The 107,726-nt window shown below is 37.7% G+C and overlaps 3 protein-coding genes, 1 non-coding gene and 1 pseudogene across 8 annotated transcripts; 2 read left to right on the forward strand and 3 right to left on the reverse strand.

Moving 5' to 3' along the window:
- The first annotated feature begins 7,889 nt into the window (after positions 1-7,889).
- On the forward strand, positions 7,890-13,132 carry LOC104599350 (uncharacterized). Of its 2 annotated transcripts, none has more exons than XM_088901818.1 (2): positions 7,890-10,661; positions 11,332-13,132. In XM_088901818.1, exon 2 carries the CDS (start codon positions 11,351-11,353, stop codon positions 12,551-12,553), a length of 1,203 nt encoding a protein of 400 aa, XP_088757944.1. In that variant the 5' UTR covers positions 7,890-10,661; positions 11,332-11,350; the 3' UTR covers positions 12,554-13,132. The 2 variants fall into 2 exon arrangements, with proteins under 2 accessions (XP_088757944.1, XP_088757943.1); XM_088901817.1 differs by having other exon boundaries at positions 7,900-10,661; positions 11,316-13,132.
- Positions 13,133-25,042: 11,910 nt separating this feature from the next.
- TRNAT-CGU (transfer RNA threonine (anticodon CGU)) lies at positions 25,043-25,114 on the reverse strand. Its single transcript has one exon. It is a non-coding gene; the product is annotated as a tRNA-Thr (tRNA).
- A 9,307-nt stretch (positions 25,115-34,421) lies between these two features.
- Positions 34,422-40,096, reverse strand: LOC104599370 (uncharacterized). The gene is made up of 3 exons (XM_010261881.3): positions 39,843-40,096; positions 36,064-36,142; positions 34,422-34,680 (listed from the first exon to the last, which is right to left on the reverse strand). The coding sequence occupies exons 1-3, from the start codon at positions 39,992-39,994 to the stop codon at positions 34,612-34,614; spliced, it is 300 nt and encodes a 99-aa protein (XP_010260183.1). The 5' UTR covers positions 39,995-40,096; the 3' UTR covers positions 34,422-34,611.
- Positions 40,097-47,665: 7,569 nt separating this feature from the next.
- On the forward strand, positions 47,666-91,947 carry LOC104599378 (transcription initiation factor TFIID subunit 8 pseudogene; annotated as a pseudogene). 3 transcript variants are annotated; one of them, XR_016083961.1, is made up of 4 exons: positions 47,666-49,567; positions 85,023-85,392; positions 86,854-86,913; positions 91,588-91,947. The product of XR_016083961.1 is annotated as a transcription initiation factor TFIID subunit 8 pseudogene, transcript variant X2 (transcript). The 3 variants fall into 3 exon arrangements; XR_016083960.1 differs by lacking the exon at positions 85,023-85,392; XR_016083962.1 differs by lacking the exons at positions 85,023-85,392; positions 86,854-86,913.
- A 550-nt stretch (positions 91,948-92,497) lies between these two features.
- LOC104599392 (protein LONGIFOLIA 1-like) lies at positions 92,498-99,257 on the reverse strand. Its single transcript, XM_010261906.3, has 5 exons — positions 97,868-99,257; positions 97,243-97,310; positions 95,004-97,145; positions 94,776-94,926; positions 92,498-93,509 (listed from the first exon to the last, which is right to left on the reverse strand). The coding sequence occupies exons 1-5, from the start codon at positions 98,019-98,021 to the stop codon at positions 92,710-92,712; spliced, it is 3,315 nt and encodes a 1,104-aa protein (XP_010260208.1). The 5' UTR covers positions 98,022-99,257; the 3' UTR covers positions 92,498-92,709.
- Between the last annotated feature and the right edge of the window lie 8,469 nt (positions 99,258-107,726).

Genomic DNA, 107,726 nt, shown 5'->3' on the forward strand with positions numbered 1-107,726 from the left:
TCGGTGTGAGCTTGTGAGGAGCAGATCCCAATTCCAATTCATGGGGCCATAAGGTTTTGTCTGGAATGGTAGGTTTTTGTCGAACCTGGTTGCCTAAAACTTCTTTAAGGTCTCCAAGTATTTTTAGGATGAGAGACTTCTTTGCTTTTTTACCTTTTCAGTGACTCTATATAGCCAATTTGGCTGTGGTATTAATATTTTGCATGGTGGTTCCATTTGGTTGAAATCTGAACTAATAAGAAATGATGTTGGTCTATCCCAATAAATCTCTTTTAGGCTGCTAGTTCTTCAATTTTAAGAGATAAGCACTCGTTCTTCATTTGTTTTTAAAATCGATTTATTAGTAAAAAATTGAAATAAGTTCTTGAACAATGTTTTTGTTTTGAGAAGCAAAAATAAGTTGTTTTTGTAAACAATTTATGTTTCTGAAAACATCAAAATAATGGTTTCTAAAATTAAAAAAAAATGGAACACAGATATTATATGATGATTCAGGAAGCATGATGTCAATCACCACATGATATATATATTCAAACCTCCTTCTTTCTTACCTAGAGTTAGAGTTAGGCATCATGAGGCATTTTAATCGTTTCAACTTTCAAATGTTAATGCCCATCCAAACATATCTCTGAGTGAAACATCAAACTTAAAAGGTTAAAAGAAAAGGTATCCATACTTTGAACCTTGTTTCTATGTTATCTTTATTTGTTGTTCAAAGAAGGTCGTCAGGCCATAAAACGTCAGCCATGGATTTATAACGTTGAAATAATTCACGTCTTATTATGATGTTGCTTGGTGCAAGCCATGGCTCGATCCTTGAATGGCCTAAGCAAAAATAGACACGATTAAGTGGTATTAGGTCCATGGTCCATGGAGAATAATGCTGAATTGCAGACCCTCTATTAATGCACATTCGGGCCATGTACCAAGACAGATGACAAAATTATGACAAGGGCCTAGGCCTATATTACTGAATGAAATGTAAGTGATGGGCTACATTTGATGAGATGAATCTTGGTCCAAAGGGCATAAACAGGAGGGTAGCTTAAGCTTTGAGCGTTTTCCCTCATGAATTAGTCTATGCCATCATTAAAAGGAGCTCGAATCCGCTAACAACAAATATGCTATCCACACTACCCACGTAGTGTCTTGTCGGTAGGGTATGGGTAGCAGATCCGGACTCTATTAATAGTCTTCCAAAGTGGTCACTGATCAGAATCCTCATCAACAGAGAAAGGGATACATAGATCATGAGCTGCATTACATGCATGTATGGCATTCAACAACGTCATACATGGATGTGTAGACGAATATGCCAATAGTTAAGCATAACAAGTCCTAGGGTGATGTATTGATTCTGATTGTATTCAATCAAGGAAACCTTTGTTGGCAGCTCAGACAAACTATCCCAAGCAGGGCACATCACTCTTATCCAATCAAAAATCACATCTTGGAACTCCAGATTCTTATCCCAAGCAGGGTGCATCACTCTGATCCGATCAGTTCTACAAGCCATGTCAGTTTACTCCATGAAGACAACAATTCTCCCCAAAGAAACATTCTCCAAATCGAACAAATTGATGAGGGACTTCTGGTGGCACGCAAGTGACAGTAAGTTTAAACACACAATACAATGGAAAATAGCAAATTAACCAAAACCAAATGGTGTTTGATACTAGAATGATACAAAGTGGCTGCTTTCAGATTTGAAGAAACTCATGCTTCCTTGCACCAAGCTATGGCCTCTGACAATTGATACTAGAATGATACAAAAGTTAAGTTATTTGGAGGAAGAAGATGTGTACTATCATAAAAAAAAGTTGAAATGCTAAAAATGAAAAAAAAGTGTTTGATACTTTCCAATATGTAAGATTACATATAGCAAGGTTGTATAATGAAGAAACTTTCCTTAGCTGGCCACCCTTTAAAGTTTGGGGGTTTAAAAAAATGAAGAAACTTTCTAATTAACTAAATACATGAATAAACATTTTAAGGTTAAAGAAATGTAGAATTGGAAAAGTTATTATTTTTAAGTGAAAAGAACACCTTTGGGAGTTTATCTGAGAAAATTAAATAAAACTCAAGTTTTGTGAATTAAATGGTTGTGAGACTCTAAAATATTTTCACGAACAACTTAAGATTTTTCTCCTTGGAAGTGAATTGAGCACATCTCATTTCTAATATAAATAGATAAATAACCCGAACTAATGATGGGTTTACATTTTACAATCTGAACCTAACCCTAATCAAGTTAGATTCATATCAAAACTGTCTCAATAGGGGCCCGTTGACATTCCTATGTAAGCATGCCTTTACCATATTGACTAAGTACCAAGTACCTTACCATTTTGTACATAATGCCATTATTGTATGGGCATCCATTGCTTTCTCATTATGAGGGCTACCTATTTATCAGACTTGAATGATGCAGTATATAAATCATTTTTCCTAATAATAAATAGCAATTACTAACTATAATTATAACAACCATATTTACAACCACTCTAATCCCTAATATTAATTCTTGTTATCTATTAGGAGATATTCTTGATGTGCAGCTGTATTGTCTTGTGGTTGTGGATATGTGTGGGATAGTGCCTTTGATTGTCTTGTGAGTATTCATAGGGAGATATTCTTCAAATCAAAGAGCTTTTTCTTTCAAACAAGTAGCATTTTATTTTTTCAAGAATCAGTATTAAAAGAGTGGTTACTTCCACTCTCAAATGGAAGTGTTCTTTTTTTCATGTGTTTACCCACTCTCAAAAAAAAAAGTATGAGCTTCAAATGGTGGTTACCTCCCAGTTCGGATCAGGTAGGCACAACGTTGTAAGCACAGTCAATGAGCACTTAGAAAATTTTTTGACACCTGTCCTTTAAAATACCCCCAGCCTACCCTTGAAAAAGATTAATACCCACTTTTGACAGTTGTCAAAATATATATCAAATGCTCATTTAACGTGCTTACTTTGTTGTGCCTACTAGATCCGGTCCTCTTACCTCCACTTTCAAAAAGGTAAATAGTAGTTGTTTCCACTAAAAAAAATAATAAAACTCATTTCAAATGGTATATGATCTATAAAGCGGGTTATTATTAAGAAATAAAACCTGATTTAAATTCACAAATTGAATAACAAATCTTTATATAAAAAATAACCTAAATTTACAACATAAATAATAGGTGTCAAACAAAATTTATCAAAACACTAGCTCCGTACTTAGTACGGGATGATATTTTCTAGTTACACATCACAAAAGAATTAAGGGATGGAGAGTCTGGAGACCAATAGTTGCAGCAACACGACTTTGATTGTACTTAGAGGGAAGCCAATTGACCATTTCGTTGTGGGTAGCTGATAGGGATGCAATTTTTATGGGTTAGGGTTGAGATTTGATCAAAATTTTAATGGGCCCGACCCAAAGTCCAAACTCGAAACAGCATAAATTGTTAACTCCGGCCAACCCGACTTGCACCCCTAATTAGCTGATTTGGGCTCATATTTCTAGATAAGCTAGCCCCTTCATCATAGAAAGGTTTACTCTCTTGCATCATTATGCAAGTATATATTAATGTCATATTTTTGGGAGGCAAGTTTGCTTTGTCAAGTGATCAAGTCCTTGTCACAAACCTTTAATTGATAATTGATCTTAACTTCTGATTACTTATGTACTTGGCTGAATTATTTTGCAGAATTTATAATTCATCTATGAAATTTCTTTTCTGGTATAAAAATAAACCAAGTGTCGATAAATTGAATATTGTCCTTCTGTGGTGATACTGAAGTCATGATCAACTGATTTATATTGAGTATCCAAACCAGCTTTTGGAAGCCTAAAGGATGGTGGTTAATGAGGACACGTCGAGCTCTAAAAGGAATTTTATATATGTATATAATTATCTTTGATCATAGTTTTGGGCCATAACAAAAAGAAAAAGGAGAGATACAAGAAGATACAAAAGAGAGACTCGGCCCAAGCAAAAACGGGGCCACAAACTCACTAAATTAAACTATACAAACACATCTCCAGAGAACTAACCTTTGTTGAGAAAAATACTTACAAAAATTAGAAGGAATTCATTTTCCTATAATATATATTTTTTTATTGGAGCCATATCATTTTCCTATAATCAGTTCCTCAGTTTTTCGAAAATTTTCGTTTTCCACAACCATTTTATGTGCAACCAAACATTGAAAAATGTCAATTTTTTTTAAGGAAATCATTCATTTTCTTTCATTTCACTTGCAACCAGCAAAGTTACAAGGTGAATTGCAGTTGTAGATTGACTTTCATGTATACGACGAGTCCTACTTATGTAGATTAATTTGCATCTTAAACCAGAAATTATCTTTGGTTTCTAAAATTTACCCAGAGTTGTGACTAAGGTTCGTAATGCATGGAGCTAGTTCTGGGTGGGAGTCTCATAATCTGCGTTCTTTTATGAAGTCTTCTAATGGAGTCATTTGATTTAGAGAGGAAATCTTTAGTTCTTGAGGCTGATCCAATAGCTTTCTTTCTTTCTTCCTTTTTTAATTTAATAATCTATTCACTACTACAAGTTTGTTGTAGAAGGAAGAGCCCAACTCCTGGTGGAGGAGAGGCTTGCCTCCATTTTTGACTCTTCATTGCCCATGCCCCCCAAGATCCAACAAGAGGACTTAATCTCCATATATTCTTAATAAAATAAAACCCCATGAACATGACAATATTCAAAGTTATCAGAAGCTTGTTGATGATAAGAGAAGAGTTATGACATGTCAAAACTGTCGGCATATAACTCTTATCTCTCATATCAATATCATCAACAAGTTTCTGATAACTCTGAATATTGTCATTCATGGTGTGTGTTCAAACTTCAAACATTGTTTGATTTGTTTAATAGAATTGATTGCAATATTACCCTAAAGTGCCACTGCCAATTTAATTACTATCACCATCACCATAACCAACACCATTATCAGTATCTCCATCATCTTTATGACCAAGTTATGGCTTAGAGAGAGAGAGAGAGAGAGAGACCACTCTATATATCCTTGGTGCTCTATTATTGTTGGTGGGGAGGGGGTACATAACTACATATGATCATTTGAGTACATGGCCATATGGAAGAAGGAAGATGACAAGAATTTATTTCTTCTTGGTAGCCCACGACAGTGACAGTACAGAAGGAAAGCAAAGGAGAAAAGAGAATGGCAGTAGAGATCAATGCAGCACAAAAGGTAAATGCGTGCTGTGGAACAGTGAAAGTGTGATGAATACAAAATAAAAGGTGGCAGAGAGAAGAAGAAGAAGAACTGCACGTCCCCTCTGCAACAATGAATTCAATAAACAACTGAAAATAAATAAATTAAGCTCTTGCTCTGTTACTACTACACTCTGTGTTAGACTACACTTTTTCTTTACAAATCAAGCTTCCCGTCCCCCTCCTCCCTTGTATCTATCCTCTATTCGTTCGTTGCAGCTCTTACTTTGGAGAGACAGAGAGAGAGGAAAGAAAGAAAAAGTAAGGTAGAAAAGTAGAACTCAAACACCAACAACCAAATGAAATTTAGGTTAGAACTCCGCCACGTGTCTTAACAATGAAAGGCCAGACTGGTATCTGATGATTTTTCTGCACATTTTTCTTGAACTTTTGCTGCTTGAATTGCCCATCAGTCAAAGACGTGCTGCACCAAAACTTGAAAAAGAAGAAGAAGATATGACCACCATCCATCGTCGCTAATTCACTACTCTCTTTTAAGCATATATAAGAATATTTCATGGGTAGAGAAGAGCCTTGTTGATTGGTTTAATCTGATTCAATGTTTTTTTTTTTTTTTCTGTCAGAGTGAGATGTCTGTTTGGACTGGACGGGCGGGCCGTTCGACCCGGGAACTGGACCCCAAAACGGTTCCCTGTCCAGTCCGGTTTTAAAAACCTTGATCTGATTCTTTTGATCAAGACTATGGATGGGGATTCCCTTTGCTGATCTAACAGTGCAACTGGTCTAATGTCCACAGGCAGCATGATGCGTCCCATATTGAGCAGGTTGTTGGGGGTTGAGGGGGATGCCTCCAATGAAGTTGGTGAGAGGCTCCCATTATTCCTATATCATTTGCAGCCAAGTTAAAACAGCCAGTGTTGTGCTGGAGCTTCAAAGTACAACAAGAAACAAAGATGAAACTCTCAGCTAATAATTTTCTGGACTAAAATAGTAAAAAGAATTCAGTCTGTCCTCCAAGAGACCGAATTGAGAATAATGGGGGTCATATTCATATTGTCCTTATTGAGATTAGTAATTAAACACTTTATACTGTGTGAGAAACACAGTAATATTGTTGAAAAAAATCTTCTGGTTGTTGATTCTTTGACAGTTTGTAAATGCAAGAGAAAAACCAGGAGGAAAAACAGGTTTCTGAATGTCCAAATATAGTGATTATACTTAGAGAGAAGTATATCCCCATTTTGCTGCATATAAACACATCAGTGACACTGATGCAACGGAGATAAAGTGATAAGATTCTTTTCTTTCCCTCTTTGCTTGTTTGTTTTGTAATAAAACTCTCACATACATAAATACAAAGTCAGATTAGCTGAATGCAATGGCTGTTTTGGGGCCTTGTACACGAAAGATGAACATCACTTATAACAACCCAAAAACCTAAGTTATTGGGTTATGGGCCACTCTTGTATATAAGTTCCTTACGCTTCTTATGTCTTTTCAATGTGGGACTTTCTTTCATTCCTCATTCCATACACCTACTCACATATGCATCTCAACAAATTTCTCAACGGGTTGTGGAACCAATGATAATACCTTATGTCAGTGATAAAACACATGAGACGGGCTCACAATCATTAAGTAAAATGGTTGTGAGTCCCATGTATTTTATTATTGGCATTGAGCAATACCATTAATTCCATTGCGTACAAAACAGCTATTATCATTGATTTCACAGTGCACTGAACAACCATTATTTTAAAGAAAGTGATGCATTTTAATGATCAGAATCAATCAAGCTGTCCCGATATCAAACTCCCAGTGAATTGGGTGCATTAAAATAAATAGCTTTCTGTTTTGATCAAGCATGAATTTATAAAAGACGTTCAGTTAGATTAATTCCGGCCTCAAAGAGGAAAACTGGCGTTTGTGTGTAGTAAGTCACTAGTTTTAAATTCCCATGAGTTAGTAAGTCACTAGTTTTAAATTGAATTAATGTCAAACCAAACACAGGTTGCTTTGAATGATCAAACTAATTAACTCTTCCTAATTAATATTGAGTTAATTAATTTGATCATTAGGGATATATAGCTAGGGCAGCCCAATTGCTGGTAATGACCAAAGCAGGATTGTACATTTGTACTAAAAATTGACAATACAGGTTCCAATGTTTGAATCATGCTTAGCAAATATATTTATTTATTCATGAAAAATAAAGAATACGGAGTAATTAGAAAGGTGGGTTGTCGAACTGGCCGTGGTTCTTCCGGCGGTCCTGAAAGAGAAAGAAGCAACCACTCACCGACAAGGAAAGCTGAGTAGGATTCTTTGTGTAGACTCAAATCGATTAGTCGTTATTAATTTTCTTGACATACTGCAACTGATCACCTTGATTAGACGATTAATCGGTATCTGCCAAAAACTGCTGTCCGGAATGTGGGGACCATAGAGAAAATTTAATGGAGAAATCAAAGAGTGTGACCATTTTTTGGGATCCCCGCCACGTTTCTTCTTTCGATATTAATTTTCTGCTTGTTTGCAGAGAAAAACTTTTCTGGGTTTTTCGTTTCCCTAAGCCTAACCATCTGTAACAGGAAATATCGTGACGATAATTGAAAGAATGGCGTATGTTCATCTTTTCTTTCTTTTTAGGCTTTAATTTCTTCTGGGGAGGAACGAAGAAGAAGAATAATCGTAAAGTATTCGTGCAAGACGAACAAACATCACTTCTGAATTCTGATAATTTGATAATCTGATGAAACACCAATCTTCCATTTCGCTGTGTCAAACAAAAATGGAAGGTTTGAAAGAAATTAAAGGAGCATTGGAAATGAAGTTTATATTGTTCATCCCAAACCCCTTAAACCCTTTCCTCTTTTTAGCCCCACTGTGCACCCACCCAGTACAGTGCTGCAGTCTAGCTACTGTCGCAAGTCTGCACTGCACCCCAGGAGACCTTTCCGTTTTTGATATATTTGCTTTAGTTCTTAACGACAGAGCAGGTTTTGTGTTATAGGGTTTCCTGCTTCCATGCATGAAAGATGGAGTACATATAGATCTGTTCTTGGCCAGCTGTGTAACTGCAGCCCCAAACAAGGTCTTCCAGCTGATAACTGGTTGCCAATGCTCCCAACTTTTTCTTTTCACTGTTGGTTCCCAGAAAAGGAAGAGATCTTATCATGGGCATGCTTCCTACAAGTCAAATCTCTTTTCCTTCTCTGTTATTTTTATCAGTCTCCCAGTCTATTTCGGTGGCTTTGTATTGGTGCAATAGAACCCTCAACTCAAGAAGGGATTATCATTTCTTGTATGGTTCCTTCTCCACAGAGGAAGAGGAAGAAATGGAGGTCTTTACTCTTCAGGTAGGGATATTACCTTTAAAATATTGATCATGAGGTAAATTCTATATATATTTCAGCTTGTTACAGGGTTGTTTTTGTTTTAGAGAAAGCACACAAAACGCTGGTTCAAGATTTACAGTACTGATTCCAATGTTCTTAGTTGAGGAGGAATAGTTACTTTTGGTTTTACAAGGTAAAATGTGATCAGTTTTAGGGTTTGGGACTTGTTTTACAGTTTGCATGAAGAGCTGCCACAGCAGAAATACATATGAATGAAGCTTGTGAAGGCTACACACTAAACAAACTCATGTGTCATTGAAGCAATTAAAAACCTACTTGTTGGAGTTTGAAGATCAGATCTGCACAGAATTTCTGCAGAAATTTGAAGTGGGCATATATATTATATATATGAACCTCATATTCCTGCATGATTCAGGATCTACTTAAGCTCTAGAGTAAGAAACCTGCATGCTTCTCTATGATCTTTCATATATTTTCGATTGTACTTTCTGATATCAATGGAAAACAGATCCAGATGCAAACCCTTGTAAGAAATGGAATGGCACTATGCCACCCATTGAATCTAGAATATAATAGATGATGGAACCAGTCATTAGAGAGATGATTGCCACATGCAGTTCTCATGAACAAGATGGAGCATGAATTAATTCAAATCTTCCGGCTTCATCTGTTAGATTCAACTTGCTTCATGAAATCTCACTGTTCTGTGAAAAGTTGTGTGGTCCTCACTCCTCACCCTACTCAATGGATGCTGCAAAGAAGTTAGGTTGGTCCCTCACCTACAAGGGAGCCACATAGTGATTCTTGTAGTTATCATCCACATCAAGCTGATAAAGGTCCAGAAGTATAGACCACAGTTTTGGAGCTATATGAATGAAATTATTTAAGTTGGTGTATGTCTTTCTTTCTTTGTCTGTATATCATCTCCCACTTGAAACCCAATTTTGAATTCCCCTAGGGCAGCCAATCGTGATGCACCACGTCAGCCTAACGTGTGGGAGCCATGTGTATGGACCTAACATGGTGTATAGTGATTGGCTTTGTATACGAGTAGAACTACAGCATGAACTGCTTGAAATCTATTCTGAATTTTCTCTTATGTCCTATATTATATTGCCTTTTCTTTTGTCCAAATTGCTTTGAACTTTTCTTGTACCCAGTTCCTGCAACTATTTCATTAAGATTATTAGTATTTCTAACTTTAAGTCACGTTAATATTATGAATTTCCAATAATTAAAATGATCAAGTCAGAAGTAATTCTCTAATGAATATGAAAATTGTTGCTGATATTATTGCTATACATTGGAGTTTGATGGCATAAATATTAATTAATTTCTATTTGTTTTTTCTTTTTTCCAGCCCCTCCCATGTAAAAATACTCGTATATATATATATTGATAGTTCTCTAGAAGGGCACAGGCATCACTTTTCAAAATATGTAAACTGGTCCCAACTTGAAGCTTACCATCTGCAATGCTTTTACTAGTGAGCTCCACTCATTTACTAAGCTAAGTCCTGCTTTCCTTGCATGTGAGATAACTTCTCTTAAATTAGTACTTAATAATTAAGTAAATTGGGAGTTAGTTAGCCATACGTACTTATATTATAACATGATTATTTCACATAATTAAAACATAAATTGCAGGGAAGAGATTAGTTGGGGGAAGGAAGACAACCCCAGCTTATTTATTAAGGCAATGGTAGCTCAATATTCATAAAAATGGTAGAAATGAAATATCGATAAAGTAAGATTGGCCCATTTATTTGACAGGTGTCAATTTAAGCCACATGGTTGCAAATACACCTTACCTTTTTCTTTTCTTTTCGTTTCTTTACCTTGGTGAAAGCTTCATGGAAGTGTAGCATCTCTTCTTTCTCAAATTTGGTGAGTTTCTTCAGTAAGTTTACTCTCTACGACCAAGTGGGATATCTACTATCAGACCTGTGCACAAATCGGTAAGGGGGAAAAGTTCAGAGGCAAATCCGGTGGGGGAAGATAGATTGAATGGTGCTGCAGGATCTTCATCCTTCTGATCTTGTCTAAACAATAGAGAATCAAACCTTGATTGTTGGCTACAGACTGCTGAAGTTTCTTCCACTTGTAAGTTCCTCTCCAACCCTAATTCTTCGTATGGATGGAGACCAATACAAACTTGTTTAAACCTTTTGATTATCATGAGTATAGTATATGGTTCTTTTGTTTCCAATTAGGGCATACCCATCCTGGAAATGAAATTGTCATTCACTTGAAACTTCTTGTGATTTTGTCCCTTTCCTATAGTTATGAGTTAGCATCCAAGATCCAATCCATGGTCTTTCTCACTTTCCATGATTATGGAGGCTGACACAAACTGCTGCTTCATATGTTTTAGTCATGAATTGCTGAATAACTTCACTGTTTCAATCAATCCCACGTTCAGCATAAATTTCAGTACTTAGGATCACTCCTGCTCGATTTAATCTTCTCTTTGCACCTCCCTGCTTTGGAAATGAAATTTACACTGATTAGATTACATAAAAAGAAAGATCTTGCAAAACAAAAGCTTCTTTTCTCTTATTTTTTTCTGTGAAGATACTAGATATGATCGATGGTGTTTCAGTTTAAGGGGAAAGTAGCCTTCAATACTTGCATTTGTATGTCTTTAGATGAAATAACTTCAGCTAGCTAGCTAGCAAATTCCTTCTAATGAGATAGGGAATAAATTAAAGAGAGATGACTGATCTATTACAGTAAGGAAAATTTCCATTTGTTCAGTTGATTGCTTGCTCAGCGATGATGAAAGACCTAAGATGATCACAAATTCAAGAGAAAAGGATCTTCAGTCAAAGAAGGAAGGAAACGCCAACGAGGGGAAGGTCAGTAAGGGCTCATCTAGTTCAAGACAATGGTCAGCACTGAAGGATCCAAGGATTGTACGTGTCTCACGTTCTTTTGGTGGAAAGGATAGGCATAGCAAGGTTTGCACCATTAGAGGATTGAGAGACAGAAGGGTTAGGCTTTCAGTGCCTACTGCTATTCAATTGTATGACCTTCAAGACAGACTTGGGCTCAACCAACCTAGCAAAGTAGTGGATTGGCTGCTTGATGCTGCTAAACATGAAATCGATGAGCTTCCTCCACTCCAAATGCCACCAAACTTCTGTCAATACCCTCACTCAATGGTAGTCTCCCAGGATGTGAATACTTCCCACCCATCTCTTGCTTCTTTTGTAGATGCAAATGTGGAGTATGTCAAGGATGACACACCTCGCTCTTCACTCAGCAAGGCTGAGTTCAAGATCGGTAGCAGTGTTGAAGAGGAAGATCAAATGGTGCTATCCAAGTCATCCTCACCATACTGGAATAATTCAATAAGCATCATTCCTCCCAATAAGGAGGCTAAATGTAAGGAAGTTGCAAGAGAAACAGCCACAGAGAAGATCAATTGGATGAGGAAAAATGATGAACAAGAAACCACCCAAGAAGCTACTGAAGGTGATCAGTGTGCACAAGGGTCAGGCCACACCTCTTATCCCAGAGCCAACCATGCTTCATCTCTACCAGCTGGGTTGCTAAATAATTCAATGCCTCCATACAATTCCTATTACCACTGGGAGCCTTCAGCTGGTTTATCCTTGTCTCATCATACGGGCAGCCATGGATATTCATCCCAAGCAGAAGATCCCCACAACTACAATGTCATATCCTTGTCATCATCCTCATTGTCACTACCAACTGGGTCTCATCAGCTACTGGTATATCCATCAGGAACAACACCATCGTTTCTTCCTCCATTTGTTACCACCTCATTGGAATGTGACCCGAGACAAATGAACCATTTTCAAATGCTGAGCTCAAGCTCGCAGAATCAGCCAACAAATTCTCTCATTACACCATCTCTGTACTCAATAAACGCCTCCACTAGACCCTTCCAATTGAGTATAAACCCTAAACTTCTTCATTCTCAAAACAATAATGGGAATCAACCAAATAAGGGCGGCAGTGGTCCTTGAAGCACCTAAAGCTAGTCATTCCTTCATTTAAAAGCTCTCATGGGCCAACGAGGAGAAACCACTACAAGCACTCTACCGATCGATGAAGAAAGAATTCTCTATGTGGTTTCATACCTGGAAACATGATGATGACACAGAAGATTAGAGGGTTGTCTTCTGCACTGTCAGGTTTTCTTCATTTCGCAACTGGCGAGGAACAAAGATTGGTACGAATTGAATCAAACAGCAGATGATCGAGTAGACCGTTTTCAGCTAAATGAATACCTCGTACTAGTAGGATGGATGCGCAACATGGATTGTTTTCTGATATTTACTGGATAAAAAGGATGGCGACATGAATCTGTTGTAACGACTTTGGCAACATTATTAGTTTTATATGGCAGTCTTGATGAGTTTGAATCATTGTGGCTATAATATAGTATACTCTGCTACATTTGATTCAACAGATGTAATCTTATAAGAACATAACGTTTCACTGGTTAGTGACATTATCCACCCAAACACTCTACTTCCATTTTGCATTCTTTTGGAAATAAATCATCTAGGAGAGCCAAAGTCTTTCTCCAGTTTAGTCAGAAATCTCTATCTCTCTCTCTCTCTCATAAACACATACACACTCATGCACAGTATATATGCACAGAGGCATGCATGCGTGAATGCAAGCACGCGTAATTAAGGCTACTGAAGCAGCCAAGAAGTGATCATGGGCTCATGGCCGCTTAGCTTAGCATCTACGAAATGCTAGAAAGTAGCTAGCTAGGCTCGCTCCGCCGGCTGCAGGCGGCCGCAATTTTCATTGTTTCTGTGGAATCTGTACCGGAGTCAGTGCTAATTAAGGATGGAAGAATCAACACAGACAAGAGGGGAGAGATATGCTCGGTGCGAGTGAGACAGAGAAGAGATCGCAGAACTGTGAAGATTTCACATGATCCAAGAAAAATTAAAGGGAATAATGGCAAGTTGGGAGGAGTGATTGCCCAAAGAATGGAAAGTTGGATATAGATGGGGTTAAAGGGTCTCGACGCTGGCATCACATAAAAGGTTGTCTGTGGGCTGTGGCCCTCGAAAGAAGAGGAGAAAAGGGGTCCATGCACTTGTGGTCCTTCTCTTTACGCAACAAAAGGACCACACTCTTTTACATTTTGGTCCCCTCCTAGCATCCTCTCTCTCTCTCTCTCTAGGATAAATAATGATCAAATTCGAAATCCATTTCATTATTAACCTATCTTTAATGATCAAAGGGTTGGTTTTAAACAAATTGTATTGCATTCACAGTTCACACTCTATTCTCCCCACCTTATTGGGTTTTTGTGTAAGGAGGTGCCCACTAGGGATGGCAACTTTGATTTTGAACCCCACTCAATCCCCCCCCAATGGCCCCAATTCACCTATTTATTTACATGCGGGTCATGAACCTAATAGATCAATCTATCAACGTTCAAAATTTCAATATGATACACCTCATATTAAATGTATCGTATTGTGTTGGTAGTCCTCTAGAACTTTAAATAAGGGGTACTTCGAAATTTGGCCACTTTCAAAAAATATATTTGTTTAAAACCAACCCTTGAAACAATTTTGAAAAAAAAAACTAAAAAAAAATATTTATTATCGAAACACCCGATATGTCTGTTCATATGTATCTGATGCATCTATACTTCAAATCATGAGATCAATATTCAATGGGTTTGTGGGTTGAGTCATGGTTATTCAATGGGTGACGTTTTTAGAATAGGGAATTAGACCCCCCTTCAATATTTGAGCAGTAATGTAGACATGAAACCCAATATGCTACCCATTACTACTTATGTAAAACTTAGTTCATATATACGGATTTACAGTCATGTCTGATACACTAATTCTTACATATTGATTGTTGGGTGCAGTTATTTTGGCTGCATTTGGAATTGGTGTATCTTAAGGACGATGTAAACATTTACATTAATTCGGTTTTATCCGCATTTGGAAAGAGTGTATAATAATGATTGATGTAAAACTCCACTCTGGTTCAATTTAGAATGCATTTAAATGGAATGGAGTTTTATGTTATGAATCAGCGTCAAACCTCATCATATATAAAGTTTTACATCAATTATCAATGTAAATACTACATCGATTGTATCACGATTTTCAAAAATACAACGATCACTTAATGGAGGTTCAATGTAAAACATTACACTGGTGTTGTTTTATACTAATTCCAAACGCAGCCTTTGAAGAAGAAGTGCAGAAGATCTCAATTATCACTTCTTTTTCTTTTTTTGGGATGGACCAATCACGTGAAGGGGCCACCAATCATCTAACATGTGTCAAATGTCTGGATTTCTCAGATAGAGGCCACCGTTGATTGTGACATCACAATTGGCATTCAAATCTTCTAAATTAGGGTTCTAGCCTTCTGGGTCACCCAACTCAATCACAACAGTGGCATAGTTATGACAATTCTAATCCCCATTTCTGCCAAAATTATTTTTTAATGGTATAATTCGGCATTTGTAGGTGCACTGGTCAAGGATTTTAAGGTATTGAATCACTTCTACTGTTACATTGTATTTTCTCTTGTACTAATATAAATAATATATAGTGGTGCAATTTGGACAAGTTAGGGTTGGAATTTTGCCAAAAATTTGAATGGGCTGGACCTAAAACCCGAGCTTGAAATGTTTTTCTTCTTCTGGGTTTCAAAAATGAAGATCAACACACCTGATTTGAAAAAGCTTAATTTGATTCTTAAAACAAAAAACACAGAACATGTGCTAATGGTTGATTGGTTCTTGTATTCAAAACTAAAATCAGAAACCATTGTTGAAATGCTTCTGGTTTCAAATTTCAAAAAACACGTTTTCCTCTGGTGGGTTTAGTATTGTGTTTCACAAAGCATACAATATTCTCATAGCGAGTCTGATGAATGATAGTAATTCACTTTTCACATTTTATTTTTTATTTTCATACTTTAGACAGAAATCAATTTGAAGGTGTTTCGGTACGATCTACAGAAGCTTTAAATCATTAGTTGCAATAAGGTTTATAGGATATTTGGTCTATGTGCATGCACCAAATAGAAATAGTAGCCTATGTAATATTCTCATAGAGTGTCTGATGAATGATAATAATTCACTATTCAGAATTTATTTTTTATTCATGCTATGTAATATTCTCATAGAGTGTCTGATGAATGATAGTAATTCACTATTCAGAATTTATTTTTTTTTTCTTCATACTTTAGGCCCAAATCCATTTGAACATGTTTTGCTATGATGTACAGAAGCTTTAAATCATTAGTTGTGAGAGGGTTTATAGGATATTTATGGTAGATCTGTGTGCATACGTACACACCAAATAGCAGCCTCTCAATAATGCCTGTAAATTGAATGATAATAATTCACTTTTCATATTTTATTTTTTATTCGTACTTTAGATCAAAATCCGTTTGAATGTATTTTGGTACGATCTATAGAATCTTTAAACTATAGTTGTTAGCATGGTTTTTAAAACTGGATCGGACCGAAAAAACCGGGAACCAGTCATGTGACCGGTTTTGTTTTACCCCAGAATGTTATTTTACCAAAAACCGTTGATTTGGGCAGTAAACTGCTGACCTGGGCAGTTGAACCATCCAATGGTTTAGACATTTTTTATTTATTTTTTTTGTTAGAACAAGCTATCCATTTGGTTCGAACGGCCGAACCGTTCGACCCAAAAATCAGACCCTTTACCTGTTTGTTCTCCGGTTCAATTTTAAAAACCTTAGTTGTTAGAGAGTTTATAGGATATTTGGTCTGTGTGCATATACACCAAACATGACCATAATTGTTTTCAAATGCAACCTTTTATTGGTTTTAGAGACAATTATCTTTTAATCATCACCAACTAAGTCTTTATTATGTTCTGTTTTGTGTCATATTTAGTGTTAAATTATGTGCGCTTAAATCATTTCTAATTACTTCAACCTACATCCTATTTGGTCTATTCCTAGGTCCTAGCTCTTTTAACCCTTTCAATTCATAATAAATCACTTTATTTTAATAAATGCTATAGATGGAGAAAGTTATTTTTCTATTCAAACCGAAAATATTTTCACTTTGTTTTGAAAATAAAAATACACATTAACACCCATCTAATCTAATTATTTGCTAATTTGGCATTTCTTAGAAACAGGAAAAACAGAAACACTCATGTTAGAGGGTGTTCAAAAACATGTATGATTTTGTTTTGTAAAAAAAAAAAAAAAACGACTAGGGCTGTTCAGCAAAACTATATGATTTTTGTTGTCGCAGTTGTTTTTAAAAACAACAGAAAATCTATGCTGCCCGAAAGACATAATACTGGAGGGGCTCTGACCAACCAAAACCCCTATCAACTTTGATAAATACCACATGATTGGTTGTAACTTCTTCTGGTATCATGTCTTTCTGATATCATGCGGAACCCAAGAAAACAAAGTTACATAATGGGCAACAAAATGATTTTGTTCTTTGAAAGAAGGGTAAATCTAAGATGCCGGAAAGGTGTGATAATGGAAGAGTTTTGACCAATCAAAACCTCTTGTGAATTTTGATAAATATCACATGGATTGGTTGTAAGTTCTTCCGGTATCATGTCTTTCTGATAACATGTGGAACCCAAAAACAAAGTAACATAGTCGGCAACAAAACAATTTTGTTCTTTGAAAGAAGGATAAATCTAAGAAGCCGGAAAGGTGTAATAATGAAAGAACTTTGACCGATCAAAACCTCCCATGAATTTTGATAAATACCACCTAGTTATAAGCTTTTCTATTGTCATGTCTTTCGGGTATCAAAGTCAACCCCTTAAAAGAAAACAATTGTTTTTTCTTGACACAATTTTTTTTTTGGCTCCATGGGGCTACAAAACAGGAGATTGCCATATCCCCAAACTGATGGAGGCCCATCACAAGGCCCATCTCATCCCTAGGGGCGGCAGCTCCTAGAATGAGGATAAGTTAACTAAGATCCAAGAATTCAATATAAGCAAGGGATCCAAGAATCCGGGATTAGTAAAACTCTTCCAAGATTAGCAAGATAATGCAAGACTCTTCCAAGATTATCAAGAAAGACTCCAAGAAGCATCAAGATTAGCAAGATAATCCAAGATCCATGCATTTAGGGAGATCGGACGGAGGAGATCAAACCAAGGAGAGTTCGATCCTATCAAATTAGATGTTTAGATCTATCCTAGTTATTATTTCCTAGTTCTTTTACAATTTCCAAATGTATTATAAATACTGCTATTTTCCCAAAGTTATTCATCAATTCATACTTCAGATTTTCAGATTTTCTTGAGTTCTCTTCTTTGAGTTTTCGCCACCTTTTCTCTCTCCTAGAGAAATCGGTGTTATTCGCTAGGTGCTAGCGAACGCCCGGTGCTTGCATAGCCAGCTCCGGTTCTCATTGCTTCCACCCTGCATCAGGTGGTATCAGAGCAGGGAATTCGCCCAGTCATGTCCAACCAAGACGGTAGCAGTCGCAACCCACCCCATGACGGAGATCAGGGGTTCCCAGCTGTTTGGAGAGCAATCGAAGAGCAACGTACAACCACACGTAACATCGAACGGCAGTTGGCAGAGGTGACTGAACAACTGCAAACCGTGTTACCGGAGGTTGTCCCACGAAACCGGGAAAATCCACAGCAGATCGAAGGAGACGACCACGACAGACCACTCGTCGCTACTGCGTCTCGACGACCAGTTCTTGACGATGACAGTGATGATGATTTCGAAGTTGGTGGTGCTCCAGTTCTTCCCGGCAACGACAGAAACGGTAGAAATTGGCACACTCAAGGTAATTTCAATCCTCGTAGGAATAATGATGAATTTAAACTCAAAGTAGATATTCCTACTTTTAGTGGAGATCTTGGTATAGAGGGACTTTTGGATTGGATCACAGAAGTCGATAGGTTCTTTGATTACATGGAAATACTAGAGGAATGAATGGTAAAATTAGTAGCTTTCCGATTAAAGGGAGGCGCATCTGTTTGGTGGGAACGGATGAGAGAGACCCGGATGAGAGAAAGAAGGGGTCCTGTTTGAACCTGGAGGCGCATGAAACAATTAATCAGAGGTAGATTTTTACCTCCTGACTATGAACAATATATGTTTGAATCTTATCAGAGGTGTGCGCAGGGTTCTCGTAGTGTTAACGAATATACATCTGAATTTTTGAGATTAGCTGAAAGAAACCAATTATCTGAAAGTGATAACCAGCAAGCAGTCCGTTATCTGAGCGGTTTGAGACCGTCCATCAGAGACAAAATTGGTGTGCAAATGGTCCTTAGTGTGCAAGAAGCAAGGAACCTAGCCTTGAAAGCAGAATTAATGTTCCAAGACGAGGCGCGCAGTGATAATTACCGCCGGTACAGCGGGAGCGACAACAGACCGGCAACTGTCGACAGGAACAAATCAGTCCCGGCAGTACAACCTTCTCACCCGGCCAGCACCAGTAACGCCGGTAAGGCTACTACAGGAGGACATACTCGAGGTAATCCTCCCAACCCTCCTAAACCCAGTAACCCTTATGCAAGACCTGCTCCTATTAAATGTTTTAAATGCAATGAGGTGGGACATAGATCCAGTGACTGTCCCAGGAGGAAGGCAGTTAACATGATAGAAAGGGAGGAGGAAGAAGGTATTGAGGAAGAAGTATATTGTGGGCCTGATGGGGAGGATGAAGAGGGTCCATATGAACATGAGGAGTATACTTATGTGGTAAGAAAATTAATTTTGTCCCAAATAAGGATACTTCTCAAAGGCATAGATTATTTCGTACCAGATGTACTGCCAAGGGAAAATTATTTAATTTAATTCTTGACAGTGGTAGTCAGGAAAATATTATTTGCAGGGATGTCATCCAACAATTACAGCTGATTCCTGAAAAACATCCCAACCCATACACAATTGGGTGGATCAAGGAAGGAGGCGGCGTACGAGTGGAAGAACGCTGCAAGGTACCTTTTTTAATTGGTAAGTACCATGATGAAGCATATTGTGATATTGTAGATATGGATGCTTGCCATATTTTGTTAGGGAGGCCTTGGCAATTTGATACAGATGCAAGGCACATGGGTAGGAAAATACCTACCAACTTGAAAAAAGAAGGTACATGTTATACTTTGTTACCCATAGCAGAAAAAAATATTACAAATACTCCAAAGGCACATGAAAAAAATTTCCTTACCATCACCCATCATCATGCTGAATTTGTTAATGAATGTAAGGATACTCATGAGATACATTTGTTAGTAGTAAAAGGAGAAGATGTTAGTGATGAAAATACAATTCCAGCTGAAATACAGGGACTACTGGATGAATTTAATGATGTAGTTCCAGAGGAGTTACCAAATGAACTCCCTCCCATGAGAGATATACAGCACCATATTGATTTTGTTCTAGGTGCTAGTCTACCTAACCTCCCACATTATAGGATGAGTCCCAAGGAGAATGAAATCTTACGGGAAAAGGTAGAAGAATTATTGAAAAAGGGGCACATTCAAATCAGCATGAGTCCTTGTGCAGTACCTGCCTTATTAACACCTAAGAAGGATGGCTGTTGGAGAATGTGTGTCGACAGCAGGGCCATTAACAAGATCACCATTGGATACAAATTTCCCATTCCTAGGCTGGACGACATGCTGGACCAACTAAGCGGAGCTGTAGTTTTCTCAAAAATAGATCTCAGGAGTGGATATCATCAAACCAGGATCCGTCCCGGAGATGAATGGAAGACAACCTTCAAGACTAGAGATGGCTTGTTCGAGTGGTTAGTCATGCCCTTTGGACTAACCAACGCACCCAGCACTTTCATGAGGCTGATGAACCAGGTATTGCGCCCCTTCATTGGTAAATTTGTGGTAGTCTATTTTGATGATATTTTGATATACAACAAATCTATCACTGAGCATGTGGGACATATTAGGGAGGTCCTGAAAGCATTGAGGAAAAATAAATTATATGCTAATTTGAAGAAATGCATCTTTATGAATGATAATTTATTATTCCTGTGATTTATTATAAACAAGGATGGTGTGAAAGTAGATGAGGAAAAGGTGAAAGCCATTAGGGAGTGGACGACCCCATCTACTGTCATAGATGTCAGGCGATTTCATGGGTTGGCAACCTTCTATAGGCGCTTTATTAAGAATTTTAGTAGTATCTTGGCTCCCATTACTGAATGCTTAAAAAGGGGAAGTTTCAATGGAGAGAAGAACAAGAGCAAAGTTTTGCACTCATAAAAGAAAAGTTATGTACTGCTCCTGTTCTTGCCTTGCCAGATTTTAATAAGTTATTTGAAGTTGAATGTGACGCCAGTGGAGTTGGCATAGGGGCTGTATTGTCCCAAGAGAAAAGACCCATTGCTTTCTTTAGTGAAAAATTATGTGAAGCCAAGAAAAAGTGGTCTACTTACGACAAGGAGTTTTATGTTGTGGTTAGAGCCCTGAAAACATGGGAACACTATTTGATTGCAAAAGAATTTGTTCTCTACACTGACCATCAAGCCCTAAAATATCTTAGTGGGCAAAAGCAATTAAGAAGTGATTTACATGCCAGATGGTTTGCTTTCCTAGACAAGTTCCCATATAAAATTTGTGTATAAGACAGGACAACAAAATAAAGTGGCTGATGCACTTAGCAGGCGTATAGCTCTCATCAAGACCCTCAACGTTGAGATTGTGGGTTTTGAGTGCCTAAAGGACTTATATGCCCAGGATGGAGACTTCCAACAGGTATGGGAGAAATGTGTGAATAAACAGTCAGTAGAAGACTTCTTTATTTATGACGGGTTCCTTATGAAAGGGGAACAGTTGTGTATCCCTTGCACCTCCCTCCGCAAAAAGATCATCAGGGATTTGCATGGGGGTGGACTAGCAAGACACTTGGGAAGGGACAAAATAGTAGAAGCCGTTAAGGGACGATATTACTGGCCGAAATTAAGAAGGGATGTGTCTACCATCGTAAGTAGGTGCTATGTTTGTCAGACAACTAAGGGACAAACCCAGAACACAGGTCTCTACATGCCCCTACCTGTTCCTACTACTATATGGGAAGACTTGTCCATGGATTTTGTGCTAGGCTTGCCAAAGACCTAGAGGAACATGGACTCCGTCTTCGTGGTGGTTGATAGGTTCTCAAAAATGGGGTACCCAAGACCATCCGCAACAGCCAAATTATTTTTCAGGGAGATTGTTCGCTTACATGGGGTACCCAAGACCATCACTTCAGATTGTGACACACGGTTCCTCAGTCACTTTTGGATGACCTTGTGGAGGATGTTTGATTCATCACTTAATTTCAGCAGTACAGCCCATCCGCAGACAGATGGACAAACAGAAGTGGTAAACCGGACCTTAGGAAATTTAATCCGTAGCATATGCCGGGAAAGTTCAAAATAGTGGGACTTCGCCATTGCCCAGGCTGAGTTCGCCTATAACAATGCAGTGCACAGTTCTACAGGCAGATCCCCATTCTCCATCGTATACATGAAGGTCCCTAACCATGCACTGGACTTAGTGAAGCTACCCAGAGTACCCAGCGCAAATATCTCAGTAGAACAAATCCAGACCGTCCAAGAAGCCGTGAAGCAAAAGCTAGAGCAATCCAACGCCAATTACAAGATGGTCGCGGACAAGCACCGCCGACCTCAAGTGTTTGATGTAGGTGATGAGGTTATGGTCTTCTTAAGGAAGGAAAGGATTCCCGTAGGTACTTACAACAAGTTGAAGCCTCGGAAGTATGGTCCATATAAGATCGTGAAGAAGATTAATGACAATGCCTATGTGGTAGATTTGCCAGATCATATGGGTATGTCCAGGACCTTCAACGTTGCTGACCTTCATCGGTACCTGCCGGAAATAACACTCGCCTACCCTAGTCACGACTCGAGGTCGAGTTCTCTCCAAGCGGGGTAGAATGATGGAGGCCCATCTCATCCCTAGGGGCGGCAGCTCCTAGAATGAGGATAAGTTAACTAAGATCCAAGAATTCAAGATAAGCAAGGGATCTAAGAATCTAGGATTAGCAAGACTCTTCCAAGATTAGCAAGATAATGCAAGACTCTTCCAAGATTATCAAGAAAGACTCCAAGAAGCATCAAGATTAGCAAGATAATCCAAGATCCATGCACCTAGGGAGATCGGACGGAGGAGATCAAACCAAGGAGAGTTTGATCCTATCAAATTAGATGTTTAGATCTATCCTAGTTATTATTTCCTAGTTCTTTTACAATTTCCAAATGTATTATAAGTACTGCTATTTTCCCAAAGTTATTCATCAATTCATACTTCATATTTTCAGATTTTCTTGAGTTCTCTTCTTTGAGTTTTCGCCACATTTTTTCTCTCCTAGAGAAATCGGTGTTATTCGCTAGGTACTAGCGAACGCCCGGTGCTTGCATAGCCAGCTCCGGTTCTCATTGTTTCCACGCTACGTCACAAACCCATAACCCCTGCAACCCTGGTGCAGGCGGGATTTGATCTCAAGTATATATATCCACTACAACCAGATGGAGACTTTACCAACAATGAAAGTATTATTGCAGATTCTGCCACAATTGCAAACCAAAATTTTCAGACTCTGCAGCATCTTGGGTCAGAAGCCATGCCAAACAACTTCCTGTATATATATATATGGAGTCAAAGGATTCTCATTTAATTAACTGATTGTCCATTTGTCCTACATACCCGGCTGATGAAAATGCTTCTCAGGTAGGAATCACACAATAGGTTGTTGAAAATGCCTGATTCAACTTCTTGCTTTTGTTTTCTCATGGAGGAAAGAGAGAAAGACAAATTATATCCTTCTAGATTGCAGTTGGACTGGGTTAGGGTCCAATTTTATGAGCCTAGACTGGTGGGTGAAGCTTATCTTTACACTGGTCCAACAAAACGCTCAGGTGGTTGGATGGTTGGTGAAGAACTACCACTCTGGGCCCAAGCTAATAGAAATGACAGTGTAGTTGTATAGGAAAGAAGTCTAAGCTTCCAAGAATCCTCCATATGGCAGCATTGGCCAATCAAACCAACTGGACCAGATTTTGCTACTCAAATTAGATGAGGCTGATCCCAAATCCCAGAGAGGGAGTGGGTATCAAACACTATTGGCCTAGCTGAAGGTGGACATGGAAATCTGAGAGACAATTTAATTTGTATGAAGTGATTTTGAAGCTCATGAAAAAGCACTGCTTCCACTAAGGGATGTTAGGGCTAGAGGGAGAAATGGGGTGATGACAGACCTGTACATATGGAGTATATTATAATACATGCCATAAACTTGCAAGAATTTGAGAATTGGATATATAGGAAGGAGACAATGCATATCAATATCAAATAGTCAGGTGATGAGCTAATCGGAGCGCTATAAATATGGATATAACTACAATATGCGCATTTGTATTGATATTTTAATATTTAATATAAATATAAGATTTAAAATCACTTCATACAAATTTACAAGTTCTACACTATATATGCTCTACCCACTTTTAATTGCAATCAATTGGGAAGTAAAAAAACTAAGTTGGAAAGTCTACTAAAATGTACAGAAATCACAAACCCAATTAGTAGTGTTGATTTTCTACAACAATTGGTGCTGACCCTAAGCATCAATTGGTGGTGATTTATTGGACCAAAAACTATATATAGATTATGTGGCCCTGGTTCCAAGACATTTATCTATCTATCTATCTCTTTGTATGTCTCTTTGTCTGTCTATCCATCCATATCGATAAAAAGTAACCACTTAGAAAAGCATTACTCATTAAGACTCTACATAGAGTTTTTGTCTTATCAAAGAAAAGCATTACTCATTACATAGAGTTTTTGTCTCATCAAAGAAAAGCATTACTCATTAGGTAGAATTTTTGTCTTATAAAAGGGGTTTTTACCGTTCAGTCCACCTCTAGCTTAGAATTGATACCAATTCATGGGCAGACATGGGTGTTATAGGTGGAGCTGTTCATAAATTTGAATTATTGTAGGTCTACAGTTCAAATCTGAATTCTAAGGTAAAATACAGGCTAAAAATCCCTAAAAAAAATGAGATGACCCATCAACAATCTTTTAGCAAACAACTAGTTCATTCAATTCCATGGAGACCCTTCGACCTAGAGATAAGGTGGGTCTTTTCATGGCTTCCACAATGTTCTTGGTACCCAAGAATTGCATATTCCTAGTCTGCTAATGGCTTTCATAAATTTATAATATTATAAACTTATAGAGCTAGCTTTAACGTTCACTGCAACTTATTCCCTCAAATTAGAGCTGCATTTACATTAAATATATTTTTTATGGCCAAATTTTTTAAGGGTATTTTTTGTTAGTAATACAATTCACAAGAAATGGAAAAAAAAATACATAAATGAGTAGTGCTCAAACTACAGGGATATTCAATAGTCAATACTGACTTTGGAATGTAGGAAACAAAAATGATCTAATAAGAGAATTATTTTCATTACCAGAAAAATTAGGAAATAAAAAAAAAGCTCCCGGCGAGGATCGAACTCGCGACCTTTCGCTTACGAAGCGAACGCACTACCACTATGCTACGGAAGCAGTTCATGTCTAGGCCTTCTTTGAAGCTGTATTTGACTAAGAAAGAGACTAAGTATTTGCAGAATAATGAATTGTCGGATTCATATCAAGGTAATGCCAATTGCCATTTCTGAAAGCAAGTTTACGTAGGTTTTTTCCTTATATTCTCATATCGAATTACATAATCGTTGCCAAAGGAGTTTTATAAGCAGTGTTTATCATGATTTTGATTGTTAATGAACTGCCATCTTCTTCTTTAGTTCTCACTAATTACTATGCAACTCAACTGTTCTTTTATTTGTTTGTTTGGGCATTGGAGTCTCGGGATTGCAAAGTGTATGAATTTGAATTGGGTATGGGAGATTATTTATGGTGGCTCTGATTTTATAACTTGTTCAGAGGTAAGGTTTTTTTAGTCGTATTTGTATTTTGCTAATATAAAATTGTGACTGTTTGGGTTAGTACAACTTTGAAGGTATAACCCATGCAAAAGCAGTAGAAACTTGCACATGGTAAAACGGTTTAAGTTGGTGATAAGGGGTATTTGGCCGATCCGTAGATCTTGACATGTGGTGTTGGTTAAATGCATCCCGGCCATTTTATGGACCCTGACACGTGGCGTTGGTCGGATGTATCTTAACCACCCATCACCAACCACTACCAATCGTTGTTACTTGCTCCTAATTATTCCTCTCAAGTGATTATTGGAAAAGTTAGGATCTATCATATGGATGGTCGAACCATGCTAAATAGTTGGGCGAAATTTCAAAATTTCCTAATCCTTTTAGGAATTGAATTCCACTATGTTTTGAAAAACTGTATTTTCATGATTGGTCTTACACTGAATCGGACCATATTTGAAACTAAACAAATAGGGAGATTTATACCTTATACGAATACCACAAATGCAAATCCCAAGGTGAAAGTTCATGCCCAAATCAGTCATAAAACCAACATCCACTGAAGATGGCGCAGTGTATAGGTGAAGTTGATTTAGCAACACAATTTTCAGCAAAACTATAACCCAACTACTTGAATCGAACTGGGAAGGTGAGCCTGAAATTCCTCTGAATTTTTCTTGCAGAAATCAAAAGAAAACTTATCTCTATCAATCATTGAAAGCCTAGGTCGTAATACAATTTCTTGCAAGACAAAAGAAAAGAAGAGAGAACAAGAAAGAGTGGTCTTCTAGTCTAGTTTGCCCTATTCTTCTTTTATCTCCTTATATAGCACTCTCCTAATCAAATTAGGAGATTATCTAAATCTAATTAGGATCTGGACTCTATTAAGAGATAAGCCTTATCCTCTTAAGAGGATGGGTGCTCTATACCCATTTTCAAACCTAGATTTTACCCAGAGCATATGACATGACAATTTACTTAATCTTATTAATTATGGATCTTAGGCCCATTTTCTTTAAAGACTCATGACCCAAGATGTTGCATGGCCAACTTAGGCCTAATTTGTATGGCGTGGGACCCCACAATGACCTCACATAAGTTCACATGGGTTTAGCCCAACCTCTATGAAAAGGCTTAGCCGAATTTACTACTAAACGTAGTGAACCCCTAAGCACGTCACTATGGGCACAGTATGGGCCCAACATTTACACCTAAATGATCCTTAAATTCAGCCATCCTATGAAAACCTAAGGATAATGGACTTAAGTAAGATAAAGCCCATTAGGTAATTAGCCTTGTAATGGTCTCTTACACTTGACCTCTCGGTCCATAATGATCACAACAGTAACCGATAGGGAAGGACCTCTTCCCTAGCTGCAAGGTATGGTGTCACACTCTCTACTCGAATGGATCCCGAGAATTAAAACATTTTGCAAACATTTTTTTGTAAAACATTATATATATATATATGCAAAACCAAGTCTCAAACACAATTGAAATCCACTGCCGGTAGTTTAGGTTTCCATCCGAGAGAATGTAAGTCCTATCATTCACTTTGTCTGACAAATGAGCTGATCCTATCACTATGATCACCAACTCAAGTGAATTCTCAAACTGCCCCAACATACCCAGGTTTTGACCCTTGATGGATTAATTTCACTGATTGGTATATCAAAGATATCCAATCCAATACCTAGTGTAGTACCATAATCAAGTCTAGGGGTTATGTATAACTTTCCTGTCTTGCCCATCAATCTCTAAGGGCATAACTAGAAAATGGCCCGGGTTCAGTGTTTCATCCAAACACATACTACATGTGCTTCGGGTCTAACCCTAGCGGCTGAGACAAGTTGCCCCAACTTCTTTGGTAGCACATCTATGTCAGCTTTGGCAGGATAAACTCCCTAAGTCTATCCAACGACTGAGAACATTCTAAACTAACACGAGTCTCATAAGTGTCCAGTTTAAGGGGTAATTACACAGAAACATACCAATATCAACATTAAACAATAATGTACTTTCATTCATTTACAATAAATGTATTTGTACATCAATCTGATTGGAGCTAAGGGCATACACTGTTTAACAACAACTCCAACTATAAAAAGGGGCTCCCACATTGAGGTAAACACACACTGGAACTTAAGCTGTAAGTCTCCTCCCTTGCTTGGTCCGATCCCTCATAGCTCTCGAGCTAACTTGACCATTAGAGTCTCCACCCCTATGATACCTCCCGAGGCCTTTGGCATACTTCTTTTCTCAACAAGTTGGACCCGTCGGCCTCAGATATTGAAAATTATATTATTGCCCATGGCTTCATATTTGACAACAATAATTGGAGATTGTAAATCCTAATTATTAACACTCCTTCAAAATAGTAGAAGGATCTTTGGGGGTTAAATAAATTCGACTTTTGTTTATGGGCAATTTGTGATGGGGAAGTTTTAGTAATCACAGTGAAGAAGTTGCAGAAAGAGTTGATTTCCTAATACAGATTAGAAACCCGGTAATACTGCATTTTCTCAACTACAAAGACAAGCTGTCAAGATGAGGGTTGACCTAAAACCTTGCTATAAACTTCATTGTCAAATTATTCAATTGAATCCATGGTGACAATCCACCAACCATAGGCCTCTAGCATCTCAACGATATAATAAAAGGAGAGGTCAGACAAGAAGTGCATATCACATTCCACTAGTCTATAGATCACCTTTTGTTTTATACCCTTTCCCATTATCCCAGGTAAGCAAACTTGTCTGTTCCAATCCCATTAAATGAATTAAAAGAAAAGAATCTCAGAAATAATTTATTTACACCTCATCTCCCCTAAAAAATCAAATCACCATTACTATATCATCCAATCTAATTAAGATATTGTTCATAGTAATCCATGCGTGTAAGCTGGAATTTGAGATACATCCTACAAATAGTGGAGCTAAAAGCAATTTATTCCACTACAGCCATTTTCATTCATAGAATATCTATACCTTTCTGGTCGGGGTGTTCATATTACAATATTATCATCCTTTGTTCATCATTTTTTCTAGTTGAGGAGAGGAAAGAAAAAAAAAAAATGAAAGTTAAATAGGGTCATGCAATTAGTAAGGTAAAAATTTGTAAAACTTGGGTTGGGTGCCAATCCCAATCATCAAAGAATATGGGAAATTTCCAAAAATATTGTCTTAATATTTGTATCAAATCACTTATCAAAGTAAATGTTAGAAGAAGCATCAATACTTTTTCTTTGAAGTACCGACACACTGGCTAAATTATTTTATTGCCATAGATTAGCACTGAAGTTAACAATGGATATGGCCTTAATAGAATGGAATGGCAAAACAGGATACTAATTAATTTGCAATTAGAGTTGTAAAATAATTAGGTTCTAAACAATGAGATTTTAGGAGAAAAGCATATTTTACTTATATATGTTTTCATCCTAAAGATCCAGGCTTGTTCAAATTCTTGAAAGGCCCATAAATGATACATTTGCCCTTCAAAATCACTTCAATAATGTATGCTTCAATCTCAAGTACCTGAAGTTTACCAAGTATATGTGAGGATTGGCTAGAATAGCTTTTAGAAGTGTTATGAATGAATGTAAGGCTCAGTTTGGAAAGAGTATAAATGCAAGTATGTACAGTATAAATACATACAAAATAATACAAAATATAAGGTTTTGCACTCTACCTATTTGCATTTGTACTCCTTCCAAACTGAGGCAGAATATAAGGTTTTGCACTCTATATATTTGCATTTGTACTCCTTTCAGACTGAGCTTATATTTTGTATTATTTTATATGTATTTATACTATACATATTTGCATTTGTACTGCTTCCAAACGGAGCCTAAGATTCAAATGACAACTGTTACCCAATGCATCAATTTCTTATATATTTATTAAAGCCATGCAGTTTCAAGGGTTAGAGTGACTAAGAACAGTCAGCATCTTATTATGTCAAAGTTGGCTTGCTTGTTATGATGTTTTGACCATATAAGAAATTAAGTATATAGTCAAATTGAATAAAAAACTGCAAAGACATTAGAAATAAAAACACTCAAACTCAACCAACCCAGCTATAAATCCACCCAGACTCAAACCTGGCCTTTGTTGTACTTAGTTTAGCTTGGATTCAATTTGTACTACCTTGCTCAGGCTATTCCTTAGGTTGGATCAGACCTTGGACCGGGGGTCCAAGTTTTATTGTTGGGCCTGGGTTAGCCCTGAAGCTTGTCCAGCTCATTTTGGAATTGGAAGTATTTGTATTTTGTGTGAGAATCAGTTGTTTTGTAGTTTCCTAAATTAGACTTCTCATTGTCTTTACAAAATATTCAGTTTTTCTTTGTTTTATGTATTTGTTTGTGGCAGGGGTGAAGAGGTTGAATTTACTCTAGTTATAAAGAGCTGAGATACGTTGGTTATATCTTTAAAAGCTTTTGTTGTAACAAAATTGAATATTGAACTCGCACCAAGAAAGAACAGAGTTCTAAAGAAAATCTAATTTCCTTGTAATTGTATCACTGAGAGAACGAAATATTTTTGTGGTCTACTCTAATTTGTGTTTTGCTTCTCTATTGAGGTCAAACAATGAATTGTGTGAATTTGTTTTCTGCTATAATAGATTGATGTATTTGCTTGAAATCCATAATTTTATCTGTGTTAATTTTACTATGACTGACATGCATAGGTGACTACATCTGTTCTTATTGGAATGATATGATCAAACTCGGAGTGGACTGGACAGTTAGATGGTTCAGACCAAAACCATGGATTTAAGTTTTTCTTAAACCCAGTAAGACTGATTAGACAGGTTGATGAACAGCCCAAGTAGTCTAACAACTAATTATACATCTTCTCCTCTTTCAATATTGGTCTTATCATTGGTTTTCAACCTCATCCTAAGTGTCAGAGATGGGAACACAAGCAGTAGCAGCAACTACAATGAGAGAGAGAAATTATTTCAATCCGTGCTGTGTGCCTTTATGTTTCAACAGATTATTTATCTACTAATGTTTGGTATTTCAATCCATGTTTCCTCCCAACACCCCTATCGTCTGCGTTTGGATGTTTGTTTTAATTCTAGTAATATGATGAAAAGATAAAATATTCAAGTAGAAAAGTGCTTCAAAATGATTAACTAATGATTCCATGTCGATTGGGGGCATATTTATTATTGTTTGAAGATGAAGCATACCGGGGAGACATGTTGGGAGCCGAATCCTTGTTCGTTTCCTTCCAGATTTAAAAGGAATGATGGAAAGCAAGTTAATGCAAATGTAGCTGTGTAGCATTTATATGTCTTTTTAGAACTGCTAATTCCTAAGGCTCCATTTCTGCATCTTACATCTATTCCATTGACTGCTTTTTCTAACTGAAGTACTAAAACTCATGACAATCTTGTTATTGCTTTAGTAATTGTTTGGATTATTGAACATTGGGCTTCAGACCATATCAAGTTTGTATAATTGATAAGTCTCTTGCTCCAATTACAAGGAAGGGTAGCATTAAGGTGACCAATGACTTCAGTCTTTCGTTTGTATTACATGTTCCTAAAGTAAATACAAATTTGCCTTCAATAAGTAGTCTCAGAAAAGGTTATGCAGCTTAGTGAGGTTATGGAGTGTATTCTTGATTCTGCATTTTTAATAGTTTGACAGTTTCACCAAATGGTGTGAGAGTTAAGCTTTTTAGATATGACAATACGAAAGAGTATTTTGAGAAGCATACCTTACATCATATCTGATGGGTATATGGAATTTCAAAATGCAATAATGGACAAATTCTTGAAGTTTCTAGGATTTAGTAGCAATTTCCCCATTCATTTTTTGGGGTGATGCTATCAAAACTGCTGTGTTTCTTGTTAATAGGGTTCCTTCTTATGTTCTTGGTCTTAAAACTCCAATTAGGGGGTGTTTCGTTTTTTGGATTTAGAGAGGGGGAAGTTGGTCAATGGGATTTTGGTTCCCATTGACCAAGAATCCCATGTTCTTTTTTCAGTTTTATGTGGGGATCAGGAAAAGTTTATTTTCTTGGGTATCACTTTGGGAAAGTGATACCCCTCCTAAGTGGGTAAATAATTTTTCCACACGGGGAAAGTTACCAACACTTGAATGAGACAAAAATGCCCCTTTTAATAATGGATTTCTATGGCTAAAATGGTCATCATCTTATTTCTATGGCTAAAATGGCTAAATGCATTTACCTAGGTAAGTGTTTTCCAGGAAAAACTTACCCAGGTAATTACATTTACCCAGGTAAATAACTTATCGAAAAGCGAATGGGGCCTTAGTGTTTCAATTCGACTATATATGATGCTGGAAAGACATGATACCAGAAAATTTTAAATGAATCCCCATCATGGGTAGGACTGCAAATGAGTTCGATTTGATCCAATTCAAATTCTGATTGGATTAATGTTCGATTCAGATATCCTTTAATTATAAATGAATCAGATTGGATCACAAAACTTGATCCGTTTAGATCTGATTAACAACATTATGTATTATATGACTTATATGAAAGTCGAGGAGGGGTGTTAACACTGAAGATAGTTTTATAGCAAGGTCAAAAAGAAAAACTCATCATTCCAAGCATATACATGGCAGAAGAGACCAAGAAGGGGAGTTGAAGAAATGGTGAGAATCAATTTAAGTTGATCTATGTGAAGCTAGTTTGGTGAATCTGTACCAAACCAAATGATTAACAAGTACATGTAGGCAAAGCCTGATGGAAGAAATTTCCATATCTTGTGCGAGTCAAATGTATGCCAATTTGTGGAACTCTATCCAATTCTAATGTGTGAAAGACAAATTTTGGAAGCTTGGTATTTGTTGAACTCATATGGCATTGAATGCACAAAGGGTAGTAACAAGTAAAATGCATTAGATAGAGATAGATGTGTAGTAACAAGTAAAATGACTCAAAATTATGTTATTAGGATATACCATATATACATTGGATGCGCAAAGGGTATTTTCGGCCATCGACCCATACTGATCCCCTATACCTGTCATTTTGGCTGTTGGATGTGATTTCCATCCAAAATCAACCGTTGGTTTTCAAAGTATGCAAAAAGAGTAGTTTGGACCATTAGATTTCAAAATATGGGACTCAAAAATCAAGGAGGTGCCACACCGAATCACCCATATGGCCCACTTCTTGAAACGCCCTTCCAAACAGCACAGGGTAGGAAACGTTTCTCATCGCTGAGTTGGCAAGTGCCTTTAAACACCATTTCTTGAAACGCCCGCAAATTAGCCCAACCAAATAATGAAAAGAGAAAACGTTTAAACTTTAAAGTGGAGTTTATTAGATAAACGCCCCCCTAAGAAATTCCAACAGAACCAAACATATAAGAAATCTCTCCTTTAAAAGCTCCCAATCATGATTAGATAGTGTGTAGATCTGCCTAGATAGGTTAGTTTGTACATCCAAGGTATAGAGGAAACTAAGTGTTTGAGATTCTGCATATGCATAATATGAAGGTAGGACCGTAGGATAGGAGATGATGTTGATCTCAGACAAGTAGCAGAAGATATTGAGGGGCTGTTTGATTTGTGGGAATAGGGGTCTGGAATTGGAATCAGAATGGGCCATTCTAAATTTTCAATTTCAACTTTTTGGTTGAGTGGAATTCCATTCTCATTTATGGTGGAATGACCATTCCCTCCCCTCCTTTGAAAATGAAATTCCATTTCAACTGATTTCAATTCTCATTCCGATTCCTGTCTAAGCCTAAGAAGATCTCTGTAAAGAAGCTGGTATGGTAATTCTGAAAGAAGACATCTCTGGCAGACTTGCACTTTTTTTTTCCGATCATCAATTCCAAACTGTATAGAATCCATTAAAGCTACCATTAACCAAAGGAGAAATTTATACGTATGCTTAATTCATGATAACTGAGGAATTTATCTCAGGACTAATAATAAGTAGGGGGTTTGCGCCCAAATCATTCTCAAATATATATATATATATAACCAAATAAAAATAGGGTTATAAAACTAGCGTGTTTTGGACTTTGGATTTGTTTCCGACGGCATCTTCAGATATTTTTTTCGGCCCCATAGGCCTGAAGTGCAAACCCATAAATAGCTGTTAACTAGGTTGTGCAGCGCACTTCCAAACCTATACAATTACGAATTTTGAGGGAAAGTGGAAATGCATAACCAGGCAGTTCAGTCGGTCCATACAAGGGATGCAGTTCGCGGACCCTTTGTGGATCCAAGATATTCATCCATGAAACAAAGATCTCCCAGTAACAACTTTTAATAGTGACTAAATTACCAACCACATAGCCACGTGGTAATTTGTTGGAATCTCTGGGGTTCTTTCAACCGGGTTTGCAACTCCACTCGGAGACCCAACCATTTAACTTCATTAGATGCCTGGTATCCACCTGATGATGCAATGTAATTGAGGGAACTTCACAGCCATTTTCATGAAGCTACGCTGATTGCTGGTGATACTTGATAGTTGATATATAGCCTTCATGGCAAATGATAATCATACGGCCAAAGGCTGTTTTCATGATATAGTTCGACACTTGGGCTTTCAAATGGGGAGATGGAAGCAGAGCCTGTGATGTTAATAGAGAAATTGACGTGTGTTTACTACTGTTTCTGTGTTGGTGGGTTTCTTGACGAATCGTTAAGTCATCATTTGTACCACAATCTTCTAAAGATGGAGTTCAGATCTGCGCCCACAACATCCCACAGCACATTCCCGCTGTGTACTGAAAACATCTCCCAATGATGACATCATCGATTCTGAAACCATAGATGTGAACTCCTAAAGATGCACCTGTTTCAGTGCACAGAAGGCAATTACGTGAACTTCCACAGGATTTTCCATGCCCACTCTAAAGAGCAGTTAATTGAAGGCAGCAAAAATGATTTCAACCAAAGGCATTACAAGAAAAGAACAACATGAACAGAAAACCCGCAAATTTAAAGGTTTGAAACCACAGAGAGAAGATAAAACAATCCCTTTTTAGGGTGTCTCAGTTTTCTGATCATATGGTAGAACGGGGAAAAGAACACATCGTTTGATGATGATGGTGGTGATACAGAATCTGCACCAATAACGCTACTAAACCTAGGCACGCACTGGACATGTTCTATGGAAAGTAGACTGGCCAATTGAAATAGTATGAATCTCGATGATCCTTGTCCATGTACTGGTTCCACTGCAACAGAAAAGAACAAATAAATACCCAGTCAACAGATCAAAGGGAATAGAAATAACCATCTATGCGCCAAGGTTTAAAGTATCGAAAACGTAAGGTGTATCGAAAAGATAATTTTAAGAGACGTATCGGGATACGCTTTGGATACATATGGATACGAACGAAAAATCAAGATACGCATAAATATGCTAAAAAACTCAAATAAATCCTAAAAATTATATTAATAATGATAGTTACAAGCTTTATATGATTGTAAATAAGTTATTTAAAAGTAAAAAAAAACTATAATTTAATCGTCTATATAAAATTCGAGATATGGAGACACACTTGGTAACTATTGAACAATGATGGATAACTAAAACGTGAAAAAACTAAAATGTATATTGATATACATTAGTTTTAAAATAATCAATATAATTTATCTTAATATTTATTAATACATAAATTTTAATAATTAATTCTAACATTTATTGATAAGCATACACTAAGAAAAAGAGAAAATTTACTTAAAAATAAAAATTCATAAACCTATAGCAAGCAAATGGGCGTGGCTTAGTGGTGAACCTCTAGTTGTTAAAGCCTATAATGTCTAGGGTTTGAATCTTGCTATTGCTAAGTTTGTAGTTTTATACTAACAAAACGAATTTAATGAGAAAGAGGGTTATTAATTAACGAAATTAATGAGAATAGAATTCCAATTAGGCGCTAAAATTGAAATTGAAATTTAAAATTATGCATTAATTTAATGAAATTAATGAGAGAGAAGGGGACTTGTATCAAGCTGTATCGGACTGTTTCGGAACCATATCGGCCGATACAGACCCAAAACAGTCTGATACAGGGCCCAAAACAGTCCGATACATGGAACGCATAGAAATGATCAGCCGATACGGTCCAATATGTTGCAAAATTTTGAACCTTGCTATGAGCCACCAACTCCAAAACCGGGGCAGTAATTCACACTTGTTTGTAGAGCTGGCACTGTGATACTAGAGACCACAAAAAGTCAAAAAGAGCCTATCTTAAGGAGTTGCAAAAGAACAGCACAAACAAGTATAAGGTAGACAAACAGCTATTAGCAGCCTCGAAGCTTAATGGCATCAATACAGCTTCCTGGCACTATCCTTCTGAATTGCTTTTTCACAGTTCTATGGGCATGTTATCTGCCCATAAAGAAATTTAAAAACTGACAACAATACAGGGACTTGGCCCACCTAGACGGCAAGGCCATTAACAATCAATGAATGTACAACCTTGATCTCATAAAGAAAGAAGAATCAAAGGGGTGTCCTCACCCTTGACACGCACACAAGGAAAAAAGAAGCAAGAAAAGGATATTAAAATTAATGAAAAGAACCTTCCTGCAAAAAAAAAATTGCTCACCTTGAACTTGTATGGTTGCCTCTTCTGCAGTGCTTTCTTCCAATGGTATTGCTCGAATAGCATTGCCCGATCATGCCAGCTGCATATGGAAGTATTTCTTTAAGGTGAAAAGAAAAGATGATCAAAGTAGACTACTTTTATACTTCTAATAAAATCTTGGTTGGTTGTATACTTGCACCCCTATCTTTTAACCTGGTTGTGCCATTCACTAAAATTAGAAGTGTTTGAATATAGCTATAACTCATGTTTCAAAACATTTATAGAAATGCATAAAAATGAAATTTAGGCCACTAAATATACGAAGGAATTCATCATAGGTGGCAGCAAACAGAAATAAACCATTATCATAAGTTACGAACAGTTCCTTGAGTGTTCATATTAACTATAATTTGACAAGGAATTTGTCATTAAAAGCAAAAGCTGCTTTAACCTGACAAAAAAACAATAAGAGGGTGTAAACAAGTCTAGTCTATTTGCATTTATTGTTTTCTTTTGTGAGCAAATAGCCTAGACTTGTTTACATCCTCCTAAGATCCCAGATAGCTGGGACCAACATTGGGTAATGGTCATTTTATCAGTATAAAAAGAAATTAAATTCATGAATTGTTTCTCTAACTCAGAGATATAAACATCCAAAAATTATCTAACCAAATTTCCTATATTTATTTTATCCAGCAAGCTCAGATCCTTATGGACAAAACAAACCAAATAAAGATGGTATCTCTGCCCAAATGGAATCAGCCAATCCCATCAATCCATAACAGACCTCAGGTATCTCCCCTCATAACTGTTGAAGAGTGAAGATACCTATGATGACTGATGGTACTAGGTTTCCCAATGACTACCTGTCAAAGTTCATTTTCATGGAGCCTCGAGTAGGTGGAGCCATGGAGCCCAAGTCTGGTTATGGATCACTCCAGAGAGATAAATGGAAACAAAATGAACCCTGATGCACACCTGGACCACTCTAATAGTAATCAGTTCTATCAAAATGAACCCTGTCAAAGTTCATTTTCATGGAGCATCAGGTAGGTGGAGCCCAAGTCTGATGAGGGATCACTCTAGAGGGATAAATGGAAACAAAATGAACCCTGATGCACACCCAATGGACCACTCTAATAGTAATCAGTTCTATCAAAATGAACCCTGTCAAAGTTCATTTTCATGGAGCATCGGGTAGGTGGAACCCAAGTCTGATGAGGGATCACTCTAGAGGGATATATGGAAACAAAATCAACCCTGATGCACACCCAATGGACCACTCTAATAGTAATCAGTTCTATCAAAATGAACCCTGTCAAAGTTCATTTTCATGGAGCATCGGGTAGGTGGAGCCCAAGTCTGATGAGGGATCACTCTAGAGGGATAAATGGAAACAAAATGAACCCTGATGCACACCCAATGGACCACTCTAATAGTAATCGGTTCTATCAAAATGAACCCTGTCAAAGTTCATTTTCATGGAGCATCGGGTAGGTGGAGCCCAAGTCTGATGAGGGATCACTCTAGAGGGATAAATGGAAACAAAATGAACCCTGATGCACACACAATGGGCCACTCTAATAGTAATCAGTTCTATCAAATCCCCTCTTCAAGACTTTCCTCTCTGTCAGTGAAGGTTATGGCAGTTCCTTATTCCCAAATCAACGAACTGCTTCTCTCAGACATCTGAACATAATCCCACTCCTCTCTGTCAGTGAAGGTAATGGCAGTTCCTTATTCCCAAATCAACCATAGAACTGCTTCTCTCAGACGTCTGAGCATAATCCCACCCTCATGGTTCAGGGGGGAAAGTAAGATGCATCAAACAATGTTGCAAACTCCTGTAAAAGTGTCCATCAAGACCCCAATTAAGGCATGAATCCCATTCTGCAGATAGCTGATTTATTCCTCAATCAGCTGCCTCTTTAATTGCACCCTTTGACACAAGAGCCTCAGCAACAGTGAGCAGTAAGATGCATCAAAAAGTGTTGCAATCTCCTGTAAAAGTGCCCATCGAGACCCCAATCAAGCCATGAATCCCATTCTGCAGATAGCTGATTTATTCCTCAATCAGCTGCCTCTTTAATTGCACCCCTTGACACAAGAGCCTCAGCAACAGTGATCAGGGATTGCCCCCTTTTGATGGCTTTACCAAATATCAATTGCCACTTGAAAAAAAAACACTTTACATCTATGGTCTATATAATTAGCTTGTTATCATATGGTGGCTATTGATTAAATGACCATCATCACATGTCTTACCCACACTTGGGGAGGGTCAGATACATGAACCTTATTCATCCATCTTGTTAGGACCATGCCTTAAATAATGAACTAGTGAATATTTTCACACTTCCTGAATTAAAGTTTATTTTGGCCTTCCCTTTGTTTGTTTAAATCTTCCAACTTGCACCAAACCATTAAATCTCGATTATGCATATATTGCTTCCTTCCACATGGACAATCTACCTCAATCAATTTTTCTTTGTATTGTCATTCATTTGTCTCAACATTTTTATGTTTCTCATTTCATGAATGTATTGGACCAAATATGAAACAAAATGAAATGAAGATTGCAAGCATGAGCTTTCCCTTTCTTTCTGACAAGTGTCAAGGCTCTGTTACTTCTAACACAAGGGACACAAGATTTTTTAACACCGAAATATTTCAACTTTTTAACCCCTTTGTGGCAAAAATATTGCATTTTGCTCCTAATTTCTTTCGGTGTAAAGGGCCGACAAAACAAAGCTTCCACCCTAAAAGGGGTAAAAAAATATAGCTAAGATTTTCAGTCAAAAAATATCCCACCCCTTTTATATTGGGAAAAAAGAACAGCTTAATTTTTCCAATGAGCACTTCTGAATTCGAGCTATTCTCAAAGATGCAATTGTTCCATTCTTCCCACAGACCACAACAAGGAACAAAAGGCAGCAGGTTCCCATGAGACAATGTTACAGTAACTAAAGCCACAAGAAGGCCGACATATCAGCATGGATAAGTCTCTAGGAAGAGCCTAGTTAAAGCAGAAAGGGAGACAAAGTGAGATCATACGATTCTCTCATCTTAATCAACTAAGCCAGACAGTCCACGTGAAGAGTGAAACCTCCGATGGGACATAAGCATCCCAAAGCAACTCCCATAGAATGGATTCAGCAGCCGAGGGGCCAGCTAAGGAGTTATAAGAGGATTTCAATGAAGAAGAAGTATTGGTTCATATGCAGACGCTTTTTAATAAATGTGAACTGAATTCCGAAGTGCAGATCGGGAAAACCAGAAAATCGCAATAACAACTTATGCCATGGCTTATGAATTTCTAATGGAAGAAACAAGGCAGTTTCAACTGCTTGGCGGGAAATGCCAACTATGCATGGGGAGTAAGTGTGTCTGTATGTGCATATGCCCCTTTTTCGGTACTGTATGCGTAGATGCTCGTACGGCAAAACTTGAACAGCCTAATGTCTGTGAATTACAACTGCTACACTATTTCCAAACCACAGTTTAAACTTAACATCATTCGTTATCTAATTAACTAATTATACAAACAGCCATAGTTTGGCCAGCAGGCACTATAACCGTGAACGACCGTAAATTTCTGTCTTTCCCCATAAATGATGGTTATACCATTATAGAAACCTCTTGTCACTGGAATAGAAGAAATAACAAAATGAGACATGATTACAGTAACATGAAACCCTAGAAAAAATCATGACCGAACAGATAAACCCTAATAAAGATTCAGATGAACACAAATGGATAAGCCTAGACAAATTTTAACGAAAGCAAAAAACAGAGTTTACTTGGATTGATTTGAGAGTTGCCACATGTATGGATGGATCCAGGCAATTGCAGAGAACGCAAAGGAACCAATCCAAATGTTCACGAATCGTTCTGGATCAGTGTGCGGAACACCCGGGTCACCACGGTATGGATTCCCAAAATATTTCTCCATCTCTCTCTCTTATCCACTTCGCGAGAAGCCTTGCTCTTCAAGAAAGTTTAGGCTCCGTTGGTTTGTGGGATGGAGGGGAAAATATCGAACACGCTTGTAGTATGGAAAATTTTCGATTAGAACCCTGTAATTTTTGGGCCCAGTGCCACTTTACTCCCAAAAAATGCGATAATTCAGTATTAAAACTTTTAAAACTTAATCTACTAACTGCCGTTAAGGATATGTTAATCAGTTGTTAAGTGGTATTTGAAAAAGATATAAATGTTCTTAAAGTGTTATTTAATTTTCTTTATCAATCATCTAAATGTTGATAAAAAAATTAATAATATCAAATTCTTGCCTTTTTCATTCAAGAAAGTTGGGGTCACGTTTGATTGAGCATTCTGTTGGCCTCAATTTTCTTGAATAGAAGAGGCAATAATCTGAAATTGTTAATTTTTTGTCAATCTTTGGATGGTTGATAAAGAAAATTAGATAACACTCTTAAGGCATTTGTGTCTTTTTCAAATGTCACTTAATGATTAATTAACAACTAGTTAATAGTAGATACTAGATTGTCATATTTTGAACGTTCAAGTACTGAATTATCGCATTTTAAAGTTCAGGGACCAAAGTGGCACTAGGCCCAAAGTACGGGGTACTAATCTATAATTTTCCCTATAAAATAATACCAAATAAAAGGTTTTGTGCTCTACATATTTGTATTTGTATTATTCTTGGGGTGCAAAATTCTATCATTTTGGTGGAAAAAAAATTAGGAATCAAGTGAGAAACTTGTTTAGCGAAAATAATACCTTTCTTATGATATTTTTAATAAAGCCTTATTCGTTTTGTTGATTTTAGTAGGGGGAAAGTTGGTTAATGGGATTGTGATTCCCATTGATCGACTCTTTTGTGTTCTTTTTTCAGGATTTAGGTGGGATCCATGGTAAGTATATTTCCCCATGTATCACTTACCCGGGGAAGTGTTACCCTTCTCCCACTCAAGAAAATTAACCTTCTCAAGTAGAGAGTAAAATGCTCAAAATATAATATGTAAAAAATACCCATTAAAACAATATAATCCAAAAAACATGAACTTGGGTCCAAGGGTAAAAATGACAAAACATAAAAAATTAACTATGTACCTAGAAAAGTGGGTAAGCCAAAAGAACATGGGAAAGTTGAGAATCCTCGTTTATCTAGGTAAGTTTAACAAAAAATAACATGGATAAGTGCACTTACCCATGTAAATGGCCTATTTGTTAACGAACAAGGCCTAAGAGTTAATATTAGACCCATGACTTAGATAATATATTAATTATTTTATAACATATTAATAATTTCACCAAAAAAATAACATATTAATAAAATAATTTAATAATTAATGTTAATATAAAATTAATAATTAATAATAAAATACTAAATCATAATAAATTATTAATATTTTAATTAAAGTAAACTAATATTGTAAATCAAAAGAAATAATTAATAAAATAAGCAATACAAACAATTTATTAATTTATTAATAAATTAATTTTAAAATATTAAAAATATTAAATAAATTGTGTGTATTAATAAAAATAATGATAAAATATAAACTAATAAAAATTAAAATGCTAATTGATGATAATAATTAATTTTAAATAATCAATATCTAATTAATAATAAAACACTAAATAATAAAAAATTATTATTAACCAATTAATAATTAACAAAAAATAGTTAAAATTCATGAACTAAGTAATTAACGAATAAATAAATAATGATTTTAGTATTAATCTAATTAATGATTAAATAAATAATCAAATGTTAAATAATTAATAGTTCAAAATAAAGTTATTAATTAATTCATAGAAAATATTAGGGAAATAAAATTTAAATTGTTAATTCTTAAATAACTAATTGAAACTATTAAATAATTAAATAAATAACAATAAAATATTACTAGTTACATAATTAATTAATTAATAGTTGTTGTTGGGGGTGATTTTAGTACCACTATTTTCCCTTTTGAAACCAAATAATGGAATGTGAAAATTTCCCACCCATTTTCCCTTTCTCATCCCATAACATTCCATCATTTTCCATACTACCAAAATCTTCCCACAAACCAAACACAACCTTATAGTCCATGCTCCAGTGTTCACTTCTAGAGTTATAATCTCTAACTTGGGAATGAAATATATCGGATCTAGACATATCCAACCAAAACACATTGTCATCTGAATGGGAAAAGGATATGGATTTGGGTTCATGACATGTTAGACATATCGACCCCAGAGCAAAGTTCTTTTTAATCTACAAACTTTGTGGAAATGTGCATGGTGTTTTGGGGCAATTATCCAAGTTCGTTTTAATCTACAAGTTGTGTTTATTTGCGGTGTATATACCAGATCGGAGGAGTTTTACACGTTGGTCTGGTTTTGTTGCCATTTGGATGAAATGTAAATTACCACCGTAAATTGATGTAAAATACATCGCATGCCGAGTTTTACATTGATAAGGGAAATTTCTCTACCATAAAAATGATATAAATATTTACATTGATAATCACCACTTTTTTAAATCAATGAGTACAAAACTCTAAGGGTGGAGAACTCATCTGATCCAGTACTTACATTGCATTCAAATGCAGCCTTAGATGTTTTTTAAAATAGAGAACCATGAAATGAAAAGCACTAAAAGTAATAATTGATTCTAACTGGGTCAGACCCGATAAGTTTGATAATAACAATATTAGATCTAGGCCTTTTTAAAACTTATAATATGATCTACAGGGTATTGGGCATGTGCATGGGTTGGAATCGGGTTTTTCATTTTCTCATTAGACTAGGGGTGGATTCGAGTCGAGCCGAGCCGAATAGTACCAGGCTCAAGCTCAGCTCGAGACTATTCTAGAAGGCTTGAGCTCGAGCTCGAGCTCGAGCTAGAACCTTGAGTTCGAGCTCTGCACGAGTCAAAAGTTCATAAGCTCGAGCTCAGCTTGGCTTGGCTCGGCTCGTTTATATTTTATAAAATAAAAAATATATAATTTTTTATTTTATATTTAAAAAATTAAGAATTATAATAATTAATAATTGTAATATTTTTATTATATATATTTTATAATTTTATCATATTATATATATATATATTTATATTCGAGTTGGCTTGCGAGCATCACGAGCCAAGCTCTAATAGGCTCGAGCTCGACTTGTTTAATAATCGAGCCACCAAATCGGGCTCAAACTTGACTAAAACCAAACCGAGCCGAGCTCGAACAGCTCGTGAAAAGCTCATCTCGTTGCCACCCCTACATTAGATAGACTTATCCTTATTGGCCCAAAATTAATCCATAATCGATGGCTTGAAGCACTACTAGGGATTGTTTTATAATAGTTGGAATATCTTAGCTTAATAACTTATTGTTTTGAATAAGTTATTAAGGAGGTTGTGAGTTTTGTCATGATGAGCTGAAGTTAGGTCCATTATAATACTTTTTAAATATTTATTATCTGCTTATTTTCGCTGTACTATATAAAGTAGATATTTGCTTTAGTTTGGGTGCAAGTCATAAAAGTTAATATAAGTATCATATGGTATAAGGTTTACTCCATCTCAAATTGAAACGATGCATATCATGCGCCCTTACGCTAGTCCATTTAAAGGCAAAACAATGCCATTCAATTCCTTCACTCTAGATGTTATCAAATAGTCACTAAGGGTCCATTTGGGAGGGCTCTTAAGCTGGTCTAGTTGCTTTTAAGCACTTTGAATAAGTTATTCAAAGAAGTTAAAGCAAGTAGTTCTTAAAATGACTAATGGAGGGTTAATATAACTTATAAGGTTGTTTATGTGGGGGCTCACCTTGAAATGCCTAGAGCCATAACGCAGGATCTATTGCTCGCACGGCTATATGTAATATGCTACGTCCCATATTTTTAGAACATTGGAGTGTTCACTTGTGATTGGATACATAGCCCCTTACATATAACTTTAGTAATATTAATGGATATGAAGTCAAAAGAAACATATCTTTAATTAATATTTTAAAATAACTTAAACAATACCATATGGATATGAAGAAACAAACAGGTATTGACCTCTGTTTCTTTTTGGATGTTTTAGACTTCTTTTCTTAATTAATGTTTCTTTCTACCAAAAAAAGGAAAGTAACCAACTGGGTTACTTTAATTGACGCCAACTTTTGGTCTTTGATGGTGTTTTGATTTCAAGTGTCAACTTGTAGTTGTAGTCCCTCTCAAGCACAGTTCTTTGTATTACCTGAAAAACCACATCACATGGAACAAAAATTATAAGCAGATTTCCAAGTTCTATTGTTGCCAGGAGAGAACCATCTATGCAATCTAAGGGTCTGTTTGGTTTGCAGTTGGAATCGGAATATGGTCCATTCCCATAGTCTGTTTGGTTCAGACATGAATAGGAATGAAAATGGGAATCAGCAGGAATTAGATTTCATTCCCAAGGGAGGGACAGGGAATGGTCATTCCCTCAAATGGGGAATTGCCATTCCAGCAGGAATGGGAATAGGAATAGGATTCCGATTCCACCCAACCAAACAGTTGGAACCGGAATAGCTCATTCCAATTCCAATTCCGATTCAAAACCCAAAAAAGACAAGAAATAATATTACTCTAAACCATTGCCTCTCTACATCTTCCACAGCATTTGCTTGATCACAGAGTTGAATTTTCCTTGCTGAAATAATATTACTCGAAACCATTGCCTCTCTACATCTTCCAGAACATTTGCTTGATCACAAAGTTGAACTTTCCTTGCTGATCTCTCCACACTAAGCATCCTCCAAAATGATCTCATCCGGGAGTTCAATCCACCCACTTTGGAAGAAAACTGAGCAGCACCATCTGAAGTACCCCTATGAACATGTTGCAGGATGCAATGAGTCTATATGTCAAGGCCAAATGCTGGACGGCAATAATACTTGATTCACAAGGCTTAGGCTTAGGTTGAGGTTCAATGCATTGTAGTGTGTAAGTCTAACCAGATATCAATGCATGGTATAATGAACAAATTCTTACAATTGGGTAGAAGTCTGACTCTCTCTTCTTCATCTAAGATACTCAAACACACTATGCATTTTGCAGTGGTAGTGATGGGATCATAATTTGAGGGGAGATATGCAATAGGGTTATCAATATCGTTAAAACGGGGGGAGGGCACATAATCACTGGGAACACTGGAGAAGCCATGGTGTCTCCGGTGGAGTTCATTTAGATTGTTGATATTGGTAGAAGAAAATTGTCTATTTTTCTTGAGACATAGTGGCTATTAATCCTGAAATCTATACATTTAAAGAAGAAAATCAATTGCGAGACTAAGGCTTCAGTCTAATTGAATAGTTTAGGTTTGAATTCAATTAGGCTTGATTTGAGTTTGATTCTAATTGAATAGTTCAGGTTCATGCTCCATTATACTTGATTCGAATTCAATTCTAATCAAACTCGAATCGAATTTGAATCTCATGGTAAGCTCAATTAGTTATTTGAGCTCAGGTTCAATTGGCTAATAAAAGTTCAGCTCTAAAACTTGTGAGATTGGCTCAATTAACACATACATACATACTTATGAATATATTATAGAATATAAACATATATTTTATAATATATATTATAAAAATATATTTATTGTATTTTATATATAATATACGAATATACTATATATTATAAAAATATCATATATATAAATATAAAATATAAATAATATTTATTTTTTAGATTTCGAGACAAATTCAAGCTCATTGGATATTTAATCGAAATGAAATTGAAGTGGAAAATATAATTTGAATCAAACTCGAACTCTAACTTAAACCTAACCTTGCCCAAGCCCATTCCTATGTGGTTCATACATCATATACTCAATGGTTAATCTTAAAATGATTAAGTTACCAAAACCAGCAATTATTTGTAAGTGGTGATTATAGTCTTAACCGATAAAATATGGTTCATCTACCAACTACTAACTACCAAATGCTCTACAAATTTTGGCAGTGTTAACGTTAGAGCTTAGATAATGCTTTTTACCTCATGCGGAATTCACATTGTATGTCCCTTTGGTATAGAAAACTTTTTGTACTACACCAATAATAATCTATCACATCAGCCTATTTTTTAAAATAGAAATGTTGATTTTTTCTAGAGACGGGACCTACTCCCTATAAGGCGCATCTCACACCTACCTTACATTCACAACCCACCATGTATTGGGAACATCTCCTTATAAATAATAAATATAAATACAGAAGATGTTCTTGATGTGCAGTGAAGATGTATTGTGAGGTGCCCTCTGTGAAGAGTATATTTAGACTTTTTAAAATAGGTTAATGTTTTAAAAAATATATCAAAAAGGCAAAAAAAAAAATCACATTCTTGATCATCCAAACTACTAAATAAATCTCACTGAAGCATAAATCTCTATTTTTTTTGTCCACCCCTATAAAAAGAAATACTGAATATCCATATCCCAGATGGCCTTTGCAAACAAAACCATGTTCTGAGGATGCACCAATCGATCTTTAATTTAATTCCTCCAAGCATAAAGTAGCAAACAAAACCCAGATGGCCTTTGCAACTCGCTCTCATCCATACTACTTGCCAACTCCATCACCAATGAGCTACACCCAAATGAAACCAACAACATCGATGACAACTACGATCTCCTCGTTGTCATCATAAAGCCTCTACTTATTTTTTTCCACTCGAACATATTCATCCCAATCCCATCACTAGTTGGTCTAGTAGAGATATATCGTCAGATTGGCATTGCTGGAAGTGGGCGAAGGCGGCAGCAACAACATTGGTGGATGGTGGTCATTGAAATTTGTGGGGTTGGGGAGGAACCAAGATGGAAAAAATATTTATTAATCTTGACAAAGATTTATTAAATGATTTAGAGGAGTATGACAATGTTTTTACCATTATTTGATATGTTTTAAAAAAATTAAACCTATTTTGGAAAACTTATTTTTATTAATATTAGGCTCAAAAATTGCCTTTATTAGCTATAATTATTTTTTTTTGCATATCTATTGATTGGCCAAAGAGACAAAAGATGTGTACTCTCCGTTGTGTAGCCCAGCCACATGAACCAAAAAATCTTTTATTCATGAATTTGATTAGCGGGATTTGCATGTGATCCATTTTATTATTTTATGAAAAAAAGGAAAGCCACAACGGAAAATGATTGATGGTTTACACAAAAATCTCTCTCCTTGTCGTACACGTGTAAACCCTCGAGAGGTCGCACTAGTTGAACGTTCATATGCATTCATTGCCTGACCTCATCTAGATGTAGAGAGCGAGAGAGCGAGGGAGAGAGAGAGCGAGAGAGATTTGATCATTTGAAATTTCGCAAAGTACTTGTAGACCTAGGAGGAAGTTTACCATGCATCACAAATTTCATGACACGATAGATCCCCGTGACTTGCAGAAATGCAGCTATTAACTGGTCCATATAATGGGCCGTCAGGATTACGTATCTAGAGAATGGACCATTAGATTACGATGGGCCATCATACATGTAATGTTTACCGGTATTACGAAAGAGATGCCTGAAAGGTGTGAAATCTCGAAATTGCCCTATCATTGTGTTTGAATAATCTCCGCTCACCGGGTTAGTACACATCAGTTTGCGGTCTATAAATACAGCACCCTGTCGATCTCATTCTCCGATCTTCATCTATTTTCTTTTTCCATCTCGCATCTGTCCCACTCTTCTCCCTCTCATATTTTTTTCCTTTTCTTTGTCCTTGCCTGCCGTCGTTAGGGTTTTACAAGGGTTTAAAGCCATTAGTAATACAAAACCCTTGTTTCTCGCCAGATTAATATTGATTTATCGCCAGATTAATCATTGATTTATCGCCCTTGATAATAATTAGAGCCTGTGAATTCCTGATTAGGGTTTATCGACGCGACGACGACTTCGGGATCTCCCATTTATTATTATTGTTGTATGAGATCCATCTCTGGTCCGCCTGGTCCTCCAATGACGAATTGGATTCAAAACCCTAGGAACCACCGGTAAGGCGTAGATGGCATAAGGGCTTCATCTTTTTTGTCTTCCTTGTCCGTTCTTTGTTGGATTTGCATTTGAAATGCAATATCGGTCTAGGGTTTTCTTGAATCTCGGTGGTTTATCGGGTGAGAGAAGTATTTCTGTCGGAAATCCTAGTTGGAAACGAGGACTTGTGGGACGAGGAATGCTTTTCGGGGTGAAATACTGAGAAAGAAATGGTGCTTCTTGGAACTCTATCTCCGGTGAAATGATATGAGGTTTTGAATATGAGCGATGGAGGTGGGGAGAGTGGAAGAGACAACGAACAGGACGCGAGGAGGAAATCGGGAGGAAGAGGAGGAGATGATTTCGGCCGAGCTATTGCCAAGATTGCTGTCGCTCAGATATGTGAGAACGTCGGGTTTCAGAGCTTCCAGCAGTCCGCGCTTGAGTCTCTCTCAGACGTCGCGATACGATACCTCCGAGATTTGGGAAAGACCGCGCATTTCTATGCTAACTTAGCTGGTAGAACTCATTGTAACGTTTTCGATGTTATTCAAGGGTTGGAAGATTTAGGATCTTCGCAGGGATTCTCTGGTGCGTCAGATGTTAACCGTTGCCTTGCAAGTTCTGGTACAGTTCGAGAGATATCGCAATACGTGAGCTTGGAACAGGAGATTCCGTTTGCTCGTCCTGTTCCCCGTTTCCCTGTCACCAGGAACAGGAAGCCAACACCAAGTTTTCTGCAAATTGGAGAAACCCCACCTGGAAATCATATCCCCCCTTGGTTGCCTGCATTCCCCGATCCTCATACCTATATTCAGACCCCCGTATGGAATGAAAGGGCAACAGATCCTCGCACTGACAAAGTTGAACAGGCAAGGCAGCGGAGGAAGGCAGAACGGTCTTTGTTGAATTTGCAGCAGCGGTTGGCTTGCAATGGTTCAGTAGCACCTGCTCAGGTGGACCCTGCAGATGCTGGGAAACTGAAACGAGCGGCAGAAAGTAATCCATTTCTTGCTTCACCCCTGCAACAAGGCGAGAAAGATGTGTCTCCTGTTGTTTGTCCAGCAAAGCTAGCAAAAAATATGGCCGTGGAAAATCAGGTTTCAGTGTTGGAGGCTTTTGCTCCAGCTATTGAAGCAGTGAAGAGTGGAGTTTGTGAGTCTGTAGATGCTGGGAAAAAGGTCCTTCCCAACAAGAGGCCTACTGTACACTTCAAATTTGGGATTGGCAAGAAGGCTTTAGGTGCACCCGTGGATTTGAGTCTTCACAGCAAGAGTGCTGGGAAAACAGCTTCTTGGTTCGGGAAGGATGAAGAGAAGGATGACAAGAAAAGGAGAGCCGAGAAAATTCTAAAAGAATCTATGGAAAACCAACAGGAGTTTGCTCAGTAACTTTGTTTGTTGACTGGCTTGCTTGATGGGAATTTGTACACTTATTAAAGAAATTGGCAGCACTGGCGGCAGTGGTGGGTTGTCAAGGTCAGAGGTCATCTTGTTGTTGTCATGTTGTGGTATTGTTATTTGTGGGATTGCTGATGGGGAATTCCTCATGGTCTCACCTCAACAAGTTTTTGAGGTATGTGAATGTATGTTCCCATCTTAAGTGGCCCTTGTCTACAGCCATTCTTTCTTTTTTCAAATGAAAGTATCCCTTCCACTTCCATGATCCAACATTGAATGGATGCATGGAGTTCTCGATATCTCAAATTTATGATTTTTTTTTTTCGTTCCAGTTTGCCATGGGTAATAAAAAGGAATCAATATACAATATCAAAAAATAAACATGAATAAAGAGAACAAACTCTATAAAATAATTTTCTTTTCTTCCTTTCAAATAGCCTTTCAGAGTTTCAGTTTGAGTGGTGGATTAAAGATTGGTTGTTCAACTCTATGGGCTTCTTTTTAAGCACATGAGACTTAATAATTCTTCTTCCAGAATATATCAACTTGATGCATTGGCATATTCTGCTTGCCGTGTGAGATTTTTTTTTTTTTTTGGGGGGGGGAGGGGGGTGGATTGTTCTTCTATGAATGTAAGAGGACAATGTTTAAAGGATTTCACAGTGGCAGGGATTTCTTTGGTTACCAGTTGGCTGCTGTTTTTGTTGCCTGATGTGTTGCATCAACACAAAGTATTGAAATATCTGTGTTGACCATCCTTTTAAAAGGTTGGTAGAAGAGAGAATGATGAACTATAAGCAAATTGCGAAAAAAAAAGAAACAAAAAAAAAAAACGATGAGTGAGTTACCACTTACCACATGACAGCATTGAAATCTTTGATTTTAGAAGCTTGACATGAATCACCACTTGTCATCCTATAAGAATCTGTTTGCAGTGAAATCGACATCAATTTTATTAATCTGGAAGCAGCAGTAAAATATCAAGGGAATAAAAAATGGAACCTTACAAGAGAATTGTTTAGAAACTATTTGAATTTTGGCATACAAATGTTTTATAATCACCCTGACTTTATTTCTAGGGAGCTCAATTATTTTATGTTAACTTTTATTACTTAAAATTTAGAAAAGTGGATTGAGTAGCAAGCAGAAGATAAACCTTCATATGGTCTTATTGACTTAGAGAAAACAATGTACTTCAAGAGAGATTAAATTTGAATGGTTTTATAGGGCAACAGAGTCTCAAGTGGGACATAATTGATTGGAGAATGGTCTCAAATTAAAGGTCCATAGTTAGAGAAAACAATTTTCTTGGGAGAGTAAATTTAACTATTTTCAAGGGACAAAGTAATTTCAAGTGGATTTATTGACATAACTAGTGCCATAATGGACCCACATTAAGGATCCACATTGCGGGAAGGATAAGTAGAAGTAAGAAATATCTGGGAACATGTCATGCTATTTTACTAAAATAGGATTAATCAAATTTGATTGCTAATGAAGTGCTCAAATACATGAGCAAAGAGGATGTTGTCCGTGACTCCGTGTATCTGTAATTAAGAGGATATTGTCAAAACAATTAGAATGGAGTGAATAAAGTGGAGATATGCTTCAGGGATTGTTCTGCTATTGTGCACTCTTGAATCTGAAGTGGAAATTTTACAGAATTGTTAAAAATACTAGCTAAACTTTGCATATGAAAAGGCTGCATGATAAGTAAAACTACCTTAGTAAAATGTATGATGGAGTTGTGGATGACGAGATGGCTGGGTAACAAGAATGAGTGATACAAAATGAATACAATGTGATATGTTATATATTATATGATCAATAACAGAAGCTTTTTGTTAATAGAATAAAAATACAAGAGAAAACCAGGGGAGGGGCAAACTCTCTTAACCCTTCCCTAGCAGAAAACAAAAGCTCAATTTACAATACAGCCCAAAACAACTGCTCCTTTCCCACCCCTTGTTTAGCAAGAGCATCCACAATGCAGTTGGCACTTCTCTTTACCCACTGTAACTTAATCTCCAAACCTTGAGCCAACCAATTAGACAATCTTTTTTCATTAGCAAACTTCTATACTCCCATCTCCTCCTTTTGCAGCCAATCTATAACCAATTTTGAGTCTCCAATAATAAGCTTACGAATATTCAGTTTCTTAGGCTTCTTTAATCCTTCCATTACTGTGAAAACCTCCACTAGTGAATCACCTAGACCAATAGGACCAGAAAATAAAGCCATAACTATCCCATTCTTGTCTCTAAAAGCTCCTCCAATACTAGAAGGCCTCGTCATACCTTCACTGCTTCCATTGAAGTTTAATTTAATATATCTCGAAGCTGGTGGAGACCAAAGAAGACTGATCTTGGTTTTGAGAGGAGCTGAATTGCTACTTCCTTCCAATTCCTCCTAATCAGCATGTCTTTATGCACAAACAATTCCTGAGATTTCACCCAATGCAACACTCTAACAGTTACTACTTCAATGATGTCATCCCTATTCGGCTATTCCTTTCCTTTTCATTACAAATCCTTGAGTTCCTTTCTTTCCAAATTGTCCAACAAATGGCAGCTCGTACACATCTCCATAAAATTCTACCCCTCTTCTTTGGCCTCTTGATAAAGGAAGAAGCAAACAAGCTTTGTACATCTAGCAAGTCCACCTACAACCAAACAAAGAGAAAAGCCAAACCCAAATAACTGAAACAAAAGGGCATGAGATTAATAAGTGATAGAAATTCTCACCATTAACCATACATGAATTTGGGGATGAGCACCAATTAGGTCTTTTTCTTTGAAGCAAATCACAAGTGTTGCACCTTCCCAAAAAAACTTCCCAACAAAAAGCACAAATTCTAGGAGGGATTGGTTTACCCTTGACTTCCAAGACTGGAAAGGCTTGCCCAAGACTATCAAAGGGCTGCACTAGAGCTCTGAAAAAAGAGGCACAGGAAAACACACTAGAGGAAGTCAAGGTCCAAATCTGTCTATCCCTCCTCCCTGTATCCAATACCACCCCTTCCAAGATTTGAATTAAGGTTAAGACATTATTGATTTTAGAGTCCCTAATACCTTGTCTAAGATGTGAGTCCCAATCAAACCCAAACCTTGAATTTGAAGGGACCAAAAAAGTAGACACATGCTCATTCTTAAGCAAAGAGAAGGAGTACAATGAAGGAAATTGTTCTTTCAAACATGCCTCCTCCCCTCCAATTATGCTCCCAAAGTTATACTTGGTTTCCAGAGCAGAGGTCGTACCTGATATAAGGCAGTAAAGAAGTAAGGATAACATGTATTGATTTCCAAGGAGAAGATTGTGTAGCCCTTGCCAAAACTCCCACATCCCAACCATTAGCGATTTGCCTATGAATACTTAAAATCACCTTAACCGACAACTTATCCAAAGACATTCTCGACAAACATTTTTCCAATAGTGCCTCATTTCTCTTTTGATTACTTCCTATTGCCTAATCCACCCACATTCTTACTTCTAGACTCTAGTGAGCACCTCCTAGCCTACTCTATGGTCTCTTTTTTCTTCCTTGGTTCCCACCGAAAATCTCTCGTCAACTTTTCTAGCCTCCTACTCACTCCTAGAACCCTAAAGACAGATAAGAAGTACATAGGTAGGTTGGTTAATGTAGACTTTATCGGTGTGATCCTACCACCCAGAGAAAAATGTTTTTCCTTCCAAGATGTCTATCAACCATTGGGTTCCAAAAACTATCATTTCTTGGATTATCCCAAGAGGCATCCCATGTAATTCAAAGGCTAGTGAGAGATCATACATCCCAATATATCCATCCTCTCTTCTACCTCCCACATTCATATTAACCCCCATTACACAACTCTTTTCAAGATTCACTCGCACATCTTCTCAAATAATTGAATCACCAACTTTAAGTTCCTAACCCACCTAACATCATCACCCTCACAAAAGGTATAATATCGTCAACAAACCGCAAATGAGTGTTGGTACCCTATTCCTACTAATCCTCCAACCACTGACCAAGTTCCTAGAATTTGCCCTAGTTATTAGCATGCCCAAAACTTAAGCAATTAAGATGAATAGGAAGGAAGAGTGTGGGGGGGGGTCCCCTTGCCTAATCTCTCTAACTATAGGAATATGATCTACTACTATCCCATCCACCAAGATGGAGTAAAGACAAGTCTCAATACAACCCTTTATCCATTTACACCATTTTCCCCCAAAACCAAAACTCTCCGTCACTTGCTGCAAAAAGGGCCAATCCACCAAATCATATGCCTTTTTCAAATCAGTAGTCGATCTAGACTACAATCAGTCTTGAATTAAAAAGAAAAAATGATGAAAAATTGAAGAAAAGAAGAAGAGAAGAGAGGAAGATAAGAAGTACACGAAAAGAGTTTCAGAAAAGAGAGAGAGTAGGTCATAATTTTTGCCGACCCTCTCTTAGTATTTATAACTATTGGCTAACTGTAATAGGGCTGAATTGCCCTTATTGCTTACATGGCAAATAGAATAATAAATAACTAATAATAAAGCTGAAATAACTAACTGAAATAACTACCAACTAACACTGTCATATCTAACAGAAATATTGCTGCCATACGAACACTGTGGGGACCACATCAGTGTTCTTTACACTCCCCCTCAAGTTGGAAATAGATATTTGTCATTCCCAACTTGCATAGATCTGCCTCTAACTTCTTCCTTGGAATAGCCTTGGTGAGAAGATCTGCAAGCTGCATGCTGGAGGTGATATACGGAAGACACACTTTTTGAGATGAAACCCTTTCTCTGACAAAATGTCGGTCTACTTCAATATGCTTAGTTCTGTTATGCTGTACTGGATTATGAGCTGTATTAATAGCAACCTGATTATCACAATACAACATTAAGGGCTTCTCATAAGCAATACCCAACTCCTCAAATAGTGATTTCAATCATAGGATTTCAGCCACACCATTAGCCAAGGACTTGTATTCAGCTTCTGCACTAGAATGAGAAACAACACTTTGCTTCTTATTCCTCCAGGAGGCCAAGTTACCTCCTACAAAAGCACAATATCCAGAGGTAGACCTTCTATCATCAATACTCCTAGCCCAATTAGCATCCTTATAAACCTCTATCTTCATGTGATTATTATTGTTGAATAGTATACCTCTACTTGGGCACCTCTTCAAATATGCTAATATCCTCTCAACTGCAAGTAAGTGAATAGTCCTAAGAGAGTGCATATACTGATTGACAACGCTGACCGCATAACTGATGTCCGGTCGTGTGAGACAAAGATAGAGGAGTTTTCCAACTAACCGCTGGAACATAACTTTATCTTCAAGTGGCCCTTCACCCTCTGCACTGATCTTGTGATTCTGTTCGATAGGTGTATCTACAGGCTTAACACCTAACTTTCCAGTTTCTTCCAACAAATCTAGAACATACTTTGTTTGGGAAACAAAAATCCCATGTTTAGATCTAGCTACCTCAATACTCAAGAAGTATCGTAGCTCTCCCAGATCTTTCACCTCAAATTCTTGATGGAGTTGTTTGAGAGACTCAATCTCACCATTATCATTTCCTGTCACTACAATATTATCCACGTATACAGCAAGCAAGGTCAATGTAGAGTCCACTCTCTTAATGAACAATGTATGGTCTGACTGGGCCTGTACATAGCCGAACTTTTCAAGGGCTTGCTTGAATCTATCAAACAAAGCTCTAGGGGACTGTTTTAGTCCATACAAAGCTTTATTCAACTGGCAAACCTTCTTTCCTGTGTCTGCATCATAAAATCTAGAAGGCAACTGCATGTAGACTTCTTCCTGCAAGTCTCCATTGAGGAAGGCATTTTTGACATCCATTTGGAACAAGGGCCAAGAGTAACTGGTTGCAAGGGACAATAAAACTCTAATAGTGGTCATCTTTGCTACTGGAGCAAAAGTTTCCAAGTAGTTTATACTATAAGTTTGAGTAAATCCCTTTGCAACTAACCGAGCCTTATACCTTTCAATGGAACCATCAACATTATGTTTCCAGTAAATACCCATCTACATCCAACCAGTTTCTTTCCTTAAGCTAGTCAACTAGCTCCCAAGTATTATTTCTCATAAGAACATCCATTTCAACCTTCATTGCATCTTTCCACTCAGGAATTGACAAGGCCTCCTGCACTGATCTAGGGATAGGAATATCAACAATAGATGTGAGGAAGGACCTGTAAGAGGGGGACAATTGATCATAGGACAAGAATTGGGAAATGCAGTGGGCTGTGGATGTGGTGCAACACCGTTTGCCTTTACGGACTGCAATGGGGAGGTCAAGGTCATCCAAATGAGGTAAGGGCTCAACAGTGGAAGGTATCTCAGTGGAACCCAGATATGATAAAGGAGCTGTAGCACCTGGATCTGGATCCCTGGACTGCTGATGACTGAAATCAATCTGCCTTCACCGCCTTTGAGAGACCCTCAAATCCCGGCACCTCTGACACCCCTCCCCATTACATTCATCATCACTCAATGGAACAGGTAAAGGAGCTTCTTATGAGTTAACCCCACACTCACTACTCTCCCCCTGAGGAGAAACCCTAAGATAATAGGGTACATCATCGAAGAAAGTAACATCCATAGAGACAAATCTTTTCCCAGAAGTGGGTTCATAGCAGCAATATCCCTTTTGAGTTTATGCATAACCGAGAAAAATACATTTAGAGGCCTTAGGATCAAATTTGGATCGATGAGGTCCAAGAATCTGGACAAAGCAAGTACAACCAAAGGTTTTAAGGGGAACAGTAAACAAGTCTTTATCAGGTATAGGAGGGTAAATGGAGGCTTCATGTCAAGAACCCGTGAAGGAACTCGGTTAATGAGATACATTGCTGTAAGAATAGCATCTCCCCAGAAACGAATAGGCACATTGGAGTTAAACATAATGCTTCTAGCCACCTCCAATATGTGTCTATTTTTCCTTTCAGCAACCCCATTCTGCTGTGGTGTATGAGGACAAGTACTTTGGTGGATAATCCCATGGTCAAGCAAATAGGAGGCTAATTGGTTGGCAAAGTATTATTTCGCATTATCGGATCTGAAGATTTTGATTTTGACCCCAAATTGGGTTAAAATCATCTGATGAAAGATCCGGGTCAAAGTAGGAACCTCATCTCTAGAACGCATAAGGTAAACCCAAGAAAACCGGGTATAGTCATCAACAAACAACAAGAAATATCTGTACCCCCCCCATAGCAGTGATGTGATAAGGACCCCAAACATCGGTATGCACAATATCAAAAGGATTATTACTTCTTTTATTACTTAATGAATAAGATGTTCTACAATGCTTTGCAAGATCACAACTTTCACATCTCAAATTGGACATCTGAACATACTCAAATAAGTCAGGAAACAAACTCTTCAAAGACCGAAAAGATAAATGACCCAACCGATTATGCCAAAGCATAACTTGACTAACAGACTGAGAAACAAAAGACTTCCTATCTTCACTATCTTCCCAATGTGAACTCTCTCCAAGCAGATAGATCCCATTCGTTTCACGGCCAAGTCCCAATCACTTTCCTTGTCTCCAAGTCCTGAAAAACACATCGGTCAGGGAAAAAGGTTACTAAACAATTCTGATGTTTTGTAATGCTACTGACTGAAAGCAAATTAGTATTAAGCTTAGGAACATGCAGAACTGAAGATAAGGATATGACATTAGACAACAAGGGAACCATCAACAATGGGCACCTTATCTCTGCCAGAAGATAAGTAATATGTAGTGAACAGCGATGGCAAGCCAGTCATATGGTCAGATGCACCTGAATCTATTACCCAACAATGCTCAGTGTTATTTGGAGTTGAAGCATGATAAGCTGAGGCCCGAGTACCTGAATGACCCAAAACTAATGTGGGAGCTGATGGTGGCTGAGATGATTGAGCTGAATTGCCAACTTCCTTTTCCAACTGAGTCAGGGCAGCCCGGATAGCAGCTAGGGTGTCTAGGGGTGTGCCTTTTGTGCCCAATGAGGAGGCACAATCAGTATTAACAGCCATATTAGCATTACCCCTTTTGTTCCTGAGTTTTACTGGGACTAAATGAGGGCGCAACCTCCAATAGGTGTCTTTAGTATGCTTGGGTTTCTTGCAATGTTCACATTACTAGATCCCGCTTGTCTTCCTTCTTTATATCCCTCTCCGTATCACCCCCGGACTTAGGTTTGACTGCTGCCAGGGCTGGTGGGAAGGGCTGATGCTGCATCATAACCTTTCTCCTAGCCTCTTCACTGCACACTAAGGAGTAGGCTTGTGATAGGGTCACACTGTCTCTTGTCAGTAGTTGCTGTCTCACAATATCATACTCGAGATTCAGATCAACTAGGAAATAAAAAACCCTATTAGGCTCAACCTGCTTTCTATGAGTTTGTGCATCATTCTGGCTTTTCCCACTCAAGTGTTTTTAGGTGGTCAATTTCATGCCACAAAGATTTCAGTGTAGAGAAGTAAATCGAGACTGGTTTTTCTCCTTGCTTAAGGTTGTTAACCTCACATTTCAGTTCATAAGCCCTTGCAACATTAAGGGGTTGGGAGTAGGTCTCTTTCATGACATCCCAGATTTCCTTAGCTGTTTTTTCCCACAAATAGTTCCGGCTGATATATGGCTGCATAGAGTTGCACAGCCATGTCATAACCAAATAGTTCTCCTGAACCTATTTGGTATAGGTTTGGTCCTCCTTAGTTGGTTCTTTCACATCTCCCAACAAGTAGCTCAGTTTTCCCCTACCCCCAATGGCCATCATGGCCTATTGAGCCCATTCTAGGTAGTTTGATCCATCAAACTTAACTGTTGTAATCTGAAAGGTATTCTCAGACATGTTACCAGAATTGTTAGTCCCAAAAACACCTTCCCCTTGACTCTTGAACTCCATTCTTGATCAAGAATTAATAAAAAAAAACTTTTTTTAATTACTGTAATAGGAGAAACAGCACCCAAACAACTTATAACAGCCAGCCTAGTTCTTCCAAAGAACACAGAAAACAGAATTCTGAATGAAACCAATTCAAATTCTGATCTGAAACAAATAACATTTATGAATTTTAGGGTTTTCTCTCAAAACCCTAAAGAAAACACAAAAATTCTCAGACTAAACCAAGATTATCTTTTCTAAATAGAATCACAAGAAAAAGCGTACTTTATGAAAAAATCTCTGGCCGCCACCTTCTGGTTGATGCAAAACCCTAATCTTGAGGATCCGAAGCTTCTTCTGATTCTTCTTGACTACTGGAACTCTCCTAAACTTCTACAATCTCTTTAGTAGTAGCTGCACACTACCAGTAACCTCCAAGAATCAGCTGATCCTCCTTTCTTGTTGAAAAACTTCCAAACCTAGGTGGTTCTCACGCAGTCGGCCTAATCAGACTAGCATAAGAGCTCCTAGGTCGGCTTTGATACCTTGTAGTCGATCTAGACTACAATCAGTCTTGAATTAAAAAGAAAAAAAGGATGAAAAATTTAAGAGAAGAAGAGAAGAGAGGAAGGAAAGAAGTACACGAAGAGAGTTTCAGAAAAGAGAGAGAGTAGGCCATAATTTTTGCCGACCCTCTCTTAGTATTTATAACTATTGGCTAACTGTAAAAGGGCTGAATTGCCCTTATTGCTTACATGGCAAATAGAATAAGAAATAACTAATAATAAAGCTGAAATAACTAACTGAAATAACTACCAACTAACACTGTCATATCTAACAGAAATATTGTTGCCATACGAACACTGTGGGGTCCACATCAGTGTTCTTTACAAAATCCAATTTGTACATTGACCCTTTTCTCTCACCTCTTCTCTTATCCACCACACTCATTGGAATTAAAATCTGATAAGTTATTTGCCCATCCTTCACAAAAGCACCTTGATTCTGGGAGATAATGCAAGGAAGCACCAGTCTAATTCTTCATGAGAGCAGTTTGGCAATAATTTTATATAGACAGTCTACCATATTGATAGGTCTGAACTCCGTCGGGTGATTTGCATCACACCTTTTTGCAATCAAAGCAATAAAGCTAGAATTCAGCCTCAAAGTAATCACACCCATCTCAAAAAATTCATTTAACACTTTTTGAATGTCTTGTTTTAGTATATCCCAACAGTCTTGATAAAAAGCTATTGTAAACCAAATCCAATAAGATTATCATATATCTAAACATATCATAATCTCTAAACATTAAACATCATGGTTTTCTAAACCGGATCGGACCAGATGGTCGGACCGGAAAAACTGGGAACTGGTCAGGTGACCGGTTCCATTTTCCCCAAAAACTGTTGATTTTGGTCAGCGAATCGCTGAGCCAGGCGGTTAACCGTTCTAATGGTTTTGACCATTTTTTATTTTTTGTCAGAATGGGCCGACTGTTCGGTTCAAATGGTCAGACCATTCGACCCGGTAATCGGACCCCTGACCGGTTCGGTCTCCGGGCCGGTTTTAAAAACCATGTTAAACATACAATGTGATATATTTTATATTGTCGGTCCTGTTGAGAATTTTAAAGATTGCGGCTGTAAAAAGGTCATTGTAAGGTTTAGAGATTATGATATATTTAGATATATGGTAATCTTATTGGATTTTGGATTTACTTCTCTTCCTATCATTCTAGGAGAGGGCAAATCAGGTCAAGATGTATTAGAAAGGGAACTTGAGGATCTTCACCAACATAACTCATCCTCCTAAAATCATGGTTTAATTTGGTTATAATTGAATGATTGGAGAATGAAAATTGCTTTGTCTATGGTAGTGGAAATTCTTGGGATTTGGGGTTGAGGAGAGGGTTAAAGGAGTCTGAAATGGGGTTGGTAGATGATCTTATTCCTTTTCTAAGTGTGCTGTTTTTGAATCAATCTTGTTTGAATAGCAGAATTTGGTCGACTCCCCCCTTTGGCTTTTTTATTTGTTCCTCCTACTTTGCTCTTCTTCAGTCTTCTAACTTGGTAGGATCCTTTCCAATGAAGGAAGTTTGGTGTAGTCTTGTACCCCCAAAAATAAGGGTGTTTTGTTGGGAGGTGGTGGTTCAAAAGATCAACATTTTGGACATGCTTAAAGAAGGCCAAATTTCTGTATTTTACCCCATGTTGTTTTAGCCTTTGCTTTAGGAATGGCAACGGGGTGGGTTTGGGGTGGGGCACCCCCTCCCTGTCCCTGCTCCGAAGTCACAATACCTTGCCCCGTACCCGCTCCATCCCTGGTTGTGGGGCATGTTCGGGGCGGGGCATCCATTCCCCATCGGGGTCGGGGAATCCCTGAATTTTCCCCGCTCCAAGGCAATTACTTAAAAATTATCTATTTTATAGACAATTTATACATAGGATATAGGAATTTGGGGGTATTTTAGAATTGAATTATAATACTTTAGGGGTAATTCAAAAATAAAATTATGGGATCCTAGGATTTTAAAAATTTAGGAAAAACTTAGAGATATTTTAAATATCAATATTAAACCTAGAGATATTTTACTAATTTACCTTCGGGTTTGGGGAATTATATACAAAACCCGTCCCTGCCCCGTACCCGGTTCGGGGAAAATAATTTTTCCCCGTCCCCGCCCTGTCCTTGTTTAGGGTCGGGGAAAACCAGCCCCGTTTGGGGCGGGGCCCCGGTTTTACGGGGGAAATTGCCATCCCTACTTTGCTTAGGTTGTAGTGAGACAATTACATACCTACTAATATCCTGTCCGTAGGTTTAATTTGGGAAGAGTAGTGTGGAAAGCCACAAGAGCAACTATCCTTTGGTCAGTTTGGGAAGAAAGTAACAATAGGATCTTTCAAAGGAAAGAAAGATCTAAGGAGCAAGTCATTGATTGCATAACCATTAAGGTTATACATTGGCTGAAATTGATTGAGTTGTTCAAAGATTATTTAGCTGAGAACATTTTTAGAGGTTAAAATGCAGTGGCAAATTCTTCATCTAAAAAGACTGGCTCTGGACCAATGGTTACCTTCAACACAAGAAAGGTTGAAGTTGAATTTTAATGGTTCGTTCCTTGGGCAACCTGGGTCCCTCTAAAGTTTGGGGGAGCATTTAGAGATGGGGAGGGCAGATTGATTGTTCTGTATTTTGGACCACTAGGGTGACAAGCTCTAACTTTTTTTGGAATCAAAGCAATGAAAGTAGAGATCAAGCCTGAATTAGTCACCCCTCTTTCAAAAAATTCAATGAACAACTTTGGATATCATTCTTTAAGTACCTCCCAACATTTTTGGTAAAAAGCCATTGTGAAACTATCCAGACTAGGAGCTTTACATCTATCCATAGAGAAAATTGCTTCCCTTATCTCTTCCCAGTCAAAATTCCTTTCTAGCCAAACGTTCAGATCTTTAGGGAGCTTAGGCCAATCCAAGCCATCAAGTCGTAATCTATCATTTAGGGGTCGTCGAAAAATAAATTTGAAGTGATTCGCAAAAGCCCCTGCAATCTCATTCTGTTGGGTTAGCATAGTACCATCAATCACAATCTTAGAAATGAGATTTTTCTTTCTCCTACCATTTGCTAAAGCATGGAAGAAATTTGTATTCTTGCCTCCTTTACCCACTTGTGTTTAAGACTTTTGTCTCCAAATAAGGGCTTGTTTGGTTTGCGAGAACAGTGGTTTAGAATTGGAATTGGAATGGGCCATTCTGATTCCAACTGTTTTGGTTGGGCGGAATTGGAATCCCATTCCCATTCTTGGTGGAATGTCATTCCCCCATTTGAGGGAATGGCCATTCCCTTCCCCTCCCTTGGGAATGAAATCCTATTCCAGTTGATTCCAATTCCCATTCTGATTCTTGTATGAACCAAACAGACAATGGGAATAGACTGTTCTGATTCTGATTCCGATTCCAACTGCGAACCCAACAGATTTTATGTCAGAGGCAGCAACTAAAGGTTATAAACTAAGCTGGCAGGAAAGCTCTATGGAAACATGAACAAGATACTTGGTGGAGTGTAAAAGGAAAAAATTGCCAAGGGTGGAAAGAGGTTTTTACAGTGTTAAAGACCCTTTCTTACTTATTGGAATCCCATTCCCATTCTTGGTGGAATGTCATTCCCCCATTTGAGGGAATGACCATTCCCTTCCCCTCCCTTGGGAATGAAATCCTATTCCAGTTGATTCCAATTCCCATTCTGATTCTTGTATGAACCAAATAGACTATGGGAATAGACCGTTCTGATTCCAATTCCAATTCCAACTGCGAACCAAACGGGTTTTATGTCAGAGGCAGCAACTAAAGGTTAGAAACTAAGCTGGCAGGAAAGCTCTATGGAAACATGAACAAGATACTTGGTGGAGTGTAAAAGGAAAAAATAGCCAAGGGTGGAAAGAGGTTTTTACAGTGTTAAAGACCCTTTCTTACTTGTTGGAATATAGAAAAAGGGGAGGCTATGGAAGTGGGAGAAGACCTCTTGAAGACTGCAGGTGAGGATCAAAAGCAGAATCTTTTTTGTTATGGCACATTTAAGACAACCCCATGATGAATGTTAATCTAAGGAAAGAACGGTGGGGATGGTTTGTTGGTGGTGGAGGCCAACAAGCCGATCATGGAGTGAAGTAAAGTTGCTGATCTTATAATATTTAACTTGAGTCTAAGAAGCACCTTGATTTTGACCCCCTTTGACACTTATTAGGCTATTCTTGGTCCTCTTGAAAATATGACCGGAGTTGAAGCTTTGAGTATTCAAGATGACTTAGGGACTTTTACTTTGTTTTAAGTGATCTCCTTCAAACTCAAAGTCTCTTTCAACTGAAGATGGTGTGGTGGTCCGAGTGATTGGACTTCCTATCCCCCTTCAGAACCGTGAGGTAGCAACGTCCATTACAATGCTATCTGGTGCCCATCTTGATGGATAATTTTGGGGAGACCTCCATTCGACATTGTTGAGTGGAGTTAAGCCTGAGGAGATACCCACATTAATGTTGATGGGGTGTTTCTTCCGGTGTGGTTGGCCTCCTCCATTGAAGCTGTTCTTTGGAGGGAGGCTCGGCAGATTGGAGATGAGAAGATGGATTTTTGGCTTTACATGGCAGCTTGGGGTTGGAGTACTTAGAGAAAGTTAAAACTTGCACAAAAAATAGAACAAGCAGCATTTAGGCTTTCCAAAAGATTTGGGCAGCTTGGATGGTCAAAATGGTGAATCTCAAGGCTTAGTTCTGATGTCCACCAAGTCTTTTACTCAGGTGGTCGCTTCTGGCACCAAGGACTACCGTTTGAATAATTCAGACTGTTCTACTACTCAGGGTAAGGGGACGTTGGAAAAACTGGTTAGGGAATTAAAAAAGAAGGGTGAACCACTGAACCAAGTTGGAGGAGGGTCAGCCCAAAGAACTAGTTGTGGGCTTGATTTGTCGAATAGGCTTGTGGGCCTATAGACTTGGGGGCTAAAAGATCAAAATTCATTAAAGTGTTAAATGGACCATTGTTGGCGGGCCCATCTATGGCTCTTGAAAAGGCACATGTGTCTTTAAAAGCTTACATGACAAAGTATAGGCCTAAGGTAGGCGACAATGGCAACCATCTATCTTCTTCTTCTAGCTCTTCAAGCTGTGTAAAGGCTTCCTCCTAGTCTAGCGAAACGAAGGCTCCTTTTTATGCGTGTAGCTCTCTACAATGGTTTCCAACAAAAAAAAAACCTCAACCGGCTAACTGCTCATATCTAGACCGTTGCATTCGTCGTGCCAAAAAAAGTGAACTAGAGAATTTTGATTTGGCTTCTTTGTTAGAGGAGGAAGATTGCTCCGACTCTGAAACTAAGGAAACATTGAGCCTTGGCAGTGTTGATCTACTACAGTCAAAGGACATTTTCGAAGATGATAGCCTAAACACTTAAGGAAACATTGAGCCTTGGTAGTGTTGATCTACTACAGTCAAAGGACATTTTCGAAGATGATAGCCTAAACACTGAGTTGTTGTTTCTAGAGGAGGATGTTTGTGGTCCAATGGTAGGTGTTCAAGCAGCAGATCCTTCTTCCTCCCCAATTTGTGTGCCACACAAGGTTATGTTAGAATCAAAAAACATTACGGAAGCTGCATAGGGCACAACTAATCCAACAAACAAATCCTTTCATGTAATTTAGCCTGCTCAAGATATTTATATAGAGGGGTAGGAGGAATCATCATTGTCACTTCACGCAGAGTCACTGATTAGGGGGCAACCTTCTAAGGTAGCTTCAGACATATTGATTAACACGGATTTGGTTGCAGCCTACTTCCAATGCTAAATCAGACAGGGGGACTAGGCCTAGACTCAACGCCTCCTTCAGGAACTTTTGCTCTTGCTCCCACCCTTTCAATCCCCTTTGCTAAAGGTACACTTGTCGTTTTGGTTTTTGGTACTAACGAGGGTGCTTTGCTAGGTACTCCAACAACCTTATCAGAAGGAATAGTTAAGGGAGGGAAAGGTGGGACCGAGGTTAAGGGTTGTGGAGAAGAGGAGGGGGAGATATTTTTGAAAAAGAAACAACAAGAGGAGTTAGAGAGAATCCGGGAACAAATATGTGTTGTTTTGGAGGAATATCAATAGAAAGAAGAGCTAATGGAGGTTATCCATGCAAAGATTGAACATAAGGAAGAAATTGGAGAGTGTTTAAGGAGTGTTGGGGTAGAAAAGTAGGAAAAAAAAGAAAAGATTAAAGGTGGAGAGACTAATCTCGGACATTGAAGGTGATATTGAATTTTGTGGTAGGGGGAAAGAAGGAAGGGTGCTAAGTAAATTTTGGGTTAGGTGTTTGGGAGGGTCTCTATTTCTTTCCTAATGCAAATCATAAGTTGGAATGTGAGGGAATTACAAAGTGCAAGTAAGAGAAGATTAATAATGTTGTTGCTTAGAAGAGAAAGGCTGGACATTGTAATGCTACAAGAGACCAAATTAGAAGGGCTAGAATTGTTTGAAATCAAGAGGGGTAAGTTGTGTCTTGGCTCCCTCTTGGGGAGCTTCATGGGGTATAATCACCTGGTTGAAAGATGTTGTAGAAGAAACTTTTCTATGTCTTTGAAGTTTAGGATGATGGAGGACAGATTTACTTGGGTGCTAACCAATGTGTATGGACCAAATAATTATAGAGAGAGGAATGAGATATGGGAGGAGTCATATGGCATCCAAGGTTTATGCGAGGGTGTCCCTGGTGCTTGGGTGGGTGGAGATTTTGATGTAATCCGGTTCACAACTGGGTCAAATAACCCCCCAATTATCCATCACAACTAGTATGAGAAAATGCAATGAAATAATTATTTTTTGTGAGCTAAAGGAGATCCCTCTATTGCATGCCAACTTTACTTGGTCTAACTTTCAGGAAAACCTAACTTGTTCAAAGTTAGATAGATTCCTATTTAATGAAGTTTGGGAGAACCACTAGAAGGGAATTGATGGCTAAAGGGTTGCCTAAAGTCACTTCGAACCATTGTCCTATTGAGCTAGGGTCTTTTTTTTTGATAAATTACTGAGTTAGAACCATTGACTCACCCAGACTTTGTAAAGAAGGTTGAGTGAAGAGCTAAGGGGGGTGAAGTGGAAAAGAGTTAGATTTCATAAAAAATTGAGAAATTTGTATGCAAAATAAAAAATTTGGAATAGGGACCAGTTCAAAAGAATAGATGACTTTAACATTCTTCCTTTTTGACTCAGATTGAGGAATTGGATGTGAAGGAATCCCAAAGGACTATGATTGCATATGAACGAGAATTGAGATGGTGATTAAAGGAGTTGGAAGAGGTTCTCTTGCGAGGAGATATCTTGGAGGCAAAATCAAGATAAAATGGATCCAGGATGGAGATGGGAACACATAGTTGTCCAAATTCATGATACTATACAAGTTTTTATGGATCTAAGTTGCTAACTCACCATGCCATAGGTGGAAGATGGAGGAGAAAGTTTGTTCCGACGAATAGGTGGAAGAAATTCCTAGGCGCGTCAAGAAGAAGAGATTCTTGTTTGAAGAATTAGGTGCTTGGCGATCAAAATTAGAGAAGACAAAAGAGCTGTTGTGGTATTAAGCAAGGTGGCTTCAAGGTGGTTTAAAGGTTTATTCGATGGCACATTATTTGCCATCACATAGATAGGATGGAAAGGGGAACTGTGTTTGCAAAAGAAAAAATTCTTAGTGGAGAAGAAGAAAAACGACAGGGTAGATTTCATCTAGTTGATTGAACTATTTGGAATGGGTAAAAGGCAGATTATATGTGATCCTGCTAGAAAAGGAAAATAGGTATGGTTGTAGGTCGTGGAGACCTTGGACGAGTATGAACAAAGGATGTGGCTAATGGAGAAACGAAATGATTGTAGGACTATTCGTTTGGAACCCCCAAAGTTGGAACAAACCTCGAAAACTCCTTGTATCTGCGGAAACTTCCTTTGCTCATAGATGATGGTTGAAGGCAGTCAGGAGGAGTGACGAAGAAGAAAGGTGATTAGAATGTGTAGGAAGGTGGATGATTGGGAAGGCATGTTACAAGATGAAGTAACATCTATGCTGATGATGAAAACGACAATACTTCGTCCCTTTGGTGATACGACAACGATCTTAGATCTGGATTGTCGAGCTGAGAATCTAATTAGAGTCTCCACAAAAGAGAGAGTAGCAATGGCGGAGAATTGGAACCCTTCTTGCAATGAGGTGGAGGTAGAATGTGACTTCATCTGCTTGAAAGTTGTGGGACTATCGTTCAATCTATGGATAGAGGAGATCTTTCTTCAGATTACAGTGACATGTGGAGGATCCCTTTAAGAAGTGGATGTGTCTGATCTTCGAGTAGTCATCATACGATTAGGAGGTTCCAAGTGAGAGAAGATGCCAATATTAATCAAAATTTTCTCTAATGACAAGTGGAGGCATGTTTGGGTAGCGTTGGAAGCTGAGTTGACACTATGGGAGAGTTGGAGGATGACGCGTACATGGCAGGTAGAAGGCCACATGGCATAGACAGAAGGGGAGGCTTGAGTGCCAACCTTGGTTTTCCTCCAAAGGAAACCATATCGTTGAGCAAGCTTGATTTAGTCTCCAAATTCCCATTAATAGCCAATTATCCAAATCTTTTTGAATTTCGAAGGTAGGGGCCTATATCCTATGTGGAAGTATTAAAAGGGGAGGACTTGGGAAAGAAGGCTTTTGAATTGGGGGTGAACCAAGTGATTAGGTCGATTCTCAAACCGCATTCACATGACAACTTAAGTATCGCATGTGGGCTCGGGGGAGGGAAGATGGGGGATGCTAATCTGGCTGTATCAATGTCCCCATTGATTCCTAACAACAAAAGCTTTAGAAAACTGCCGCAGTTATAGTGGGTTAGATGTTCTCCTTCGTTGCAAGACAAGCCCAATCCTAGGTACAATAGATCAGAGGAAGTGTTGGGGGACGATGATGAAGATGGTCGATGGATATGTTGTGAAGATTCTAAAGAGGAGAGTATATCCGATGACAAATCCAGTATTGGAGTGTTGACGGGCTATCCAAGTGTGCTTGGATGATGAAGAGGAGTTGCAATGGTGCTCTGTTTGCGGTAGAGAGGGTCAGCGAAACTAAGATTGAACAGAGCCTTGTTGTTAAAAATTCTAAACAGGATGAGCAAGAAGAAAAAGAGCGCCGAGAAAACCTCAGATACTCAGGTTGATATAAGCTAGATCCATGAACAACAGGGTCCCTCTTGTAACCGTTCAGATTGGAGACCCCTCTCTCTTGAGCAACAAAAGCAGGAAGGTCAAATGATGATTGAGCAAGGGATCTATAGAGCTTTGGAAGAGTCTCCTCCAAGGGGTATAGGACCAAGGTCGAATAAGCTTATTGTAGCCATGGATCATCTTCAAATAGAAAAAATTGATGTCTCGGTGAGCAACCATGATCCAAAATAGGGCGACAAGGAATTTGAAACTCCCCTTTTGTCGATCTTGCTCCCCCTTTGTGTTCTGGTAATCCTTGTAACTCTAGTGTTTTCGGTTTTTCTACTGGCTCCTCTTCTAGTTCTCATGCAGATGGCCAAACTCCAACTCCCATTTGTGAAAAGGCCCATGGACTTGCATAGTCTTGATGTGAGTGTGGTGGGGGAATTCCCATAAGGTGGTCTAAAGTCAGATTGTGGGAAGGAGGTAAATCCATCAGGGGAAAGCATGAGAGATGAAGAATATAGCAAGGAGGGAGGGAAGGGTAAAGAAAAAATACAGAATTGGAGGAGGATGGCAATACTTTGCTGAAGGAAAAGGGGAAGAGTTTTAGATCTCAAGTAGACTTCTCAAGAGAAAAGATACAGGGGGAAGAGGACCAAGTGGTGAACCTAGCCAATAGAATGGGGCTTAACATAGAGAAATCTAAGGAGGTGAATGCTCAAACAAAGAAAGGAAAAAAGGGGGGTGGACAAGAAAGAAAAAAAAATGAATGAAGTGGAGAACCTCATTAATGATGTTGAAGGGGACAAGGAATTTAGTGCTAGGGGAGGAAGAAGAAAAGGAGGTCTATAGGAAGAGGAGTCACCGGGTTTTATCAGATAGCTTAATGAAGATCATTAGCTGGAATGTTAGGGGCCTAGGAAGTACCACAAAGAGAAGATTGATTAAGGAGATGCTGAAGAAGGAAAAACCAGACATAGTGTTGATCTAGGAATCCAAAGTTCAAGAGGTAGACAAGAAATGGATCAAGAACTTTTGAGGAGAAAGAAACATTTAGTGGAGCTTTGCACCAGCTTGGGGTGCTTCAAGGGGAATAATAACAGCCTGGAAGGAAGATTTGTTCCTTTGTAGTGAAGAGCTAGCGGGAAGATTCTCAATCTCAATAAGACTGAAGAATATTTAGGATGGGCTTGAATGGGTCCTCACCAATGTTTATGGTCCAAATTCTTTACAGAGAAAAGAATGTGGTGTGGGAAGAATTAGCAGATATCGGAGGACTGTGGGAAGGACCATGGTGCTTAGGAGGGGATTTTAATGTGACTAGGTTTGCTGATGAATCAAATGGAGGAAGACAGGGTTATTTCAAGCATGAGGAAATTTAATAGCTTTATTAAGGCTTTTGAGTTAAGAAATTTCCCACCAAGTCAATCTTATTTTACTTGGTCCAACCTTCAGGCTAACCCTATTTGCTCTAGACTAGATAGATTCTTATTGTTTCTTGACTGGGAAGAACATTGGACGGGCTTGAGGGGAAAAAACATTACCCAGAATCACCTTAGATCATTGGCCAATTTGCTTGTTTCCGAGGTCTATTGATGGTGGTCCAACTCCCATTAGGTTTGAGAATACATGGCTCACCCATCCAGAATTCAAGGGAAAGGTTAAGGAGTGGTGGGAGTCCCAAAGTCTACAATCTATTTGGGAAGGTTAGAAGTTTTTGAGAAAGTTGCAAAGGTTGAAAGGGGAAATTAAAGAATGGAACAAAGTGAAGTTTGGAAGATTGAAAGAGAAAAAGTCAGTCTAATTTCACAAATTGAGGAGATTGATAGGAAGGAATTGCAAGGTGTACTAGAAGGTCATGATAGGGAAAGGAGATGGTCTTTATAGAAGGAGCTAGAGGTTACTTTGTTGAGAGAGGAGATCAGCTGGATGCAAAAATTGGGAGATTGATGAATTGAGGAGGGTGATGGAAATACAAAATTGATGATCAAATTTTAATTGCAAATGAATGTATGGAGGGTCAAAAAAGGTTAAAGAGAAAGGGAGTGGCAATCAAGTTGGACTTGGAGAAAGCCTATGATCTAGTGGACTAGGGCTTTTTGATTAATATCATGAGGAGGTGTGGTTTTGGGGAATTATGGTGTAAATGGACTAGAGGTTGTTTGCAAACAAGCCACTTTTCTGTTCTAGTTAATGGTTCTACAATTGATTTCATTGAGGGGCTTCGTGGTTTTAGACAAGGTGATCCACTCTCTCCCTTTCTCTTTACTTTGGTGGCCAAGGTCTTAAGTAAGCTAATCTCAAGGGCTAACTTTATGAAGTTGTTTAAAGGGTTGGAAAATAGGAAGAGATAGAGTTTTGGTCTTGTGCTTGCAATTTGCAGATGACATTCTTGTTTTCCGTGATGGGGAAGGCAGAGAGGGTAGAAAATTTGAAGTTAGTAGTGAAACTCTTTGAAAGGATCTCCAATTTGAAAATCAACTAGTCTAAGAGTTTAGCGGCTGGTATCAATTTGGAAGTTGTTGATTTGAGAGAAATTGCTGATTTGTTGGGATGTGAGAAAGGAAATTGGCCTTTGTGTTATTTAGGACTGCCCCTTGGTGGAAACCCTAGATCGATTACCTTTTAGAACCCAGTAGTGGAAAGGTTTAAGAAAAGGCTGGCAAGCTGGAAAAGGAATCATGTTTAATTGGGAGGGAGAATCTCATTGATCAAGTCCACCCTAGCAAATCTCCCAGTGTACTACATGTTGGTTTTTAGGATGCCCAAGCTATGGTAAAAAGAATTGAAAAGATCATGAGGGATTTCCTTTGGGAGCCTGGAGAAGGGAAGAAAGATCACTTGGTTAGGTGGGAAAAGGTGATGCAGCTGAAGTTTGAAGGGGGACTTGGCTTTGGAAATGTTAAGTTGAAGAATTTGACTTTGTTGGGTAAATGGCTTTGGAGATTCCCTAAAGAAAATGAGAAGCTGTGGACTAAAGTTATTTCAAGTATCCATGGGCTGTCAAACAACAGTCGGGATGCAGGCTGATTGCATAGAGCTACTCTAGCTGCTCCCTAGAAGGCCATCCATGACATTCTTCCTATGTTCCTTCCTTACATAAGGTATGATTTGGCTTTGGGTCAGAGAATTAAATTTTGGGAGGATATCTGGGTCGGGGATGCCCCCTTTTTGAGGTTTTTCCTTATCTTTTTGTTCTACCTGGTTTAAAAGGAAACCTATTTGTGGTTTTATCAGTTCATCCTCCTCCCAGTCAAACCTGAGTTAGAATCTAGGCTTTAGTAGAAATCTAGGAGAATCTGAAATTTCTAGTGTCTCTGCTCTACTTAGCCTATTGAATTCAGTGGTCTTGGGGGATGGTGTGTCAGATTCTAGAGTGTGGGCCCTCAATCAGTCATGTTCTTTTTCCTGTAAGTCCTTTCTGGATTCTCTTGTAGCCACCTCCCCTCTCCTTTCCTGTCAAGGAGATCTGGTCTCAACCCATCCCTCCTGAAGTTAGTGCTTTCTGTTGGGAAGTGTTCCATGGCTCCATTAACATTTGTTTGCTTAAGAGGAAAAGACCAAATCGGTGCTTGTCCCTATGCTGGTTGCTCCTTATGTAAGCTGTATGGTGAGACTGATTTTCATCTTTTAATTTCTTGTCCTTTTGCTAACTCTATTTGGGAGTGGATTTCATCTCTGTTTGGTTGCAGATGGATTTCCCTTGGTAGTCTAGAAGGTTTTTTTAGCTCTTACATTTTCAGGTGCTCTAAAAGAAAAGGCAGGATAATGAGGAGGTGCACTAGAGCTGTAGTGGCTTGGACAATTTGGGAAGAAAGAAACCTAAGAATTTTTTATGATAAGGAAAGAAGCAAGGAACCTGTGATCGAAGTTATAACCTTAAGGGTGGCACATTAGGTGAAAACTTTAAAGCTGTTTGCGGACTTTATGGTTGAAGTCTTCTTCAGATCATGGGGAATAATTTCTGATTCTTTGTCTAGAAGACAATTAGTATATGAGGTTTGGTCTCCTCCAGGTGCTGGGTTGAAGAAATTAAACTTTGATGGCAGCTTCATGGGCAATCCTGGCCCATTGGGTATTGGTGGGGTAATAAGGGAAGAAGATGGAATATTTTAGCCATGTATTCAGGTCCTGTTCAACATGGAGATGTGGTGAGATCAGAACTGATAGCAACAGTGTGTGGAGTAGAAAAATCTAAAGAAATGGGGATTGACAGGCTGATTATTGAAGGGGATTCAGAAATAGTTGTGGGTTGGAAAAAGGGGAAGGAGTAATATGAAAGCTAAGGAGTGAGCTCAGGCGCTTCAAGCAGATATCTAAAGACATGTTGATCCAAATAAAGTGGATTAGGAGATTTGGAAACAATATGGCTAATGGTTTAGCTAAAGAAGGGATTTAGAGGCAATCCGTGTTCTGGGTTGTTTTGTAAATAGTGGGATAGTCATAGTTTTTCTTGGGCTTCTTGTTTTTGCCCACAACTTCTTGTTGTATATGCTATTTATTTTTAGGGATTATAGCTGATAAGGGTAGCTTTTGGGTCTTATTATCAATAAAAATAAAATAACATAATTTCTAGAATAAAGTAACTTTTAAAAAAAAAATCAAAAAAGGGTAAAAATACTATTCATTTCCTTCTTCCTTTAGATAACTGCTTCCCATTTTGGAGAGATCACGACTAATTTTCCTCCTTTCTTTTGTTTCTCCCCATCGCTTATTCTCTGCAGTCGACGAACTAGAACCAAACCAGCTCAGCCCACCGTCCCCTTCTCTTATTTTCCTCCTTCCCCTTCTTCTTCCCCCCTCTTTTCCTCCCCTTCTCTTCTTCGTTCTTCGTTCTTCCCTTTTTCTCCCTTGTTTCCGTAGGGCTATGGTAGTGAGCAACTGACTCAACACTTTCTGTAGGATCATAGGGTCGTAGGGGCCACTATCTCTGATGCCAGAAAGGCCTTCTCTTCCCCTTTTTTTTATCAAATATATTTTATTTATCAAGGGCTAGACCTAGAGAAGGCCTTATCTGAATCAGATTATTTCTCCCCTATTCGGTCACCAGACCTAGACTTTTTGTGTAAAACTCTAATGAATTTGGTTGACACACCATCTTTCTCCATCATAGGAACACCCAGGGCAGACCGGATCAGTTGCAACACCGAAAATTGCAGTGAAGACCACATCCATGAAGGTCAAGACCTCCCTCATTCAAAATCTTTTCCTATTTTTGTTAGGTGTGGATAAATAGCGAGAAACGCGTGGTATTTATTGGAATACAAAACTCTCTCTCGTTAATCGTGAAAACCCAAAGTGTATTACGGACGGTTGATTTTCAAGAAAAAAAGGGATTATAGCTGAAGGAGATGAATAGTATTTTTACTCTTTTTTGATATATTCTTTTAAAAAGTTACTTTGTTCTAGAAATTATGTAAAAAAATTACTTTTATTGATAATAAGATCCAAAAGCTGCCCTTATCAGCTATAATCCCTTATTTTTACTCTAATGAATCAATTTTGTGTTGGTGATAAATAAAGAAGAAAGTAAAAAAGATAGAAAGAAAGGAGATGGGAACACAATTTTTTCACGTTGTGGCCAATGTAGGAGGAAAAGTTTTGTAGCACAACTTGAGATTGATGGAGAGGAAATTTCTTCTCAAGAAGAGATAGCCATGTGTTATGTAGATCATTTCAAGTTAATATTGAGAAAGCCCTTTAATTGTTGGGTGGAAGTGGATGGTCTAGACTAAGTCTATTTGAGTGATAGGGGATGGTTGGAATGAAACTTCGAGGAAGAGGAAATCAGGCATGCAGTTTTCTCAATTGATAGATCCAAGGCTCTAGGGTTGGATGGATTTACCATGCCTTTCTATTAAGATTGTTGGGATGCATTTAAAAAAGATTTGTTTTGAGGTTTTTAGAGAGTTTGGATAATTTTATTGTTGGCCCCGGAGTTGGCTTCTTTAGGTCTTATTCCCAAGAAGACAATTGCTTAACATCCTAAGGATTTCATACTTATCAGCTTGGTAACTAGTATGTACAAAATTTTGATGAAGGTTTTATCCTTGAGGATCAAAGCTGTACTCCCCTCTCAAATTAGTCAAGCTCAAGGTGATTTTGAGCAAGGTAGACAAATTATGGATGAAATTTTGATAGCAAATGAATGTGTTGAGGAGATGAAAAGATCGGGTAATAAAGGCTTTGCCTGCAAATTGGATCTTGAAAAAGCCTATGATTTGGTGGGTTGGAGTTTTCTCTTAGAGGTGTGAAGTGTGTGTTTGGGGGAAGATGGTGCAATTGGATTAAGGGTTACCTCACTTCTTGCCTTTATTCCATCCTAGTCAATGGGGTAGTTAAGGATTTCTTCCTAGCTTGCATGGGCCTAAGACAAGGTGACTCGCTCTCTCCCTTTCTGTTTACACTTGTTGCTAATGTGTTATGTAGAATGATTTCAAAAGCGGATAGGGAGGAGACCTTAAGTGGGTGGAGAATAGGAAGAAACGGAGTTTTGGTGACCCACCTTCAGTTTGTAGATGACACTGATATTTTGCGAAGGGTGTAATTTGAGGAAGGTAAGGAACCCTAAGAATTTAATAAAATTTCTTGAAAATACATCAAAGCTGAAAATTAATTTCGAAATGAATTGTGTGGTTGGAATTAATTTGGGTGATTAGAAGTTGGAAAAAAGTTGGTGACTTTGGAAAAAAGAATTATATTTCCTTGGGGTGTAAAGTGACTTTGATTAGATCCACACTTGCTATCTTGTCGGTTTACTTTTTGTTTGTCTTTAATATTCCTACTAGGGAAGCTAAGAAGATAGGGAAGATGATGAGGGATTTTTTGTGGGAGCCAGGGCAAGAGAAGAAGGATCATTTGATTAGGTGGGAGGTGGTTAGTTGAAGTAAGGAAGAAGGGGGCCTAGGATTAGGAAATCTTGCTCGTAAGAATGAAACTCTTCTAGGGAAATGGTTGTGAAGAAGGCCTTTAGAGGGGTTGAGGTTACGACATGAGGTGGTGGCTAGTATCCATTGGCTATTCTAGAGATGGTTGGGATGCCAAGGTATCTAGAAGGGCTACACTTGCAACACCTTGGAAGGCAATTCATGGTATCCTCCTTAAAAACCTCTGCTTTGTATGGTGTGTTGCTTGCTCAAGGACTTGTGTTCTCTTTTGAGAAGACATTTGGGTGGGCAGTCTCAGTGTTTTAAAAGCGCAAGGTGAAAAAAGCTGTATGGGTCAAGTTGCGCCCAAGGCGTGAAGCGAGGCGCATGCCTTTTTGAAGCAAGGTGCAAAAATAAAAAAATGCCAAAAAATTCAAAAAAATGCAAAAAAATATAAAATATAAACTTAAATTTTAAAATAAATGTTTTGAAAAACCTATTATCTAAAATTGAAAACATTTTCAAGCACAAAAAACCCACAATCTCTATTTTTCCTCAATTGTATTACTTCAAGTAGCTAATGTGATGCAAAACATGTTACATTCTTGATTCTACGAGTCACCTTTGTGCCACGCCCCTCGAGGCAAGCCCAAACAAGTCCATGTTTGGGTCTTAAATTCTTAGTTCTCATGCAAAAAAGAATGATTTCGTAATTTTAATTGCTTTTTAAGAAGATATTTTATTAGGATGAATGAATGAAATATTTGGCAATGTTGTTCATTCATTCATCCTGATAAAATATCTTCTTAAAAAGCAATTAAAATTATAAAATCATTATTTTTTGTATGAGAACTACCCTAACATGGACTTGTTTGGGCTTGCCTTGAGGGTGTGGCACAGGGGTCCGGGGGGTAGAGCCCTTGACCCAGCCACTAGGTTCGAAAAAACCAAAAAAGCATCAAATTTTCAAAAGGTGCGCAACGCCTGGGTTGAGGCATAAGGCGCATCAGGCACCTACTCTAAAATGCGCCTAGGTGCACCTTTTAAATCATTGGGCAGTTTGCCCCTCAGGGACCTTTTTCCCTCACTCTTCTCTATTTCCCTTTATAAAAAAGAGCTTGTGTCTACCTTTCTTTTCTCCTCGGTTACTCCCTTGTCTGCAAACTGGGACTTTAGTTTCCGTAGAGGGTTGAGGGATGATGAATCCGTTTTTGTTTCTGAGACTTTTTTTACTTGATTTTTGTTTGCTTGGATCCTTTCAATCTTGATAGGAGAATTTGGACTTTGACTCCAAAAGGTTCTTTGCTCTAGTTCTTCTCCTTGGGTATTCCTAGTAAAAGAAGTTTGGTCTAGGCTTATTCCCCCAAAAATTGTTGTCTTTTGTTGGGAAGTTTACTACGATAAGATCTAACCTGCATAAGAAAAGACCTTTCATGTGTTTATCCCCTAATTGGTGTACTCTTTGCAAAACACATTATGATGATTGTTACCACTTATTGATTTTTTGTTCTTTTGCTGTAGTTATTTGGAATTGGGTATTTGTTCTCCATCTACCTTTGAGTGGCCCACAAAAAGAGGGAGAGTTATGTTGAAATCTATCAGAGCAACTCTCCTATTTGGGAAGAAAGGAATGCTAGAATCTTTCAAAAGTTACTTGTTTGATGATATAAGGAGGAACTGTCTGCAATGGCGTTTACTTCTTCTAAGAAGCTCAGAATTCAAGCAATTTGGACTCCTCCCATGGAGGGTTTTGTCAAGTTGAGTTTTGATGAGAGTAGTCAGGGCAATCTAGGATTGTCTGGTATCAATGGTGTTTTGAGAAATGAGGACAATAACATTCTCTCTCTTTTTTCAGGCCTAATGGGAATAGGAGACTCTACGAGGGCTGAACTTCTAGCTACTTACAAGGGATATAGATTGCAAACCAACTCGGAGTGGAGAACTTAATAATCAAAGGAGACTCCAAGGTGGTTGTAGGATGGTTGGCTGACTCGGATACTCTCACTTGGGTCTAGAAAAGGTTAAATGGCTCACAAGGATTATGACTAATTAGGTTTCGTTGGGTGGGCAGATCAAAACAAGGGGCTTCTCAAGTTACTTTGTACTGGGCTTCTCTATAATTTTATCTTTGTTTTGTGTAATCAACTAAGGATAGATGGAATCCTCCATCTTCCTTTCTTAAAGTGGAGGTGGTGTGTCGTGCCTCTCCCTGAGTTGTATTTTCTTATTATATGATTTAACGAATCTTACTATTCAACAATAAAAAAAAACCTCCAGTGTCTTTCTCAACTCCCACCTTATCTCTTTGTTCCTTTCCCCAAAACATCCTTCTTCTTCCTTTGCATCCAACACCTCAATCTGACTAATCACCTCATGTTTTCTTTCTTCTTATCTTCCATAGTGCTGAATAATTCATTCCTTGATTTTCATTTTTAACCCTTTTAACTTCCAATGGAATTTCATTCTCTCCCAATTGTTCCTTGGGTTATACTCATTCCTAGGGGTGGATTCGAGCCGAGCCGAATAGTACCAGGCTCGAGCTCGGCTCGAGACTATTCTACAAGGCTCGAGCTCGAGCTTGAGCTCGGTTCGAGCCAGAACCTTGAGCTCGAGCTCGGCTTGAGTCAAGAGTTCATAAGCTCGAGCTTGGCTCAGCTCGACTCGTTTTATATTTTAGAAAAATATTTTAGAAAAATAAAAATTATATATATATATTTTATTTTATATTTAAAAAATTAAGAATTATAATATTTTTATTATATATATTATATATTAAATATCAAATATATTATATATATATATATATATATATATATTCGAGCCGGCTCGCGAGCCTCACGAGTCGAGCTCTAGTAGGCTCGAGCTCGGCTGAAACCGAGCCGAACTGAGCTTTTCACGAGTTGATCTCGAACAACTAGTGAAAAGCTCGGCTCGTTGCCACCCCTACTCATTCCACCATTCCTTTACTTCTTCCTAAATCCTGGATGATGTAACCACATGCTCTCAAATCTAAAAGGGGAAGGTCCCCGATCTCCAACCTTATACGTATAGAGATTGGCTAATGATCTGAGGTTACTCTAGGAAGTGCCCTTAACACTGTCTCCCCTATGTTCTCCGAATCTGCAATGAAAAGGAATCTCTCTAATTTTGAACAAATTGGTTCAGCCTAGAGATTGGACCAAGTGATGCTGTTGTATAATAGATTCACTTCCTTAAGTTCAAAAATATTGATGAACTCATTAAATCTCCTCATACTTGTGGTAGTTCTTTGCCTCACATTATTAGGCTCCTCATTGAATTGAATTACATTGAAATCCCCTTCAAAACACCATGGTCCTTCCCAAAGTCCTCTGATATCACCCAACTCTTCCCACAACTCATTCCTTTCTCTGTAACCATTAGGGCCATAGATATTATATTAATCAAACCCCATTCATACCCATCAGTCACTTGTTTAAATTTGATAGTGTGAAAATCTTCCAACCAATTATTCAATTCCCTCCATAACCTCATCCTTCCCCAAGAAGGGCTTGCCCAGCTAAGACCACTTGCTGTCCACACACTTCTAGCCCACCTGTTGTCAAAGGTTGTGAGCTTAGAATTCTGAATTAGAAAAATATCCAGGTCTTCTTTCCTTAGGACATCCCTTATTAAAGCTCTCTTCCTTACATTTCCCAAGCCTCTCGCGTTCCAACTCACAATCTTCATTTTTCCAAGTTAACCTGCCCCCTACACTCTACTCCTAACTACCTACTTTACTTCTGCTCCCCTCCCTTTCACTAGACTCTTTGCTGCTTTGCTGAAGTGTTAGTCATTCCATTTGCTGATTGTCTAGTCCACCTAAATGGTACCCCAGTCTCGCTTTTTAGGATCATGATTTCCCTAACAGGTTGTCTAAAGGTCCAGGTTCACAAACTATTTGTTTGCATCATTACCAACTTGGGGTCTCCCTCCACCTCTATCTGTTGTAGTCCCAACTGTTTAGCCAATCTAAAACCTTGGAGTAGGGCCACTGTTTCTGCTCTTTGTGAGTCACCTACACCAATTGGGCCTGAGTAAAGGGTCGCAACACTTTCTTCCCCATCTCTAGAAACACCCTGAATTCCAGAAAGACTTGAGTTACTACAAAGCTTCCACAAAAATTCGGTTTTACACTATGCTATAAAGGTGGAGACCAATTTTCTTGAATGATAGGAATTGAGGATGATGAACTAGCAATGACACTCCAACCTCTAATCATCTCATCTGCAATGAAGACCTTGAATAGATCCAAGGTTTTCAACTTTTGTATCATCTTGAAGATAATGTCTTCTATAAGTTCTTTTTTATTTTTCTTGTCGTAAAAAAATCCTGCTTCTTTCTTCCCAAACCAACCACAGAATAGATGCTCTTGTTGTTCTCCACATTAACTTGCCCCTCTTCTTTGGTTTTCGGAAGAAGCTAGTGTCAAAAAGGTTCACCATACTCAAAGGAGGAGTTTACCTGCAACCAGAGAGAGGAGAATCAAACCAAAATATAAAATACATATGGTCATGTGATTCATAGATGTTGTCTTACCATCTCATCACTACTCAAGCAAAGGCTAGTTGTGGGGAAAACACACCAATTTGGCCTTTTCTTTGAAGCAATCCATAGTGTTGATATTTTTGGAGAACAACTTCCCAGCAGAAAGCCCTAACCTTTGGAGGTAAAGGAGTACACCATACTTCTTTAACAGAAAAAGACTCTGCCAAGTTAGTAGATTGAAAGAAAGGCAAGCAAGAAAATGAGCTTTAAACCAAATTCTACTATCCAAGCAAGACTGATCCAAGAACACTATGTTTAAAAAAGAGAACAGTTCATCTGCAACCCCACTTCTGAATCCCTCAAACCTCTCCTCAATCCTAGATCATGACACCAAAGGAGGATACGACTTTGAATTTAGTAAAAGAAAGGGGATAAATGGTAGGGAATCTGTCCTTAAGATGAATGACTGCAATCCAAATATCCTTCCACTCCAAAGGTTTGTAATATGGCTGTTCAAAGCTTGTATCTGAAGCTAGCTATAGTTCAAAAAGTGGTGGTTTATTGATTCCAGTTCACACAAGATACATGATATATTACTTATAAAAAAAAAAAGATGCATGATATATTATCCAGATTTATCCCCTCCTTAGAAGATTGTTTGCAGTTGGGCATGCTCGTAATGCTGTGGACCAAGCTAAGAAAGCCACTTTGGAGGGTATACAAGGGACCTACATACAAGATACATGATATAGTTCAAAAAGATGCATGATATATTATCCAGATTTATCCCCTCCTTAGAAGATTATTTGCAGTTGGGCATTTTCATAATGCTGCAGACCAAGCTAAGAAAGCCACTTTGGAGGGTATATAAGGGACCTATATGTTTTACTTGGGAAGGAGTCAGCTGGCTGGGCACTCAGTTTCTTGAGCAAAGATTGCACTGAAAACTATTAGAGAACAAAAACCTATTCAGGGACCTCACCTAACAGCTTAAACTTTTAGGTTGAATGGTTCCTTGAGATGGTATCAGAGCCTGTTTGATCAAGTGGCCTAGTATTCCATCCTCGCCATCACCATTATAATTAATTTCAGCTCAAGGTATGGGTGGGTCTGTGCTTGTCCACGCTTCAAGACCAATAGGCTTTTGTATGAGGGGGTGTGTTAGTGAATAAAATCCTATTCAAGAACCTCACCTAGTAACTCAAGCTTTTAGGTTGAATGGTTCCTTGAGAAGAACAAACTAGATTTATCCCAGGCCCAAATTCTCTTGTCTATCCTATCAGCACAAGGTGACACTTGCTGAATGTTATGCAAGAGTTCAATGAATGAGCTAACTTCCCAATTAATATAAATTCTTTTGAACTTAGGACATGAAATGATTGAATTACTTCAAAACTCATAGCATTCTTTCGCCAATGTTTTCAAATCTTGCGTTGGCAAGTATAGAGAAGGAGACGATTAATTCAAAGAGATATCATCACACCATATGTGCAGTCAGAACTTAATTTATTGTGCCCCTTACCAACCGACTTTTTCTCTAATTCTTTTTTAGAAGATATGAATCTCCTTCTCAATATCTTTCCATAGAGCATGACTGTAGGGTAGAGAAGATTTGCCAAGATCCTAGCCTATGTTTCTAGTGCCATGTTTCCCAGCAATAACCTGTCCCCAAAGGCTATTTGGTTGCACAGTAAGCCTCTGTAACCATTTTACAAGTAGTGCTATGTACATCAACTTTAGACGCCTGATTCCCAATCAAAAGTTTGGTGTTCAATGCAAGGAAGTGTAACCAACTAATGGTGGCTCAATTGGTAGGATCTCTGACTTGTAACATAGACCTGGGATCAAATCCTGCTGCCACCAGGGTTTGGGGAGTTAAATGGGTTCGGGGATGGGCTCCCCCGTTGTGTAGCTTCATGAAGCTAAAAAGAAAAACAAGAAATAAGCAAGGAAGTGTTGTAAAAAAAGCTTGATAAGCTTCAAAAATTATAAGAAAAGGTGTATTTGTAGATGGGTAGTGAAAGCCATTCTCCTGATTAGATCTTTTCGTCTCTCTCTTTTTTTTTGTTCTGATGGAGGACGTGCTAGCTTCTTGCCAAATTTTTTGAGGCACTCTTCTAGAGTTCCCTTCGCTTTTCTGCTTGGTTATCTCATGGTACACTGTTGACTAATAGAAATAAGTGATTGCCGCACTTTTGTTTCATTAATGGGTGGAATTCAGTTGTTTTAAATTGTTAATAATCTACTACCACTTTATGATGTCTCAATAAGGGTGGTGGAATGCCTCTTCCTGTATTTTTGTGTCTATTGCCTACCCTCATGGAAGGCTATCTAGGCATGCTAAAGGTTGGTTAATTGGAGGTTGGGGCTTGGATCTTTTGAGCAGTACCCACTTTATGATGTCTCAATAAGGGTGGTGGAATGCCTCTTCCTGTATTTTTGTGTCTATTGCCTACCCTCATGGAAGGCTATCTAGGCATGCTAAAGGTTGGTTAATTGGAGGTTGGGGCTGGGCCCGTGGGGTTTGGATCTTTTGAGCAGTACACTTTGGACCATATGGAGTGAACAAGCAATTAATTTGCCAAGCTTTATTTGGCTCATTTAAGCCAGATTCTCATAGTAGGCCATTGCCCCATTCAAAATAAAAGATTATAAAGCGTCAAGTGTGCTGCAACAGTCGAAGGCCCATGACTAACATTTAATAAAGGAAAAAAGTAGCACTATCCAAAGTAGATATGAATGAAATAAGCATTAAATAATATGTTTGACCTTACCTTTGTCAACTGGAGGAAAAGGAGGGGGAGGATTCTGTGGAGGTGCACGTGAGCAGCTGTTTGCTGGTTGGTTTGGGAGGAAAGGAACCAAAAAGTATTTTCAGACAAGGAGAGAAGTAAAGAGGCACTCATTGAAACCGTTACCATAAGAATGGTCCACTGGGTGAAATCTTTGAGCAGTTTTGAAGGCATACCTGTTGATGACCTGCTTAGGAAATGGAAGGAAGTGGCTAACTCATCTTTATCCAAGAATGTTATTAAGCCATTTTGGTCCCCTCCTACTTCTAGGTTGATCAAGCTGAACTTTGATGGAAGTAGTGAGGGAAGCCCGGGCCCATCAGGCATAGGTGGTGTGTTTCGGAATGCAGAGAGGAGAGTTATTGATCTCTACTCAGGCCCAATTGGTTTGGGGGACTCCTTGAGGGATGAGATCATGGCTGTGATGGTGGGAGTTCAGAAAGCAAAAGAGCTAAACATCAGAAAACTGATCATTGAAGGGGACTCAAAGCTGGTAATTTGTTGGCTGCAAAAGGAGGAGTTGGGTTGGTTGAATTACATTAATAAAAGAAAGAAGTTCAAATGTATTTATCAAAAAAAAAAAAAAAAGAAGTTCAAATTGGTAACTCAAGGCAAAGAAGTTAAGCTTCAGCGTGTTAAAAGATGTGCGAATTCTTTTGCTAAGCAAGGGGTGGGCAGGGATAATCTTTTTTGCTGTGATGTAACTTGTTTTTTCTTGTCTCGGAGAGAGTTAAGAGTGTATCTCTCTTCGTGGTATTCATTGTAATTATGTTCTTGATTAATGAAAGCTTTTCTGTTATTGATAAGAAAAGCATTAAATAATATTTATTATTTATCATATCTTATTTGTTTTTTTGGCCATGTCTTATCTGTTGTGGAGACTTAAGTTTAGTGTTGTGTCTGTGTCAAACTCGTTGTTTATGCCTTGTCCCTATTGTGGGTATTTAATATAGATTAGACTCAATTTCTTATATGATATGATCTCAATGTCTTAAGTGTACCGGAATGGCCAGTTGAACGGGAATTGGACCGTTTTGCAGTTCAATGGACACCAATGAAAAAAAAAAGACCATTGGATGAAGCTTGGAAATTTATGGTTCAACCAATGTTGTGAAAGGAACTCGCCATTTCTGGTTAAGTCTGTTTTTACTTTCAAAACATCTTATGTAGGGGTGGCAATGTTGACCCAACCCATTTGACCCACTCAACCCACCCACTTAAATATCCATCCATAACCACCCATTACAACAATGGGTCAAGATGGGTTGAATGACCCATTAGGGTCAGGAAAAGAGGGTCAAGGTGGGGTTGGGTCAAAGGTACCCAAGAGGGTTAGAGCAAAGGGTCAGATGGGTTGGGCGATGTTTCATACTTTCATTAGAGGGTCTATAGTCTTTAGGGTTTGAAATTTCTAATGTTTATCAACCAGCCATTCTCAAACGTCTAGGGTTTTGACGTTTTCTCTCTTCTTACCTTCGTTAGTTCTTAGGCTTAGCTTTAGTCAATCGCTACCTCTCTTCTCCTCTCCTTCGTCTGTTCTCAGGCTTGAAGCATTACTCGATTGTTGCCTCCCTTCTCCTCTCTTCTCCTCACCTTTGTCTGTTCTCAAGCTTGAAGCATTACTCGATCATTGCCTCTCTTCTCCTCACCTTCATTAGTTAGGGATCAATCAAGGATTGAAGTTATTAAGGGTTAGGGTTTGGATGCTCGAAGCTTCACGCTGCCCCCTGTTCACCTCTTCTGCCCCTTAAACGTTGGTACACGGCTCTGAAAGATTGAATCTCTCTACTCCGACCCCTATTCTGAAAGCTTTACGCCACCCCTATTATGCTCCGACCAATAGAAGATTAAATATCTCTCCCCGTGCCTATTTGTAGAGAAGACAAGAAATTAGGGTTTGCAAGTTCAAAGCTTCACCAATCACTTGTTCCCCTCTCCCGCCTCTGTTCACCAATCACTGCCAATGTTTAGTCACCAAATCCATGCTTTGTCTGGTTTCTCTGTAATTTAATTTTTAGTTTTCTCTTTGTTCATTATTCAAAAATTGCAGAAAATAAGTGTATATGGGTATAAAATTAAGGCTTGGATTTTTGCTTAATGGTAGAACGTCCTCCTCCTCCTCCTCCTCTTCCTCCTCCCAATTTTGCATTTTCTAAAATTTTTTGAAAACATTTCTGCATTTTCTATGTTTTTGCTTTTTTTTTTGTTTTTTGTAATTTTTTTACATTTTCTGCATTTCTATATTTTATACAATTTTCTATTTTTTCAGTAAGGGTCATAATGGATGGGTAAGTGGGTCAATATGGGTGGGTGAGGGTCAGGGTGGGTTTTGACCCATAAACAAAGATTAGTGATGGGTGATGGTCGGTTGGTGGGCCAATATGGGTGGGTTGGTATTCAACCCTTACCCAACCCAACCCAACCCACCCATTTGCCACCCCTAATCTTATGGCATATTATAATATCCAAATGAGCCAAGCTTAAAACAAATCTGGCCTCAACAATTTTCCTGGTAAGTTTATTGGGAATTTCCATATTTTGGTCAATTGCAATGCAACAAGTTATAGGTGTGCTAAATGCCTTCCAGCACTTGTTGACTTCATGCCAGGTTCTTATCTTCATAGTAATATTTTTTTCCCGATCCTATGAGGCTATGATTGGACTTTTTTAACAAAAAATTGTATGATTAGATTCCTCTCCATTTCAGATCTCTCATTATGGCTACCTCATATGCTCCATGGCTTGATCTATCAACAAAAAAAAGCAAGCTCCATTGCTCTGATCTATTGTGATTCTGCTATTAATGTGGATTCTGTAGTTGACAAGTTAGAATGTTACTGCTTTGGTGTTTCAGCCATTTTCGTTGTTTATATGCAGGTAGGAGCAAGTTGTACAAAAATTCTCCACCTAGAAATGCATTTATGCAGTCATTGTTGGTCAAAATTTGAAATCTCACAAAATATGCTTGTAAATTTACAATAACATTGTTTTCAAAGTTAAGAATGAAAATTTTCCATGGAAGGGCAAGGGCACCATTTTGGTTATGATGATAATGCTTGAACCAAAGGATGGGAAATCTTCATGCTAACGAAGAAGATTGTAGGCATTTCATTAAGGATGATGGGAATATCTTGAGAGAGTTGTCCTTGAGGCACTTATAGACCCCTGAATAACTATGGTCAATCGTCAATGTTGATGGATGGTACTTGTGGATTTTCCTTTGAGGTTCCATCTAAGTTGACCCAGAGTGAGTGATCATGTTCATTAAATTGTGGCTTCTTTTATTTTTTATTTTTATTTTTTGTAATTTTTTTCTTCATCGTTAAAAATTTACAACGGTAAGATGAACAGTTTGACTCATGTTTTGCTGTGAGGAGTCTTCCTGGTCAGAAACATCTTAAAGTTGGCTCTAGTTGAGTGATATAGTTTCTCAATCCTGTCCTGTACAAGTTCTTCCTCTTTTGCCACAAAACCAGTATGATAGGGGATGCTAGAGGAAACCTAATTTTTGGAAAGGTCTCCTCATTGAGTCAGGGTGCAAATGTTTGGACTTTTGATGGTCTTTCTGTCACTGTTGGCTACCAATTAGGGTTGAGCTTGATGGTTATTAAGTACTCTGTTGCAAGTTGTAAGACGCTAGAAGGGCTAGGGGCAGACCCAAAAAGGACATGGGTTGAAATAGTAAAATGATTTTTAAGCACCTCTTATTAGTTGGGGATAAGTCTTGGATGATAATGATGGTGATCAACTCTTTTACATTAATGCAAGCAATAGAATAAAAGGTTTCTCTTTCAAGGGGAATGTTGAACACTTTTTCCAGAGGCTCAGTTTGAAGGAGTAAAAATACAAATATGTAGAGTGCAAAACTTTGTATTTTGTATGTATTTGTACTGTACATATTTGTATTTATACTCCTTCCAAACTGAGCGAAAACGTAAATTGATTGGGAACTTAGGATGCACCAATATCAAATGATAAGTTGGGCAGCTGTAGACTAGGGAATGTTCTGCAACATGAATGCTTTTGTTTTCATTTGTTTTTGAAATTGTCACATTAGCAAGAAAAAAAAAATCTTGAACTTGTTTAAGAAGCAAAAACAAGTTGTTTTGTTTCAAAAAAAAAAAATCATGTTTTTGAAACCATCAAAATGATGGTTTTTAAGAAAAACAAGCTCTGTATTGCAGATATTATATGATTTATGAAACATGATATTATACTATATACCACAGACAACATGTTCTTTAAGCCAGATATTCAAGAAAACCTTTTGTTTTAGTTTTGGAAACAAAAACACATTATAACCAGGAACATGTTTTTTTTTCTGTTTTAAGAACCAATTTATTTTCAAACCAGATGGTTTTGATTTATGTTTAGAACTCACAACAAGAAAAAACAATTCACATTGGAGAACACCCCCAGGTGTCTTTTCTTGTCCTTTTTTTTTGTTGCAAATCTTTGCTCGTCATTTGTTCAAAAAGAAATGATCTCTGTTTGATTACAACTCCTATGCCTCAAGTAAGCATCCAATATCAATGAGGGTGGCAGAACAGAACCTTGACACCTCTCAGTGACGTGTGTTCGTCTTTTTTTTGGAGTGATGGTGGTGATGGTTGATTGTTCAAGTCTTGAGGTTTATTTTTATTGCAGTGCAGTTAGTTCTATTTCCAAGTTATATCATCTTTTGATATGTTATATTCGTTGTTTTCAGTAAGCTGGTATTACAGATCCAAGGGAAAGCTTTCTTCAAGTCTTCTTTTCGCTTATGCAGGTAATTGTAGGCTCATTTTGGTTCTATGATGATATATAAAAGAGACTGGGAATGCACATTACCTGCAATTTTCCCCTTTATTTCTCTATTTGTTTTGTTTTGGCGTTGGGTGAACAATCTTACTAGGTTTGGTTTATAGTTGTTTTACTGGTATCAAATGAGTCACTTTTTCTCTTTAATTCCTTCACAGTGTTGACCCTGGATCTTCAGACCCAGATGCAATGGACTCCCCGGGTTTTTTGGACCCAGGGCAATCTGGGTTTCATGTGCACCATGAGAATGGCCACTTAAGTCCTTAACTAGTGCCTGTCTATTTGACCTGTGATCCAGTCTCCTTCCTGGTTTTGTGATCCAGTCTCCGGTTTTCTTTTTGAAACTCCAAAAGGATTGCTTTGTAGAATTCAATTGGTTCTACAACATGTTTTTGTCCTATTTCTGGGTGGTACTTCGATGCCATATTTCTTCTGCGTCCTGTAGGTGGGGTAAGAGTTGCTTATGGTTCAGTTCAACTTCTGCACTATTGTCTATCGTTGTTTTTTTTTTCATAAGCCTAGTTTTTTATTGAAGCTTGGATCCTGGTTAGGCTTAATTAGATGGATATGTAAGTGGGACGAGATGGGAGGAAGTTGTATTTTATGAGTTCTGAATTCTGATATGTATGTAAGAAATGGGCAAATCTAACTATGGGCTTGTTCGCATGCTTACCAGAGAGGGTGTATCATGAGTTGTTATAGTAGATGAGTGTTAATTTCCTTTTAGCTTTATGGGGTGTTTTGACAGGCTAAGATTTCCAGTGAATTAAATGGTGCTGTCCATTTCCATCTCTTTACCGGTTTCCATTGATCCACGTTATTGGGTGTACTCTTTTGTTTGACCATCCAAGTGTGGTGGGTCCCACACTCCCACTTTTATGATGGGTTCCAGTATCATGGTGAGATGTGTGGTGTTAGGGGGTTGGAACGTGTTTTTTGTTGGCAGAAGATCTCAACTCACAACTAAAGGTGTAAACCGTGCTGTGCTGGGCTTCAACTTGCACAAAGAGCGGATTGTGCCAAGCCTGGCTGTGCTTCCCTCCCCTGGAATATGTTGGGGGTTGGCCCGACATGGCTCACGGTCCATGGCCCGAGCCCGTGTGGGACTGATTTGTGCTGTATCGGGTTGTGGTTCTGGGTTGAGTGGGTTGCAAGCCATGCTATGGGCCTAGGTTGGGCTACGATCCTAGGCTGAACTGGGCCAGATCGCTAAGACTTTTTTTTGACATTTTGATTTTTTTTAACTTTTTTGTTAAATAAAACTAAAATACTTATCTTTCTTTGGGGAACAAATTGAAAAAATAAAACTTCTAACAAAGAAATGAAAAAATACTTAATAAAATACAAAATGGACAACAAATTGGAAGAAAAATTGAAATTTTATTTCATTTAAATTTAAAACTTGAACAATATAATGCCACAATGGTAAAAAAATACATAACAAAATGGAGTAAAATATAAAAAATATAATACAATTACAAGTTGAAAATAAAAAATTACCTTATTGAAAAAAATAACAAATAATGTAAATAAAATTGAATAACAAAATTTACAATAATTTTAAAAATGTTACAAAATTATTGATTATAAATATTGCCTTCATCATTTTTCTTCAAGTTTCACCTCCATCTCCATCTTGATTTTGATAATTTGCTTCAGGTGAATCATCATGTATAGTGTCATGCCCTCCTTTGTCTTGTAATCTATCCTTAACATCCAGCCAATCTTTGAAGCAGATGTACATCTCCAGACTTTTATCATTCATGTAGTTTCTCTTGTTATCTAACACCATAATACTTGCACTAAAACAAAACAACGATGTAATTGTTGACATCGGAAGGGTTAGTAGACATGTGCCATTAGCAACAACGATCGAATAATTTTTTTCATGCCCATTCCATCGAGCTAAAATATCAAAATTATCCATTCCTTCCGAGTCGAAGGAATCACTTATAGGAGAAAAATTTGCTTGTAAATAAAAATTAAGTTTAATAAATGAACTTGTTGATGAGGTGGTAGTAGATTTCTGCCTCATACTTAATAGAGACCGAACTCTGTCTTTTCCACTACTGGAACTAGTTATATTAGAAGTGAAAGTTGCACCTATACAAGTTGCAAATTTTTTATGCCCTATCATTTGAGATTCATATCAATCATACATTTTAAATAATAAATCATTAGTTTTTTTCTTTTTAATTTCTAATTTCAATATTCATATTTTCACAATATGAATCAAGTAAAATATCTAAACAGTCTTTCTTAATCCTAGGGTCTAATAGTGCAGCTAAATAGGAGAAATGTTCTCACAATATTTTTTAAATTTATTTTCCATTACTTCAACTATATGTTTAAATTCTGGATTTATTCTATATTTTGCAAAACATTCACTAATCATAAATAATTGATTAACTAAAAGACAACTAGTTAGGTAATAGACACCTGAAAATTCAATAGTTGTTTCATAAAAATTGTGTAAAAAATCTTTTATACAAATTGTCATTTCACATTCTTCCTCAAGTATAATATCATGTGGTGTTTTTGTATTATAAAAATCAGTAAGAATTTGTTTGTAGAAAATACAACTTTCTAACATAAAATAGGTAGAATTTCATTTATGTTGAACATCTAACATACAATTTTTATACTTCAAACGATAATTATGACATAAATATTTAAATTCTTGTTTTTTTGATCTTGAACTTTTAATATATATATATATATATATATAATACAATTTTTAATTTTAGAAATATGATGAGAAATAATATTTAAAATATTTTGAATACATAAATTTAAGATGTGACATGCACATCTAATATGAAATAATTTACCATTTAAACATGATTTTAATTGAGATTTTAAAATATTTATCGTTGAATCTTTATTATTGACATTATCAAAACTAATAGAAAAAAAGTTTATTGTCAATTCCATAAGCATGTAAAGTATTTAAAATACTTACAACAATAGTTGGGCCAATATGTGGTCATGGCCATTTAAGCCTAATAAAACTTAAAATTCTTTTTTGTAAAAACTAGTTTTCATCAATAAAATGATCGATAACACAAATATAACTTGTATTAAAAAGTTCAAATATCAATAGTAATTGCAACTCTAGAATTAAGATTTGATAAAATATAAATTAAATTTTGTTTATATGAATAAAAAAATTTCAAAGCATATGCTCTAATAGTAATTTTAGAAACTTTTTTAAATTGAGGATTTACAGAATTATGTAAAAATTTTTCAAGTTTAATATCCTCAATTAATAAAAATGGTTGTTCAGCATGTATAATATATTTTTTGAAGTCTTGCCTATTTTTTGTCAATATTTAAAAGTTCCAAAACCCCTACACCCAATTTGTGTTTGTGATTTATTCTTTTTCTTTTTCTTTTCCTTCTTGTTCTTGTTTTTCATGTGTGAGCAAATGTCTACCCAAGTGGCCAGTACCACTCTTTTTATAATACCTAAAGTCACTTCTACATTTTTGGCAAACGACCCTTTTTTCCTTCCCCTCAACGTCCTCTATTTTAAATAATTTTCAAACTTGGTTAGTCAATTTAGTTCCTTTTTTTTACTTTCTCATAGTCTCAATAGTAGTACTAAGGGTGGGATTTCCAACAGTGTTAGTAGCATCTATATCAATGCTAATGCTATCATGTTGCGACTGAACATCATCGGCATTGAACATGTTGGGGAATTGGTTTTGGGAGGAGTTTGCCATTTTTTTAATTCTAAAAAAATAAAAATTAATTTAATTGTACTCACCTAGTTTGCTAGTTCAAAATCTTAGTTTGATTTCAATAGTTAAAGCCTCTAAGTCCAAACCTCCCAAATTGCTAACTAGAGATATTAGAGCAAGCCGCCTTCTTGTTGAAACTTGAAAAAAGTCAAGACTTGAGAGTTGAGAATTGGATAGTAGAGAGAGAGGGTATTGAGATTTGAGAGTGAGAGCATAAAGCTTTAGAGAATATGAGAAGAGAATTGCTGAATTAGTGTGATGAGAATGGTGCATAGTGGAGTTATTTATAGGAATTGAAAATAATTTAATTGCACAAAATACCCTAAAAACTAATAATTTTTTAGTTTTTTGGGAGGGGTACTTTAGTCATTGTAAAGTCATTTATCATTTTATCCAAAATGCCTTCCAAATTAATTGTTATATAGCTATTGGGAGGCATTTTTGTCATTCTTTCCCCCCTCAAAGCCAAAATACATAAATACCCCTTGTATAGCTGTTTATAGCTATTGGGAGTATTTTTGTAAAAAACCCCTCCAAAAAACTGAAACTAACCGTTGAGGATCGGGCAGGCCACACTCAGCCCACTACGGGCCCATGGGCTATGCTGTGCTCCATCCCGGCATGTGGGCCACGAGCAGCATGGCATGCATAGTCATGTTGTGTCATATCGACCCATGGACCTAAAACCCCTAACACAGCACGACCCACACGATAGTACTGTACTTGACACGGCCTGTGTGCCATTATGCCAAGTGAGTCCAAAATCATGACAGGCCATATCAAGCTGCAGGCAGCACAACCCAATTTACATCTTTACTCGTAACAATAAAAGAGAGCCATCATGTATGAAATGTGTGGTGTCATTAACTTGGGAGGGTGTTAATGTGTTCTGATTGCAGGTGATCCCAACTCCAATATGCACATACCGATAAGCCCGTTATTATCTCTGATCAAAACTGAAATTGCGTGTTGCACTGATCTCCCGCCATTTGATGGGATTCGTGGAATAGCTGTTGGAAAAAGGTTGAGATTAAGCCTATCCAAGCAATTGGGTAGCTAAAAAGAACATGGACAGGCCTGCCATTGATGCAGAAGATACATTTATACATGGCTTTGTTAGCTTTAATAGAAATCGTCTTGTTCTACATAGAAATTGCCTTGCAAATTCGAGGTTTAATGTTCTTCCAGATTTGTAAATTGTAATGTTACCAATTATTTGAACAGTAGCTTTGTGAAAAACGAAACTCAATTTCCAGAAATTATTTGCATTGCATGGATAACTTGGAGTCTTGGACGAGACAACTTTAGCTGGCCAATGAATGTCTTGTCGATGACTATGCCGTTAACCCCCGACAAAAATTTTGATCTTACTGAACCAAATAAATATAGAAAATGGAGACGGGATCTGCTCCTTACACAGACCTAACAGTCACATCCCGGAACATCTTCCATACTTTATTATTCACGGGTGATGTTCGAGAGAATATGTCCTAAACTGGTGGATGATGGTCGGTGCTAAATATAGACATGCTTAAATAATCTGTATCTGCTGTACGGTGTCCGTGAATTCATTCTTTTCTGACGCAGGGAAGGAAGTGCAATTACTTGACGCGGTTTAAAGTCGAAATATGGTTAAGTTGGGAAGAACACCAAAATCAGTACGTGTATATCAACCTATTTCCAGTAGTATTAACTTGTTAACCAGAGAGAGAGATTGAACAACGAAGCAAGACAAAGAAGAACAAGGTTTTAAGATTAATTGAACGAGACTGGAAGATGATACAGGAAAAAGAATGGACAACATGGATCTTTGTGTATTCAACTATTGATCATTAATTAATTATGTCATAAATGCTGAAAAGATTTCTCTTTCTTTACAAGCTAGCAAAAGAACTGCAGGTTTCATCCATGGATGGATTATTATGCTTTTACCCCCCCCCCCCCCACAAAAAAAAAAAAAAGGGAAATGAAAACAAGAAACCCAAAAAAAAAAACAAAAAAAAGATCTATTTTACAAACAGTTACCTGCATCTCCTACTGATCTTTGCTCTGAGACTGGCTGCCTCTCCACCCACTACTTCGTCAACCAAATCCTTAAATAACAAGCGTTCAACATCCAAGACCACGCCCGCAACTTCACTACGAAGATCTGACCAGTTATCTGATCGATGCATCACATCCTCCCACAATATGCTTTTAAGATTATCATCATTGTCGTCATACTTGCAGACCAAGTTGTTAGCTTGGAACTGTTCTACCTCAGAACACAGCTCTCTTAGAAGCTGCTGTGCATTCTGGGTCCTCCGACCCACTTTATTATCTCGGAGCCACGGCTCAGAGGGAGGCAACTTCTTCACAAGAATCTCATTCACGGTGTCAAACATGAGCTTCCGATGGAGCTTCTCCCTACTGGGTTTGCATCTTCCAACCTTTTCCAGGTTGTGCTCATTGGTTCCCTTAGTTTGCTCTAGGACGAAGAACAAGTCAGGATTGATTGGATGGCCTGATGGGTGGAGCTGAAAAGTTGTCAAGCCTGAGGTAAGATCTCTTAGTAGAAGACCGGATGTTAACAATATCTCAGAGATGTATCTGTGATCTGGATTTGCGTTCTCACACAGTGATGCAATGTAATCTGTAGTAGCCTCATTGTGATTGGAGTTCAGTTGTGCAAGTTTCTGAACAAGGTGCTCAATATTTTTCAATTTCTTACGGTTGATCTCAGAGCTAGGATTATGGACCAAATTGTCAGATGAGAGATCAAGTTGAACTGGATCCCATTCCCCTTCGCCGGGATTGTCTTCAGAATGCTTTGTCTCATCATCTGTATCCAAGATAAAATCCATGAGTATTTGATATGTCAGAAATGCTGTATATTTCATGATAAAAATTTAGCTTTTTGCCGTGCATTCTAGTCCTCTATATTTCGAAGAATTCTGGAATGTTGTTCAGAAGCATTTTTTTCCATAAATAATTTTTTCTTGGTTGCTGTTAATGGTTACAAATATTATTACAAACAAAATATCAAAAAATGTTGTCTTGATGATAATATGATGATGCCTACATGTAATGACTACTATAGTATGGTTGAAAAGTAAATTTAAAATAAAAGTCTAGCTGTCAGATATGCTCAAAGTGCCACCTTTAAGTGTTTCCCAGAACCATTTTGGACACTGTATCTGGGCTCAACACTGATACTCATCCCTTTCTGGTAGCAAGTATGGATCTTCTGTGATAACAAGTTTGATGGCCCACCCATGTATGCCAAATCTATTTTCATATGGGAAATCAAACACTGAAACAAAAATCAGGTTGGAGCATGGCAGAGATTGTTTTCTAACAGTTACCCATGTGAAATGCAAGTCTATCCAGTCGGTGTTTTCTCCATTTAGGGAAGACAGAACATTCCACCTCTGGTTACATTTACATCAAATGCGTAACATATACGTAAAAATGGTCAAATGAAAAGCGCATCAACCAGGACATGCAAATATATCTCTTTTATTTTTTTTTTTGAGAAATGGTAATTATTTTATTCAAGAAAAGGACTGGGATGTACAAGAAAATAGGGCTATGCAGCTAAAAAAGGCCCTTTTCAGCAATCGGGTAAAACTATTTGCACTACACAAAATTCCTCTCAATCCAGGTTTAGCTAAATAAACAACCTTTGGCTCAGTTATAATTGAGAATATATCTTCGTCAAAACTATGGTAATCAAGGATTCCAAGTGCTAGAGGTATTTATTTCTTAGGTTTCAACTTTCAAGAAGTGGCACCATCTTTTTTTTTTCCAAGTACTAGAGGTATTTATTTCTTAAGTTTCAAAAGAAAATTGGAATTATCTTATTTTTAAGCCCACAGTTTCCACGGCCTGGGGGCAGAGAAAAGAATAGACTGTCTATTTGCATGCATTTTTTATTGGTATATATGCAAGTAAAAAGATACATTCTGATTTCTGAGCTACCATGCTTGGAATTGTCTTGTAGAGCAATGTATTGCAATATAAAAATCAGTGTGTTGAGGTTTTTTTTCCAATATATACTCCAATGCTGATTCATGACTTATACTACATAGAAGATGGCAATCCTTACCTGTAAAGGAAGTTGATATCTTCTTCACTGGAGATGGCAAATCATCTCTGTAGAATGAGGCATCAAGAACAGAGACAGGACTTGGTTGTTCTGGGGCCACTGTCGCAAGCTCTGCTAATGGCCCATCTTCACTTAGCCTCCCTGATGATTTCTGAAGGAGAGAACATTAAACATGTTATGAAACGCACTAGTAAATTGAACCAACTGGATGAAATTAAGCGCACTTACCTTCTGTTTTAAGCTAGAAACTGAGTTGTTGGCAACATTCCTTGATGGACTCTGGCTACCTTGTCCAAGGAAATTACAATTGATATCAGCAGATCGGTCAGCACTAGTCACTTCTATATCCATCTGTGAGGACAAGCTAACATTGCCATCTGATTGTTGGGAAATTTCATCCCTTTGATGACTAAAATGTCTGGTTTCACTACTAATGTCACTCAACTGATCATCGCTTTGCTGCAAGTTGGAAGGCCCTTGTCTGAGCTTTCCACCAGGTGAACCTGATTCTGTTGGCTGTCTGACAGGTCGTCTTCTGGGTCTGGTTGCATCTGAAGATGGCATGGGGGGGCGGGGAGATTGCTTCTCCAACTCAAACCTCTTCTGCTGCAGTCTTGGGCTAACAGATCCCGAGTTCTTTCCAGAGATATCATTGTTTTCCCTGAAACGCTGCTGAGGATTTGTTGATATCTGTGTTGATCTTAGGTTCCTGCCATTAGTTCTCTTATCTATTGGACTGAGAGTTCGACTGGTGGGGTCTCTAAGATTCTGTTTAGGGGGTAGGTCCTTAGCCACTCTGCTGTTAAGAGTGCCTCTTTTTTTATCCAAAGAATCACTACTCCTGTGAATACCTGATAAACCATCAATTGGAATAACTGATGAAGCAGGAATACCAGATTTGTTGATCAGTCTTGCCGGTTTCATGATCACAATTGGGGATTCAAAATTCCGTGAAGGACTAGTTCCCTTGATTGTAACATAAGTAGAGTGGTTAACCTGTGGCTCTCTCCTGTTTGCCAATCTGAGATTCTCATTGAAATTGGTGAGGTTTTGGTTGTTATATTCTCTCTTAGACACAAGTTTGGTAGCTTGATGTTCTTCTTTTTCGGCCTCCAGGAGCCCTTTAGCCTGCATTGCTTCTAGTATCTGTTTGAGTGCCCTGAGATCCTTATCTGATTGTTTAAATTTGAGCTCTTTCAACCTTTTCTCAATCTCAACATAAACAGAAGGAGAGGAGTTCGATGTCCTGGCAGGGACTTCCCAATTCCTGAGTGCAGCTTTCTGAAGACTACTGCACCCATCAGGCTGTCTCCACGGAGCTGGCTCAATTGGAAACCTTGAACTAGAAAAGGGTTTCATGACCAAATCAGGACTTTTCAACTTTGGTGAGTTGGGGTCCTTGAGGGAGCTTCTGGGGGAACCAGAAAATCGAAACGGCTTGCTTTCATCAACTGTTCTCAATGACCCAGTGAAGGACTCACGATCTTCAACATAGCAGGTTTTAATCAAGGTCATTTGATCATCTGTGGCCGGGGTAGAATTTGGCAATGCTTCCAAGCCCATCAATTTTGCCACAACACTAGGAGGTCTTTTGCAAGTTCCCAGTTCTTTCTGTGAATTTGTGGCTCTACTGTTAGAGTCACTACTACCCCTCTGCAAATCCTTCAGAATAGAATTTGATTTTGAATTGGAATTAGAGCTCCTCATGGAACCTTCCCTGCTGTCCAATGACAGCCTTGGGAGATCTCTGAGCTTTGCACTGGATTTGAAGGTGTCACGTGATTCAAAAGATGCACGAGGTATCTCCCGTCCATCATAAGAGAACCGTGGAGAATCTTTGGATGCTAAAAACAAAGGCCCTTCTTTAGCTTCATATGATGATCTTGGTGATTCTTTAACTTCATTAAAATACCTAGGAGCTTCTCGAAGTTTAACAAGAACTCTGACCGATTCATTGAAATCAACAGGCACCTTCTGATTCCCATTTGTTCCAACCCCATAAGACCCAGTCAACTGCAGAGGCCTTGGTGAATCTCTGTGCTTCACAGTACGGCTTACTGTACCCTCTTCGGTTGTAGTTTTAACTGATAGACTACGGGGTTCTCTGTAGATCGAGTCCTTAACAACATCACGGAAGTCAATAGGTTGACTACGCAGCTGTGGGGAAGCATTGGGTTCAATGGAAGTTGGCTCCCTCTGAGGCGTTTCTGGAAAAATGGATCGGTCAAATGAAGGGTGTTCTAGTTGAGCAGCTCTGTTACAGTCCATAGAAGACAGAGAAGAAGAGCAAGAAGAAGATGAAAAGGAAGCCCTGGATGACTCAATAGAAACTCTTTGGTTCTCATTCGTATTTTTGTTGGAATCTTTTTCCTGCAATTGCAAGTCAAATATACCTTTATATCTTCTAAAAGAAATATCAGATATGAAAAACTAAATATGGTGAAGCAATGGAATTTAGAGTTCTTACAGTATGTGTCTGTAGATAATCATTATTAGGCTCAACCCGAAAGCTTCCATTTTTGATGTGAGAAATACCTATGCAAGAACCAAAGCATTAAACTCAGAAAGTAGGGATACCAATAGTATGTCAGTCATGAGCAAGGACACTTGACATACTTTATGGAAAAGCATTCTCTATGCACAGATGAATCTAATTTAGAAAAGCCTTTAAGAATAGGTACAAGTGCTCTCTGTATGTTAAGAAATTCAGCAACTAATAGAAACTGCTTTGAACATTAAAGTAGGCGGATTGTGGATATTTTGTTACCATTAACCCATTTAAGCAAGAATAGTTAAAATCAAATTAATGGCGGTTTTAAAAATTCTGTTTTTTTTTCCTTTTGTATGTGTGTTTTGGGTTGGATGGGGCTAAAAATAAAAAGAGTTGAACAAGTTAGAAATGCTGGAAAAATAAACACAATCAGGGTATTTCTCAGATATTAACAGAAACTTTTTGGGAAAAAAAACTTAAAGCTATCATTAAATCATGAAAGGCATGATAAACTATATTCCATTAAACTTAAAAAGATTGAGCAGCAGAGATGAAATAACTCATATAAATCACTAAAGAAGAAAAACAGTAAAAGGGCTACCTGATGGAAGCCTCTTGTGGCTGTGGCCAGTGAGGCGCCTGCCTGTTAGGATGTTGTGACGGTCAAAGAGTTGAAAGATCCCAGTCATGCATCCTATTTGCTTCTTCAGATTTGAATTGTCATCTGCTAACTCATGTAAAAACTTGGCAGACATCTTCACAACCTCCTTTCTTCAACTATAAAGCAGTTCAGACCTTCTAAATCTCCATGACACCCTCTTTCTAGGCCAGTTACTTTCAGACTCCGCTTCCAAGAAAAGCAAAACCCAAGGCCCTTTTCAAAGTTGAAACTTGAAGTTGCTGTTTTGGCTCAAAAATTCTTGGAACAAGAGAAGAATGGAGTTTTTATGCAGAATCACTTGGAAACAAAAGAGATTCCCTCCAAACGCATTAGAGGGAGCAAAGTTTCGTAGACCTCACTGATTCTTATAGCCCTGGAACCCAAATCTCAATAAGCATTAATCTGTTAATTCCTGTTCTTTCTTTCTTTCCCTCCTTCCTACGGAAGTTTGCAAAAGATGGCAAAAACTAGCTTTTTATTAGACAGTAAAAAGCCTCATAAATGCAAGGCTCCTCCTACGATCAAGCAAATGACAAATACTGAATCTGCCAGAACACGCTCCACCTGTCATGAAACTGGTTAAAATGAAATTAATTCCTCCAGACGCACCAAAACATGATTCTTCACCATTCCAGATGTTTTTCTTACGGCTACAGGCCTCAAATTCCACTCTTTTCTACAGCTAAATACAGCTAAGAAAAATTAAAATTTTGGATTCTTCAAATTCCCACCCGAACTCTGCAATTAAACTACAAAAAAAAAAACAGTGTTTTCCTTCTATTACGTACTTTATTTATAAGGTCCGTCGGAGTTTATAGGACTACCCCAAGACAATAACGAGTACCAGATAGAATGGAGGAAAAAACAAAAGAATAAAGGGACCCAATACCCAAAATCACTTCTCCATTGTCAAATATCATTCCACTGGTACAATGGAAAAGAAAGAAACCTTCTTGGGTTTCATAGAAGATGCCAGACAATGCCTTGTGTGGCAACACACAAGAACCCAGAAGAAAAGGAGAAAACGTGGAAGGACCCAACACCTACAGGCTACAGGCTACATTTATCCCTCCCGCCACTGTCTATGTATCAATGCAAGGTGCAGAGAAAACTCTCTGAACCCAAGAAGAGATGTTTTCTGGGTTTCCTCAGCGAAAAGTTAAAAAAATGTTGTGGCTGTCTTCTGGCTCTCTTAAAGACAGGCAGTGGAAGAAGATGGGATGATTCGTTATATGGATATTGGGTAATGTGCGAGTGAATCTGACGAGAGTGAGAGTTGGCAAAGCTTCAATTTTTATTATGACTTCTTATCTGATACTCCAAGCAGACAGACACACACAGAGAGAGAGAGGGGAATTGCTTGATGAGTTGGGAACTTGAAGGCGAAGTTGTGTGAGTGGGCCAGATCCGGTTTGGTCTCTTTCTCACACTTCCATGTGAGTAGATAATGTGGGTGGGTCTGAATCAGTGGATCTGTCTACATGGGCATGTGAGTTCTGTCAGAAACTAGAGGGACTAGCGTGGATTTTTGTTCTGAAAAGTGGAAAACCTGCAAAAGTCTACATCCCTTTTTCAACGATCTCTGCTTGTAATTACCAAAAGACCCTTCAGTAGAATCTCAAGTTTGACCACAAACCCAGAAACAAGCAAGAATGCATGCCCAAATTTTTGTATTGTAGTGTAATGTACTGCTGTATATGTTTTATTGTTCTTCTATTTTCTATTTTTGTCTGAACCTTGAATTTGATCTTATCTGATACTTCCTTTCACTTGATCCAAAGAAAGGGGCAAATGAATGAATGATATTGATTTGTTGTAATACAATCTTAGGTAATAAATTGGAGGATAAAGGATTGCATGATCTTGACAGCAAAGATTCATGGTGATTATCAATTTATTATCTTGATATTCTGCCTAAAAAATCTCTAGCTCTATGGTGTGACCCATTTGCTGTGTTTTTTTGGTGTGGGGCCCTCAGACCTCATTCTATTAAAATCATGTTTCTGGCTTGCCAGAAAGTCAATTCCTTAGTCTCTTGCCCTAATTCCTAACTTGACGTGTAATTGGAGTTGGCACTGTTTGGTGGGCTAGCTGAAATTTGTTTCTTGGGAGTATAAAGAGTTCTTCTTAACTGCACTGCTTTTGTTTTATCTTGATTTTTTTTTTCTTTTTGTGGGGAATTAAGTGTATAATGCAATAACATCCCCTGTTAATGCAGAAAACAAAAAATGACAGAGCTTGAGAACTTGTAGTGTACTTTCAGAATTTTTATTCTCTGGTTGCAGCTGTTCATCCATCCTCTTGATGGTACTTGAGCAAATGTGGTCCAACTCCAACTCACTGATACCTGGAAGAGCTCTGAAGTAAGATGACAGAGTGAAACTGAGTGCAATGCACCCTTCAAACAACCTGCTTTTCTGAGCTGCGAAGTTTCCATATGTGTACAAAATAAGCAAAATTTTCAGAGTGCAGGACCATGGTTCCTCAGAGAATCAGAAAATTTCACGCAGGAGAGTATTTGTGTCTAGTTGTCACAGATAATGTTGTGGATGAAGCAATTTATACTTTTTCTAAAATTCCCTTAAATAGCAAGATTACACATAAGTGTGTCTATACACACCCAACACAGAGTGCTCACATTATTTGGGGTGTTCTTGTTCATCATAGGGAGTGTACCTGGCTATTGGCTCCTCAGGAAGCAGGAAGCAGAAAGTAGAATGTGTTTGGATTCATTTGATAAGTAATAACCTGCACAAGAACAGTATGCAGTAGCTCTTGTGGATTCTTTGCTTAAGAACTTGTCAAGATGGTTGGAATTTGGTTCTTTTTTTTTGTGTGTGTGTGTGTTAGAGTACTGAAGAATTAAGTTATAAAACATTATATATTACCACAAACTCTTAATATGGAATGGCTAAGTTGGTGAAACCCACCAAGTGTTGCACCAGGATGTGGTCCTCTTGATATGAACAATTATTTTAGAAAATGATATTTTCTGATATTTGATTGCAGATGGAGATGGAAAACAGAAGTTTTCCTAAAAATTAGTAGATATTGTAGGAAAATGGTTCTCCTTTCCAAGTCTAACAGAAAACCAAAAGAAGTTCGGGAAATAATTTATTCCTTATTGAGTATTGTTTTATGAGGAAAATTCTGTTTCCTTTCATCATTTTAGTTGCAACCAAAACTGGAATAGTGTAACTCATTGAGTGCTGATCCAAGCACATTCCTATTTTGATAAAAAGGCCAAAACCCCAATGAAAAAAAAAAAAGATACCCATGACTAAATTCGTATAGAATGATATTCAGGATCTATTTTCACTATTAATTAGGGAAAATCCCATCAAATCACCTTCAAACAGCTCTTATTTGGGACTCTAACTGTAGTGACAAGATAACAAACAAACTAATAAATATTTTGAAGGAAAAGGGAGCATTGTTTAACTTGTAATTAAGATTGGTAAAGAAATGTTGGGAAAGGATAAGAAAATGAGGGTATTTGGGTCAAGTTGGAAATTCCATGAGAAGTTTCTAATAGTTGATCTCTATTCCATTGTTGTTGCCCTTTCCACCCTCTAGGCTGTGTCACAGGGAATTAGAATGGTGTAGGAGATTCGTGAGGCACATGGATGCCCACAACACTTAGGCCTTGTCAAACACTGCCTGCCTCTGACCAGCCCACCCATAATGCTATGTGGGTCATCTCTTCTTTCCTCTTTCCTTAACTAATTGTTCATTTTGTCAAAATTTTTGGCATATTTTATTAATCTAAAAATCAAACAAAAATAATTGCTTACTACTTGTAATCTATGGTAATTAGTAACTCGGCATTGCTAATATTTTATTTATGCCAATTATTTAATAGCTAGCTAGAAGACTTGAATGCATTGCTGATCCTTCTGCAATTGATTACATTTCTAAACTTACTAATATTTTTTTAGGCTGAAGTGGAATGTTTGATTGGCTGTCAACTGTAGAAATAAGGTTAGACAGTAAATTGTTTAATTTAGTTTTTATTGATTTAATAAGAAGGAACATTTTTGTTGGGGATTTGCTTGAGAGGCTATATGATGAAGTTGAAAAGGATTTCTAAACTTGCCCAAACAGCCACACCAAACCAAAAACTAATTGGAAGAAACGGGGAAAAAGAGTAATTTTACCCTTCCCCAAAGTTAAGGTAAATGAGTTTTCTCAGAAAATAATCTATGTAGCCTTATCAGTTTTCATCTTGTAATGTTTTCTTGAAAAGGAAACTGAGTATATGATTGTTGTATTGTTGAAGTTTCTTCCAAATTGTCTGAAAGGGAAATAATTTCATCAAATTTATTAGGAGCATAAACATTGGTGCTCTATGATTGGGAAATTTGTTTTCAGGCATGTATGCATGTATGTAGACATGTAGATGGGTGCATACATACACAAAATAGACATCCATGTGTATGGACCTGGATATGCCCCTGTAAGTAAAGCAATAGATGGTGATTGTTGAGAAGGGGAGGATTTGAATGAGGGACCAGGGATGCATCATCACATGCATGAAGTGGAGGCATCACATGGATGATGACTTAACATCAATAGGCAGCATGAACTAACTTATCATGATAATCCTTGCCCATATAAAACAAGGCACATTAGTTATTTGCCCACTTTGTTTGGCACATTATTTTTATCAGAAGGCACTTTCATTGGCACATGATGGTGCCCTACTTTTTCCAAGAATATTCTCCACCAAATCACCATGTGCAATACCCACATCAATGAATAGGGTTTAACAGTCAACAAAATTGGATCATATCATACCTAAAAATTTTACCTAATCAAAATAATTCTATAACAATGAGAGAGAGAGAGACTACATCTTAGGAGAACCAAAAGCATCAATCATTTATCTATATAACAACCCAAGGAGTTCCAACAAGCAGCCCAGATTTTGTAAAAGGGAGAGTTCCACGTTAGAGCTTTGTTGGAAGGTGGGGAAGGAAGGTTCCTTTTCTTTTCCTTTTGCAGAATGTCGAGACTTGAGCACAGAGGAGGGTAATTGAAGTTTAATATGAATCAAAGCTTAGGATGCAAGAAAAAGGACTCTGGGTTTGAAGTCAAAACTCAAAACCATATCTATTTGTAGTTTTTATCTTTCACTTAATAAAGCGCATATAATAAATGAGTTGTGAAGTATGTGGATAGCTTCTTTTTGCCCATGAACTGAATAGAATAAGAAGATACTTACTTAAAAATTACTGATAACAAATTTGTGGCTGCAACTACATGTGAAGAGTTTGCTTCACCACTCAAGCAACCCCCAAACAGAAATGTCACAAAAAGGTTAGACCTGAACCAAAATTTAATTTGATTTTGCACCTTTTAGCCCTCAATATCTGGACATGGGGATTTATGTAACATGAATAGATCCCACATGGAGATCACTTATATTAAAACTAGGGTGTTCATCAAAAACCGAAAAATCCAAGGAATCCGATTGAGTTTTGGTTTAAAATATTGCAAAAAAAAAAAACAAAAGACTAATTTGGTTTTTGTTAACCTAGAGAAAAAACCTACGGTTAACTTTATTTATAATATGTATTATAAATATAAAAAATCAAAGAATCGAACTAGTAAAAAAAAAACTGAATTAATTCGAAATATTGCAAAAAAACCGAAGAACCAGTTCGATTAACCCTAATCAAAATTCATGTTGTGATATGATGATATCAATCATCCATATCCACCTATTTATTTTTAAAGTGGTCTGATTATGTCATATTTCCAACGTGGGGCCTATCCATTAATGCATTAGAGCTAGCAAGAAATTTCCTATCCTATCTATTTGTGGAAGATGGGTCCTACCCATTTGCTCAAATACCGACCGACTTGACTAAAATAATACGTGATATTAGTTGGATATTGTTGTTATATTGTCCATAGGAGTGTTCATTATACGATTCAAATCGCAAAATCAAATCGAACCAAATTAAATTTGCGGTTTGGTTCGGTTTATACCTATAAACAGTTTGGTTCGATTTGAGGATTTTTTAAATTATGGTTTGTGGTTTCAGTTTGGTTTATTGAATTTTATAAACTGAACCAAATCGTAAACTGAAATTTTATATATAAATTATTATAATATATGATATATAAACATTATATATAATATATTTAAATGGAATACGTAAAATTATAAATATATAGTGAATTCTTTATTTTATAATAAAATAATAAATAAAAGTGTTAAGTTTTAGGAGAGCTATTTGGGCTTTCTAATTGGGTTAAGCCCAAAAGAACCATAGAATGGTCCAAAGTCTTCAAACCGTATTAGAAACTGTACCAAACTCTAATAAAACGGTTTGGTTTGATTTAGAAATTTCTCAAACTGTAATTTACTGGTATGGTCTGAGATCTTCTCTAAACCAGACCATGAACACCCCTAATTGTCCAGATTATTGATGGAATTGTAGAAATTAGAAGCAAAGTGCAGAAAATATGAAGCATGATTCTTTGGAATGGTTTGGTGAGTGAGACAGTAACATGATTCAATAACAGAAATTTGATTAATTTAATTGCACCCTAAAGCATGGCAAGTAAAAAACGGACCACATAATTGATTTCTAGGTCAAGTGGACCCCAATTCATCTGTCTCATATGCCAACTTGATTGTACTCAGATCATTTAACAAATGCTTCTGTTAAGGGAACTGAAAAAATTGTCTAAGACACCTCACACCTCAGCTCTCAATGCTAATAGAGACAGTTATTTGGCCCACTCTGGTTGACTTATTAGGCCCACTATTGTGGCTTAGGGGGGGCTTTCCGGCTTTGGTTTGGTTCATAATGGGCCCACTTGGTTGCTTGGGCCTGAGCCTAAGATTGTTATGCACCTCACCAAGCCCTCACACCTCCCGGATGTAATATCCCTTTGAAAAATTCAAGGGCATGATGTTATGTGGTTCTGATCCTGTTTGGTTCATGCCAAAAGTTCAATACCAACTCTTGGTACGAAGATGACGATGGTGATGGGGATGGTGGGAACAAAGAAGATGGGAAGCAAAGTCATGGATTAAGGGAACAGATGGTCAGAAATTACAACTGTCCTCTGTGTTGCTTCTTCTGTACATGTGACTCATGGTAAGGAATAGAGCCACTTTCACATTTTTAGGGAATCCACCTTTAGATAGGCCATAGCCCAAACTTGACTGATTCAATTGTCCAGTGTCCAATGTGTAAAGTCTACTGACTTGTTCACATGCTGTTAGTGATGATCTTGTGCTTTCCTTTGATGCTTTATCTCTTGATCATATCAATGTAGGTATCTGGATCATAAGAGGCCAAAAGGATTTTTGGCTGGATTTCAATCCAGAAATGATAATATTAGGGTTTTGTTTTGGCACATTCACCTATAATCCAGAAATGAAGAAACTTGAAGCTTCAGCCTATTATGATCCAGATACCTAAATCAGTTGTGCTTTGGTCCACTGAATGGACTAGGCCTCCAATGTATGAATTGGGCTAGGGTTGAATCTGAGAGTCAGGTGTAGTATGATTTAGGGCATGGTACTATTTTGACCCACACCCAAGAAATGGTGTGTGTTTTCACATACAAACAATGAGAAGTTAGGCCAAGGTTCCCTACTAGAAAAGCAAATATCCATATATTTATGACAATAGATGATGCAAATATGGCCATGTGGAGCCATGATGTACTGCCAGCATGGATTGTAGAATACTTTTGCCATGTGGCAATGCAATCCACGTCACTTCTCTTACATAGTATGATGGCTTACATGGGACCTCCCTCAACCCTCATGACTCATGAGGGAGCATTCTAACCATTGGAAAAGGTGTGAAGTGAGAGACTTGTGCCAATTCAAGGTAGGCTATGACTGACCTATGAGTGGAAAGAACAGTGCTGTGTGATCGATAGAAAGCCTTAGTTATAAGACGGTTCTCTTGATTCTCAATGGAAGAATCATTTCAAATGACGTGAAAGGTTGAATTATGCGCACTGCGCACAGACATTGTGTGAAGACCGTAAAAAGTTGGCAACTACATCTACAAGTTGTCTTTGTCAGAAGGAGCAACACCCCTTGGTTGAATTGGTCCAGCACTTGAATAAACCACCAATTTTTTTTTCTTGAAACTTCTACTGTTTAATAAATCTATGGCATTCAATCGGCAAGTCCTATCCACTGATGGCTGGCTTGTTCTAATAGAGACTTGGGATCAAATCCCACAACCACCAGGGTTGAGAGGGTTATGGATATGGAAGATGGGCCACCCCTGTTGTGTAGCCCGATGAACCTCCGGTCCCCCGCCCCTCCCCAAAAAAAGGCAAGCCTGCACTACAAGAAAAGTGATTTTTAGTGGCATTTTCAAATGCCACTAAAGATAGGTAAAAACACTACTAAAGGTTATTGCGGCATTTAGAAATTACGCCACCAATGTCTGAGTCGGTAAAAGTTTTAGTGACGTTTATCCCATTTTTAGTGGCACTTAAATAAATGCCAATAAAACTTACTTTCAGTGGCGTTTATCTAAATTTTAGTGGCACTTATATAAATGCCGATAAAAACCATTTTTAGTGGCGCTTTATTCATCCTTTAGTAGCAGTTTCAAATGCCATTTTTAAATTTAATAATAGCATTTATTGGCACATTTAGTGGCAATTCGTAGTGCCACTAAATAGCAACCGCTATAGTGGCAATTATAAGTGCCAATATAAGGGTACCATAAAAGCAACATTTTTAAATACTTATCTGTATAGTAGCATTTATAATTGCCACTAAAGAGTCTTAATCATTTTATTCATTTAGGTTTTAGTGGCATTTACAAGTGCCATTAAATGTCTAAACGTATTCACATGCATGCTAAAAAATAATAAAAATAAAGCAACAAAAAAGATGTTGCTTATTATATAATGGTAATTGGACCTATATCAATAAATATCAATTTCATCATGCCCTTTAAATCAAATGCATATTATATATTTAATTAAAAAAAGTCAAATAATTATAAAATTTAACCAAATAAACCATTTTCATATAAAACAAATTTATCATAAAATGTTTATATATATAACTGTCACTTTCAAATCATAGATCCATAATGGATAAGTCCAAAAACCAACAAAAAATCATTTCGCTCTATGATGTCCAAAATCTTCATCAAAATCCAAAGTATACATCTTCAATATCCTCCATGTTAACAAATTCATGAAAAAACAAATACATCTTGTTAATAAAAACTATATATAACATTATATCTTTGGATCTAATAATAGATGGCTTAAAGATAGATAGATAAATAGAGAGAGATCTTACATAATAGATATTAAAAACTAAAAACCAAACATAGCCTAAGACATCATCAATCTAAGTAAAAACTAAAAGGGTTTGACTATGATATGGAGAAGATATGATATCTGAAAATTTTCTGACCAGTCAATTGGAATCATAAACGTGGTAGCCAATCAGGTGTTATTTATCAAAATTCATGGGTAGGTTTTGATTGGCCAAAACTCTTCAGACACCATATTTCCACATCATAGATTTTCCCAAACTAAAAACCTTTCAATTTGATGGCTATCTATTCAAACTTTCAAACTAAAAACCTGGGCCACACATAAAGAAGGCTAAATCTATTCAAACTTTCAAAGTTCTATGGACAATCAGCAATAGATCCTTCATAAGTTATTGGGTATATTTGGAACCATGGTTGTTTCTCAAACAATGTTTATACCTCAGTTTTGTCTTGGAAATCATAAAAGTAGGTATTGTTGTGCACAGAACCTCCCAATTGAAAATATCTAACAA

This window comes from Nelumbo nucifera, chromosome 3 (genome assembly GCF_055504915.1).
Source record: "Nelumbo nucifera cultivar China Antique chromosome 3, China Antique-T2T, whole genome shotgun sequence".
Classification (NCBI taxonomy): domain Eukaryota; kingdom Viridiplantae; phylum Streptophyta; class Magnoliopsida; order Proteales; family Nelumbonaceae; genus Nelumbo; species Nelumbo nucifera.

What these genes read in the sequence shown, in the direction of transcription:
- LOC104599350 (XM_088901818.1), top strand. Translation starts at nt 11,351, where the DNA reads ATGATCACAAATTCAAGAGAAAAGGATCTTCAGTCAAAGAAGGAAGGA.
- LOC104599370 (XM_010261881.3), bottom strand. Translation starts at nt 39,994, where the DNA reads ATGGAGAAATATTTTGGGAATCCATACCGTGGTGACCCGGGTGTTCCG. An exon ending in CAACTCTCAAATCAATCCAA is followed by an intron (nt 36,143 to 39,842) that starts GTAAACTCTGTT and finishes TTCCATATGCAG; the next exon opens with CTGGCATGATCGGGCAATGC. An exon ending in GGCAACCATACAAGTTCAAG is followed by an intron (nt 34,681 to 36,063) that starts GTGAGCAATTTT and finishes TTTCTGTTGCAG; the next exon opens with TGGAACCAGTACATGGACAA.
- LOC104599392 (XM_010261906.3), bottom strand. Translation starts at nt 98,021, where the DNA reads ATGTCTGCCAAGTTTTTACATGAGTTAGCAGATGACAATTCAAATCTG. An exon ending in CCACAAGAGGCTTCCATCAG is followed by an intron (nt 97,311 to 97,867) that starts GTAGCCCTTTTA and finishes GTTCTTGCATAG; the next exon opens with GTATTTCTCACATCAAAAAT. An exon ending in ATTATCTACAGACACATACT is followed by an intron (nt 97,146 to 97,242) that starts GTAAGAACTCTA and finishes TTGCAATTGCAG; the next exon opens with GAAAAAGATTCCAACAAAAA.